The 108,246-nt window shown below is 45.2% G+C and overlaps 1 protein-coding gene across 4 annotated transcripts; it reads right to left on the minus strand.

Annotated features, from left to right (window-relative positions):
• Positions 1-36,808: 36,808 nt before the first annotated feature.
• On the minus strand, positions 36,809-102,584 carry NAB1 (NGFI-A binding protein 1). Of its 4 annotated transcripts, XM_040357137.1 has the most exons (9): positions 102,303-102,577; positions 95,765-95,873; positions 81,130-81,968; positions 71,923-72,056; positions 68,612-68,663; positions 66,460-66,579; positions 62,771-62,921; positions 54,199-54,324; positions 36,809-37,446 (listed from the first exon to the last, which is right to left on the minus strand). In XM_040357137.1, the coding sequence occupies exons 3-9, from the start codon at positions 81,946-81,948 to the stop codon at positions 37,361-37,363; spliced, it is 1,488 nt and encodes a 495-aa protein (XP_040213071.1). In that variant the 5' UTR covers positions 81,949-81,968; positions 95,765-95,873; positions 102,303-102,577; the 3' UTR covers positions 36,809-37,360. The 4 variants fall into 4 exon arrangements, with proteins under 4 accessions (XP_040213071.1, XP_040213070.1, XP_040213072.1 ...); XM_040357136.1 differs by lacking the exon at positions 95,765-95,873 and having other exon boundaries at positions 102,303-102,575; XM_040357139.1 differs by lacking the exons at positions 36,809-37,446; positions 95,765-95,873 and adding an exon at positions 55,505-55,626 and having other exon boundaries at positions 54,236-54,324; positions 102,303-102,584.
• Positions 102,585-108,246: the final 5,662 nt, after the last annotated feature.

The raw sequence follows: 108,246 nt of genomic DNA on the forward strand, positions 1-108,246 counted from the left end.
CTCAGTTAACGCAGCAAGTAGAAGAGGACTCAGCAGGTGAAGGCCCATCCGGGTTTTTAGAATCAAGGTCCAAACGACTGGTGCGACCTCCTCAGAGACTCACTTATGACTCACCAGGGAGCAGCACAGAGGAAGCCATCACTACTGTACGCAGATCACCCGAAGTGTCCACCCTAACCACAGAGGTATCAAAGGACTTGTGTCCAATCCCGACCATCAGCACACCTTGGTGGAGTGTTCCTCTGCCCCCTCCACTTGCTAGACGTTGTCATAGACTGCATCTATCTATGCGCAGTAAAGGTATTCAGATGGTCTAGTATAAACTTTATATGTGCCTTTCATACTGTATATATTTTCTGTAGAACTTACAAATACAGTTTACCCTTTGGGGGGGGACCCCAAAGACTTTAAGTAGGGGGAGAATGTAGCCCTGTTGTGATTTTCAGCCATTTAAGAGGATGTAGATATATATATATATATTGCAGCAGGTGGAGCCAGAGAGCACAGATTTGGAGACTGCAGTACAGGGCAGACACAGAGATACATTTCTACAGCAAGGGCTGGAGAACTGCATTTCCCAGGAGGCTGTGAGACAGGAAGTTCCAGGAGAGAGGGGAGTCAGGAGGAAGGAGTGAAGGGAGTCAGTCTGGGACAGTGATCCAAGAAAGACAGATCTGCATTGCAGGGGATTTAAGACGGCTTGTATCAGAGCTGTGTGTTTGCCACTGAGACACAGGCTCTATGCAGTAGTGTTTGGAGAGACTGATGTTCGTCTACTGAAACAGGGAGAGACTGTGTTTGGAGCGATCGAACTGAGGCCTGGTCGCAGGGCCGATCCAGCCACCGGAGTAACCCAGCCTGCCCAATTGAGTGAGTGGAGCTGACGGAGGTTATCGCCAGATTCCCCAGACGGCCCCTAGACTATCTGAGATGTCCTGCCGGAGGCTTTAAAAGACTGCATCCATTTCACAGACGTCGGTCTGAGGAGAGAGGGACATTCGCTTCCGCAGACAATCATCCTCCTTTCCTAAGAGACACTGTAAGTGGTGAGCGGCCTTTGGCCATTGCATCAAGTGTATTTCCTACAACTGTCATACATCCAGGGCCCCAACATTGGCTAGCCTAGGACAGTACTACTGGCCAGTAGTTTAGGGTGGGGTCGATACTGCTAAGTATATATATATATATATATATATATATATATTACTGTCCATTGCATTCAATCTAGACGTATTATCTCATCCTGTTAGTTGTATTATATTAGAGTGGGGAGACATTAAGGGCTTTTGCTCTATCTCACAGTCATTAAATCTGTTATAAAACTTCACAAGGTGTGCTGGTGTGCTGTGGATTCATTGTTTGTGGTGTGTCACAGAGGTGAGACAGAAGACCCTATAATTCAGCGGCTCCTACAGGGGTGAGCGCTACAAGTACAATGAGGCGAAAAAGGAGCAGAACTCCCCAGCCACCTCATCAGGATCAGAGAGCAATGTACCTCCAGCTCCACGGAGAAAAACCACTGTGGGAGGTCTGTGATCCAGGTGGGCCAAGTAGGCCAGGAGTCGCCCTGCACGTTCCCCGCACTCATACGTCCGCTGCTTACTATAGAATATTTTTCTTTCCAGTGTGCATTTTTAACGTGTCGGCTGTGGACGAGGAGGGGTCGGAGACAAACGCTCTCTCCGCCTCCGCAAGGGACCGCTCCGCCTGCGCGACCACCTGGCTCGAAGTCTTCCGGTATCGGGAAATGCGTTAGGTCAGGAACAGTCTAGCATGGACCTTAAAGGAATCCCATACTGCCTCAAACCACGCGGTTTCCCAATTGGTCTTAAAAAAAAAAGTCCCACTCGGCTCCAGCCTCCGCCAAATCGGGGATGACCGACTGCCAAAAGGGATTAAGTTTCCTGGTGTAAGTCGAAGGGGGGGAGTCAATCCGAAGCTCAAACCAGTATGAGGCATGATCAGATAGGACACGCGGATTAAAACACACGTTACCCAAACTGGGGAGAAGGGCTCGGGACGTCAGTATAAGGTCAATACGCGACCTAGAGTCATGCGTCGTCGAGAAGCACGAGAATGTCCTATCCATCGGGTAGTGATACCGCCAAGTGTTCACAAGATCTAGGTCAAGGAGGAGTTTACCGAATCGAGTCTGAGCATGTGCAGGGTCTACAGGGGGCGTCATAGATAACCTGTCAAGGTGTCTGTGTGCAACATTATTAAAGTCCCCTAACCAAATCGCAGGCACACTGGGGAAATAAGACATAAACGCCAGGCCTTCAGTCAGGACTGTAAATTGGAAAAGGGGGTATATATATAGCTACCAGCAGTATACTCCAGACCATTCTCTCTAACATGCAGAAATATGTACCTACCCTGAGGATCAGACTGGAGCAGAAGCAGCACAAACTGTGCAGTTTTAGCCACCAGTACAGCAACCCCCCTGGAATTTGTAGTATTAGGAGCTTGGTATACCCAACACACCCACGGTTTCTTAAGCATCATCATAAGCTGACCCGTTAAGTGAGTCTCCACCAGTACCATAACCTCTGCTCTCTGTGCTTTTAGAAGACAGGACAGCATTACGCTACGGACGGGCCCTGAGGCCTTGCACATTCCTTGTGATAAACTTTACGTTGGGCATGGCAAACAGTAACAGGTATCAATGTCCCAGACAACCCGAGCCCGCGCACTGGCGCCCAAAGCCGCCCCAAAGATAGGGGGGGCCTCCGACACCACCCACAGAACCCGGATCACCAGGGCCGGGACCCCACACAATAGACCATTAGATAATAACAAAAAAACAACATCATAGCTCCAACCAGTACACCTCCCACCACCTACAGCACCTCCCAAGCAGCAATGTATCATTCTCTCCAGCACAGCACAATAAAACATAATAATAACCCAGCAATTAACCACACAAAAAAAAATAAACTAAGACACTGGGGTGTGCGGGCAGGCGGCATGCCGAGCAATATGCTAGAGCAGACCTGGGCAAACTACGGCCCGCGGGCCGTATACGGCCCGGCGGACCTTTTAATCCGGCCCCCGGGCAGTGTTGCCAACCGTCCGTAGAATTACGGACAGTACGTAAATAAAAGGCACTTTTTCCCTGTTCGTAAAAGTCCGTAATAAGGGAAATGTGCCCGTAAAAAGATCCGAATGTGGGCCGCAGCGCAGGCAGCGTCAAGTCCTCCTACATTATGCATAGCCTCGCCCTCTCTGACCGCCCAGCCCACCACCACCCGCCGCGCAGCCAATTATCAAAGCGCATTTTCGCGCTAACAACACTGCTGCCAGCCTATTCAAAAGAGCAGCGTGGGGAAACTGAGGAACATCGTAGAATGTGTGGACTCTGTGGAGAGCGGCACCGGCGGGATAGCACACAGCAGCAGATGTAGTGGACACACTGCAGACGCACCCCCACTGTGACGGAGTGGACTGAGTGAAGGCAGACAGAGACCGCCTGCCTGCCTGCTCTGCCCGCCCGACTGACTGTAGCAGTCGGCCAGCCGCCATGCTGGTGCCCGGACCTGGAGTGGACCCTGGTCTCCACTCTCTTCGTTGGAGTAGGACTCCTCGCGACGCCTGCTGCCTGCCCTCAGTGCCACTGCCCTGGCCTTGTCTGGTGAGTCCTCCTCAGTCCAGCAGCAGAGTGTGAAGTGCTATCCTACCTAGACATCATCAGTATGCTGTGTCCTCCTCCTGTGCCCCTTTCACCTCTCCACAGGTCAGATCTGTGGAGAGGTGAAAGGGGCACAGGAGGAAGACACAGCATACTGATGATGTGAACAAGTGATATGATAATTTATTTGCAGCCTCTGTGCCATGTCCCCAGCCTCTGTCCCCCTCCTGTGTCATGTCCCCCTCCTGTGTCATGTCCCCAGCGTCTGTCCCCCTCCTGTGCCATGTCCCCAGCGTCTGTCCCCCTCCTGTGCCATGTCCCCAGCGTCTGTCCCCCTCCTGTGCCATGTCCCCAGCGTCTGTCCCCCTCCTGTGCCATGTCCCCAGCCTCTGTCCCCCTCCTGTGCCATGTCCCCAGCCTCTGTCCCCCTCCTGTGCCATGTCCCCAGCCTCTGTCCCCCTCCTGTGCCATGTCCCCAGCCTCTGTCCCCCTCCTGTGCCATGTCCCCAGCCTCTGTCCCCCTCCTGTGCCATGTCCCCAGCCTCTGTCCCCCTCCTGTGCCATGTCCCCAGCCTCTGTCCCCCTCCTGTGCCATGTCCCCAGCCTCTGTCCCCCTCCTGTGCCATGTCTATAACAAGTACTCGTACCAGTTGTCCAACAATGATATTTACTGCTTTTTATAAAGAAATACAATTGATTTTATGCAGTATTGAGTTTAGCCTTTTGGCCCGGCCCTCCAAAATATTTTTAGTTTCTCATGTGGCCCCATCGAAAAAATAATTGCCCACCCCTGTGCTAGAGCAACCCACCAAGCCCGACCAGACCAGGGAAACCAGGCATGTACATAAAAACAAACGTTGCATGTAATGAAAAGAATTGCAGGGTCTGCAAGGACACCCGCGTCTAGAGGGACGATTATCTGCTGTAAAACGTGCAGCAGTACAAGAAATGAGGCCCCCGGTCTAGGATCTCCAGGATAGCAAGTAAGGGGATAGCCTGAGGATATGGAGATGTGAGACCATGTCACAGGCGCAATGACGGGTAGCAGCTCGCCACCATAAAACCACAGTTCGGGGCTATAGTCTGTACTCCTCCACATATAGAACAGGATGGGCAGGGGAAATAACCATAGAGGGTCCAGGGTGAGTGGGAAGGGGGGGGGTGGCGAAACATCGTTCCAGACAGGGCAGGGGAATCCCACCAGGGGATAGCGAATGTAACGGAGGGTATGGGAAAGGGGCATCAGAAACAGTACCTGGTAGGGTCATAGCATGTCCGAGTTCCAGGGAAGTTCAGGAAACGGCACTCGTCCCGCCGTGCCCATCGGGCGCAATCCAGACATCAGGAACAGGGATCTAACACGGGCTGCCGAGCCGGCGGTGCCGCATTCTCAAGCCAGGAAAAAAACAGCCTCCGGCGCGTCGAAGAAGTGTGCTCTGTCCTCCCCAACAACTCGGAGCCTAGCCAGAATGAGCATAGCGTAGGAGTAATGGCGGATCCTCAGCTGGCGCTTGGCTTCAGAGAAGAGGGCCCTCTTTTTCTGGACATCCACCGAGAAGTCCGGGAACACCTTGACCTCGTTGTTCTGGAAGGGGATGTTTCCCTTCAATCTGGTAAGGTGAAGCACAGCATCCCAGTCATGGTAGTTGAGCAGCTTGGCAATGAAAGTCAGCGGCGGTGCGCCTTGAGGGGGAGGCTTAGCAGCCAGCCTGTGGGCCCTTTCCACCACAAAGGAGACAGAGAACTCAGCGCGCCCAAAGGTAGTAACCAGCAAATTTTCCAGTAACGATTGGGGGGTCCGAGCCCTCCACACCCTCAGGCAGGCCCACAAACCGTAGATTGCACCTCCTGAGACGATTTTCCATATCGTCTTGCTTCGCTAAAACCATGGTAAGCTGGTGCTTCAGGCGCTCAGCCACGATCTGCAATGGCGGCACCTCGTCCTCCACGTAGCTAATTCGGGTCTCCGTCTCAGTGACCCGCTCCCTAAGTTTCTGCAGGCCTTGACGAATAAGCGAGACATCAACCTTGACTTCCTCGATTTTGCATGTTAGGGAGCTTTTGCAGTCGGAGATTGCCTCCAGTACCCGCGCCGTGTTCTCCGCCGCCGAGTCTAGAGGAGTAGATGAGCCGGCGCCATCTTCCTCCCCAGCCTCCTTCTCTGTAAGCCGGTACTTGGCAAGCTTTGCGACCGCATCGGAAGCTTTATTCAGCGGCGACATGGTCCCCGCAGGTGAGAGTGTAGGTGCACCCGGTTTTGAGTGGTTTAGCAGGCAGTTAGAGCCCCAGGATGATTAGTTACAGAACCTTTGACGAGCGGAGCTCCCGTACAACACTCCTCACACCAATGCCGTCCAGGCCACGGCCCCGGAAGTTCTACTTTTGGATGGAACTCCGCTTTAAAGTGTTACTAAACTCAGGAAGCTGCAGTCATTATATCCGGTCTCCCACAGTACAGTACAAGTAGGAGATTTCATTATACTCTGACTGTCCTATGAGGCTGCAGGAACCCTGACAATCAGTCTGGACAGTGCTGATTGGCCCTGTGCCGATCACATGCACCCTCTCAAAAATAAAAAAACTTTCTAGCAATACACACCAAACTGAGCATGTGCAGAGTGATTCCAAAGGCTCTGACTTATCGGGAGATGGTTAGGGGACAGTGGAAGAAGGGGAGGATCAGAGAAGACCGGATCAAACAGCATTTTTACACAATGCAGATGATTAACCGCTTAGGTTCGACAGTAAGTATTACAAGCATGCTTTACTGCATATACAGAGTGATTTTACTCTTGTGGGTTTAGTAACACTAAACACTTTAAGGCTGCAATAATTACCTTTGCTTCAAGGGCCAGACGCATGAAAGGTCTACTGACAGCACTGTCATCTTACCCCTTGGCTTCTTCCAGGTGCTGGTCTTCACGCATTTTGATTGCCCGGTGCAGGATGAGGTCACTTCTCCGTATATGCAGGACTGCAATCATCCTGGCACACAGATACTGTGCCAGAATGTAAACTGAGATGCACATCTCAGTGTACATTCTACAGAAGACTAAGAGCAGGCATGTAGGTTTATTTTATTGCAGAAGAGACATTGCATGCAGATCAGGGTGCAAACAGACTGCGTTATGATCTGTGCATTAGACCCACATGGATGTACCCTTCAGGATGCACATGGAGATCCATGCAGCTGGCTGCCTGTCATTAGTCTGAACAGGCTGCCTGCACAGGTCTCTACAGAACACCTGTGCATCCCACACAGATGAAGACAGCCCCTTCACACAGGTGTACACCTGTGTGAATGAGGCCTTACATATTACTGATGTGTTTTATGCAGTATCCCAAGAAATAAAATAAACTTTAGCTTTAATCAGGGAGCACATGTGTCACCTGTCTGGCTGTACAGTATGGAAATCACATGATTGGCTGTACAGAATAAAGCCTTATTCACATTTTGGCAAAACAAACGCATTTACAAGTGTTTTTTATTTATGGAATTGAACACGGCTGCATTGTTTTCAATGCAAGCATTCACACAGGTGTGTAAAAATGCACTGGGTTCAGATTTGTAAAGCCCCTTTCACACGAGCTGTCAGATAAAAAACAAAGTGAAAGAAGAACGGATCTGGCATGCGTGAAATGCGCCTTATACAAAAAACAAAAATCTGCATCTGAGGACATGCATATCCATTGTCATAATAAAAAGAATCACAGGACAAATTTATTCATTAAAAAAAAAAAGAATCAAAAAGAAAGTATCATTTACGCAGGAACTTTTAAATCAGTAAAATTTTCACAGCAGTGCGAACACAGCCTTACAAATCTATCAGCATCAGCTCTTTGCTAAACGATATTGAATGGGAGAAAATCCTAGGAACAAAGAACACAGATGAAAAATGGGAGTGCTTTTAGAGCATACTAAATAAAGGTATTGGCCAGTGCATTCCAATGGGAAATTTATTTAAAAGAGCTGAAAAAAATCCTGGGTGGCTCAACTCCAATATAAAAGCAAAAGAAAAGGCCTTCAAAAAATAGGGGCCATTGTCAGCATTCCAACTTTACAAAGAATGCAATAAGAAATGTAAGGGTGCAATCAGGGCGACTAAAATAAAAGACGAAAAGCACATAGTGGAGGAGAGTAAAAAAATTCACAAGAAATTCTTTAACCACTTAATGACCGCCGCATGGTCAGGGGTCCAATCGGGACCCCCCCCCCCCCCGGTAAATGCGACGGTCGGTTCTTCCGTGGGAGCAATCCGGGATGAGGGGGCGGCTATTCATTTCTAGCAGCTCCCTCGCGACCGCTCCCCGGAGCTGAAGAACGGGGAGAGCCATATGTAAACACGGCTTCCCCGTGCTTCACTGTGGCGGCTGCATCCCTTTTATAGGGAGACACAATCGATGACGTCAGACCTACAGCCACACCCCCCTACAGTTGTAAACACACACTAGGTGAAACATAACTCCTTCAGCGCCCCCTGTGGTTAACTCCCAAACTGCAACTGTCATTTTCACAATAAACAATGCAATTTAAATGCATTTTTTGCTGTGAAAATGACAATGGTCCCAAAAATGTATCAAAATTGATCCGAAGAGTCCGCCATAATGTCACAGTCACGAAAAAAATCGCTGATCGCCGCCATTAATAGTAAAAAAACAAAAATTTATAAAAATATAATAAAACTATCTCCTATTTTGTAAACACTATACATTTTGCGCAAACCAATCGATAAACGCTTACCAAAAATATGTAGAAGAATACGTATCGGCCTAAACTGAGGAAATTTTTTTTTTTATATATATATATTTTTGGGGGATATTTATTATAGAAAAAAGTAAAAAATATTGAATTTTTTTCAAAATTGACGCTCTATTTTTGTTTATAGCACAAAAAATAAAAACCGCAGAGGTGATCAAATACCACCAAAAGACAGCTCTATTTGTGGGAAGAAAAGGACGCAAATTTCGTTTCGGTACAAAATTGCATGACCGCGCAATTACCAGTTAAAGCAGCGCAGTGCCAAATTGTAAAAACACCTCTGGGCATTTAGCTGCATATTGGTCCGGGGCTTAAGGCCCCTTTCACACTTATACAACTTCAAAGTTGTGCGATTTTACCGCGATTTTGCGACCGCAATTTTGGACCAGTACAACTTCGACTTTGCCACAAATTTGGCATTAACCAATGAAAACATACATGGTGTGAGGCAATTCCTTTTCCTGCCACTGCAGTTGTCATTGCTGCCGCAGCAGTAGCAGTGCATGAGGAAGAAGAGGAGGAGAAGTGGAGGCGGAGAAGATGTCGATATTGGGTACATCCCATCATTGCCAATCGTGAAGATAGTTGTCAATTTTGGGTCCTCTATAATGAAGAATGAGAAGAATGCTCCTTACATTGGTGGTCAGTGGGAAGAATGTTCCCTTCATTGGCGGTCAGTGGGAAGAATGTCGCCTTCATTGGTGATCAGTGGGAAGAATGTCCCCTTCATTGGTGGTCAGTGGGATCTTGTCTTTGTAGTTTGTCTTTGTAGTTTATCTTGTCTTTGTAGTTTGGGTCACACAAATCATAAATAGCTGGGCACTCACCGATAAATCGAATGATTTGCTCATTATCGAGGACCTGTTTGGAGCACATTGTTCCTGAGGGAATAATCAGGAAGTAAATGTGTGGTGGAAAAATGTGCTTGAGAGGGGCTACTATGCTGAAAGGATTTGGTGGGACAAGGGTTAAAAAGCTGCTTGTGCTTACAAAGTTGTACTGAAATCGTACTGAAATCATGTCTATATTATTCAGGTACGATTTGCATGCTACTTGAGGGTTTAACATTGAGGTCTATGGACATCAACTCGCATGCAAGTTGGACCAAAGTAGTGCAGGGACTACTTTGAAGTCGGCACGACTTAAAGTGGATGTAAACCCACTCTCATCAATTCTAAACTACTGCCATGGTGCTGATCTATAAGGATGTACATGCCTCCTGCATGTATCCTTACCTGTCAAATGTCCCCCATTTTGCTGTTTAAACCCCCGCAAAGTCCAGATTTGGTGGGCAGGTCTGTTGTTCGGCGCTTGGTGGGCGGAGTCATGATGTCAGCAGACTCCCGCCCACCTCTACACTCCCCTTGGCCAGAGCGCGCACAAGACAGGAAGAGCGCGTTCTGGGCATAGTAGAGCGCGGTCACGGCCCCCTGTCAGCACACGTTGATGTCCCTTGACAGTCGGGGATGATCGCTGTGACGGGACAGCTGTGAGCACCGACCCCCTGCATGGCTTTTTTCCGTTTGTCCACCCCCCCCACCGTGTCTTCACCCTCCGCCCCCCCCCCCCCTCGTCCTGCTCCATGTGTCCAGCTCCATCCCCCGCAGCCATCGCCGGCTTCTCTCTCCTCTCCCGCGGGCTGCGAGGGGGGGGGGGGCTCTGTCAGGATGGAGAGCGGAAACGGGACACAGAGCGTTCGTTACCGAGCGATGTGCGTCCCGTGATAACTGTGCAGAGTAACCTGTGTGTTACTCTGCACAGTGTATGAATGAAAGGGAGACGCTGTCTTCTGTCCATTCATCTTCAATGCAGAGAAAAGGACTGGGGAATGAATGTCCTCTGTCCCTTTCTCTGTCTCAAATGGGAGATGTCAGGGGTCTCTGTTTAGACCCCTGACATGTCACCAACACCCCCACAGGGCTGATAAAAAAAATAAAAATAAATCAGACACCACAACCACCCCCCCATACCAAGATGGTCCAGAACCCCCTGTCCACTACCCCCTGTCCACTACCCCACTGACACCGTCCACTACCCCACTGTCGCTGTCCACTACCCCATCGTCCTCTACCCCACTGACACTGTCCACTACCCCACCATCCACTACCCCACTGACACCGTCCACTACCCCACTGTCCACTACCCCACTGTCCACTACCCCACCGTCCACTACCCCACCGTCCACTACCCCACTGACACCGTCCACTACCCCACTGTCCACTACCCCACTGACACCGTCCACTACCCCACTGACACCGTCCACTACCCCACTGACACCGTCCACTACCCCACTGTCCACTACCCCACTGACACCGTCCACTACCCCACTGTCCACTACCCCACCGTCCTCTATCCCACTGACACTGTTCACTACCCCACTGTCCGCTACCCCACTGACACCGTCCACTACCCCACTGACACCGTCCACTACCCCACTGTCCACTACCCCACTGACACTGTCCACTACCCCACTGTCCACTACCCCACTGACACCGTCCACTACCCCACTGACACCGTCCACTACCCCACTGACACCGCCCACTGACACCACTCACTACCCCACTGACACCAACCACTGCCCCATCCCCCCAACCCCTTTCCAAAAAGCATTGTGAAAAAATATATTTAAAAAATAAAACCCCACCCTCCCATCAAGTACAAAAATAAATTGTAAAAAGAAAAAAAAAATGTTATTGTAAAAATGTATAAAAAGAAAAAAATCCATTGGTCCCAAAAAAACTTTTGGTAACAAAAAATATTAAATTGTAAAATAAAATAAAATTATCTGACACTGTTCACTATCCTGACACCATCCTGCATGTACTACCCACCTCTGTACCCTACGCATTCCTGTGATTCGCATCGCACTGCTGTTCAGATCACATGTGATGTCTGTGCGATGCGATTTCAGCCATACAAACTGTATAGCTGAAATCGCATCACATTCGGACCAAACACGCATCACACCTATGCGATCCGATTCATGTCCTGTCAGTTCGCAGTGCGATATGCGAGCTGAAATGGGGGTGTCATTACCATTGTATGACACTCCCCAGCATTTCGCATATGGCAGTGTGAACTGTCGTGCGAGTTGGGTGCGATGTGGGAACCCGCAGTGGATTTGCAGGGTTCCCGAATCACACCAGTGTGAACCAAGCCTCAAAGCATGCAGCCTACAAATGTCACCTGACTGCTCCCACCAAGGCTCGATTCACTGGTGCGATTAGGGAACCCTGCAAATCCACTGCGGGTTCCCACATCGCACCTGTCTCGCACGACAGTTCACACTGCCATATGCTGGGGAGTGTCATACAATGGTAATGACACCCCCATTTCAGCTTGCATATCGCACTGCGAACTGACAGTTAGGACATGAATCGGATCGCATAGGTGTGAAAACCTATGCGATTCTGGTGTGGACCAAAAAAAGGGTCCTGTGCGAGTTTGTTCCAAATGAGATGCAATTTCAGCCATACAATTTGTATGGCTAAAATCGCATCGCACAGACATCGCACGTGATCTGAACAGCAGTGCGGTGCGAATCACTTGCGATCTCGTACAGCTCATTAATGTGAACCAGCCCTAAGTTCATTCAGCCTGGGTGTAAGTATAAAAAGTGAGAAATCCACCCTCCCCCACACAACACACCCTGGTAATATAGGAATTGTGCATATGTGATCAGGTGACCTCAGACACACCACATTGGAATATAACAATAATTAGAAGATCACTCACGCTCGTACTATCTCCCCTAATCACTTGTCTATGTATATTCTGATGGCTGTTCACTGGAGCATTTCATCATGACATTGAACTTTGTCTCACCTCATGTTTTGTAAACATTTAATCAAAACACAGGACAAGCAGACAATTCTGGCATATTAGGAGAGGAGAGGGGAGGGGGGGTGATTTGTACACTGTTTACAGAAACTGTGCATGGTCTGCAGGCTAGTGCACGAGATATGTAAATATCCTGTCACTCAAAGCATGGTGGCGGAACGGACTTTGCTTTTTAGAGGAAAGTCCGTTTTATCCCACTGAACAATAAAAAGAGGATTGCTCAGCTCTGGATTAACTCTGTGTGGCAAGACTGGGCACAGATTTTTTTTTTTTTTTTTTTTAAAAGCCTATGGCGTGTGAACACACCCAAAAAAACTCCACCCGGTGCAGAAAAAATGTGCACACACATAAAGAGTGTTCACAAAAAGACTGGGCACAGATGATAGGAAATCGTAATCAAAAAAATAAATAAAAAATTTGGGTTTACATCCACTTTAAAGTCGTGCCAGTATGAATGGTGTTCATTGAAAGTCATGGAGAATGACTTGTCATACGATTTTGCAGTACAAAATCGTGAGACAAGTCGTATAAGTGTGAAAGGGGACTAAGTGGTTAAGTACATAAATAGTAGGAAAGGGAGGCCAGAACATATTGGCCCCATAAAGGATGATGAAAGGAATCTAGCAGGGGTCAAGTCCTGGGGAAAAAAGTGTGGGAACTCCCACCCAAGATCCCCTCCCCCACCAAAAAAAAAAAGACTTAGTTAGACTTACCGGTGATGGTATTTCTAAGAGCCTTTCAGGACAACCTTGGAGAGAGCGCAGCTCCGCCTCTTCATTAGGAAACACATGCTAATCTTTAAAAGCCCTCCTCTTCCACCATGGCCTCAGTTATTGTGGTCCGACTCTCTGGAAGACAAAGCACAGAAAACCACAACACCATGATAGATTTTATAACTTATTACTTTAACATTTAGGGAGGGAAACAGCGGTTGTCCTGAAAGGCTCTTAGAAATACCGTCACCGGTAAGTCTAACTAAGTCTTTCTCCAGTCGCCTTTCAGGACAACCTTGGAGAGGATAAACAAGTAACTTACCCTAGGGTGGGACTACTGCTTGCAGAACCTTTCTGCCAAAGGCTTGGTCTGCGGCAGACAATAGATCCAACCTGTAGTGCCTTAGGAACGTTGAGTAGTTGCTCCAAGTGGCGGCTTTGCAGATCTGCTCAGGTGTAGCGCCGGCCCTTTCGGCCCAGGAGACTGCAGTTGACCTTGTTGAGTGTGCCACAATACCTGAGGGAGGCACTACTCCTTTGGCTTTATAGGCTTCTGTAATAGCAAGTTTAAGCCATCTGGCTAAAGTACTTTTGGATGCTTTTTCCCCCTTGCGGGGACCTGAGAAAGCTACAAAGAGAGCATTTGACTTTCTGAAATCTCTGGTGACAGAAAGAAACTGTAAAAGACACCTTTTCACGTCTAGTGTATGGAATGCTTCTTCTCCAGCATTAGAAGGATTTAAAGCAAAAGTGGGTAACACTATTTCCTGTGACTGGTGAAATTTTGAAGACACTTTCGGAAGAAATGAAGGATCCGTCTGAAGGATCACTCGGTCTGGAAAAATTCTTAGGAAGGGTTCAGTGATGGCCAGAGCTTGGAGCTCACTGATTCGTCTTGCTGACGTAATAGCCACCAAAAAAACTGTTTTGAGGATTAAGTTTTTCAAAGAAATATTCTCCAATGGTTCGAACGGAACTCCCGTCAAACCTTGTAGTACTACCGATAAGTCCCAACTGGGAAAACTTTTGAGGGTCACTGGCCTATTTCGAGCTAGTGCCCTAAAAAACCTGGAAACCTGGAAACCTGGAAATTAAAGGTTCTCTGGACAGAGTCGCTACCTGTGTCTTTAAGGTACTGGCTGCAAGTCCTTTTTCCATTCCTTCATGGAGAAATTCTAGTACTGAGACCACAGAGTTGTTACAACCTTGTCAGACAAGCCTTTGTTTTTCAAAATGTCTTCCTCAGAAACCAAGCGCTTAGATGTAACCTGTCTGTTTCTGGGTGACACACAGATCCCTGCGTTAGAAGGTCCTTCTTGGGAGGCAACTTCCATGGAGGTTTTGCGGCTAGGTTCAATATGGTTGCGAACCAAGGCCTCTTTGGCCAAAAGGGAGCAATCAGAATTAGGTCTGTTTTCTCTTCTCTGAATTTCCTTAGGACCAATGGAATCAAGGGAAAGGGGGGAAAGGCGTAGCACAGATGGTAATCCCAGGGATGAGCTAGAGCATCTATGCCTATCGCCTGGTCTTCTCTGTGGAGAGAAAAGAAGTCTTGAACTTTCGTGTTTTGCTGACTGGCAAAAAGGTCTACTTGGGGATGTCCCCATTCCTTGGAGATCATGTTGAAAATCTCCTGATTTAGACTCCATTCTGCTTCTAATACTTTCCTTCTGCTCAGAAGATCTGCCAGCAGATTTTGGGATCCTTTTAGGTGGATTGCTGACAAAGAGGTCACATTTTTCTCCGCCCAAGTCAGTAACTGGCCAGTTCCATCAATCCCTGGCTCCTGGTCCTGCCTTGTCTGGTCACATAGGCCACTGCTGTAGTGTTGTCCGATAAAATTTGAACATGACAGTCCTTCAGCATTTGTTGAAAAGCCAGGAGACCCATGAAAATGGCTTTTAGCTCTCGCCAATTTGATGATCTCCTTGCCTCCACTTTGGTCCATGACCCTTGTGCGGTCTGTCCATCCAGGTGGGCTCCCCATCCCCACGAACTCGCGTCTGTTGTCAGACGTTTGTCCGAGGGAAGGACCCATGCGAGACCTTTTGTGAGATTGGAAGGATCTCGCCACCACCAGAGGGACCGTTTTACCTTTGATGTTAGAGAGAAGGTTTTCTCCAGTGACTCCTGGTGAGACCACTCCTGTAGGATGTTCCTCTGTAGGGGTCTGGAATGAAACCTTGCCCATTGAATGGCAGGAATCGAGGCCGTGAGTTGACCTAGGACTGCCATGGCAGAACGTACTGACACTGAGAGATTCGTTTGAATCTGGCTCACTGCAGAAACTACTTTTTCTACTTTTTCTTGAGGGAGAAACACCTTCTGTAGAACTGAATTGATGGTGTAACCGAGGAACCTCATCTCCTGTGAGGGGTCCAGGTTTGATTTTTCGAAATTCAATATCCACCCCAGGCTCTCGAGATGAGCCTGTGACGTCTGGAGATCTAAAACCAGCTGATCCCTTGAACCTGCAAAGAATAAGAGGTCGTCCAGATAAGGAACAACTGAGACCCCCCTCAGTTTCAGAGGCTCCAAGGCTTCCGCCATCACTTTTGTAAAGATCCTTGGTGAGGATGAGAGGCCGAACGGCAGAGCCCTGAATTGGAGGTGCCATATTGAAGTTCCCAAGTTTATTGCCAAGCGTAGAAACTTTTGTGAGGCCTGCGCTATTGGCACGTGTAGATACGCATCCCTTAGATCCAGAGAGGCCATGAAGCACTCTGGTGTTAATAACTTTGTGATGGAATAAATGGTGTCCATCCGGAAGTGCTTGTACCTTATAGTTTTGTTCAGGATCTTCAAGTTCAAAATTAGGCGATATTTGCCTGAAGGCTTTTTTACTAAAAATATGTGGGAGTAAAACCCTCTTCCCTCCTGATCTTTTGGGACTTGGACAATAACTTCCTGTTGGATCAGATCCTTTAGAAGGTTCATCATTGCGGAAGCTTTTTCCTGATCCCTTGGTAGGGCTGTCACATAAAACCTGCAAGGAGGGCACTCTGAAAACTCCAGATTGTATCCTTGTGTAACTATGTTTTTCACAAAGGGGCTCTTGGTCAGAAGGCTCCACTGAGAAGAGAAAGCGGACAGTCTTCCCCCCACAGGAGTCAGATTGTCACTTGTCTTTTGATGACTGATCTTGGGGTGACTTAAAGAGGATACCTCCTCTTCCCCTACCTCTTTGAGGAAACCAGCGCTTTTTGTTTTCTTCTTTTTTGGAGGTTTGTGGAAAAGAACGAAAATTCTTTTTAACAGGTTGTTTCTTAGCCGGAAAAGCCTTCTTTTTGTCGGCTGTTCTATCCAGAATTTTTTCAAGATCCGGCCCAAACAGTAAGTCCCCTGAGAAGGGTAACCCGCAGAGTTTGACTTTAGAGGCTGTGTCCCCTGTCCAGGTTTTCAGCCATACTGCACGTCTGGCTGAATTCACCAGGGCAGAAGATCTAGCTGACAACTTAATTGATTCAGCTGACGCATCAGCCATGTACCTGATTGATTTTAAAATCAATGGAAAGGATTCCAAGATATCCTTCCTTGGTGTACCAGCTTCTACATGGTTCATCAGCTTTTCCACCCAACACTCCAAGTTTCTTGCCACCACTGTGGAGGCCATTGCAGGTTTTAGACTAAGAGAAGTAGAGTCCCAAGCTTTCTTTAACAGGGAGTCCGCTCTTTTGTCCATGGGATCTTTTAGTATCCCCATGTCTTCGAACGCAAGATCCGTGTGTCGAGACACCTGGGAAAAAGCAGCATCTACTTTTGGCTTTTTATTCCAGGCTTCAGAGTCTTTATCTTCAAAGGGAAATCTTTTCCTTAGACTTTTAGAAAAGAAGGGGCCCCTTTCTGGATCTTTCCACTCTTTTCTAATAGTATCTGATACTACTTTGTGAACTGGAAAAACCTTGTGTTTGGAGGCATCCAGACCCTGGTACATTTTGTCATGAAGAGATAATTGTACCTCCTCTTCTTGAATATCAAGTGTAGTATAAATTGCTTCAAGAAGATCATCTACTTCATCTAGAGAGACTTTGTATCTGGAACTTCTGTACTCTCCTTCCTCTTCCTCCTCATCTGAATCCCTGAGTGAGCGAAGAGTACTTGTCCCTTCATCCCCTGAATCCACAACCTCTGACCTCGAGGTGGAAGCTTTTGGGCTGGGTGGTAAATGTTGGGGTTCAGCTTGCACTGCTGGAGTCTGAACCAACATAGATTTGACCGAGTTCAAAGAACTTGCAAGTTCTTGTACTGAAGAAAATAACACTTTATATTGCTGGGATGTCTCTTCTTCTACTAAATCCTTAACCACTTGAGATCCGCGCTATAGACGAAATACGTCCGCAGCGCGGCTCTCAAGTGCCAAGTGGCCGTTTAAAAACGGCCTTTATGTGCATTACCCGCGCGCGCCACTGGGTGGCGCGCGGCGGGTAAAAACTGTCCCGACGCATCGCCGAAGACCCGATGCGTGTACCTGGCGGCCGCGATGTCCGCCGGGTACACGCGATCGTCGGTGACACGGTAGGTGACAGCAGGAACGTGGAGCTCTGTGTGTAAACACAGAGCTCCACGTGCTGTGAGAGGAGAGGAGACCGATCTGTGTCTCTTGTACATAGAGACACAGCATCGGTCCCCTCCCCCAGTCACCCCCCTCCCCCCACACAGTTATAACACACCCAGGCTACACAGTTAACCCCTTCCTCACCCCCTAGTGTTAACCCCTTCACTGCCAGTCACATTTATACAGTAATTAGTGCATTTTTATATCACTGATCGCCGTATAAATGTGAATGGCGCCAAATTTGTGTCAAAAGTGTCCGATACGTCCGCCGCAATATCCCAGTCCCAATAAAAATCGCAGATCGCCGCCATTACTAGTAAAAAAAAAAATAATAAAAAAAATCATAATTCTGTTCCCCATTTTGTAGGCGCTATAACTTTTGCGCAAACCAGTCGCTTATTGTGATTTTTTTTTTTTTTTTACAAAAATACGTCGAAAAATACGTATCGGCCTTAACTGAGAAAAAAAATAGTTTTTTAAAAAAAAATTGGGATATTTATTATAGCAACAAGTAAAAAAAATATATATTTTTTTTAAATTGTTGCTCTTTTTTTGTTTATAGCGCAAAAAATAAAAACCGCAGAGGTGATCAAATACCACCAAAAGAAAGCTCTATTTGTGGGGAAAAAAGGACGCCAATTTTGTTTGGGAGCCACGTCGCACGACCGCGCAATTGTCAGTTAAAGCGACGCAGTGCCGGACGCTGAGATTTCGCCTGGGAACGAAGGGGGTTTATGTGCCCAGTAAGCAAGTGGTTAATACAGGATTTACACATTGCCTTCTGCCATGAATCTCTAAGAGGGTTTTTGCAGGAAGGACATTTCCTTTGAGTTGGTGGCTTTTTAGTTTTTTGTTTCTCCTAAAAACACAAAAAAGGGTATTTTACCATTGGAGAAACAATAGGTTTTTTACAAACAAGGAAAAAACCGCCACCACTTTAAAAGGAAGATGTGATAGAAAAAAATCCACAGCTAACCAAACACCACCCAGTGCAAACTGCCAGGGACCGAGAGAAGTTACCTCTGACCCTGCAGTACAGGCTCCCTAAAGGAGGACAAATAACAGAAACCACATAAGCCCAATAGTAAGGATAGAGGCACCGCTGTACCCCCCTACCTGGACCTGAGCAGCGTCTGAGGCGCCTGTCTCCGCCATGGCTGTTGGTTCTTCCATCGCCGAGAGAAACACAGCCGGGACTGAATGATTTTTAAATCTTTCCCGGGTCCGCGCGTCATCAAAGATGGCCGGAACCGGAAGACGCCGCTCTTAGGCCTGTCCCCTGACCTCTGCGTTACTAGGCGACGTGGACCACGCGTCGCCACGCCTCTACAGGAAACTACGCCGCTGTGCATGACGTCACCCGCCCGCCAGGACCCGGGACCGTCATGCGGCGTTTCAAAAATAAACACCGCCAATGCGGTAGTGTGCCGCCCGGCCACCTGAGCCAAAAACAGCGGACCCCTGGGCACTCAGCGCCGCTTCCTGTAGAGCCTTCACTCCACTGAGCAGGGAGAGGCTAGAGACTCCGGAGGACTCCCCCCACCCTTAGGGGAGCCTGGGATGGCCACTGCACACCAAACAGATAAGGTAAGGCTTACCCCTCCAACCTTGGAAAGAGCGCAGCACCCCTGGTCCACAAGCATGCGCTTCCACCATGGCTGGAGGAAACACAATAACTGAGGCCATGGTGGAAGAGGAGGGCTTTTAAAGATTAGCATGTGTTTCCTAATGAAGAGGCGGAGCTGCGCTCTCTCCAAGGTTGTCCTGAAAGGCGACTGGAGAAAAATGATACGCTCATATGCATATATATTTCACAGAAAATACAGTGCAACATTTATTGTAACGTGCCCGTTTACAAAAAAAAAAAATATGGTGTCACCCCCCCCCCCCCCAAACCCTCCCCCCTGGTCACTGAGCATTAGCATAGCTCTCCCCCTAGCCTGCCGCAATGCTCTGTCCTGCCACTGCGGAGTGATAGCAGGAACACAACAGAGCAGTAGACACTGGGCAGGCTAGTGCAATGGGCTCTCTTCTGTCTAGCCTGCCACAGTGCTCTGCAGGGCGCTGGGCAGGCTAGTTTCAGGGTGGCAGCACACGATCACGATGCACACCCCAAACCGGCCCCTGTAAATGTTGTGGTTTATGCCAGTGCACCAATCCATGCACTGTCACGGATGGGGATGACACCATCACTGTCGGATATCACTTTCTTCTTAATAGTGTCACCCAGGCCTGGACTGGGACAAAAAATGGACCCATGAGTTTTAGACTGAGCAGTCCAGTGTAAATCCCCCCCCACCACAGTAAATTCCCCCAGTTTTATCCCCCATAGTGTAAATTCCCCCCGTTGTAAATCCCTACAGTGTATTCATTCCCTGTGTAAATACCCTCAAATCCCCCGGATGTAACCCCCCCCTGATGTAATCCCCCCTGATGTAATCCCCCTAATGTAACCCCCCCTGATGTAACTCCCCCTGTGTAATCCCCCTAATGTAATCCCCCTGATGTAATCCCCCTAATGTAACCCCCCCTGATGTAACTCCCCCTGTGTAATCCCCCTAATGTAACCCCCCCGATGTAATCCCCCTAATGTAACCCCCCCTGATGTAACCCCCTGTGTAATCCCCCTAATGTAACCCCCCTGATGTAATCCCCCTAATGTAACCCCCCTGATGTAACCCCCCCTGATGTAACTCCCCCTGTGTAATCCCCCTGATGTAACCCCCCTGATGTAATCCCCCTGATGTAACCCCCCCTGTGTAATCCCCCTAATGTAACCCCCCTGATGTAACTCCCCCTGATGTAACCCCCCTGATGTAACTCCCCCTGTGTAATCCCCCTAATGTAACCCCCCTAATGTAACCCCCCTAATGTAACCCCCCTAATGTAATCCCCCTGATGTAACCCCCCCTGATGTAACTCCCCGTGTAATCCCCCTAATGTAACCCCCCTAATGTACCCCCCTGATGTAATCCCCCTAATGTAACCCCCCTGATGTAACTCCCCCTGTGTAATCCCCCTGATGTAACCCCCCTGATGTAATCCCCCTGATGTAACCCCCCTGATGTAACTCCCCCTGTGTAATCCCCCTAATGTAATCCCCCTGATGTAACTCCCCCTGTGTAATCCCCCTAATGTAACCCCCCTGATGTAATCCCCCTAATGTAACCCCCCCTGATGTAACTCCCCCTGTGTAATCCCCCTAATGTAACCCCCCTGATGTAATCCCCCTAATGTAACCCCCCTGATGTAACTCCCCCTGTGTAATCCCCCTGATGTAACCCCCCTGATGTAATCCCCCTGATGTAACCCCCCTGATGTAACTCCCCCTGTGTAATCCCCCTGATGTAACCCCCCTGATGTAACTCCCCCTGTGTAATCCCCCTGATGTAACCCCCCTGATGTAATCCCCCTGATGTAACCCCCCCTGTGTAATCCCCCTGATGTAACCCCCCTGATGTAATCTCCCTGATGTAACCCCCCTGATGTAACTCCCCCTGTGTAATCCCCCTAATGTAACCCCCCTAATGTAACCCCCCTAATGTAATCCCCCTAATGTAACCCCCCCCTGATGTAACTCCCCCTGTGTAATCCCCCTAATGTAACCCCCCTAATGTAACCCCCCTGATGTAATCCCCCTAATGTAACCCCCCTGATGTAACTCCCCCTGTGTAATCCCCCTGATGTAACCCCCCTGATGTAACCCCCCTGATGTAATCCCCCTGATGTAACCCCCCTGATGTAACCCCCCTGATGTAACTCCCCCTGTGTAATCCCCCTAATGTAATCCCCCTGTGTAATCCCCCTAATGTAATCCCCCTGATGTAACTCCCCCTGTGTAATCCCCCTAATGTAACCCCCCCTGATGTAACTCCCCCTGTGTAATCCCCCTAATGTAACCCCCCTAATGTAACCCCCCCTGTGTAATCCCCCTAATGTAACCCCCCCCCCGTGTAAACCCCCTGATGTAACTTCCCCTGTGTAATCCCCCTAATGTAACCCCCCCTGTGTAATCCCCCTAATGTAACCCCCCCCCGTGGAATCCCCCTAATGTAACCCCCCCGTGGAATCCCCCTAATGTAACACCCCCCCCCTGTGTAATGCCCCTAATGTAACACCCCCCCTGTGTAATCCCCCTAATGTAACCCCCCCTGTGTAATCCCCCTAATGTAACCCCCCCTGTGTAATTACTAATGCCCCTAATGTAGCCCCCCCTGTATATCTGCCCATTGTGAGTATAGTAATATCTCTCCCCTCCCCACATTTACAGACCTTAGACGCGCTGTCTGTCATGTGGCTTTCTCCACATGGATGTCCCTCCTCCTAGGCTCCTCCTCCTGTTGTGGATGTACTGTCGGTGTAGAGGAGGAGCCTAGACTCTGTCGGCTGTGACGAGGGTAATTGTGATAGGCAGCCGGCACCTCTCCCCGCCTGCCTGTCACAATAATAGGGGATTGCAGTTCCCGGAAGACATGCGGGCGCCGAGCACTAAGCTTTCTCCTCCTCCCTTCAAAGCAAAGTAACTGGAGTGCACAGGGAAGGAGGAGGAGAGAGCTGCGGCGCCTCGCTCAATCCAGCACTGTGCCAGGTGTCACCCGGGTGCGGAGCGCCCCCTCCCCCGCTCCCGCCTTGCAACACCGCTGCTCAGGTCGACAAAGATCGGCACGGGCGGCTCGAGTCCTGCAACGGGAACGACGTTCCTACAGTGAAAAAAGTGGAGGGACGTCGTTCCCATGCGTTCCCGCAGGACTCGAGCCCTGGAATCTAGTTACAAAAGACGGAGAGAGATGGAAAAGAGAGATGGAAAATGTTTTAAATATATTCTTCTTCTCAGTCTTCACAAAAGAAACAGGGGGATGCAGTAACCAAGACGGTAATGTTAATTTTCATAGCATGTCACAGAAAGTACCCTCATTGCAACAGAGGACAGAATTTGAAATAGATTTGAAAAACTTAACATAAATAAGCAGGGACGTCTTTAACCACTTCAATACTGGGCTTTAATACCCACCTCCATACCGGGCCTATTCTGGCACTTCTCTCCTACATGTACAAATCATCATTCTTTTGCTAGAAAATTACTCAGAACCCCCAAACATTATATATGTTTTTTTTAGCAGACACCCTAGGGAATAAAATGGCGGTCATTGCAACTTTTTATCTTGCACGGTATTTGCGCAATAATTTTTCAAACGCCTTTTTTTTGAAAAAAATTGTTTCATGAATTAAAAAATAACAAAACAGTAAAGTTAGCCCAATTTGTAAAATATGAAAGATGATGTTACGCCGAGTAAATTGATACCTAACATGTCATGCTTTAAAATTGCGCACACTCATGGAATGGCGCCAAACTTCATTACTTAAAAATCTCCATAGGCAATGCTTTAAACATTTGACAGGTTGCCAGTTTAGAGTTACAGAGGAGGTCTAGTGCTAGAATTGTTGCACACGCTCTAACGCACGTGTCGACACCTCACATGTGTGGCTTGAACGACGTTTACATACGTGGACGGGACTTACGTGTGCATTCGCTTCTGAGCGCAAGCTACCGGGGACAGGGACGTTTTCATTTTTTTTTTTTTACTTATTACTTATTTTACTTATTTTTTACACAAATTTTTTTTTTCGATTGCTTTTATTCCTATTACAAGGGATGTAAACATTCCTTGTAATAGGAATAGTGTGTGACAGGTCCTCTTTAAGGAGAGATGCGGGGTCAATAAGACCCCACATCTCTCCTCCAGGCTGGAAAGAATGAGATCGTGAAAAAAAAATTCACAGATCTCATTCTTACTAGCCGCAATTGCGGTTTGTTTACTTACGGGTACCCGGGCGTGACGTCATCACATCGCTCCCGGGCCTCCGATGGTCATAGAGATGACTGGTGACCAGTCATCTCTATGCCTCCCATCTGGCGCGCGGCGATCATCTCTCCGGGCCTCCGATGACACGGGAGAGCCCGGAGAAGCACCGGGAGGGGGGGGGGTGTCCCCTCCCGCCACAAAAAAGGAAGATCAAGTGGCGGAACCGCCGCTATGATCATTCTTATGGTGCGCAGGATCGCCGCCGGAACAAAATGATATCTGAATGATGCCTCTAGGTGCAGGCATCATTCAGATATCACCACACAAAGTACAGGACGTCATATGACGTTCACCCGGGATAAGAGATCCCCTTTGTGGACGTCATATGGCGGCGTGCGGTATTGAAGTGGTTAAGGCAGGGCAAAAGGGGCAGTTGTCCTGGGCCCTTTCATTGTTGTGGGGCCCAAAGCAGTTGCCTCATACTTGCCAACTATCCCAGTTTAAATTCCCTTGAAGTTTTAGTCCTTTGCTGTGTCCTGATATCTCAGTGTGAAGTGCTACTAATGCTGCCCAGCTCTGTCCTATTGTTGTGTAGGGATGACTCACCTGCAGACCCTGTGTTTACATGTAAGTAACAGGATCATTCATATGTAAATAGCGGCAACATTCATATGTAAATAGCTGAGGCCGGCGACATTCATATGTAAATAAAGGCAGCATTCATATGTACATCATGCCCCTCTGCAGTGAAGCGATGATGCGCTGTAACTTCTATCAACCAATCAGTGAGCAGTATTACTGTACAGTTATCTCTAGCAACCAATCAACAAGAAGAAATCATTTGCTGTAACCGTAGCAACTAATCAGTGAGCCGTAATGTGTGCTGTAACCTCTAGCAACCAGTCAGTAAGTGGTAATGATAAGTTGTAACCTCTGGCAACCAATCGCAATCACTGCCTGATCTGATACAGTTAACTAATTTTAAGTCTAGCTGATATTTATTACATGTCTTAGAGCAGGTGGAGAGCAAAATTACATGGGGGAGCCCCAAGAAAATGTTAGCCCAGGGTCCAATCAACATTAAAGACGGCCCTGTAAATAAGTCACCGGGACAAGATGGCTTGCACCCGAGGGTCCTTAACCACTTAAGCCCCGGACCTTTAGGCAGCTAAATGCCCAATCCAGGTTTTGCGATTTGGCACTGCGTCGCTTTAACAGACAATTACGCGGTCGTGCGACGTGGCTCCCAAACAAAATTGACGTCCTTTTTTCCCACAAATAGAGCTTTCTTTTGGTGGTATTTGATCACCTCTGCGGTTTTTATTTTTTGCGCTATAAACAAAAATAGAGCGTCAATTTTGAAAAAAAAAACAATATTTTTTACTTTTTGCTATAATAAATATCCCCCAAAAACATATATAAAATGTTTTTTTCCCTCAGTTTAGGCCGATACGTATTCTTCTACCTATTTTTGGTAAAAAAAATCGCAATAAGCGTTTATCGATTGGTTTGCGCAAAATTATGGCGGACACTTCGGACAATTTTGACACATTTTTGGGACCATTGTCATTTTCACAGCAAAAAATGCATTTAAATTGCATTGTTTATTGTGAAAATGACAGTTGCAGTTTGGGAGTTAACCACAGGGGGCGCTGAAGGAGTTAGGGTTCACCTAGTGTGTGTTTACAACTGAAGGGGGGTGTGGCTGTAGGTCTGACGTCATCGATCAAGTCTCCCTATAAAAGGGATGACTCGATCGATGCAGCCGCCACAGTGAAGCACGGGGAAGCCGTGTTTACATACGGCTCTCCCCGTTCTTCAGCTCCGGGGAGCGATCGCGAGGGGGCGGCTAGAAACGAAAAGCCGCGCCCTCGTCCCGGATCGCTCCCCACGGGTTTCAGCCTGCCGCATGTACCGGGGGGGTCCCGATCGGACCCCCGACCCGCGGAAAGGCGGGGACGTACATGTATGCCCATATGCCTGTACGTGCCATTTTGTGGACGTACATATACATGGGGCGGGCGTTAACCGGTTAAGGAACTCACTCAGGTGATAGCCAGTTTACTGACTGGAATGGCACCAGCTGATTGGAGAAAAGCCAACGTAGCACCAATATTTAAAAAAGGGCAGAGATATATCCCTGGGAACTACAGGCCAGTTAGCCTAACATCAATAGTATGCAAGCTCTTGGAGGGTATGATAAGGAACTATATACAAGATTTCAGTAATGAAAATGGTATCATTAGCAGTAATCAGCCTGGATTCATTAAAAATCATTCTTGCCAGACCAATCTATTAACCTTCTATGAAGAAGTGAGCTGCTATCTAGATAAAGAAAGGCCTGTGGATGTGGTGTATCTTTTGCAAAGGCATTATATACAGTTCCCTACAAATGTTTACTGTACAAAGGTCTGTCGGCATGGACCATAGGGTGAGTACCTGGACTGAAAACTTGCTAACGGGGCGAGTCTAAAGGGTGGTTATCAATAGAGAGTACGCTATATGCATCTTGAGTATGCCGTCCAGTTCTGGGCACCAGTCCTCAGGAGGGATGTGCTGGAGCTGGAGAGAGTTTAGAGAAGAGCAACAAAGCTAATAATGGGACTGGAGGATCTCAGCTATGGGGAAAGACTACAAGCATTGAACTTATTCTCTCTGGAGAAGAGACGCTAGAGAGGGGATAAGTTATCAATGTACAAATACTGTACTGGTGACCCTAGCGTAGAGAAAAAACTTTTCAGTGAAAGGGAATTTAAAAAGACACGTGGCCATTCACTAAGATTAGAAGAGAAGCGGTTTAACCTTAAACTGCACAGAGGGTTCTTTACTGTCAGAGCAGTAAGGATGTGGAATTCCCTTCCACAATCAGCAGGGAGCATCAATAATTTCAAAAAACTATTAACACCTCAACGACCACAACATACAGGTATATAAAATGTACTATTCACATGAACGCACACTCACACACACACACAGGTTGAACTGGATGGACTGGTGTCTTTTTTCAACCTCACCAACTATGTAAAAAGATACAACATGAAATATAATGTACAGAGCAAAGTGCAGACACTTAATGTAACAAAGGTAAGTATCAAAGAATATAAACAAACGTGAATTAATCAAGTGAAAAAATATTAAAGCGGAGCTCCATCCCAAAGGGGATGCTTCACTTGTTTGCTTCCTTCCCCCCCTCCGCTGCCACATTTGGCACCTTTCGGGGTTGGAGCGGCTGTTTTTACAGGTACCCATCCCCACTTCGAGAAGACTTTGTCGCGGCACGGTCCCCTGGAAGTCCGGCCCCTCTCCTCCTTCCCCCATTGCCAGGCCTTTTACAAAGCGCAGCGTGCTTTGCGCATGCACAGTAGGTGACCAAGGCTTCACTGCCAGTTTTCCTTACAAGGAATGGCGACAGCAGCACCCGAGAGCTGATTGAAAAATCGGCTGGGGTGCCGACATTGTGGGATCCCTAGACAGGTAAGTGTCTTTATATTAAAAGGCAGCAGCTACAGTATTTGACTGCTGACTTTAAATTTTTTGGTGGGGGGCTGGAGTTCCACTTTAAATAGTCCACTTATGCCTCGTACACACGGCCGGACTTTTCGAGAAAAAAGTCAGACAGGCTTTTTTTCTCGGAAAGTCCGGCCGTGTGTAGCCTCCATCTGACTTTTTTTGTCAGAAGTCCGACGGACCTTAGATAGAGAACCTGTTCTCTTTCTTTCCGTCAGACTTTTGCACGGTCAAAAGTCTGACCGTGTGTACAAGGCATTCAAATTGTGTAATAAAAAGTCCTTTTAATTCAAAGTGTCTGTGTATGACTTCCACCATCCAGATAACTCTACACTACTTGTGACTGAGAGTAATACCGCACTCACCAGCTCCAAAGCAGCAAGTAGCACGTTAGCAATATCCAATCACAACTTCCCTTTATGGTCATCCAGCTCCATCTATCCACCTAGGATCTTTTGGCTGCAGCAGCAATTACACACCACTAGGGGGAATTAGATCACCCACAGCGCCACTTACCATGTCGAGTCATACCACCCCAAGCCTCAGCAGTCCATCCATTTTCCTTACACTACAGCGCTGAGCCAAGCCGTTCCGACCACCAGACTCTCCTGGTCTCTCAGTCACAAGTGGGGATGGTGGAAGTCATACACGGACACATTGAATTCTAAAGGACTTTTTATTTTGTTTTATTTATTCACATGGGGCCAGATCCACAAAGAGCCGGCGTAACATAAAAATTTCCATTTAAGTTACACTGCCTTAAAATTTCTACCTAAGTGCCCGATCCACAAAGCACTTACCTAGAAATTTTCAGCTGTGTAACTTAAATTCCGCCAGCGCAAGGCGTTCCTCTTCAAATGGGGGCGATTCCCATTTAAATTAGGCGCGCTCCCGTGCTGGCCGTACTGCGCATGCTCGTGACGTCATTTTCCCGACGTGCATAGCACGAAATTACGTTACGCCGAGCTTTGTGGATCGCGTTGGGTCAATAAAGTTGCGTCGGGAAAAAAAAAAGATACGGCGGGAAAAAAAAGATTTAAAACCCCCCAAAAAAACGCGTCGCTGGACAGAAGGGTCTGCTTTTACAAGGTGTAAACAGTTTACACTTTGTAAAAGCAGCCCTAATTTTACACATGCAACTTAAAACTTACGGAGAAAAAACGAAGCTGAAAAGCTTTGTGGATCTCCTAATTTGCATACCCGAGGCGGCATTTCGACGCAAAATGCCCCCAGCGGCGGATGCGGTACTGCATCCTAAGATCCGCCAGTGTAAGTCTCTTACACATGCCGGATCTTCTGTCTATCTCTTGGAAACTGATTCTGTGGATCAGTTCCAAAGATAGAAACAGGGGTACGACGGCGTATCAGTAGATACGCCGTCGTATCCCTTTTGAGGATCTGGCCCATGATTCTTAGTGGACTGCTTAATATTTTTATGCTTGATTAGTTCATATTTGTTTATATTCTTTGATACTTACTGTACCTTTGTTACATTAAGGCACTGCACTTTGCTCTATATATTGTATTCTTTGGGGTTTTGTATACTTACCCCCTGCTAGCTGCCTTGCATCCAAAAAAAAAATTAACCTTTTTAGTGCTGACTTATCACACTTACCTTCCATTCCACTCCATGAAGCGTAATATATTTCAGACGTGTATTTAGCAGTTTGCCCAGTTTCACTTTAACTACTCACTGAGTCACTGACCAAGAACCAATATACAGCAGCAACTAGAGTCACAACTCTTGATATGATGTTCTACATCAGAGGCTCAGAAACCACAGAATCAGTATGACAGAGATGTAACTAGAATTTTCAGAACTAAATCAGCAACAGCTGCCTACATATTTATCTAATAGCAAGTTTCTAATTTCTTATTGTTCCATCATTGTTGTCAGTGAGAGGAACCGTGCCCCATTATTGGTGTCAGTGGGAGGAATAGTGCCCCACCCATCATTGGAGCACAGGTGTGTGAGGAGGAAGGTGTGTCTGGAGCTGCTGTGTGAGAAGGGAGTTGCCTGGAAATCTATCCCAGCTCTCCTGGCCCCATTCTGGGGAAGCCATGGAGGGCAGTGGGGCCTCCCCTGCTGGAGGCTCTCAGCCATCTCCTGGGCCATCTGCTGACATGTCTGCCCCTCTACAAGCCTCAGCTGGTGATCTCTCTGCCCCTGGTGTGGATGAAGGCTCGGAGGCCATTCGGGAGCGAGTGGTGGCCGGGATAAAAGTCCTAAACCGGGAGAGGGACAAGCTGTACAAGCTACGTGCGGAGCTGAAGCGCCTGCGAAGGCAACGTGAAGGCTTACATAGCCAGAAACGCGGATCCATGGATCCAGAGATCCAATTGGCCAAGGTCCGTGTGGACCATCAAGAGACCATCGTGGCCATAATGGAAGGAAGGGATGGTCCTTTCAAGGAAAAGTTCTCCAACGAAAGGAGGTTTGCAAAAGTGACAAAGATGGAGGTGGAGGAGGAGGAGACCCCCAGTTCTGACCCCCTGCCCCCCCAGGGAGAGGTAAGCACCCCAATGCCTTCCCAGGACTCAGGAGGCATGCTGAGGGTGATCCAGGTAATGGAGTCTCCTGTGCGGGGGGATCAGATGGTTTTCAATGAGGAAGACATAACAGATGATGTGCCTGATAAGGTAAAGCCAGCTAAGCCTCATGTTGTGGACAGAACTGTGTTTGTACCATCTAGCACCATGCCTGATAATGTGACTTATAATAAGGCTGTATGCAGTAATAATGTGCCTGCTGAGGCTGCAATGCAGCAAGAGAGCCATTTAAAAAATGACATTTCTGTGAAGGAACTGCAAGTCCCAGCAGAACCCATTAACCCTCCTGATGCTGAGACCAGAGCTGATTGCCCCACTGCTGCTCAGGACTCCACAGCGCAGCATCAGGCGACGGCCGGTACTGCAACAGCAACAGTGACTGTTCCTGATGGGAATGTGTGTGTGACTGATAAAAATCATCCCAGTTCAGATATGATGGACAATAATTCTAACTCTGTTCATGTAGACAATGTACAGCATAAAGTGACTTCGGTGTGGGGTCTTGGCCCGGATAAACCCACTTTTGCTCAGGTGTTGCGCTCTGCCCCTGGTAGCTCTGCCCCCAAGCAGGGTTTTCCCCTGCGAGCTACCACCTCGAGCCCCCCAGGATCTGGTCTTGGGTCTCTGGCTTCTGCTGGGGGTCCAAGACGCAATGTAGTCATCCTCAAATGGGAAGGTGGTGCAGTCCCCCCTGCAAGGCGTGCAGTGGTGGATTTAATCCTGGAAATGGGTTTTGGGGTAAATGATTTGTATGCTTTTATTCATGTGTCAGGGACGCAGGAGTATACAGTCAGTTTCACCAAGCCAGAGGGTCTTGACCTGTTCTGGGAGCGATATGAGGCCCGGTGCAGGTCAAGACCCGAATGGGAAAGTCTGGCCCCAGTTTTGATTTCGCAGCGGTCAACTGTAAAGAAGATCACTATTATCCTCACCAATGAGAGCGTCCCTGCCAGGGATCTGGAGGTCTGGTTGAGGAACTACGGGGAAGTTTTGACCAAACCAAATAAAATATTAGATGAGCGTAACATCTGGACTGGGGGATGGTCGGTAACAGTCAGGCTGGCCAGGGATGGAAATGTTGTCCGTCACCTGCCCTCCTCGGCTTTCATAGGGAGGGATAGGATGACCGTGTTCTACCCTGGTCAGCCGAAGCTGTGCCACCGCTGTGGAGAGAAGGGGCACCTTAGCTCCTCCTGTTCGGCCTTGATATGCTCAGTGTGTCGGGGTCAGGGTCATATGGCCAAGGACTGCACCCAGAAGATCAGGTGCAACCTGTGCCTGCGACTTGGCCATCCTTATAGCAGATGCCCTGAGGCCTGGCACAATATGGAGAAGGAGGTTGTGGATGAGATGTCAAGGCTGGACAGGATGGAGGGGGAGGCCCCTGGTGTACCATCCTCCGCTGCGGTGACCGACCCCCCTGGTCCTGCTCAGGATCCCTCCCCAGTTCCCTCCCCAGTTCCTGTGACCACCCCTTCTGTGTCTGTAAGTACTCCTTCTGTATCTGTATCTGTGTCCCCCCAGCCTACTGTACCCGCTCCTCTTGTGTCAGAACCTTCCAAGTCTGTGCCCCCTGAGTCAGTTACCCCCCAGAAGTCTATCCCTCCTAAGTCGGATTTACCCCCCCCATCAGGAGTGGTTGCGGGTACTAAAAAGGTCGCTTCAAAGAAAAAAACAAGGGATGAGGGCATCTCTGAGGCTGACCTCAAGTACCTGGAGGAGAGAAGGAAGGTTGGGCGGCGGAAGAAGCAGGCGGTGAGGACGGAACGGGGGCGGGAAGCTCTGGTGCCTGTCTCCACCCGTCGTAGGTCCGTTAGGTGGGACATTTCCTCATCTGGCGCTTCTTCAGAACTGAGCTCTGATTCAGAGATGGAGTTGGAGGCGGCCTCAAGAAAGAGGGAGGCTTCTGGTGATGAGCAGCAGAGGGGAGCTAAGAAGCAATCCACCCAATAACCCAAATGGCGGTTCCCCCTCCGTTAAAAGTGGCAACAATAAATGTTGCCAGCATTAAGTCAGTGAGAGCTCGTTCTATGGCCTTATTTTTGTTCAGCCAATTAGATGCTGAAATTTTATTTTTGCAAGAGACTAGGCTCACCTCCTTGGCAGATATTCATATGGCCAAGAGAGAGTGGAGGTATGGTCCATCTTACTGGTCTCTTGCGGCCGAGCCTTACGGCGGTGTGGCGGTGTTGTTTAAAACCGGCATGGTAACTGTCCGGCGGGTTATTGAGGTGGAGATTGGGAGATGTATGGTCTTAGACGTCCTTGTGGGAGGGCAGGACCTGCGCCTAATTAATATCTATGGGCCGCACACAAAGTGGGACAGGAAATGCCTTTTTACAAGGATCAAGCCATTTCTTTTTACATCCCGGCAAGTGGTCTTTGGAGGTGACTTTAATACAGTAACTAGGCCCAAGGACAGGAAGGCCTTCAAGGACAGGCTGGGATATGATAGCGTTTTTTTAAATAGTATGGTTAGGGATGCTGGTCTTGTGGATGTGCACATTGCGCACCTCCCGGATGACACCGGGTTCACCTTTCATCGTGGTAATAGTCAGAGTAGGATAGACAGGTTTTTTTTGAAGGAGGCCTCTGCTTTCTCACCCCCAGTGGTGCTGGCAGTAGAGTTCTCTGATCACTGTATGCTATCTGTGGCCCTGAATGCTTCAGACGCCCCTCAGAGAGGAAAGGGCATCTGGAGATTGAATTCGACTCTACTCAAGGAAGAACATGTTAGACAATCCTTTGAGGAATTCTTTCAGGCACAGGTGACCCTCCTGGATTTTTGTAGCAGCAAGGCTGAGTGGTGGGAGCTGACCAAAAAGAGGATCGCTGGATTCTTCAGGGGCCTAGCCAATAGAACACAGTTTAATAAATACATGACCTACCAACGTTTGCGGAGGAAGCTGGATATTCTTGTCTCGAGAGGAGGAGATCCTGGGGCAATCTCCGAAGTGAAACTCCTTCTCAGGAAGTGTCAATATGACCGGCATGCCTCTTTGGTTCTGGAGAGGGACTATGGGAAGTACCACTCGCCTGACCCTTACCAGAACTGCAAACAAGGTGTAGCTGTTAAAGCGGTCGTTGGCCTTAAGGACAGTACAGGTTCCGTGACAAAGTCCAGGTCAGGGATTCTGGAGGTCGTGAGGTCCTTTTATGCCGACCTTCTTGGAAGGAAAGAGCTTGACCGTGACAAGATGGAAAGCTTTTTGGACTCTACTCCAGGTCTAAATGGTGGAGATGTTCCATTGATGAATTTGACAGAGGAGATCACAGTTGAAGAGGTGATGAGGGCAATTGAACAGCTTGCCATCAAAAAGTCACCCGGACCGGATGGCTTGACGGCTGAGTTTTACAAAGCCTTTAAGTCTATTCTGGCCCCACATTTGGTAGAGGTTTTTAACAGTTGTCTTGCTGAGGGGGTGCTATCCCCTTCCATGAGGCACTCGGCTGTGATTCTTCTGTCAAAGGGTAAAGATCCTTCGATGATTGAGAATTGGCGCCCCATCAGCCTTCTTAATGTCGATAGAAAGATACTGGCGAAGATATTTTTCTGGCGCCTGTCGTCAGTAGCAGAGTCTTTGCTTTCTCGCCATCAGCACTGTTCGGTCCAGGGTAGGAGCACCTTCACAGCGGTGTTAGCTGTCCGGGAGGCCTTGGAGCGGTGCAGGGCTGCAGGCTGGGGAAAGTATTTGCTGACATTGGATCAGGCAAAGGCTTTTGATCGTGTTAACCATGAGTACCTGTGGTTGCTCCTTAGTAAGTACGGTCTGCCGGGTGGTTTTGTTGATTGGCTGAAAGTCTTGTATAAGGGGGCAGAAAGCTTCCCTCTTGTTAATGGTTGGGTTGGGCAGTCCTTTGAGGTTGGCTCCGGGGTGCGCCAGGGCTGTCCCCTGAGTCCCCTGCTCTATGTGTTTGCAATCGACCCCTTCATCAGGAGGCTAGAGAGCGGCATGTTGTGTGGGGTACCAGTGGGGCTCCCGGGTGAGCCGCCATTGAGGGTTGTTGCTTATGCGGACGATGTATCGGTGATTGTCACTGGGACGGATGAGGCGGAGGAGGTGGTCTCTCTGACATCACGGTATTCTGAAGCATCAGGCTCCAAGATCAATCAGGAAAAGAGCGAAGTTTTCTGGATGGGAAAGGAAGGTGAGGGGTTTGATCTCCCGGACACCTTTCCAGTGCCCCGGGAAAGAATTAAGATTCTAGGCATTGAATTTGGACCCGGCGATTATGGCCTCAAAAACTGGGAAGGCAGACTGGAAATTGCCAATGCTAAGGTGGTCAACTGGAAGAGATGGAAGTTATCTATGAGGGAAAGGGTTGATCTGATTAAGACTTACCTGATTCCGATCTTCTTGTATGTCAGCTTTGTCTGCATCTTGCCAGTGTCTCTCTATGCTAGGGTCAGTAGTGTGTTCTTCCAGATGCTGTGGGGGAACAGACTGAACCCCATCAAGAGGAATGTCACCTACCTATCCAGGAGGGAGGGTGGCTTAGGTATGGTCAACCCAGTTCTTTTCTTTTCACTGCTTTTTCTCAAGTTTAACATTGGTAGTATGCTTGCAGTGGAACCTCCTGGATGGGCAGGCATATTTAGATCTTGGTTTAGTCCTTTTCTGCGACTTTGGGAAGAAGGTGGCCAAGTGAAGAATCGCAGGGGTCATCGTGGTCAGCTACCAGCCTATGTAGCTCCGTGCCTGAAGTTACTGCGGCAGTGGCGATTGTCGGCTGAAGATCTCAGATCGGTTCCGAGGAAAGACCTTATGAGTCGAGTCTTGAGCGAAGTCTTTCATGACCCACTGGCCTTAAGGGATTGCCCAGGCCCAGTTTTGAGGGCGGGGTTGAGACTAATTAATTTGGATAGAATACCTCCTAAATTTAGGGATCTGGCCTGGTTGTGCTTCCATGGGAGGCTCTATGTTCGGGGCAATTTGAAATTCCGCAGTGGGGTGGATCGTAGCTGTCCTCGGGAGGAGTGTGCAGGTGAGGAGGAGACTATGGACCATTTTCTGCTTCGTTGCCCTTTTAACATAGAAGTGTACAAACAGGTGGGGCGGGCGCTCGGTGTTCCTTTCCTCTCCAGGCTGGGTTATGCCGAGTGGGTGTACGGAGCATTCAGTACCGGTGGAGGTTTTTGTTTGGATACACTTTTTTTAGTTAGCCTAGTGGTCCGTTATTTCACCTGGAACGCACGGTGTCAGGTCAGCATTCGGCAAAAAATCCTTCCTGTTGAGGTGGTGGTGTATGACATTGTGCATGAGGTGGGGAAGATTCGGGGGCTTGAGAGAGACATGCGGGGTCAGGGGGCTTGGCTGAAGGCGTGGAGGGGTTTCAAGCCTCCCTGACTGCCAGGAGTCTTTTTCCCGGGTGTGGCTGTCTGTCTCTTATCACCCTAGATTATTATCTTTGATACATTTTTGATAAATGGCTGCGTACATAGGTGACGGGTTGTGCCTCTTAGGCCCTCTCTGCTGCTTTGTGTAAATAGTTTTGTAGTAATGTTTTGGTGGTGGTGTATAGTGTATATATATTGTATATATTCTGAACCTGGATGTGTTTTCTTTGGATTTATGTTTGAAGTTTTGTACTATAGTTTTGTTTTTTACTTTTGTATAAAATTGGTTGCTTGATTCTTTTCAATAAAAGATCAATAGTGCACCATTGTTGGTGTCAGTGGGAGGAATAGTGTGCCATCATTGGAGTCCGTGAGAGGCATAGTGTCCCATCATTGCTGTCAGTGGGAGGAATAGTGCCCCATCATTGTCGTCAGTGGGAGGAATAGTATCAGTGGCGGTGCGTCCATAGTGGGCGAAGGAGCGCCGCCCCCTCTCTCCTGCACCCGTCACTCAACAATACATAGATTCATGCATTGCATGAACAACTATTCAGGTGGCCGGCACCCTGTTGAGCACCGGCCATCTGAATAACAGCGGTGGGTGTGTTTTGGAAGTGTCTATCAGAACCAGCAGCTGTGATAGGTTTCCCGATTACAGCCTATGGGCTGTAATCGGCTTCCAAATGGTTAACCAGAGGGCGCACAGGGTGTGCGTTCCCTGGTTAACACTGACAGGTGTCTCTCAGCCAATCAGGTTCACTGGGTCTGGTTACTGGTCACCTGATTGACTGAAGCGACATCGAGGGCGGGAGAAGACATCGAGGAAGCGTGGAGGAGGGACAGTGGCTGCGTTTGATGGCACAGTGGCAACAATTGATGGGCACAGTGGCGACAATTGATGGGCACAGTGGCTGCATTTGATGGCACAGTGGCGAGAATTGATGGGCACAGTGGCTGCATTTGATGGCACAGTGGCATCAATTGATGTCACAGTGGCGAGAATTGATGGGCACAGTGGCTGCGTTTGATGGCACAGTGGCGACAATTAATAGCACAGTGGCAACAATTGATGGGCACAGTGGCTGCGTTTGATGGCACAGTGTCAACAATTGATGGCACAGTGGCGATAATTGATGGCACAGTGGCGACAATTGATGGCACAGTGGCGACAATTGATGGGCACAGTGAGGCTGCAATTGATGTTTTTTTTTCTTTGTTTGTTTGCGCCCCTCCAACAATTTTGAGCACCAGCCGCCACTGAATAGTATCCCATCATTGGTGTCAGTGGGAGGAATAGTGACCCATCTTTGGTGTCCGTGAGAGGAATAGTACCCAATCATTGATGTCTGTGGAAGAAGTGGTGCCCCATTCTTGATGTCAGTGGGAGGAATGGTGCCCCATCATTGTTGTCAGTGAGAGGACTAGTACCCCATTTTCTGGGTCAGTGGGAGGAATGGTGCACCATTATTGGTGTCAATGGGGGAATAGTGTTCCATCATTGGTGTCAGTGAGAGGAATAGTGCCCCATCATTGGTGTAAGTGGCAGGAACTATGCCTCCATTGTTAATGTCAGTGGGAGAAACAGTGCCCAAGGGCCAGATAAAAGGTCGTAGTTTGGAGACACTGGTCTACATCAATCTTAACTCTGGAGCTCTAATGTAGAGATGCTACAGTCCTTAGACTTTAGATGACCCTTAACCATTGATTCAAGTTAATGAGTAAGACTCATTAGAAGTAAGCTAATTAAGGGAGGATATATGTTGTAAATCTTTCATATGTAGGCATGCAAAATTAAACCCTAAAGTAGGTTAATGACTATATTGATCACTGAGGGCCACATTGGCTTCTAATCAGATCCTGCATCCACCCAAACTAATCATCCTTTCCTCATGGGTATCCATGCAGGAACGGTGCGGGAAACCTGTTGGCTAATTATAAACACAATGCTCAGCTTGGTATAATGTGATCTAATGATCTAGCCCAAGGGGTCACCCACATGAACCACACATTTAGTATGAACGGAAGTAATGTTTCTGAATGATGCCACCTGTATTTGAAAAGAGTGTCTGTGTATCTGATATATGAAAAATAATAAAAATTCTTACAAGGTGTCCTCATACTGTAATTGTATTTTATGTTACTTTCTACAGGTGATAACATACTGTATATCCCACAGCCTGTGCCCATTACATTGTAATAGCTGCATGTGCCAGGATATCCACTCACTCTCCGTTGTTTTATTGCAGGATTAGTGTTGTACCGTTTTTATCTCTGTTTATCCAGTGATACGTAGAAGAATATAATAAATACAACACTACACTTTCAAGTAAAATGAAGCGTATTCACATATATTAAATAAAATACATGTTCTAACACTGTATTACTAAAACTATTTTATACCTAAAAAATAAAATTAAGATCATTTTACATTCTAAAATATTGCAAGCCCCCTTTATTAATTAGCGGGCGGTGCCATATAGTGAGTTTGACAGGAATGTGAATCCTTTCTCTGTTTTCAGTCCCATTTCATTACAAGTTTTCTTTTTTTTACCAGTTATATCAGTCAGTAAGCTTTGGCTTGAAATTCACTAATATATTGCTGAGGCAACAATGGTCAAATGTTTAAGGCTTGTTTGTTTCTGTAGTAATCTTCCAGTCAGCTGACTTTATATTCCATCGTTTGGCTCAAGTTTGATGATTCTTTTTTCTATGCTGCTTAAGGCTGCTTGTGAATAATCCCTCAGCATCATATCTGGTGGTACATAAACATAAAAATTCATTATTTTCAATCTGCTTCACCTCTCTCCTTTACATATTTCAATGACATACTCTCCAACCTATACATTGCATTCTTTAGTGAAGAGATCGATTATTATTATTATTATTATACAGGATTTATATAGCGCCAATAGTTTGTGCAGTGCTTTACAACATTAAAGCTGAGGTCCAGCTTTAAATTTTTTTTAAAACACTGTAGCTGCTGACTTTTAATAAGCACACTTACCTTTCCAGGTTGCCCACGATGTCGGCTGCCCAAAGCTGATCCGTTGATCGTGGCAGGTCGCGGCGCCGCCATCCTCACTAAGGGAAACAGGCAGTGGAGCCTTGCGGCTTCACTGCCCGTTTCTTACAGCACATGCGCGAGTCGCGCGTAGCTTTGTGAATGGGCGGCTGACACAGTTCCTAGAAGTCAGCGCGCCCCATTCTCCAGAAGACAACGCAAGGAGGATGAGACCGAGGAGCACCCCGGACAAGGAAGGGGCAGATTAGGAAGATCTGCCTAGTAACAGCCATTTCCGGTAAGTATAAAAAAAATATATATATTTTTTTTCACATTTTTTTTTTTTAGCTTTTTGGGCAATTTTTTTTTTTTAGGGTGGACCTCCACTTTAATTAGAACTTCAAAAATTTGTATACTGTATTTGCATTGCAGCATTTGAAACAAATCAAAAATATGTACTTTAGTTTCATTTTATCACAGTTCAGCTGTGTAAAGTTTGCTGGATATCCATTATAAATTATAATCCCAGAGAGTTTCTGACTGCTGTGTACAGCAACAAAGGCATCCAGCAACTGCAGCTGGCCAGCTTCATTAGCAGCAGAACATGAATTCTAGATTTGCCCTGCAGTGCCAGCACCATCTACTGGCGACATCTGGTACCATGTCTTCGCAGACTGATAAAGATATTTTGTGCAAATACAGGGGGGGATTTACTAAAACTGGTGCACACAGGATCTGGTGTAGCTGTGCATAGTAACCAATCAGCTTCTAACTTCAGCTTATTCAATTAAACTTTGACACTAAGCCCACATTCATATTGGGGGGATTTGGCATGCGATTTGACATCAGCGGCTATTGCTGGCAATAGCACCGTACAAATCGTCTTTGCGGTGCTGCATCGATTCCTGTATTTCCTGTACCACTTTTGGCGACTTTGGGGGTGATTTCAATAAACATCTGTGCAGGAACCCGCACAGATATCCCTGAAATCGCTCCCCAAGTCGGACTAACATGCGGGTATGAAATTGCGCGAGTTTAGCTGAACTTGCATGATTTCTGACCCGCAGCAATGTGAACCTAGGCTTAAACCTAGAAGCTTATTGGTTACTATGCGAAGCTGCACCAGTTTCTGTGTGAACCAGTTTTAGTAAATCTCCCCTATAGAGATAACTTTTATCCTACAAGTCCGCAATAGCTTTTTGTTCTGGTTTTAAAAAGCAAACATACAATACATATAAAAAAACAATATATATGGGTAATATTAGGATTTTTGGTTTACCCGTAAAATCCTTTTCTTGGAGTATATCACAGGATATATTGGGTTGATTTACTAAAACTGGAGAGTCTAAAATGTGGTGCAGCTGTGCATGGTAGCCAAGCAGCTTCTTGTTCAAATAATCTTTGACACAAAAACTTGAAGCTAATTGGTTTCTTTGCAGAGCTGCACCAAGTTTGCAATCTTCTTTTTTAGTAAGGGCCCTTTTACACTTACGGATCTGTTCCTTTAATATCCGCTTGCTCAGCGGGGATCGCTCCGTTGATCCCTGCTGAGCCGGCAGATGACAGGGCGGTCCCCGCACACTGTGACAGATCTCCGCTCTCCTCTATGGGGGGATCGGATGAACATGGACCGTGTGTCCGTGTTCACCCGATTCGATCTGCAGACGGATGGAAAAAATAGGATTTTCCTCCGTCTGCAGAAATGGATAATAGCAGGGACCCATGAGGGATACATGTATGTCCGTATTTCATCAGAAAACGGATGGATGAAATATGGACATATGGTCCGCACGTGTGAAAAGACCCTTTGTCAACCCCAGGGTGTCTTCATATTCATAACAACTTGGGTTTTGCTGGCATCTTTAGATGAATTGACATTGACCAAAAAAGGCGGGAATTCCCCATCCAGACATAATCCTGCCAAGCCCAGCCCCAGTTTTGTAGCAAGCAATGAGGAAAAGTCAAAGAGGGGATGAATCCCTGTGTCCTGTGTTGTACTACAAGTGTTTTACAGGTAAATCACAATCCTAAATTGTTCATCACAGGACACAGGGTACTTCATATTTATGACTACTTGGGACCAAATCACTGAACATGAGGGGTGGGCAACACAGAAACAAGGCCAACAAGCCCAAAACCCAAAGACAGAATTGAAGAAAACCTCACTGCAAAGCAGCCTACAAGGCTTTTCGCCCAAATCTGGCATCCTCAGAGCCGTAATGATCTACCTGGTTGAACACATGAAGAGAAGACCAGGTAGTAGAACAACAGAAACTTGATAGTGATGCGCCCAGATAGTATTGACACTCCTGGAAAGAGCTTTGACAGGGAAAGGAGAAACTTTGCTCTTGATGCCACAGGCTTTGACGTTGTATGACTGCACTCTGAGAGAGACACCCTGAAAGAAGACAATCCGCCAAAGTTCTTGGATGCTGATTGGCGACCTCGTTCCCCTGACAACCACACTCCCTGAACTGAGAGGCTTTCCAGAACACCTCCCCAGAATGGCTGCCATTCATCGTTAATACCTTCCAATTTTTGGGTATTGATCCTCTGGGTTTTATTCACCTGGATTGGAGCATATGCTTTGCCCAAACATGGCTGGGCTTGGCAAACTCCCAGCACAGCCACTGCAGGTTGCAGAGTTGCCTCTGTAGTCTACATGAGAAGGACACCTTAAAGAGGGCCTCTAACCAATTATCTGTGGGGTCGTTAAAGACCATGACCTCATCCAGGGGGACCATCAGGACCATATTCAAGGAGAAAATCACCAGATGAACAGCCAGAGTACTCCCTTTCTTATAGAATTCCTCTTCTATGGGGTACTGCTGTGTGAAAAGCTTTTTGAAGTGAAACAGCCTACATCGTTTGAGTTAGCGAATCACTTAAATATACCTCAGACTGTCTGCGTCCAAGGTCGTATGTCTGTACATGACATGCACGTGTATACACAAGTACAAGCATATACCCACATACAGTCATTGATTTCTATTGGTGGCTGTATGCAGCAACCCCTGTCTCCCAGGCAGGGAAATATGCCAGAATTTTACATCATAGAGAACAAGTCTCATGTGCATGGCCTAAATATTTCTACTCACCAACAGATGGTGTAGCATGGCTGGGCTGATCTGTCATTGTCACTTGGTTTTTCTCTTTCCAGCAGCCACATGCTGTACTTTCTGAGGTGGCAAAGCTAATACCATCAGTCGTAGTATTTTTGTTTTTTTTTAAAGGAAAACACACAAAAGAAAGACACCTATTAAAGGGGTTCGTTTTTTATTTTCTAAATAGATTCCTTTAAGCTAGTGCATTGTTGGTTCACTATCTTTTTCCTTCGATTTCCCTTCTAAATGTTTTTTTTTCTTTGTATGGAATTTCTCACTTTCTGTTCCTCCTCACTAACCCCCAGCCAGAATAGCTTGGATGATGGGGGCAAGCTTACTGAGGAGAAACAGGAAGTGAGAAATCCAGACAAAGAAAAAAAACATTTAGACCCCTTTCACACTGGAGCGGTTTGCAGGCGCTATTGCGCTAAAAACAGCCCCTGCAAACCGACCCTAAACAGCTGCTGCTGTGTCTCCAGTGTAAAAAGCCCTGAGGGCTTTCACACTGGAGCGGTGCACTAGCAGGACGGTAAAAAAAGTCCTGCACAGATGTCACTCGGTCTGGGGTCAGCCCTCTTGTGTCCGCCTCTGCAGTTATTCCCTTGGCCAGCATGGCAGCTGCTGGTGACATGAATGGCTCCGGCACATCCACTCCTAACTTTTTAAGCCCAACAAAGTCTAAACCCCACAGGGATCCATCCCCCTCAGACAAGGATGCCATGCAGGAAGAGGTAGGAGCATATTCTGCAGCACCAAGGCCTCTATTAGACCCTATGACTGCTTTTCCCACATCTGGCCAGCCAGTGTCAGATACAGTATTAAAAGATATGCTGCTCTCCCTTAGGCCCCGTACACACGACCGAGTTTCTCGGCAGAATTCAGCCAGAAACTCGATCGGAGCTGAATTCTGCCGAGAAACCCGGCCGTGTGTACACTTTCGGCCAAGGAAGCCGACGAGTTCCTCGTCAAGCCAAATAGAGAACATGTTCTCTATTTCCTCGTTGTTCAATGAGGAAAGTTGGCTCGCCGAGATCCTCGGCGGCTTCACACAGAACTCGACAAAAAAAAAGGATGAGTTTTGCCCGTCGAGTTCCTCGGACATGTGCACGGGGCCTAAGAGTGTCCCTGCAGGGAAAAGCACAACAAAAAGCAGATATTCAGGACCTGAGTGAAAGGGATAGAAAGGCATGGTAATCAGGAATTCAGCCTATAGTTGGACAAAAACTGTCCAGAGGGACCATATGGAACTAATCTTCGGATAGCATTGTAAAGAAAATAAGTATGCTACTCAAATGACATACACCTATTGCGTTTGGTGATCCTTTCAAGTGAGGGTGGGCTGGGTAAGGTCCACTTTAAAGATATTATTCTGTGTCCAGAAAAAAATTATCTAGCGATTCCTATAGCCAGTTATTCATCCATAAGCGAAGAGTCATAATAGCCCAATATAGGTGAGAAGGTCACACCCCTGCTGTTAAACTTGCTCAAGAGTTTTAATAAAAAATTTTTTGGCTGTGCTGCTTGGCATTGTTTGGTAAATTTTGATAAAAAGCCAAGTTATTTCAATTAACAATTTTTTTTTTATTTATATAATTTGGATCACAGGATACAGAGAAATGCAGGTAATAACAGTGGCTAAAGCATACACTTATCCAGGAGTACAGATATTACCCTTGCCCTTTATGGGTAGAGGGGGAGTTGAGGTTTCGGCCCTGGGGGCCCTATTCTAAAAGCTGGCTCTACCATCAGATAAGTCATCACATTTATGCATTTCAAACCGTTTTTTTTTGTTTTTTGTTTTTTTACCTCGGTGTCAACAGCAACACCCGAGCAGTAGGCTGTGTAAGAAGAAAAAAGGAAATCAGAAAAAGAAAAGAGAAAAGGGAGGGAGAGAGAAGGGAGATTTTAAGTTACCGCGCCTGCCACCACGTCCGCCCCCTGCGGGTCCTCCCGCCGGTGCCACTCGCTCCAGACCTCGTCATGGGCATCCATGCGATTACGTATCCTAGCTGTCATCCGCTCCATCAGCTCTACGTCCTTGACCCTAGCGTAAAGAGCCTCCTGAGATGGGGGCGAGGTTTTTTTCCAATTTAGAGCTATCAGGCATCTAGCCGCCGTTAGTACGTGCCTGAGCAATTTTTTATATGGCTTGGCCAGGCGGGGTTGGGAGATACCTAGCAGAAATAGTTTAGGGGTCAGGGGGATTGGCACCTCGAAGAGATGGGTAAGCAGCTGTTGTGTGGCCTGCCAGAACGGGGTAATGAGGGGGCATGACCAGTAGATGTGAAATAGGGAGCCTCTGGCCTGGTGGCAACGCCAGCATCGGTCAGAGGTGGATGGGTATATTTTGTGGAGTATGTCCGGGGTCTGGTACCAGAAACACAGAAGCTTGTATGAGTTTTCCTTATACAAGGTGCAAAGGGATGATTTAGCAGCCTGCCTCCAGACGGCCTGCCAGGCCTCTATCGATAGTGTCTCCCCCAATTCCCTCTCCCACCTCAGCATGTATGCATGTTTCCCCCGCCCCTGCCAATCATATGCGTTCAGTATCTGGTAGATATCTGTGATCAACCCCCGTCTATGGCGCCCCTCCAGGATAATACGTTCAAATGGGGACGGTTGCGAGAATTGGAGTTTTGGGGCTATTGTCTGGGCATAATGTCTTATTTGTAAGTAGCTATAAAACACCTGTCTGGGCAGATCGTGGTTCACCTGGAGCTCCGAGAATGTCAGCAGCCTACGAGTCCTGGGGTCCACCAAGTGTCCAAAATGGAATAGGTCTCGCGAGGCCCAGGGCCAAGACATCTGGTGGGTCAGGCTGTCCGGAATTTTGGGGTTGCAAACAAAAGAATTTAGCAGGGAGCATTCGGACTTAAGCACTACGTCTCTGGACATCTTGCGCCAGAGTCCTCTGAGCAAGGACATCGGGCCCAACAAACGGTCAGGTTCCACCCTCACATCAGCATCCCATAATAGGCTATTTGGGTGGACCGGGGCAAGCCATATCTTTTCTATCTCCGTCCACTTATTAAAGGACCTCTGGGGGAACCAAGAGACCACTGCGCGTAGCTGGGTAGCTTGGTAATATTTCACAAGGTTGGGGAAAGCTAGGCCTCCGTCTCCTCGCGAGGCAGTCATGACCGACCCAGGGATCCTACTCTTCTTATGGTTCCAGACGAACTTCAGCATGTCGCTCTGAAGCTTGCGGAGGTGGGCGTACGGGATCGGGATGGGTAACGTCTGGAACAGATAGAGGAGTTTGGGAAGGATGACCATTTTTATGGCCGCCACGCGGCCTAGGAGCGAGATACGGTGTGCCTTCCACTTTTGAAGGAGGTCTCTGACTGTTCGATATAGGGGAGGGAAGTTGGCCTGGTAAAGGGAGCTAAAGGATGGTGTAATGTGGATCCCGAGGTATTTAAGGGATGAACTGTCCCAGGTGTAGGGGAAATTCGACTGTAGGTGGAGGACCTCAGCCTCCGCAATGTTGATCGGGAGGGCCGCTGATTTTGAAGCGTTCGTTTTGTACCCCGACATTGTCCCATATTTATCTAGTTCAGCATGGAGGTTGGGCAGGGAGATTCTGGGTTGGGTCAAGGTAAGAATAATATCGTCCGCGAACAAGGATGTCTTAAATTCTTTTCCCCGCACCGAGATTCCCCTGATGTCCGGGTTCCCCCGTATGGATGCTGCCAGGGGCTCGACACAGAGGGCAAAGAGCAGGGGTGAAAGTGGGCATCCCTGACGCGTACCGTTGGCTATCTGGAAGGGGGATGATGTGGCAAAGGGAGTTTTAACTTGGGAGGTAGGGTTGGAGTATAGGTGTTGTACCGCCCGCAGGAAGGGACCTTTAAACCCCATGTGGTGCAGGGTAGCGAGCATGAAGGGCCAGCTTAGGCGATCAAATGCCTTTTCGGCATCTAGGCTCAGTATCAGAGCCTCCGCACCGTCCCTATTGGCTACATCAATCAGGTCGATGACCTTCCTGGTGTTGTCCCCTGCCTGGCGTAGTGGCACAAAACCTACTTGGTCCTTATGGATCAGGGAGGGGAGGATAACATTCAGCCTAATCGATAGAAGTTTAGTGAATATTTTGAGATCTGAATTCAATAATGCTATGGGCCTGTAGCTAGCACAAGAGGCTGGGTCTTTATCCGGTTTCGGTATGAGGGTCAGAAAGGATCCTTGCATGTCACTCGGGATTGGGGTCTGATGGAGGAAGGCGTTAAATAGTTTGGTCATGTGGGGGCCGAGTATCGGGAGGAAGGCCTTGTAGTACTCGTACGGTAGTCCGTCGGGTCCAGGGGATTTATGGGCTGGGAGGCCCTTTACTGTTTCTGCTAACTCTTCCGCCGTTATAGGAGCATTCAGGCCCTGTAAGTCTGCTGTCTGAAGCCGGGGTAGTCCCGCTTGTTCTAAGTATTGGGTCATTCGGGCTTTCAGATCGGGAGACGGGGGGTTGTGCGGTATTTCCTGTTTATTATATAGGTCTGTATAGTAGTCCGCGAAGGCTGCCGCTATGTCTCTGGGGTGTGTCAGAAGGTCGCCCCCCCTATTCTTTATCTGATGTGGGGTAGAGGTCAGGGCTCGGTCTGCCAGTTTCCTGGCCAAGAGAGCCTGCGCCTTGTTGCCCTTGTCGTAGTAAAGTTGTTTTAGGCGGGTTAACGCCTTTTCTACTTTGCCTAAAGCAAGGTCCCGCAGCGTCGTGCGTGTTTGGACAATCTGTTTAAGGAGTGCGGTGGATGGGTTTAGGAGGAGCTTAGCCTCTAGGGCCTTCAGTTGTCGTTCAGCCATTGCTCTAGCAGCCCCGGCGTCTTTCTTCATGGCCGAGGAGAGGGCCATGCACTTTCCCCTCAGGACCGCCTTATGGGCGGCCCACAGGGTGGAGGTGGAAACATCTGGGGTGCCATTTTCCGTGAAATAATACTGAAGGGTCTCTTCCAGTTCCCGTTTCGAGGGGGCATGTTGTAGGAGGAGGTCGTTAAGCCTCCAGTTATAGGGCCGACGGAGGGGCGCAATTAAATTCAGGGACAGCGTGATGGGAGCATGGTCCGACCAGGAGATGGGCAGCACACTAGCCGCTTCAGTAATCCGAAGTGTATTGTTATTAACAAAAAAGTAGTCTATCCGCGTATGTGTGCGATGTGGGGCCGAATAAAATGTGTGTTGGCGATCTCCTGGATGGAGGGCTCGCCAGGCGTCAAATAGTGCGTTTTTCCTGGTCAGTTGGCGAAACAGCTTTGAGTCCCTGAGGGCTCGGGTTTGTGAGGTCTGGGTGTTTGCCACTAGGCGATCCCAGGTGGCCGAGTGTGCCAGGTTGAAGTCTCCACCAATCACCAGTAAGTCATGGGACTCTCGGGAAAGTCGGGCAAGGACCCTGGTTAAGAAGTGGTGCTGATGTGTGTTGGGAGCATAGACTACGCAGAGGGTAATGGCCTGTGACTGCCACAGGCCCCTGAGGATAAGAAAGCGTCCCCTAGGGTCTAGATACGTGGAGGAGCATGAAAAAGGGGACCCCTTTTTGAAGAGGATGGCTACGCCCGCCCTCTTGTTTGGTCCAAATGCCTGGTATACCTGGGGAAAGTGTCGGGATGCAAATGTGAAGGAGTCAGCCCTATCAAAGTGGGTCTCCTGCACCATGATAATGTCTGCCCCTGACTGCCTAAACTCCCGGAGCGCCAGGTGTCGTTTCTTGTTAGAGTTTAGCCCATGTACATTTAGTGAAAAAATTCTAGCCATAGCCTAGGAGGGGGTGCGCTACTCGTATACTTATCTGGTGGAGCAGGCGACGAGCCCAGGTCAGGGAGAAAAAGCCAAGTTAAAGTGGTTGTAAAGTCACTATAGTATATCATCCCATCCCCTCTGTTAAACAACGATATGTGTCCCAGTGTCTATGCTATATAAAAATATGCAGATTTCCACCTCAGAGCATCTCCAGTCGCTCACGTGACTCCTTGGCTCTCTCCTCTCCCAGGCTGACAGCTACAGTGGGAGGGGCTGAGAACTCCTGCTGATGTCGGCCGGGGAGGAGGGGAGGGAAGAGCCGAGTGATCACGTGAGCGATGGGAGACGCTCTGAAATAAGGTAGAAATTGAAAGAAAACTATGTTATTCTGCTGTGTCTGAGATGTTATTAAGAAATTTATTAAGATTTACAAACTTCCAGATCCAAACGCCTGGACCAAACACGGTACTTTCACAAGTGGTGTCCCAACACTCGATAATTCCCTTACCACAACTCACCTCCACATATATTTATTCATGTTATTTGTTCCGCCACTTAGGCCCCATACACACGAGAGGATTTATCCGCGAATACGGCCCAGCGGACCGTTTCCGCGGATAAATCCTCTCGAGGATTTCAGCGGATTTCCATGCGATGGAGTGTACTCACCATCGCATTGAAATCCGCGCCAAAATCCTCTGGCGATGACGTGTCGCGCCGTCGCCGCGATTATGACGCGGCGACGTGCGCGACGCTGTCATATAAGGAATTCCACGCATGTGTCGAATCATTATGACGCATGCGGGGGATCCCTTCGGACGGATGGATCCGGTGAGTCTATACAGACCAGCGGATCCATCCGTTGGGATGGATTCCAGCGGATAGATTTGTTTAGCATGTCAGCAAATATTTATCTGCTGGAATCCATCCCAGGGGATAAATATCCGCGGAAAAAGATCCGCTGGAGTGTACACACCATAGGATCTATCCGCTGAAACCCATTTGCTGGGATTTATCTGCGGATGGATTCTATTGTGTGTATGGGGCCTTACAGCTCTCCCATGCTTTCAATGCCCAATTTCCTCAATCCCCCTGTGTGGTTGTCCAATCGGATTTGGAACGAGTACTCTGTACAGAGTGTGGTGAGAAACCTGCCTAAAATCTATATTCTCACTTTATTTTTGTTGCCCTGCCCCCCCTTGAGGGTCTGTGGACTCGCTGGCAACATGACATTCCCGCATTGGACAACGATCATTGGGATGATAACTGGGATTTCCCTTTTCGGCCCCTGGTTTTAATACAAGACTGCCTTGTACAGTTTAAAATTGTACAGAGCCTATTTCACCCCCAGAGACTCCACAGGATGAACTCAGACATCTCACCAAAATGTTTGAGATGTGGTTCCTCTTCGGGGGACTTCTCCCACATGTTCTGGCACTGCCCTAAGGCTGCAGTCCTTTGGAAAGAAGTGCTTGTTCTGATTGGCCTAGTCACTTCTATCTCGATACAACCCTCTATGGAAGTATGTTTATTGGGGCTTGTTAAAGCTTTAGCCCCGACTGTAGCTAGGAGGATGCTAATTAGCCTGCTTCTTTTTTTATGCAAGAATGACTGATGTGATGCAGTGGAAAAGGCCTTCTTCCCCTTCTCTCTCCAAGTGGAAACATTTAGTGAACAGTAGCCTTCCCTTATACAAAGACATGTATATTAATAGAGGTTGCCCCATGAAGTATGACAAAGTTTGGCGTCCCTGGTTAGAGGAACCTTCGACTGCTTGAAACGAATAGAAAGAAACCTCATGATCGAGTGCTCTTCAATGTAAAGCCTTGTACAAGCGATCGGATTTTCTGTGGACAAAGCGTAGGACTTTTGTACGAAGGGCGTTGGCAATGAACTTATATTGCATACAAACGGCAAAGAATTGTTGGTCAACAAACACGAAACTATGTGTTTTTTCAGTTCTTTAGCGCCACCCTTTGGGCAACTTCTGCTAATGTTGTGTTATGGTTAGCATTGCTTCTGAGCATGCATGTTTGTAGTTTTGATTTTTTTCTTTTCTGTACACACAATCAGATAATCCGACATCACACATTTGTTGTCAGAAAATTTTAAAGCATGCTATCCAACATTTGTTGGCGGAAAATCCGACAACAGCCTGCCATCACACAATTCCTGTTGGAAAATCGACTCAATGACGTAGCCCATATTTACTATCTACTCTAAAGGCCCGTACACACAATCAGATTTTTCAGACGGGAATTGTGTGATGGCAGGCTGTTGTCGGAAAATCCAACCGTTTGTATGCTCCATCGGACAATTGTTGTTGGAATTTCCGCCAACAAATGTGAGATAGCATGTTTTCAATTTCCCAACAACAAATGTATATTGTCGGATTATCCGATCGTGTGAACAGAAGTCCTTCCGACAAAACTCCAAAGTACAAACACGCATGCTCAGAAGCAATTCTAGAACACAACATTAGCAGAAGTTGCCCAAAGGGTGGCGCTAAAGAGCTGAAAGACCACGTAGTTTAATGTTTGTTGGCCGACAATTCTTTGCCATTTGTATGCAAGACAAGTTCACGGCCAATGCCCTTCGGACAAAAGTCCTACGTTTTGTCCGTGGAAAATCCGATCGTGTGTCTTTAGAATAACATAAAAAAATCAAATAGTGGTGTTCCCTCATGAAATAACATATAAACCTAGATATATGAATGCAGAGAGAATAAATTACCGTATTTATCGGCGTATACCGCGCACTTTTTCATCTTGAAAAAAATGTGGAAAAAGCATGTGCGCGTTATACGCCGATGTGCGCGGTATACGCCGATATACATTCACAAAAAACAGTGTACATACTGTACAACAATGTACATACTGTTCGGAGACACCGTCGGAGCAGCCTGTGGTGCGGGCAGCCTGTGTGAAGCGCGGGTCTCGGGCGCTCAATCTCCGGCAGCCATCCCCCCCACTGCAGTGCTGTAATCAGCATCGGAGACCGCATCGGAGCCACTGTCGGAGCCTGGGTGATGTGCGGGACTTGATCCCCAGTCCCGCACATCTTTAGTGCCCACTTTAATGCTGTGATCAGCGTCGGAGCCTAGAGCCTGGAGCATGGGTTCTGTGCGGGTGGAGGCTGCAGTGGACAGAGGACGCCTCCTGCTCCAAGTCTCGCGGTAGTCAGCATAACTTTCCCGCTGTGCAGAGGGTTACCATGGTTATGCTGACTACCGCGAGACTCTGCTCCATTAAGGTACAAATCACTGATAACTCAATATAGATTAAGAAAGAAATATGTGTGATATGATTGCTACGTACCAGAATGTTTAAAAAAAAAAAAAACATTTCAGTTCGTTTTTTTTTTTTTATTGTAATTATTTTGGAATTATTTTTGGGATTTATTCAGGGCTTGGATAATGAATGTCAGACAGGTTGTATGTTTTTTTTTAAAACGATACAACCTGTCTGACATTCATTATCCAAGCACTGAATAAATCCCCCAAATAATTCCAAAATAATTACAATAAATAAAAAAAAACAAAAAAACGAACTGAAATGTTTAAAAAAAAAATATGAAATTGTCATTAAAACCTTAATATACAAGTTTTTTCGTTAAAACAGTTGATTTTAGTTTCATGTTATGTTCCTTTGATAAGTGCTTAACTATTAATAAAAAAAAGTTTTGAGCTACCTTTGCTTTGCTTCAAAGTTCTTTATTTAAAATTTAGTTTTTTTTCCTGAAACTTCCCTCTTAAAATTAGGTGCGCGTTATACGCCGATAAATACGGTATATAAATAAATATATAAAGTGCTGCTCTGCTGCAATCAAGTGACTACAGGTGCAATGATATAAAGTGCAATGATAATAAATATTCAAAAATTGATAATAATTAGAATAAAAAACAATGCGTTTAGAATTAGAAACAAATGGAAAAAAAGTCCATTGTGAGTGTAGCAAAAGGTGATAAAGTGCTGGCGAATCTCAGAAGGGGAAAATCAATTCCTCTGGATCCAGGGTGCAGAGTGTAGTGTTGCTGGTGCTCTGTAACAGTAACAGGTGGCACTGTGACTTCTGTGAGAGGTGGCGCCTCGGTGTAAGTAACACCCGTGGGTGTACTACCTTCTTACCTTACTGCTGTAAGGTAAGCAGCATTGAAAGATATGGTGGAATGCTAGGTCATTCAAAGTGGGGGAGGGGATTCCTTCCTTCTCCAGCGTTTCCAGTAATGTGAGGATGCGGGGGCCACTCGGAGGCTCGAGTATGGATGGAGAGATAAGAGAATACAGAGCCTCTTGGTGTAGTACGTTTAGCGTTTTAAAATTCACAATTTATTTAGATAAAAAAGGTACTCCCATTTCAAATAATGTAAAGTTCATTGCCTAAAAACGAGCAGCGAGCTCGGGACCTTGTTGCGTCACTTCCGGTGTCCGTATGTCTGCGTCCTACGCGTTACATCACTCGTGACTTCAACGGGGATAAATCCACACATTACTGGAAACACCGGAAGGAATCCCCTCCCCCACTTCGAATGACCTAGCATTCCACCATATCTTTCAATGCTGCTTACCTTACAGCAGTAAGGTAAGAAGGTAGTACACCCACGGGCAGGGCCGATCCTAGGGTCACATGCGCCTGGGTGCAGAAATATTTCTGGCACCCCTACAAGGGCGTGGCCATCTTACTAACTCCTCCCCCTTTACAAATGTTTCTATGGCAACGATTCAAACACAGAGATGCTCCCCTAAGGAGTTATTGTTACACTGGGATCCTCCCATGATCTCTTAACAATAAACAAAATACAGAAAGAGAAGCAGAGTACTCTAATTGGACCTAGAGGGGGGGTTTCTCTAATGGACACAGAGAGAGCCTCTGTTAGAGAGTCTGTTTAGAAAGAGCCCCCAGACATAATACAGGAGATGGTCAGAGACTGCAGACATAGTACAGGAGATGGTCAGAGACTGCAGACGTGGTACAGGAGATGGTCAGAGACTGCAGACATGGTACAGGAGATTAATGCAGCCTCACCAGTGCCCATCGAATGCAGCCTTATCAGTGCCCATAAAAATGCAGTCTACCATTGCTCACCAATTGTAGCCTACCTGTGCCCACCAAATGCAGCCTTATTAGTGCCCACCAAATGCAGCCTACCAGTGCCCACCAAATGCAGCCTACCAGTGCCCATAAAACGCAGCCTAGTCAGTGCCCATCAAATGCAGCCTAGTCAGTGCCCATCAAATGCAGCCTAGCCAGTGCCCATCAAATGCAGCCTAGCCAGTGCCCATCAAATGCAGCCTTACCAGTGCCCATCAAATGCAGCCTTACCAGTGCCCATCAAATGCAGCCTTGCCAGTGTCCATCAAATGTAATCCGATCAGTGTGCAGCAATGCAGTCTGATCTGTGTCTAGCAATGAAGCCTGGCATGTTTCTGAATCTGGTATTTAAATATCCCAGCGCGACCCTGTCCTCCCCTCCCTCAGTCCGCCTCCTCCTCCTCCAGTTGCTGCTGTAACAAAGTCCCGGCTCCTATAATTTACATCACACTGATTCAATTTGCCATTGGATCAGTGTTCCCCCTATCACTAGAGCCGAAACCTTGTTACAGTGGCCGCTGGAGGAGGAGGAATGGGTGGACCGAGGTAGGGGAGGACGGATGCACCTTGATGACAATGAGAATGGCGTTCCTGCTGTGGAAAAAGTACAGGAACGTTGTTCCCATGCGTTCCTGCAGGACTCGAGCCATGGGTGTTCGCACCCATGCGATCCAATTCCTGTCCGAATTTGCAGATCGCACTGCGATATACAAACTGATTTGGGGGTGTCATTTAAGTTTTAATTGGCACTCCCAGCAGTTCACATGGGGGAGTGTGAACTGCCGGCAGGAGACATGCGATGTGGGAACCCCCAGTGGATTTGCAGGGTTCCGGCATTGCAGCAATATGAACCGTCCCTTAAAGCGGAGCTCCACCCTCCACCTCACCCCGTTGGAACTCTCCCCCCCTCCGGTGTCACATTTGACACCTTTCAGGGGGAGGGGGGTGCAGATACCTGTCTAAAGACATACTTTAGTATGCTGATTTATTGTTCAAGTGCATTGTTGAAGTTGGAGTTGGGTAATTTTTGTTTGCAGCCTGAGCCGTAGTGGCTAGGCTTGCTAAAGTTTATTTATATATTTATTATTATCTTAATTTATTGTTTACTTACCCACTAGTTATTTATTTATTTATTTAAACCAATAATAAACAACCGCGGCCTTTAATATCCAATGAGTTGTCTGCTGTCTTTTTTCTACTTTAAAGGTTTTTAAGAGAGTTTAATTTATTTTACCGTCTACTTTCCCATTTATTCTCTCTGCATTCATATATCTAGGTTTATATGTTATTTCATGAGGGAGCGCATTGATTTTTTTGTGATTTTGTGGGTAGTGTTTGACCCTTGCGGTGTTTGCGGCACCCTTGAGCAACTCTATTTACCCATAATAGCGCAGGAATACCCCCGTTTTACATATATTTTAGAATAACATGATACTCATGTTCCTATTTATATACAGCACCACAATTGTTACAAGGTGAAATAGTTGCCCTCCTGCTACAGCCAAGATGTTTGCAAGCGATATGCACTGGCGAATTGCACCTCTCATTGCATTGTTTTAAGTTGTGTGTCTACTTTTCTTGTATGTTTAATACTACAATAAACAGATAAAAAAGAAATGAACATTTTGGGCCAGATTCAGAAAGATCAGCGGATCTTTCTGCTGGCGTAACGTATCTCCGATACGTTACGCCGCTGTAACTTTGGGCGCAAGTTCTGTATTCAGAAAGAACTTGCGCCCATAGTTACGGTGGCGTAACGTATGTGTGGCGGCGTAAGCCCGTGTAATTCAAATGGGGATGTTGGGGGCGTGTCTTATTTAAATTTTACTTGACCCCGCGTTTTTGAAGTTTTTGTTGAACGGCGCATGCGCCGTCCGTAAAATATCCCAGTGTGCAATGGACGTCATTGGTTTCAACGTGAACGCAAATTACGTCCAGCCCTATTCGCGAATGACTAACGCAAACGACGTAAAAAATTCAAATTTTGTCGCGGGAACGACGGCCATACTTAATATTGGCTGCGCCTCAAAGACCCAGGGGCAACTATACGCCGGAAAAAGCCTAACATAAACAACGTAAAATAATGCGCCGGGCGGACTTACGTTTGTAAATCGGCGTATCTACGTAATTTGCATATTCCTCGCTGAAATCGACGGAAGCGCCACCTAGCGGCCAGCGTAAATATGCACCCTAAGATACGACGGTGTAAGACACTTACACCTGTCGGATCTTAGGGAAATCTATGCGTAACTGATTCTAAGAATCAGGCGCATAGATACGACGGTGCACAATCGGACTTACGACGGCGTATCTGGAGATACGCCGTCGTAAGTCTCTCTGAATCTGGCCCCATGCATCTAGAATCTCTGTAAGGTATACTACATGATATCGTGTAGTAAGAAGATAACAGCACATAGCACACAGAGATTGCCTCCATAGGTTGCTATGGTGAATTTTTTGCCCCTGGCTCTGTGCTGGAAGCAAAAACATTATAAAAAATGTTATTAACAAGGAACTGCTTTGTTACCAGTTGTTGACTAGTAGTCCCAAATACTTAATCCAATATAAAAAAACAGGTGCTTACTTGAAGCCTGAGAGTTTATCTCAGAGGAGAGATTGTAATGTTCATTACAGGGCTGCTTTCCCATGTTCTGTTCATCTGACAATATTTGCTGATCTTGTGACACTCTGAGGTTCAGTGGCTTCTCACCTGGAATAACATTACATAAAAAGTAGTAATCTAGGAATTTTCAGCTACAGAAATGAAACCTTGTTAACCTGTGATTGTCTGTCTGCTATAAAGTGTACAGTATCCGATACCGACAGTAAAGATCTATACTTGGAAGAACGCACACTTTAGGTGTATTTTCATGCTTAAATTTTTTTGGGATAAACGCCTATTTAGTATATATTGTATACTGTACATGTTCTTTGTAAACATGTTTGTATTCTATTTTTAACCACTTAAGCCCCCGACCATTTTGTTGCTTTCTTTTGGTGGTATTTGATCACCTCTGCGGTTTTTATTTTTTGCACTATAAACAAAAATAGAGCAACAATTAATAAAAAAATGCAATATTTTTTAATTTTTGCTATAATATTATCCACAAAAAAATATATAAAAAAAAAACACTTTTTTTTCCACAGTTTAGTCCGATACGTATTCTTCTACAAATTTTTGGAAAAAAAAAAATCGCAATAGACATTTATTGATTGGTTTGCGCAAAAGTTATAGCTTCTACAAAATAGGGGACTGTTTTATGGCATTTTTAATAATATTTATTTTTTACTAGTTATGGCGGCGATCAGCGATTATTTTCGCGACTGCGACATTATGGCGGACACATCGGACACTTTTGACACCATTTTGGGGCCATTGTCATTTTTACAGCGATCAGTGCTATAAAAATGCACTGATTACTGTAAAAATTACTCTTCACTGGCAGTGAAGAGGTTAACCTGTAGGGGGCGCTGAAGGAGTTAAGTGTGACCTAGGGAGTGTTTATAGCTGTTAGGAGGCGTGGCTTGGCGTGACACATCATTGATCGCTGTTCCCAATGACAGGGAACAGACGATCACTGACAGTGTCACCGAGAAGAACGGGGAGATGTTTGTTTACACTCACCTCTCCCCATTCTTCAACTCTGTGACCCGATCAAGGGACACTGGCGGCGATCGGGTCGGCGGGTTCCACGGGCGCGGTCACGGAGCTCTGGACCGGGTCGCTAGCGCGCTGCCGCGCCCGCGACCCACGGCTCGCATCTTCCCTCTGCTGACGTATATGTACAGGCGGCGGTCCTTAAGTGGTTAAAAAACTTGAATAGAACATTGAAACAGAAAGTGTACAGTATCTAAACCTAAAAACAAAAATGTAATATATTGCAGCTTACCAGTCTTTAGATGAGGTGGCTGCATTTGTTTTCCTTTTTTCATGCTAAGAACATTTTTAGCAAGTACAGAAAATACCTGCTGACCTGTCCAGAAGTGCAGTCTGCTTGTAACTTCCTGTGAGCTGAAAACACAGCATAACAATGTTATCTTTCTTTTGTAAACTACTAGTCTCACCATCTATTGTGTAATGGCGATGAAGGCAGGGACACTTTAGGTCTGTGTGAACTACATCTAAAGCCTGGTGAGCTGCAATATATTACATTTTTGGAGGTTTAGATACACTTTGGCTATGAACAGACATTCACAAATATTCAGTACACGACACCAAATGCTGTTATCAGAAAACGACAGGCAAACGATGATTTGAAATAACATCCTGGGTACAGAAACCATTTAACAAGTGTCTCGCCCCACAGAACCTTAAAGAATCATGAAAATACCCATCTGAAATACCATAATCCTAGCTCAACAAGCCACAACTTTTTTGATATCATAATCTCAATGGTCTACAGACAAACTAAGTGTAGTGATGATTACAGTTTTTGAAAAATTCTGCAGCTTTTTGCACGAGTGGATTATTCAGCTAGCTTGTACAAATCAATGACAGATCAATAACGGCTGTATGGGTACATATGCAAATGCCAGATTTAATAAAAAATAACTAAAAACAGGGGCCCAGATTCTTAAAGGGCTTACGACGGCGCAAAGCCATGTATGCCGTCGTAAGTCCTAATCTGGGCCGACGTATCTATGCGACTGATTCTTAGAATCAGTTATGCATAGATATCCATTAGATCCGACAGGCGTAAGGCTCTTACGGCGTCGGATCTTAACTGCAATTATTTTTTTGCCCGCTAGGTGGCGCTTCCGTCGTTTTCCCCGTCGAGTATGCAAATTAGCTAGATACACGAATTCCCGAATGTACGCGCGGCCGACGCAGTAAAGTTAGACGTTTACGTTAGGTTTTTCCGGCGTAAAGTTGCCCCTGCTATATGAGGGGCAACCAATGTTAAGTATGGCCGTCGTTTCCGCGCCAAAATCTTTTAAATTTACGTTGTTTGCGTAAGTCGTCTGTGAATGGGGCTGGACGCCATTTACGTTCACTTCGAAACCAATGACGTCCTTGCGACGTCATTTGGAGCAATGCACCCTGGGATATTTTACAAACGGCGCATGCGCAGTACGTTCGGCGCGGAAACGCGCTTAATTTAAATGCTACACGCCCCCTACCCGCCTATTTTGAATTAGGCGGGCTTGCGCCGGGTGATTTACGCTACGCCGCCGCAACTTTACAGGCAAGTTCTTTGTGAATAAAGCACTTGCCTGAAAAACTTGCGGCAGCATAACGCAAATGAGATACGTTACGCCCGCCCTGAGTTACGCCATTCTACGAGAATCTGGGCCAGGGTATTGCCAGAGGCGAGACACAGGTAAGCTCAGACCTATATCAGCCTTTCATGTCTCTTTCCCTTGGTTGCAGGAAAAAAAATTGCGTTGTCTGTGGCCGGCCTTAGACCCTGCCACTATGAGGAATTTCTACTTTCTTTTTAAAAGTGGGAAAACTTATCTGCATCTTAGCATTGTATACAGTTTATTTGCCTTGCCCTCCCATCCTAAATAAACTTTTCAGGGCTTCCATCATAATGAAGAGAAGAAGCACACTGTCCGGCAGGAGTGCATAGCTGGCCACATGTAATACAATCAAATAGTATGATCTCCTTTAGATCTACCAACAACTATATAGCAGCTAATGGATAGAAATATAACTGTTTAGCTTAATCCTTTCCACTATAATGATTGTGTGCATATGTTAATCAAATTTTAGCATGTGTGGACAGCTTTAAGCAGAACAATAGGCAAAACTTTTTTTTTCATTTTGGATAGAGCAAGGAAGGGCTAAAACCCCTGTCAGTTTGTTTTTCGCTAGGGTTGCCCCAATACCGATACTAGTATTAGTGCTGATATCGAGCATATGTACTTGTGTTAATGCTCCGATGCTTGACCCCAATACCTGGAAGGAGGCCATTACACCCGGCGTCCTCAATATAGCAGGGGGTGGGCAGCCTCACAGATGATCGGTGTGGTGATCGGGGCAGTTACAAGTAGTAGCCTCCCTGTATAGCTTTTCTGGCAGCCGCTTCTCCTCCACTCCCTCACGCGCCTGTCAGGGAGATCAGTGTTTGTAACTGTGACAGACCTAACCAAGATAGGGGCTTCTGGAGAGGACTAGGAGCAAGCCTCTTACCCACTGATTATGGCCCAGGGAGAGAGCAGATCATTCTCTAATGATGTACCACTGTACTACTTAATGGACACTGAGAACGTGGTTTGGATTACTTCAGATGGGACAGTAATATTTATCCACAATATCTCCCAGGAAATATATAAAGACTATTCCTGGTTTGTTTGATTCCGAACTACACATGTTAATTGAAGTAGCTGGGCACATTGGCCTCTGTTTCATGTTCTTCAATGTAGGAGCCGAACAGTCTGCTACTGAGATCTCCTGCTATAGTCTGTTGCCTACTAGGTTGAGGAGGGGGGGGATCACTGTTTGTATTGTTAATTGTGCTAACTGGAACACCTTTTGTCTCTCCTAGCAAACCCTTGGGAGATGTGTTTATACTTGTAACAATGTGTATTGTACTTTAGGAGTTTGATGTCAGCAAGTCTGACCTGAAGTGGGGATATCTGATTAATCACTGGTGTCTGGGTGGGATTTGAGTCACCTAGGCTGGGTTAAGTGACAAGTTAATTAGCTTTTGTTAATTATATTCTTGGTTACAATTTGTATTGTTAGGGTAATATGATCGGGGGGGGGGGGGGGAATGTCCTCCTGTGGTGTATATTTGGTGAGTTTGTTCAAATAAACATTCCATGTTCCTACAAGCTAGTGTTGTATGTTTGGCTATAATATCTGATCTCTGATGTTCAGACGGGAGGAGGCTGTATACTAACGGACGCATTCAAGCAGAGTGTGGGAAGAAGTTCTGTGACAGTAACTGCCCCCACCGCCGCACCGATCATCCCCTGTGTCCTCCGTGGCTCCCTGGGTCCTCCTCCAGTCCCCCCTCATCTTGGATCTGTCAAGATGGAGAACAGAGGAAGTAGCCATTAAATCTGTCATTTACCGACTCCTTCCTTTTCGAAATGGACAGAGCCAGTGATAACTGACTCTGTCCATTCATAACTGAGCATCGTAAACTGTGTTTATGATGCTTCAGTTTGTGAATGAACAAGAGCTGCTTTATTCTGCCCATTCAACTTCAGCTAAGGCTGCTGAGAAAGAGACTGGGTAATCTGTCCCCTCAATCCCTTTCCCTGTCTCAAAGGGGAGATGTCAAGACAGGGTTGATAAAAAAAAGAAAAATTGTAATAAATAAATATTTATAAGTACATTTTTTTAAATAATAAAAAATCAAATTGAAAAAACACTGACACCGTCCACGTCCCTCAACCCTAAAAAAGAAAGCATTGTAAAAAAAAATAACGAAAAAATATATAAATTGTAAAAAAAAAATAGAAAAAAAAATGGTATCAGTGTCCATCAGTGCTGCATATTAGTGCCACTGTCACATGACGTTAAAAAAAAGTATCGGTAACCGATATCGGCGAGTATCTGAAAAAAGTATCGGTATTAAAAAAGTGTTATCGGTGCGACCCAATTTTTCCGCTATTTTTGTCCCATAGCCAAAACAGTAAGTAAATTGAAAGTGAAAATAAAGTAAAGTAAATTGTCAGATCACCTGTGGTTAGGTGACAAGTGCACCCTGTTGGGGTCAGGTATGCACCACAGGGTAGTGAACCCTATAGCCGACTGCTGCAATCAGAGAGGAAGCGTGAGCCCAAGATCCCCCAGGGCGCGGAGTCTAAGACCCAGCTTTGTGTTCACCAGAGCCTCTAGTGGTGAGGATGGCCTTCGCAGCAGCTGAATCCAGGTCGCGACCCCTGGGATCCGCTAGGTCACGCTCCGCAGGGAGAGAGGGGAAGCAGCAACCAGGACAAGCGATAGTAATGGGTAAGCCGAGGTCAGGGCAACAGGCAGACAAGGGTAACCGAGGCACAAGCAAAAGGTCAGGGTCACAGGCAAAGTCAGGAACGAGCCAACAACGGTACACAGGAAGGTAAACGTAGCACACTGCAGACAGGAACTTAAGCTAACAACAAGGTTGAACAGCAAAGCAGACCTGCAGTGCAACAGTTAATATAGACTTCCTGGGATGGCCTGGGGTGGGGCCATACAGGAAGGAGAGATGATAAAAAGGCAGCCAGAAGAGGGTCAGGCCTCTAATGGACACATGAGGAGAAGGTAAGCTGCCAGACATTATTGCATGTCGATGACATAAGACAGCCTGTCAGAACTATTGGGGTTAAAAGAATATATGAGGCCTTTATATTATATCTTTTTTTTATTATCATGCTTTGAGCATATCCATCGCCATCTTGTAAACTAAGTTCACTGTTTCTAAAGAAGAGATTTTTTTTTGAGAATTTTAGGTTTCTTGCCTTATCCTTATCTTTGACACTTATAGAGAAGGGGAGATTCCACAGGCATTGTATAGATCGTATTTCAAGTGAGTTTACAGACCTAATTGGTATTTCCAGAATAAGCTACGTAATGTTTCTTTCATAATATGTTTGTATCTGTTTTAATATTCAAAAACCCATTAATGCATATATACCGTATATATTAATTATTATGATGATAAAGATTGCAAACATGGTATCCTATTAATGAGACTGTTCATGAATAACTGTTATTATCACTTCATTTTCATAGCATTTAACAGCCCCAGCTAATTGTGTGGGTATATTGTTCTTAAAGTGATAAATATTTTAAGAACTTCAAAATGTCTGGAGGGAATTGACACGTTTGACAGTTTTTGACAATTAATGGTGTTTTACTAAGCTGAGGTCAGAAGGTCATGAAAACAACAATGATAGTCATTTCTTATACAAGACTGCCTCTAGAGGTTGAAAATAGTAAGAATTCAAGATGGCCACCAGACTTGGTTGTCATGGTAACATGGTAACAGCCAGTCATCTTACATCACCATTACGTAGTAATGACACATACACATCCACTTTTTAGTTGAAATAAAAAGGAGTTACAGATAGCAGAGAAGGATGATAGAAGGGAATTCTGAAATGTGAGGAGAATTTTAGGCTAAAGGAAGATCTCTGAGGAATCTGGACAGAGACTGGGAGATCTTGAAAGGCTGGAGGTTGGAAGTAGTCCCTTGGGACTCACCTACTTGATGCTTCTCAAAACAACAGAATTCTTAAGTCCTGGTAAAGTATTATTCTGTATATTATACCTTTTTGGTAATTGAATTGTTTTTGCATATACATTACTTAAACCATTTAAATATATGGCAGAGCAAATGGAGTATTATTTTTAACTGCAGTATGAAATACTTATATTCCAAATATTAAGAGACATTAACATCTGTACAATGGTTGTCATGATATGTGTTTAAAAATAGATTCATTCTAAATTTAAAAATAAGTCTTGATCAAATTATCAAGCCTGTGCACAATATGACATTTTGTCTGTGCATGTTTAAAGTGTAAGTTAGAACAGGGCTAGACAAATCCCGGGCGCCAGGTCGCCATGGCGACTAGAAATAGGGTCCTGGCGACTTGGCTTGGAAGGGGGGCAAAAAAAAAGAAAAACTTTTTTTTTTTGTGAGCTGGCGCCATCTGGTGGTAAGCCATTGGTATTACAAGTTATTACCACCAGATGTGTAAGCTGGCGCCATCTGTTTGTATTACAAGTTAAGCATTACAAGTTAAACAGCAATTCTAATGTAATTTTTCACTATTTTCACTGCCATCTTCTTCCCTCTAATTAGAACCCCCAAACATTATATATATTTTTTATCCTAACACCCTAGAGAATAAAATGGCGATCGTTGCAATACTTTCTGTCACGCCGTATTTGCGCAGCGGTCTTACAAGCGCATATTTTTGGGAAAAAATTACATTTTTTTTAATTAAAAAATAAGACAACAGTAAAGTTATCCCCATTTTTTTTATATTATGAAAGATAAATTGATACCCAACATGTCATGCTTCAAAATTACGTCCGCTCGTGGAATGGCGACAAACTTTTACCCTTTAAAATCTCCATAGGCGACGTTTAAAAAATTCTACAGGTTGCATGTTTTGAGTTACAGAGGAGGTCTAGGGCTAGAATTATTGCTCTCGCTCTACCAATCGCGGCGATACCTCACATGTGTGGTTTGAACACCGTTTACATATGCGGTCGCTGCTCACGTATGTGTTCGCTTCTGCGCGCAAGCTCGTCGGGACGGGGCGCGTTTTCTGGCTCCTAACTTTTTTAGCTGGCTCCTAGATTCCAAGCAAATCTGTCAACCCCTGAGTTAGAAGGTCTGTTTGTTTTGAGAAGGAATCATCATGTACAAGTAAACACTATTGTTGTTACAAGTCCGTGAAGTCACGGAAAGCTATTCACAAAATTACCAAGTCTAAATTTAACAAGTTATCATTCAAGTTTTGAAATGTGTTATTTTGTAATAAGAGTTTGCGTAGAAATGTGAATATTATCTGTATCATCATTTATCTTTGATATATCCATTGTATTTGAATTATCATTAAATATACCTGATATTAATTTGCACTGTATTTTTAGTTAATGAATGTATATATATTTTAAGAAAATCATTTGTGTCACTTGTCTTCAAAATAGCACGGATAAACGTACTTGAATTTCTTGTTGGTATTTATGGAAAAATGTAAATCTTCTAAAACAAAGATTTCCATAATTTCATAAATACAATACTGTTTTATTATTTCAGTATAAACATTCTGACAAGCAATAAAAGCTAACACGTGTTTTAATCCCTCTCCACTCTGTCCAAAACTAAAAAAAAAAGTTTTGCCTTTAGTTATACTCAGGGCCGTCTTTACCGCAGGGCAAATGGGGAAGGTGCCCTGGGCCCTGTCACTGTTGGGGGCCCAAAGCAACCCCCTTTGAAAAAAAAAATATACATAGGGACACCGATCGGTCACCTCCCACAGTCCGTCCCCTCCCCCCACAGTAAAAATCACTCCCTAGGGAACACATTAACCCCTTGATCGCCCTAGTGTTAACCCCTTCCCTGCCAGTCATATTTATACAGCAATCAATGCATTTTTATAGCATGGATATTTGTTATAGCAAAAAGTACAAAATATTGTGCTTTTTTCAAACTTGTCCCTAGTAATAAATTATACAAATGACAGCTTTCTCTTTAAATTACCTTGTCCATCAGAACTGTCTGAAAACATATGACTGGGACTGGTATCTTCCGAATTCTGTCTGAAAAGGCCTTTCTGTGGATTTAGCACGATCTCACACCCTGAGTTACGAAAAATCTTCATCTGGGCTGCCATGACTTTTTCCATTTGAATCTACAATGAAAGGGGTTTATAGTAAGTAATTAAATATAAACTAAATCAAACACATACACCACTAAAGTAACCTTTAACAGAATGCACAGACTCCAGTATCAGGGTGTGCAGATCCACCCCAGCCTCTACTGTAAAAACTACAATTCTCCCAAACCCCACTTTTTGTATGTAGCCCCGATCCATAAGTGTCACCTCCAATTTCATTGGCACAGATGTTTTTGAGTGCAGGAGTTTTAGAACTGAAGTTTTTGTATCCAGTTAATCCATTAATTTCTGATATATAATTGGCACGGATACTTTTACTTTTTATGTTGTGCTATTTTGGCATAATTAATAACACCTAAAACAAAATAATCATATCCAAGAAACAAATACAAAGTTATTTATCCTTAATTGGACTCTATAATAGTTTTATATATGGGATGATATAAGGGTCAGTTTTATATTTTTTACTTTTATGGGAGTTTAAACTTTGCAGATTTGACTTTTACTATTTATATTTACAAATTTTCTATCAGTGAATGATTTTTTTTAACCAGTTCCCATGGAGGCCAATTCTGAGATTTCTCTCCTACATGTAAAAATCAGTATTTGTTTGCTAGAAAATTACCCAGAACCCCCAAACGAGTTACAGAGGAGGTCCAGCGCTAGAATTATTTATTTTGCTATAACGTCCATGGTAATACCTCACTCATATGCGGGCACAATCTACATATGCATTCGCTTCTGCGTGCGAGCATGAGGGAACCGGGGGGGGGGGGTTCGCTTTCATTTTTTTGTTTTGTTATTATTTACACTGTCCCTTTTTTATGGATCACTTTTATTCCTTTCACAAGAAATGTAAACATCTCTTGAGATAGAAATAAGGCATGACAGGTCCTCTTTTTGGAGACACCTGGGGTCTATAACCCCAGATATCTCCCCTACACTGGAAAGCATGAGGTTTAAAAAAAAAAAAACATTGATCCATGCTATCCAGGTAAAATGACAGTGTTTACATCTGCTAGAGTCAGAAGTGACATGATGGTAACTTATGGCGTCCCAGAATCATAGAGATGACCGGAGACCATCCAGTCCATGGCCAGATCTGTGGTAACCTGGTACCATCGCTGGATCAGATCCCGGGCTCTTTTCGATTACACGGGAGAGCCTGGAGAGGTACTGGTGGGAGGGGGGGACATCCACTCCCGCTGCCTATAAAAAATGATCTGCCGCTAGGATGGCTTTTACATGAGAGGGATTAGCCAGCTGAAAACAAAGATATCTGAATATCCCTGCCTGTAGCTGCAGACATCATCCTGATATCTCCACTTCAAGTCCAGAATGTCATATGATGTCATACGGGCTGGAAGTTGTTAAAGAGGGAGCACAGAAGAAAAAATTGGCTTTTATAGACTCAAATGAGAGCTCCAAACAAGCATTCAATATTTCAAGGCTTTTAAGAAAAGAGCCAACACGTTTTGGATTCCAAACACACTTCCACTTCATCAAGGCTTAGAAACTCTGACTGTGCTTAAACCAGAATTTGCAGGGGAGGGCTAGTGGCCTCTTCTTTCAGTCACAAAACAACAGTGTGATCTGGACCATAAAGTCATGCATTATTGCAGTAAAAAATAAAAAGGCAGAGGAGGCAGTGGCACCCGACAATGCTAGCGAATGCTCCAAAGATGGCACAGACTCCAGAGGTAGAGGACATGATTTAAGGCTAAACCCAGACGATGACATTGGCGCTCAGTCCCTTGGTATTAAAGGGGTTGTAAAGGTAAAAAATGTTTCCCCTAAATAGCTTCCTTTACCTTAGTGCAGTCCTCCCTCACTTACCTCATCCTTCGATTTTGCTTTTAAATGTCCTTATTTCTTCTGAGAAATCCTCACTTCCTGTTCTTCTGTCTGTAACTACACACAGTAATGCAAGGCTTTCTCCCTGGTGTGGCGAAAGCCTCTTGAGGGGGGAGGGGGCAAGCAGGAGTGTCAGGACGCCCACTAACACACAGCTCTTTTCTCTATCTGCAAAGTAGAGAGTGTCCTGACTTGCCTGCTCGCCCCCTCCCCACTCAAGAGGCTTTGTCCACACCAGGGAGAAAGCCTTGCATTACGGTGTGTAGTTACAGACAGAAAGAAGAACAGGAAGTGAGGATTTCTCGGAGGAAATAAGGACATTTAAAAGCAAAATCGAAGGATGAGGTAAGTGAAGGAGGTAAAGGAAGCTATTTAGGAAAAACATTTTTTACCTTTACAACCCCTTTAAGACCTTTTGTGGCGAACTGGCAAACAGTAGGAATTTTTAAGGTGCCCAGCGATCCTACTACTGAGGTAGCTCCTGGTGCTCAGCTCGAGTGGCAAACTCATAGTGAGTTAGTCATCAGATACAGAGCAAAGCTAAGGCAATGCCAATGGCTCTGAACCTAGAAAGCAATCCATGGTGAACTTGTTACATAAACAGGAAATTGCCCAAGTGCCTGAGTGTCACTTCCAGGCTGGTCCCGCAACATCCAGTCCTGCGGGTCTAGACTTGGCAATCCAAAGCCAGGCTGAAGTCATCTGCACAAGATAGCTGCAATCATAGAGACCAGCTATAGCAGAAATGTAAAGTCTTTATTGAAAAAAAATTAAGAGAAGAAAATGCTGGCAAAAATGGTTTAGACTTTCAAGCAGGGGTCTCCAAACTTTTTGAACAAACTTTCCCAGAATCAATGTGAGTAAAAAAATGCCTCTGGCTTGGTGGTCAGCAAAACAATTATATAGCACCTGTGAGCAGTAGGAGGAGGAATAGTGACTCATGATTGGTATTCATAGGAGGAACATTGCCCCATTACGGTGTCAGTGGCAGGAACAGAGCCTCATCGTTGGTTTCAGTGGGAAGAATAGTGCCCAATTATTGATATCAATGGGAGGAATAGTGCCCTATTGTTGGTGTCTCCGTGGAAGGGAATTATGCCCCACTGTTGGTGTAAGTGGAAGGAATAGTGCCCCATCCTTGGTGTCAGTGGGGGAAATAGTGCCCTGTCATTGGTTTCAGTGGGGGAAATTGTGCCCCATTATTGATTTCAGTAGAAGGAATAGTGCCCCGCTGTTGGTGTCAGAGTGAGGAATTATGCCCCATCTTTGATGCCATAGGGAGGAATTTTGCTACACGGTTGGTATCAGTGGAAGGAATAGTGCCCCAAGGGCAAGATAAATACAAGAAAAGGGCTGGATCTGGTCCACGGGTCACATTTTGGAGATTATTGCTTTAAACAAAAGAGCTAAAAAAAGGAGAAACTAAAAAAAAAACGAGACACCCTGGTGGCAAAAGAGGTTATATAACCTGGGCTGGCCCAAAGTGTTTGGTTGCCAGGGTCAAATCCTCTGGTGGAAGGCAGAATAATCTGAGGATTAAGACTTCCTGTGTTTCTCAACGGATGAGAAAGAAAGCTTCGTTTTTTTTTGTCTGGAGTTTAGCTTTAACTATCTTTAATTGTAGCTAGGAAGAAGGAACAGTTGAATAAAACCACATAAAGATTAGCTGCACAACAAATAACATCAATGGCTTCCTCACCTGTAATGTGTGAACTGAGGATTCTTCTCCGTTAGCTTTGGCCAATGTAAGTTGTTCTTTTAGTGCTTTCATTTGCTGATGAAGTGCTGCAAGAGTTTCCTGATGATCTGCAAAGCTGTCCTGTGGACAGTAATACACCACTTTATTGACGTATAAAAATTGTAGTCAAAATTATTTACATTCAGTATTTTTTTTTTTCAATGATTCAGGTGTGCTTTCTAAAAGTATAATGGAAGTGCATAGTGGTTCTATATATTTATTGAGGTCCTAAAACTTTTGTAAAATATGTTCTCTATTTTTATTGGGTATTAGAGTCAGCTAATTAATATTCAGTAATTTCCTTTTAAAATAGATGGTGGCGCTTTAGGCACGTTTTTTACATATGTTTCTTGCCCGTTTGTTATTTACAGACCTCAATAGCTTGAGCTGTTGTTTACACACAAGCAAGTGAGAGTAGTAACTCAACAAAGTGTCTTATCCCTATTAGATGTTTTTCTCCTAAGTTTTATGTTAGTCATATCAATCCTTAAAGTATATTCCCAGAATACAACTAACTAATCCTATAAGTTCTCCCTCCCACCTCCTAACACCTATACTAATTACCCAGTGGAAGAAAGCTATGTATACTTATCTTTTTTGAAGCTGCTTTGAACCGGTCACTTGATCAGCTCCCTTCTGTCAGGGAAGAGGTGGTTGCGCAATCAACAGATGGCCCATAGTAAGCCAGTGGGTGATTTTACTGCTCAGGCATTCCAGTTTTTGTCTGAGCGCCCTCTCCTCTCCCCTGCAGTTGGCGCTGGCTGACATAGAGGAGATTGTGATACTAGACCAGTGCGGCCTGAGAATCGGTAGGTATTTGCATCTTTCTTCCACAGGATAGTTAGTATAGATCTTACAAGAGGGGTGTGAGCAGTTTTAAGAATATATCCAGCTATTTCCAGATATAGCACTTTAAATCCGCCACGCTATTATAACTGACCCAAAAATATTTTAGTTTCTATTTAAAGAGTCCCATCTACTCTAAAGTAAATCGATAGCCCATCAATCACCCAACAAGCATGATCTCCACATATGCAGATATGGCTTTTGTTACCCTAAATGGCCATATTTGTAAACTACTGTATGTTACAATATTTCATATGCGAAAAGCTTGGGTACAACTACAAAACTCTACCAAGTCATATTGGTGCACCACTACATTTAAGAACAGCCTACTGAACTGATTAATTGTGTACAAAAAATGCCCTGTCTACGAGGACGAAATGCGTAGGGTTGGGACTTTGGTGCTGATGTCATTGTGAAAGCATGCTTGGTTGGGCAACATTTCCTTTGTGAGTACAATTGCTCTTAAACACTGGTTTCATTGAGGTAATGCACTATGGTTCCTGCATTTCTTTTGTCTTTTTGGTGAACTGCAACTATATTTACACATCCTAATGCAGCAGGTGATCAAGTAAGACCAAACTTAGTCAAGAGCCATTTGTTGAGGGACTTTTAATGCTCTGGACTACTATAGACTGGTGTGTATAGTATAGTTTTAAAGCAGATTCTGTTTTAAAGTGGAAGTCCATACTAAAACTAAAATCCTTGCATCTATAGACATCTACGATCTAACACTAACCAACCTATCTAGCTCTGTAAAGAAAAAATTCATATACATACCTTTTCTGAAGCTGATCCGACCCGATCCCACGCTGAGCTGTCAGCTGCGGCTTTGCTGTGGAGGTGGGTGCAAGGGTTCGCCCGCCAACGGAAGCCCCACGGTAAGTCTATGGGTGATGTCACTTCTCATTAATTTCACAGCCGTTGTCAGCCGTATCCTCTGCAGAGCTTCTGCTGCTGGAGATGGGGTTGGATCGGGTCGGATCGGCTTAAAAAAAGGTATGTATTCAATTTTTTTCTTTACAGGGCTATTTAGGTTAGTGTTAGATCCCTGGTGTCTATAGATGCAGGGATTTTAGTTTTAGCATCGACTTCCACTTTAAGTTGTTTTAGGTTATCTTGTTCTTCATTACGAATAAAATCAGAAAACTGAAAGTACACTATGATTAAAAAATGGAATGCTTCCTGTTAGAAAATGAAAGTCATCAATGCAACCCTCACAATCACGATCAAATATCTAAAGGCAGACTACAAAAATACCACACATTACCTCAGTTTTAATCCTCTTAGGCGATAGTTCGTCTCTATCTTCATATTTGGACCTGCCAATAGAAAGTAATGGAAAAATGTAAGTGTGTGTATATATATATATGTATATATACTGTAAGATTGGGGTTATTAGACTCCAGCGATAGATGCGTTTTCCAGTGAGTACGCCAATCCAGAACTGAGTTTTTAAGGGCCTGGTAGCCCACTTTTATTTAAAAAACACGAAAGTTCACAAATACAATAGTAGCCCTCGCAGGGGGTTCCACCATTCCTGTATCTTGACAAATTCAACAGTTTAGCCTCCTGGCTTTGACACACTTGCCATACGGCCGTTTCAGGCCTTTAGCCTAGGCCTAGTTCTGTTTCTCAGAACACACAGTTTCCTAACGTTAAGCTGAAACCTCGCTCTCTTCTGTCAGCGTCTTGCTGCCAATTTCTGTTCGTCAGAACAAACAGTCTCCTGGAGTTAAGCTCAAACCTCGCTTTCTCCAAATGACATCTGCCTCTTGCAGACATGCACACAGCCCCTGACTCCACTCAGAGGGATTTGGAATCCACCTGATTCTCGGGACAGACCTCCTGTCTGTAGGGTGGGGCCCTGAGCCATGTCAGGTCAGAACTAAATAGCTGAACACACAGCTGTGTAATTAGTGAGTCTTTCTCTCCAACATATGGCGTAACCCAGCCATCTTTCCCATAGCACTGGGTCCCGCCCTCACATATCCTCCCCTCCTGTTTCGAACCGGAGGGAGGAACACATAGACTCATCATCAGAAATGGAACACCTCCGTGCCAGCCATTGGCTGCGTAGGCCCATTTTTTCCGGGTATGTTTCCACCAACACTTCACCATGGCGCCTCTGTGCCAACTATCAGCAGCAGGAGTCCTAACCTGTCCAACCTTTTCTTTAAAGGGGCACTCCACCCACATCTTCTTCCGGTTGTGCTTCCACCAGCACTTCTTCCTGAACCGTGGGCTCCCACTAATCTCTCCATACCTTCTACCTTCTGGCCTCAAGATCCTTCTTCTTCCTCCCACAGACCTACTCTCCTGGGACTGTTGGGGCCGACTTCCATGAAATCTGTCAGGGACTGACCGCTCTCACTACCTGACGTAACATTAACCAACAACATTTGTTTCTCAGGTTTACTAACCCCTATGTGGTTACCTTTGGCAACCAAACCATCTGAGATCAACACCACACCCTTCTGTTTAACCTCACTAGCAATGTTCCACAAAGGGTTACTTAACTCAACACTGTCATCGGGACCTCTTGTCCCCTTGTTTGCTAGGACAATGTCTATGGAGGGATCACCCACAAGCAAGCAGTTACTCCCTATGGGACAGTCCCACAGTTTCACATCGCACCCTGTTGTCAAACACTCCAATAGCAATTGTTCTACCAACGCACATGTTCCCACACCAATCTCTTTAACCATTTCTGTGTCCATTGGTACCTCAAACAATACCTCTGAGATGTCTGATAGTGCTTTACAGTGCTTCTCATACAGTTTTTCGTTACAGTTACCATTACTGTTATTTCCTGTCAAAGTGTCTCCGGGTACCTCAAACTGCACCTCTCTGCGAGTGATGGACTGAATTCCCACTACTGCCACGTCTATTCCGAGCCCTTCCTGTACATGAGGTCTAAAGGATGAGACAGTATGCGCGCCCTGTACCAACCACTGCTCAGCCGTACCTTGGACCGCACCAGTAGGAACACATCCAATCACATCAGCAGACAGAGAGACTTCCACTATGTCTATTATTTCTGATTTCTCTAACAATTCTCCTGAGCGCCTTCTGCACACAACCGCCACTGGAAGCACTCTCGAAGAGAACGGTGAGACAACTTTGCCCAAAATAACCAACAGTACAGCAACCAATTTTCATCAACACTGCCTAACAGCGCCTGTACCACCTGTGTCCACCGATTGGCACTACGCAGTACCACGTCGCCCCTCTGCCGTGGATACATGCAGGTGTACACTGGAAAGGTTTTCACCAATTGCAACAACATCTCAGTTATTTCTAGACATGCCGCATCTAAACACAGAACTCTAGGAACTTTTCCTTTACTAACGATGTGGAGGGGCTCATTTGCTATAGCGTGAGAGGCCGAGTCATTTAAAGAGACCTCTACCTTAAAGGCAACTGACAAACTTTGCGGCTCCCAATGAACACTGCAAATCGCATGTGTCACACTCATCCTCTCACTCTCAGCAACACTGAGCGACTCCAAACGGCTATCCATTACCTCATCATCCTGACAGGGTCGGGTCCGCGGCTGGGCTCTTAAAGGCGACGTACATGTACGTGCCTGTGCTATTCTGCCGACGTATATCGGCGTTAGGCGGTCCTTAAGTGGTTAAACCAGATATACTGTACAAGGCAAGGGGCTTTTTCTTTCAGTGGACCCATACCGTGGTTTTATAGATGTTTTAATATCATGTCTGCATTTGTGGCTATATACTGTATATTATAAATACTGTCTAACACAGGGGTGCCCAACCTTTTGAAGAGCGAGGGCCACTGAAGCGACCTGGTAACTGGTCGCGGGTCAAAACGAGTGGAATGGGTGGATGACAGGTCTGTGTCCACGCTGCATATGCTGAACGGACACAGACACAGCCCACGCCACTCTATGGGCCCTCCAATTCAATCCACCCAGACGGAAGGGGACAGATCCCCTTCTCTTTTTTTTGGGCGGATTGGATTGGAGGTAAGTGGGGGTAAATGAACATTGAGGTGAATGTGAATGAAGGGTCCGATTGGGTCCTAAGGCTGCTTTCACACTGATGCACCACATGCACCTGTGGCTTTCCTGCAGGTTAGCTGCACTGTGCCATAGACTTCTATTATAGTCTGCAGGTTTGGTGCAATTTCTGAAAGCACCCCAAACCCACAGGTAATAACAGAAGTCTATGGATAACTGCACTGATTTCAGTAATAAACTTAATTTTTAATAACAATCTTCCATTCAGATTTTCCCGGCTGTTGCTGTCCCAGGCAGAGTGCATTTGGTATTGATTGTGACAGGAGCCGGTGTTATACAGGAAACATCAGCTTATGTGGCTCTGCTTTGCAGCAGCTTGCTTTCTCTACCGCTGGCTTCATTCACAACACTGATGCTCTGGGATGACGGGTCAGCAACCTGCGATCTGGGCTTGCCAAACCACCATCTCAGTGCAGGAGGTCGCAGGCCACATCAAAGGGCTCCGCGGGCCACTGGTTGGGCACCAATGGTCTAACAAAATACACTATTTGGATAAGGGGGGGGGGGACTGTTTATCACATCAATTTAATTCTTACTTTGTAGTTCTGTATGTGTATTTGTATGTTACTTCCCGGGAAATTTGTCTTGCCAGTGTGAAAAGTTCATCTCTTCTAGTCAGCAAAGCGAGATCCTTCATGCAAAGTTGAGCAGCAGCTTCATTCACTGTTAGCTGTAACACACAAGAAGAGTTTCAATGTAGAGGCTTTTTTACATTACATATTTAAAAGTAATTTCAGGCAACAAGTGAAAATATTCAGGGAGCTACTGTACTTATAAAAAAGAAAGAGAGAGCGGGACTTTAAATGAAGCATGTGCAGGGATCAAATTACAATGGATAGGGGGAAAATAATAAATCTGGAATAAGTTATTAATTTCAAGACTTTCAAATAATGCACCGTCCATGACTATATTGCATTATTAAAGAAATTTGGTAAACATATATATATATATATATATATATATATATATACACACTTGACAGAAAAAGCTGGGGTATTTAATATAGAAAAAAGGGGGGGGGGGGGTTTATTTGGGGCTATAAAATAGATGACAAACTAAAATACAGGTGAAGCAATAAACATTTCTAACCAGGTTCCTCCTTACCATCCAATCAGCAAGCCAAGTTAAAGGTCTAACTATACATATTAAAAGCAGAGGATTGGTCGCACACATTTGCAAATATATGTTTTAAGCTGCAGAGCCATCGCCAAGGCTCCCTGCGATTCTGCAGTCCTAACTACACATTTTTTAAGTCTCCTCAATGGAGGCATGTACAAACTGATGGGTAGATGAAGGACAGGTGATTGGGGGGTGTCATTTAAAGTCCCATATTTGAACCCCCCCCCTTCATTCCAAAATGATGAGGGATGAAAGCATGTGAGTTGTGGGACTCGATTGTTTAAATCAGGTGTCTGCATTGATTTTATCTATTGCTGCAGTTCTTTTTTGTGTTTTTTTTTTTTTTCATTTCTTACCAGGCATAGGTGCAGGTGGGGACACACCCCCCAATCACCTGTCCTTCATCTACCCATCAGTTTGTACATGCCTCCATTGAGGAGACTTAAAAAATGTGTAGTTAGGACTGCAGAATCGCAGGGAGCCTTGGCGATGGCTCTGCAGCTTAAAACATATATTTGCAAATGTGTGCGACCAATCCTCTGCTTTTAATATGTATAGTTAGACCTTTAACTTGGCTTGCTGATTGGATGGTAAGGAGGAACCTGGTTAGAAATGTTTATTGCTTCACCTGTATTTTAGTTTGTCATCTATTTTATAGCCCCAAATAAAACCCCCCCCCTCTTTTTTCTATATTAAATACCCCAGCTTTTTCTGTCAAGTGTGTGTGTATCTATATATATATATATGTTTACCAAATTTCTTTAATAATGCAATATAGTCATGGACGGTGCATTATTTGAAAGTCTTGAAATTAATAACTTATTCCAGATTTATTATTTTCGCCCTATCCATTGTAATTTGATCCCTGCACATGCTTACTGTACTTATGTTATCCAGTAAACGCAGCAAACTGTGCTAAAGTCAGAATGTTCACTTCAGTGTACCTTAATGTGAATGTAAACCCAATTCATGAAATTTGGGCTGGCCACATATATCTGTAGTATTTTGTTATCTCTCTTCAAAGAGCCAAGTCCCGTAGCTCTCTCCTGACCTGATCCTCTATTATTAGCCTGACAACTCCTGACAAATTCTCTGACACTTTAAATAAAAGCAGCCTGAAATTTCTGTCCGGGGAGATTGCTAAAATAGATTAACAGGGAGCTGGCCCTGTTACAAAACACCTCAGAGAGTCTCTGCCTATGAGAGGGGGTGTGTGCCTTTCCTCCAATAAGCAATTTTAGCAATCTTGGCTGTATACCCAGACATCACTCTGTGTAATAAACATGGAGAAAAAAAATCTCCTAACACTATCTGAACTTCTAAAAGGTATATAAATATGAAGACAGCAGATATACATGTAAAACCTATGTATGTAAACTATCAGCAAACGTTTTCACAGGTCTTGTATGTCTAGGTAATTTGGCTTATAGTGTCTGCTGGTGAAGTGCCCCTGTTTGGCAACTTTCTTTCTGTTTGGAAATATGTAAAGATGATCTGTCCTGTCACTTGAGATGCTATGCCATAAATAAAAGAATTTGAAAAAAAACAAAAAAAAAACTATGTAGGGAGATTTGGTTCAACCCTGTGTATCATCTGAGACTGTTCACTTCACTGGGTGTGTATGGAGGGTTTACATCCACTTTAAAGTCAGTCTTTCAGGTTAAATGATGCCCAGTGCCATTTAATTGATTGTGATTGTAGGACATTCATACACAGTTTATTGAAGCAGAAAGCAGAACTGAAGTCATCACGGTGCAATTTTCTGCACCATCAGAGGCCTGTCCCCTGCCAGGAGAAGGCCAAAGAGAAATTAGTACCTTACGTGCCCTGCCTGAAGTATTCCTAAAAATACTCCCTCCATTCTTACAATATGCTGCACTATACAGGGTCAGTAGGAGGACAGTCGGAGTGTACATGCTTGCGTCTGTGCTTTTTAAGGCCCATTTATTTATTCTTTATTCATTATAGGTACAGTAAAATCTTGGACTGCGAGCATAATTTGTTCCGGAAACATGCTTGTAATGCAAAGCACTTGTATTTCAAAGCAAATTTCCCTATAAAAAATAATGGAAACTCAAATAATTAGTCCCACAACCATTTATTCATAAGTCCTTCAGTTTATAGTCTATATAAAAAGATTATAGCAATGTGATGGGTTGTGTACAGAGGAGGTCTAGGGCTAAAATTATTGCTCTCGCTCTAACGAACGCGGTGATACCTCACTTGGCTTCTGCGCGCAAGCTCGTCGGGACTGGGCGCTTTAAAAAAAAATGTTTTTTGTTTTCTTATTTATTTTTATTTATTTTATTAATTTTTACACTAAAAAAAAAAATGGGTCACTTTTATTCCTATTACAATGAATGTAAACATCCCTTGTAATAGAAAAAAGCATGACAGGTCCTCTTTACTATGAGATCTGGGGTCAAAAAGACCACAGATCTCATATTTAGACTAAAATGCAAAAGAAAAAAAATTGTCATTTGAAAAAATGACAACAAGAAAATATGCCTTTAAGAAGCATGGGCGGAAGTGACGTTTTGACATCGCTTCCGCCCTACTAATCTATGGAGACGGGTGGGGGCCATCTTGCCCTCACTCGTATCCCAGCCGAGCAGGAGACAGGACCCGATCGGCTCTGCCGCTGAGTGGAGAAAGCCTCTTGAGGGGGGACGGGGTGAGAAGGAGTGTCAGGACGCCCACTAACACACAGCTCCTTTCTCTATCTGCAAAGTAGAGAGTGTCCTGACACTCCTGCTCGCTCGCTCCCCCCTCAAGAGCACCAGGGAGAAAGCCTTGCATTACTGTGTGTAGTTACAGACAGAAGAATAGGAAGTGAGGATTTCTCAGAAGAAATAAGGACATTTAAAAGCAAAATCGAAGGATGAGGTAAGTGAAGGAGGACTGCACTAAGGTAAAGGAAGGTATTTAGGGAAAAACATTTTTACCTTTACGACCCCTTTAACTGCAGACTTCCAGCTTTAATTTGAGGGTATTTACATCCAAATCAGGTGAACGGTGTAGGAATTACAACAGTTTGTATATGTGCCTCCCACTTTTTAAGGGGCCAAAAGTAATGGGACAATTGGCTGCTCAGCTGTTCCATGGCCAGGTGTGTGTTATTCCCTCATTATCCCATTTACAAGGAGCAGATAAAAGGTCCAGAGTTCATTTTAAGTGTGCTATTTGCATTTGGAATCTGTTGCTGTCAACTCTCAATATGAGATCCAAAGAGCTGTCACTATCAGTGAAGCAAGCCATCATTAGGCTGAAAACAAAAAACAACCCCATCAGAGAGATAGCAAAAACATTAGGCGTGGCCAAATCAAGTGTTTGGAACATCCTTGAAAAGAAAGAATGCACCGGTGAGCTGAGAAACACCAAAAGACCCGGAAGACCACGGAAAACGGTGATGGATGACCGAAGAATTCACCACAAGATGTAAACCATTGGTGAGCCTCAGAAACAGGAAGGCCAGATTAGAGTTTGCCAAACATAAAAAAGCCTTCACAGTTCTGGAACAACATCCTATGGACAGATGAGACCAAGATCAACTGATACCCACAGAACTGCGCACTGATCGTGAGGTAGGCGCTGGGGCAACCTGAGAGGAGCAACTTTTACCTCCCATCTTGGATTGGCTTTGCACAGATGGTTGGAGAAGCTTGGTGCCGGCATACGGGCACATTTAAATGTGAGTGCAATACCTACTTGTTTTTAAATAGTCAATACATTTTTTTTACGTACTACACCATGAGGGGCACTCCTTTTTTATGAGCCATTGTAGGAGAGATAGAGACCCCATTGGCACATTCAAGGCATCTGGCAATTGGTGAACAGACGTGTAATAGGAGTGGTTATCCTGGGAACGAATCAAAGGCATTTTGATTGAGATCTGGTGAGTGGCCATTTCTAGCGGTGACGGGGATATGACAGAACGTATTACCATTATCACAGAACGTGTTGTCATTATCACAGAAAGTGGTGTCATACCACAGAAAGTGGGGTCACTATCACAAAAAGTGGTGTTACTATTGCTGCATTATACAACTCCACGGGAAAAGCACTTTAAATGAACATTTAATAAGCATTTTTGGGACTTTAATGAACAGAAGATTTATCTCGTACCTTTTCACATATATTGTTCTATAACATTGTTACATATATATATATATATATATATATATATATATATATTTTTTTTTTTTTGTGCAAACTTGTTTACCCAGGACGGGCAGTCACCTTTAAAGTATTGATTATTGGCACTTAAGCACATTATGAGCACTATGTTATAGACAGATTCACGCAAGTTGTATACGGGTCTATATGTTTCTTTTGGGAGGCACTTATATTACCCATGAGAAGAATACTAACACATTTGCGTATTTAAATAGAGGTGTTATACATTGATTAATTAGTACCTAGCAATAGGTGGTGATAAATAAAGGACACAGTATGGGAGCGCAATTCACTCACCACACAAGATCAACTTGTACCAGAGTGATGGGAAGAGAAGAGTATGGAGAAGGAAAGGAACTGCTCATGATCCAAAGCATACCACCTCATCAGTGAAGCATGGTGGTGGTAGTGTCATGACGTGGGCATGTATGGCTGCCAATTGAACTGGTTCTCTTGTATTTATTGATGATGTGACTGCTGACAAAAGCAGCAGGATGAATTCTGAAGTGTTTCGGCCGCAGGGCTGTGGAGTCGGTAGATAAATGTTCCGACTCCGCCTCCGACTCCTCAGTTTTATGTACTTCCGACTCCGACTCCTCTGTATTAATATGCGAATGTATTTTATACATTCCTTGAGGGAAAGAAACGCAACCTACCACAGGACTACTGGCTAGGAAGCCAACAGTCTACTGTATTGCACAGTTTAAGCAAATCACAAACACAATGAAAACAATCAAGTGGCTGGATAATAGCAGCAGGCATAAACATCAGGAACAGGATCTTTACCAGTTCAAAAATACAAACCACATTATTTGGTTGTTTTAGAACAAAAACAAAGCTTATCTATAATGAACCAAAAACAAAATCTGTAAAACCTAGAAATGGTTTATATTAATCTTGAAATGTAGTTCTAGGCTTAGCAAATGCAAATCAATTCAATGTAGAGTTCTAAGGAAAAGAATTGCCTCTGCCAGATCCTCTTTCATAGAGGCTCTTAAGTCAGACTTTATTATTTTTAGGGCTGAAAACAATCTTTCGACACTGACTTGGGTGGGTGGCATTGCAGTAACTATTCTGGCCACATCACTAACGATCTCTGGATAAACAAGGATGACTTCTTCAACAGTAAGTTTTGATGAGCGATCATACTTTTCAACTTCTTTTAGTGCTTTATAAAACTCCTGTTGGAATTTTTTTTATTTGGACACTTACTGGTTCTCTAACATGCGTTCCCTGTAAAAGCAGAACACAACACTATGGAAAGTATAAGTATTGCAGCTCCTAATTGTGCGTTGCGTGCCATATAGTGAAGCACATGAAAAGCATGCTTTTTCACGGTCACTTAACGTGTTCGTTTTGCGGTTACGTGAGGCACTGCATGCATTGGTCTTTATTCTTACAGTAGAGAAGTCATTAATTATAACTTTTTGTGAATTGGGACATTTAAACTTGCTTTTTTTATTTTTTAATTCCAATCTAAATTTAGTAGGAGTCGGTGCATTGTTTGCCGACTCCGACTCCAGGTACCCAAAATTTCCCCCGACTCCGACTCCTCGACCCCGACTCCGACTCCACAGCCCTGGTTTCGGGCAATATTATCTGCTCATATTCAGCCAAATGCTTCAGAACTCATTGGACGGCGCTTCACAGTGCAGATGGACAATGACCTGAAGCACTGCGAAAGCAACCAAAGAGTTTTTTAAGGGAAAGAAGTGGAATATTATGCAATGGCCAAGTCAATCACCTGACCTGAATCTGATTGAGCATGCATTTCACTTGCTGAAGACAAAACTGAAGGGAAAATGCCCCAAGAACAAGCAGGAACTAAAGACAGTTGCAGTAGAGGCCTGGCAGAGCACCACCAGGGATGAAACCCAGTGTCTGGTGATGTCTGTGTTCCAGAGGTCAGGCTGTAATTGACTGCAAAGTATTTGCAACCAAGTAATAAAAAGTGAAAGTTTGATTTATGATTGTTAATCTGTCCCATTACTTTTGGTCCCTTAAAAAGTGGGAGGCACATATACAAACTGTTGTAATTCCTGATTTGGATGTAAATACCCTCAAATTAAAGCTGAAAGTCTGCAGTTAAAGCACATCTTGTTCATTTCATTTCAAATCCATTGTGGCGGTATATAGAGCCAAAAAGGTTAGAATTGTGTCAATGTCCCAATATTTATGGACCTGACTGTAGGGCCTCCCAGCCACCCCCTGAAAAGCGATCCATTGCAACCTATGCAGCTAGTGTGGGGCCCAGGATTGGATGGAGGAAGACAGGAATAATTGTGAGAAGGCACTGGCTCTACTACTGAAGACTCATGTGTTATACAGTGGGCCATTAATGATCTGCACAGTCCAATCACGTGGCACATGGTATCACTCACAAGGTACCAGATCTCTGTGGGCATAAACCAACTGTAGAGGAACAACATGTAGATTATTGGACCTACTTGAAGTACTTCAAAATGTCTTTACTTTAGATTTTGGAAGTATTTTTTCCCCATATGAAAATTACAATCACTGTTAGAAATTTGAGAAATAAATTTACAGTTTGCTGCTCTGAATTTTCTCAGCACCGGGGTCAAAAATGAATGCCCCCCCCCCCCAACAAACAGAAAATCAAACATTCTGAAAACGAAAAGTTTCAAACAAGATTTTAATAGTGTATGGCCAGTTTTAATCTCTGCAGGGCTTTCTTTCTCCATGTACCATTCCCGGGGCAGTCTCCTCAGTATAATAACTCTAAGGTAGTGGGTCCTGTAACTGTTTTTCTTTTGAAATGAATGTTTACTAAAAAGTATGAAAGCCCAAAGTAAAAAAATAAAGTCTTGTAAATAGTCATAATAGTCATCGCCTACCAGTAAAACAATTATGTTGTGTAGCCATTTCTTGGTCTCCTATGTCATGAATAATCTATGTAGAAATTACACAAAATATATACATAATTTACGTGTTTTATCTTTCAACTGCCTGTTTGATTTCAGTTGTTGCCTGGAGTTGCTGTTTAGCTTTAATTTACATCTGCCTTTCTTAACTTTTATACCTCAGAGGAACCCTTGAAATAATTTCTCAAGTCTCAGGGACCCCTGGTAAGATTAGCCTATTGGAGGTTATAAGGAAAATCCCCCTTACGCTGGTTGGTGGTAAGTAAGAATGCCCCCTTACAGGTTGACCAGAATGACACATTTGCAGTCATGCCGCTGGCTTTGCCAAAAGATGTTGGACCTGGAGCTATGCAGGAACCATCAGATGGGAGGTTCAGTTAGCCAGAACTCAAGGAACCCCTATCCACCACTGGAGAAACCCTAGGGTTCCATAGAACCTTGGTTGAGAATGGCTGACTTACATGACAATTTCTTTAGTTGAGTAAAAAAAAACTAGGGCTGTGGAAATTAAAGATTATTTCCTTGATTAATCGTAATTAAATTCTTTTGATCGGTACTAGTGGTGCAACGGATCGTAAATGATCCGTGATCCGAATGTGTCCTCATATACGGATCGGCACACCACGTGCTCCGCGGAGCTCCGCTGCTGCCTCGGCCATAGGAAAGGTTGCTGCTCCCGGAGCGGCGGCCATCTTGGTCCACCCAGCGGCGGCCTAGGTGAGCCTAGAGGGGCGTGCTGGAGTCATCACCCAGCCTCAACTGCTCGTGTTCGGCCGGCTTCTCTGGTAAGACTAAGCAAGCACTAATCTTGATATACAGTGGGGGAGATGTGGACCATATTACAGTGGGGAGATGTCTGTGGATTACATTGGGGAGATGTCTGTGGATATTACAGTGGGGAGCTGTCTGTGGATATTACAGTGGGGGAGATGTCTGTGGATATTACAGTGGGGAGCTGTCTGTGGATATTACAGTGGGGGAGATGTCTGTGGATATTACAGTGGGGGAGCTGTCTGTGGATATAACAGTGGGGAGATGTCTGTGGATATTACAGTGAGGGAGATTGTGGATATTACAGTGGGGAGATGTCTGTGGATATTACAGTGGGGGAGATGTCTGTGGATATTACAGTGGGGAGATGTCTGTGGATATTACAGTGGGGAGATGTCTGTGGATATAACAGTGAGGGAGATTGTGGATATTACAGTGGGAGAGATGTCTGAGGATATTACAGTAAGGGAGATGTCTGTGGATAATACAGTGGGGAATATATATGGTGGTGATCCGAAAAATGTATGTGCGTTATAATTAATCGAAATTAATTGATTAATCGATTAAAAAAAATCGATTAAATCGAACACAAAAATTGCAATCAGTAACAGCCCTAAAAAAAACAAAAAATGTATTAATCATAAAATGACTAAAGATCACCCAGAAGACATCCGTGTAGCCTAGAAATTTTGAAGGTCAAAGAACTCTATGTCTCTGTTTCCTGTAAAATACAGTATACGATATATAACTACACTAATCTTAAAGGAATGAAAAATAAAACATATTATTGATTACCTCATGTAGCGTTAAGTGCTTCCCATCTTTCCTTTTAGAGTCAAACCTGCCATAAATTGCGCTGTACTTTCGTATTTCTTCTTCTTTGCGAGGGTCCTCATCTGTCATTTCAAAGATATGCCCGATCATCTTTCCCAACTTTTTGTTATTTTTTAACAGTTCTTTAACCTCATTCAAGTCATTTTTTGGTAATGAAGGTAGCATTCTCTCAACACACTCAGATACAGACAGAGCAGCAGCAGCATCCAAGGTCTCAGATGTGTCTCTAGGTGACGCTGGAGAGCCAAGATCAGCTGGAGATAGGCTGTGTTCACTCTCTGTAGTTTGATGACTTTGCCAGTGCCTGGCTTCACTGCTAACCTGCAACGGGGAACTACACATGCCTTCCGATTTCCCGGAACCCACACTTTGAACACATGTTGTAGCTGCACACTTTGGAATTTTCAGATGTGGTTCTCTAGTATTATTGTTCCTTTCGTAACTGCTGGAGTTAAGTCCCAACAAAGAAGTTGATGTTTCTGGAAGTTTGTAAATTGGAATGCTGCTGACAGGTAATGATGTTAAAGGCTGGTTAAAGAGACTAGGGTTGGTAACCCAATCTCTTAAGGCCTTCTGTAGTCTTCTAACATGTAGTGGTTTGCTAGCCATTCCAACAAGTGCCATTATCTCAAGAAACTCGTCTTCCCCTGCTTCACAGAGCTGCTGGACATCATCTCCCCCCTGCTGTATAAAGGCATCAAAGTAAGACAAGAGGTTTGCTCGTTGTAGTATCCTGTAAAGTTGAAGTTCCCCTAGAGTTCGCGGTAATGTAGTTGCCATCTTTGATCAGCAGGATAACCCTGAAACAATAATAAGCCTTTATGTAAAATATTTTACAATTTAGTGCACAAGCCAAAAGCAGGGCAGAAATGAAATGGACATTCACGTCTAACCAAAATACCTTATGACCTATTGGTAGCTAATATCAATATGAGCCAGATCTACTGTTGCCGGAAGTAAAGAACATGTGCTATGTTGCTGCTGCACTGTTGCTTAACCTAGAAAAAATGATGTAATGGAGACATGTTCGTGGCAACTCCAAAATGTGGAAGCTTGTTGCATTGGTGTTGAATGTAGATCAGGAGCTGAGAAGCAGAAGACAAAAATCCCTAAGTTTTGTTTGGGATAACAGCTGGATGTACTTTTGCCTGCCAGTTTCATTCTTGGCAAAAGAACGGTATTTATAGGTCTCCGGGGAGCCATTTTAAAGGGGACATTGAACACAGAATTGGTGCTTGAGAAGTGCTTGCACAATATTAATGCTGCACAAGTGCTCTAGTATGAACATTACAATTTCACCTATATTTGATTTAACAAGAAGAGTGGCACTGCCCTTACCCCAACCCAATGCCAAACACATGCTTATGTGACAGTGAATCACCACCTTGTTGGGATAAGATATAGATTATCATTTTATTGTACAAGATTTATACAGCACCAACAATTTGCACAGAGCTTTCCAAAATAAAGGGAGCCAGTACAATAACAATACAATTCAAGACAAAAGGGTTATGCTGGGTACACACGGGAAGTTATTTTTCAATCAACCCAGTGAGCTGAGCGTAAATAAAAAAAATGTACAAATCGCTGTACCAACACATCTTTATGGCTATCTCCCCACTGAGCTATTGTGTTCTGACAGGGGAACTGCCCTGACGGCTGCCGGCGCTGAATGGTTGTTGGTTTTTCAGCATAATAGTTCGACAGAAGCCGGTCGTGAGACCCGCTTCTGTGTGAAAAAGAGCTGTACACATGGGACGCAAGTTGACCAGTTCCCGCTGAACCATTTTTGACCATTTTCATCCAATTTTCGGCTCGTGTGTATTAAGGGTGGCCTTGCTTGTGAAAGCTTACAATGTAAAATGAAGGGTAAGTTATAAAAAAGGTAACTGCGGGGAGATGATTTGATTGAGAAATAAAAATTCAGTTGCTAGCTAAAGGCAAGATAGGCTTGCCTAAAGAGATTAATTTTCACGATTCACCTAAAGGCAGACAGAGTAGGAATAGCTGTACAAATTGAGGTAGGAAGTTCCAGAGAGACTCTAGAGAAAGTGGCAAATAATTTTATATTAAAATGAGTAGGACCAAAAAGAACCTCCTGAATAACATACATGTGCAACTTTACAAGTAATTATATTGAACATACCAGTAACACTGCAGGTTTTGGATTACATTTTTGGATGGTCAACAACTGGTTAAAGCTGCAAGTACCAATTCCTGCAGGTTTCAAGTTTTTACATTATCCTTCACACTGATAACCATCACCACACTATTCAGCCCTCAGATCGCCCCTTCTCAACTTTTTTTTTTTATCCCAGAGGAACCCCTAAGGCCTCGTACTCACGACTGAGAAACTCGACGGGCGAAACACATCGTTTTGCTCGTCGAGTTCCTTGTGAAGCCGTTGAGAAACTCGACAAGCCAATTTTCTCCATTCCCGTCAAGGAAATAGAGAACATGCTCTCTTTTTGGCTCGTCGAGTTTCTCGACAGTTTCCTCAACGAAAGTGTACACACGACCGGTTTCCTCGGCAAAAAAATATCTCCCAGCAAGTTTCTTGTTGGTTTTTGCCGAGGAACTCTGTCGTGTGTACGAGGCCTTACATAAGTTTCAGGTCTTAGGAAACACATGCTAAAACCAAATCACCAGGGGGCAATGGGAAAAATGCAACTTACATTGGGGGGTTTGTAGAAAGAATTCAACTTTTGCAGTGGTAGTCAGAAAGTCACCCTTATAGATAGCTAAAAGGATAACTGGTGAGATGTTCTGGCTTTGCCAAATGGCACTGGCACAGGAACTATGCAAGCAACCTCTGGAGGAACCATAGGGTTCCATGAAACCCTGACTGAGAATGGCTTCCTCACAAGATGTGTTGCTACTACATGAGGCTGGATGGATGAATAAATCCAGGCACATAACATAGCAGTATAATTTGAGACTTGGCCTCCCTGATTTTGTTAGTTGGTAATCTACTAGAAAACATAAATAGTATTCATGTGATTTCTTACAGAACAAATAAAATTGCAGCTTCATAACTTCTCATGATGTGAAGACACATTGGATACAACGGGACAGCAATGTCATAAACCATCCAGACTCAAGCAGACAGTAGCCAGAAATGGTTCAATTGCTACAGTTAACAATAAAAATTGGGTTCCCACTACAATATAAATTTCAGTGTGTATTATATTCCAAACTGAAATAGACACGCTTGACAACCACATGACATGAACTGCAATTTCTCAATTACTAAATGGAAGCATATAAATTACATGAGAAAATATGATTTTTTTTCAGGATTCCCAAGGGGAATTTGACTGGTCCTACCTTACAGAATAATTCCTTTTTTTTTTGCTAGGAAATTTCTTAGAACCCCCAAATATTATATATATTTTTATATATATTTTTTTAGCAGAGAATCTAGAGAATAAAATTGTTGCAAATATGAGGTAACGCTGAGAAAATAGATACCAAACATGTCATCTTTATAATTGCACGCACTACGGTACCTAAAAATCTCCATAGGCAACACTTACGTTTTTTTTACGGTTACCAGTTTAGAGTTACAGAGGAGGTCTATGGCTAGAATTATTGCTCTCGCTCTGACGATCGCGGCAATACCTCACGTGTGATTTGAACACCGTTTACATATGCGGCCACAACTTCCGTATGTGTTTTTTTTTTTGCTGCGCGGGCTCGCGGTGACGGGGGCGCTTTAAAAAAAACATTTCTTATTTGTTTTTGTAATATAAAATTGTGTTATGTATTTCTGTCACACAGAATGTAAACAGTAATAGGTGGTGACAGGTACTCTTTATGGAGGGATCGGGGGTCTAAAAGACCCCAAATCCCTCCTTTGCACTTTAAAAGTATTTAGATCCCCAAAAACGGCGATTCTGAATACTGTGTATTTTTTTTAAAGAGCGCCATTGGCAGCCGAGTAAACAGGAAGTGACGTTGTGACGTCGCTTCCGTGTTTACACTGAAGAGACTGGATGAAAGCCGTTCGCAGCTTCGTTTCAGGCTCTCGCTAGGCACTTAGGACAGCGGATCCTGCATCAGGTCAAATCGGGAGGCCCAGTAAGAGCGGCAGAGGCGGCGGGAGGGGGGAGATGTCTCCTCCTGCTCCTCCGGGATAACAACCAAGCAGCTTTTAGCCGCATCGGTTGTTATCCCTGAAAGCCAATCGCTGGCTCTAAAAAATTATATCGGGATGATGCCTGCAGCTGCGGGCATCATCCCGGTATAACCCTTGAAAGCTGAGGACGCAAATGTGCGAACGCTTGGCGGGAAGGGGTTAAAGGTCCTTCATGTTATCAATTCAGTTAATAACAAGGGCAGCACAATTGTAGAGAAATAGAATTCATATTAAAATTTCAACTTTGATAAATGTGTACCAGTGTTCCAATGTTTTTGAAAATGTAGATTTACTCCTACGTCTTAACTAAAAAAAAAATTTGGGAATCCTTCACACAGACCTAACATAATCCACCCACTCACTTTGGGTATGCACAAGAGGATTTCCAAACATATCCATTCTCCTATCTCTGTAGTTAGTATAGTGTCATTTATCATTCATCAGTAACTTTATAATGGAATAAATTTCCTACATGGCGTAACATTTATATTAATTCAAAAATTGTGAGTCCCTGGGTGAAAGGTTGTGTGAATCTTGTGTGCAAACAATTATAAATAGATCCCTAACAGTATAATTAAAAATATTTTTGGTAGGGTTGTCCCTATACCACTTTTTTTAGACAAATACAAATACAAATAGAGTACAAATACCGATACTTTTTTCAAGTACTCGCCGATACCGATTACCAATATTTTTATTACGTCTTGTGACAGTGGCACGTGTCAGTATTTTTTTTTTTATAATTCCTATTTTTTTTATTTATTTTTTACAATGCTTTCTTCTTCTTTTTTTGGGGGGGGGGGGGGGGGGGGAATTGTGTCAGTGTTTTTTATTTTCATTTTTATTTGTTTCTTTTTTTTACCCTGTTGGGGGGCTTTGGTGAGAGATTTCAGGGGTCTTTACAGACCCCTGACATCTCCCCTTTAAAACAGAGAAAGGGACTAAGGGCACAGATTCTCCAGTCCATTTCTCTGCAGCCTCAGCTAAAATGGACAGGAGACCGAGGCTACGATATTTCAGTTATGTGAATGAACAGAGTCAGTGATCACTGCAGAGGGGTAGAGCAGCAGGAGGAGGACACGGAGCACAGAGGACAGCAGCAGCACGGAGGAGGACACAGAGCACAGAGGGGGAAAGCAACATCACGGAGGAGGACATGGGACACAGAACGTGGAGGAGGACAGCAGCAGCGTGGAGGGGAGACTGGAGAAGGATACAGGGACAGAAATCAGTGATCGTGCGGCTTTTGGGGGAGTTTCAAGCACTGATTACCGATGTATAAATTTCACTAAAGCAGATGAAAAGGGAGAGGTGGAGGGGGTCCGGGAAGAAGCTGTCAGGTTTTATTGAAATTTATACAGAGAGATTGGTGCTTGTAGCTCCCCCCGCTGCACCGATCATCCCTGACTGCCCAGGTATCGGGTGAAGCATCGGACCATTTCCCCGAGTACAAGTACTTGGGGAAATGCTCGGTATCGGGACAATCCTAGTTTTTGGCCATACTTCTCTTCTGGGTCACGAGTGCACTTACTTTTGCTCTCCTGTTACCCAGAATCAGCAAACAGCAGCCTTTAGCCCGCTGTCGGCTGATGCCACAGAGCTGATATCACAGAGCTGCTCCAGGTCCTGGAAGGATCTCGACCATATTGTCAGGATTCACTCAGATGCCTGATTGGCAGTGGGCTCAGTCTCTCAGCATGCGTCTGATATCAGGAGCCAGCTGCGCTTGCCCCCCCCCCCCAGCCCAGCACTCCATTGAAGGGGCAGACCAGGAAGCAGACTGTCAGTCACTGTTTTTAGCTCCCAGCGAACCATGAACTCAGCGACCAGAGGTCATGTGATCATTCAATTCTCAGACTAGAGCCAGCGGGGGGTCAGCTGAAGCCTCATACCAATGCTGCAACATGGAGGTGAGCATGCGAGCAGGAGAATTTAAATTTTAGAGTTAGGACTGCAGTACACAGGGAGCCTTGACGGGGTCTGCAGCTTACGCATGTATTTGAAAACTAAACCCCTGTTTTTAACGCACTGCTAGACAGGTGAATTTGGTTGGTTGCTGATTGGTTGGTAAGTTGAGCTTGGTTATTCTGTGTGTTTGTTGACATGCACCCGCCCTTCCAATGCTCCTTGCTGTGAAGACCAGTCATAGGTGGGGGCAGTGACAGTTGTTTTTTGTATGGTGGTGAGCATGCGTGTTTGTTTCTATTCCGATACTTCTCCTTCAAATAGGCTGTATTTTTCTCATTTAAAAACAGTTCTTGCAACAGCGCCTATGTTCCATCTCTCAATATCTTTTCAGTCTGCCTAAGAGAACGATCTGGGAGAACTATGTCTTCAGAATATTCTTCAGCAGAAGGAAAGTGTTGGCTTATTCTTACTTTTCACAGTGTTAAAGAGCTTTTAAACCCAAAACCCCAAATTTAATATTGCAGCACATAAGTCCTTAGGTTGCCCAAAAATGATGAAACGGCAGAATTTCGATCCATCTATGGTTGTTCCCACTTGGCAGAAGTTGATCTAACCAGTGACTTCCGTTGTACGGGAGTGTTAGAAAGATTTTGGCATTCAGCCGCTGATCAGTGTTTTCCGACAGTGGAGGAATCCCGGTGTCAGAATACAATGGGGTAGCGGAGAGGATTCTTCTATCCACCTTGATTGTGTGGATGGGGCAATCTGTTCATTTTTCAGGGCTGATCAAAAAACAAAAAACAAAGCATCTTTGGCCAGCCTTCAGATGTGGTCGAATACGTCCGTAAAAACGACGGCGCCACCCCCGCGTGAAAGGGGTCTAAGTTCCCCTCCTTCTGACACGCATTTTGCCCACTTCAAGCAGGGTTTGCAACCTAATAGACTTGGATGGAAATGCAAAATCTGCTTGAAGTAAACAAAACCCATTGATACAGGCCCTCAAGCTAGCCATAGATGGATTGATATTCGCCCATTTCAGCAAGAATGTATGGCCAATCCCACATGACAGAAGCAGACATCTTTTATTCTACAATTTAGAGCCAATAGAGGGTAAACTGCATCAGAAAAGGAGCGAGTAGAGCGTCTTGTTCAATATAGCTTGAACTTACTGTATGTGACTGGAATGCAATGTGCAGCCTTGTATTATTGCATTATATTTGTGTGGCGTATATTTTGTGGTATTTATCCCAGTTGTAATGGGGATCATATGCTCAATATACCTCCAAGAAACCTGCAGATGATAGTGTGTCATAAACCCCAGCCTCTACACAACAGGTATTACTTCCAATTTACTTTTTTCTAAAGACAACAAAAAGATAAATGATTTTGGAAATATAAGGACATTAGAGCATACTTTATTACTCAAAAGTAATTTGTTACCGCAGCGCAACAAACCATATGATACTCTACATTGCCATCCGATATATATTGTGGTACAACGATGATGCTAATCAGGAGGGTATACAAAATTTATAAGGTGATGAAACCCCTATTGCCTCATACACACGATCAGTTTTTCCGACAGGAAAAACATGTTTTTTTCTCAGCAGGAAAACGGCTGAAATTTGTCTTGCATACACACGTGGTCACTCAAATCTTGGCTGAAATTCCGAACGTCAAGAACGCGGTGACGTACAACATTAAACTAATGAAGTTTATTAGGCAGTTTGGCTCTTCTGCTTAATTCTGAGCATGCACGTTTTTTTGGCACATTGTAATTGCATACAGACGACTTTGCAATAGGAATTTTACCTGTCACGAAAATTGAGATCCTGCTCTTATGCCGCATACACACCATCACTTTATGTGATGAAAAAAAACGACATTTTCTGTGAAGTAAAAAACGACGTTTTTGAAACTTCAATTTTCAAAGATGAAGTTGCCTACACACCATCGTTTTTTCACAATGCTCTAGCAAAGCGAGGTTACGTTCACCACGTTTTTCCATTGAAGCTCGCTTCATAACTAGCTTCTGGGCATGCGCGGGTGTAAAAACGTCGTTTTAAACGTCGTTTTTTGCTACACACGGTCAATTTCTGTGAAGTAAAATACGACGTTTTGAAAAACGACACATAAAATTGAAGCATGCTTCAATTTTTTTTTTACGTTTTTCACAAGACATAAAACAACGTTTTCCCCCACACACGGTCAATTAAAGTGAAGTTTTTTAAAACGTCGTTTTTTTTTCATCACATAAAGTGATGGTGTGTACGCGGCATTAATCTTTTCTTGGCAGGAAAACTGACAGAACAAGTGTGATGGAGCATACACACGGTCGGTTTTCCTGACAAAAACCTCACATCGCACTTTTCCTGTCAGGAAAACTGATCGTGTGTACGAGGCATATGAGCTGCCATACAAAATTAGTCAACACATTTTTGACTGCTGTGAAGTCTTTATGACTAAGCACACATAAATATATATAAAATGTGTCAGAGGAAGTTTGACTGTTATGTGGCATGATGCTGCAAAAAAAGGCCTAATGAATATGCTGCTTCAAGTCCCTTGCACTTATTTTACTTTTTCTCTTATGGTATACATGTATTATTCTTTATTACAGCCCTTCAATTCTGTGAATTTTCTGCTGACTTATATTAACATATAGTACATAGTGAAAAACAAAGTGGTTGATTTACTAAAGGCAAATATATTGTGCACTTTGCAAGTGTAGTTGTTCCAGAGCTTAGTAAATAAGGCAAAGCTTCACTTTGCAAGGACTACCCAATCAAGGAAAATGAAAAAAGAAACAGCATTTTTGCTTGCTCATGATTGGATGATGGAAGTCAGCAGCGCTTCCCCTCATTTACTAAGCCTTAAGTAAATCACCCCAATAGACTGCTGTATATTAACCACTTCCATACAGGGCATTTTCACCCCCTTCCTGCCCAGCCCAATTTTTAGTTTTCAGCGCTGTCGCACTTTGAATGACAATTGCGCAGTCACGCAACACTGTACCCAAATGAAATCATTTTTTTCCCCACAAATAGGGCTTTCGTTTGGTGGTATTTGATCACCTCTGCGGTTTTAATTTTTTACGTTATAAAGAAAAGAAGAGCGACAATTTAGAAAAAAAAAACAACATCTTTTACTCTTTGATTTAATAAATATTTTTTTTTTTTCCTCAGTTTATGCTGAGATGTATTCTTCTGCATATTTGTTTGGGTAAAAAAAAAAATCACAATAAGCATGTATTTATTGGTTTGCACAAAAGTTATAGCGTCTACAAAATAGGGGATACATTTATGGCATTTTAATTTTTTACTAGTAATGACGGCGATCTGCGATTTTCATTGTGACCGTGACATTGCGACGGACATATTGGACACTTTTTACACATTTTTGGGACCATTCACATTTATATAGCGATCAGTGCTATAAAACTGCACTGATTAACTGTGTAAATGTGACTGGCAAGGAAGGGGTTAACACTAGGGGGCGATCAAGGGGTTAAATATGTTCCCTAGGGAGTGATTCTAACTGTAGGGGGCGGGGATTCACAAGGAGAGGAGACCGATCTGTGTTCCTTTGTACTGTACTGGGAACACACATCGGTCTCTGTTTACACACACAGATCCACGGTCCTGCTGTGATCACGGGCAATTACTGGTACTCTAAGGACATCGTGGCCTCTGTGCACACGCACCGGGTCCCGAGCGATGCGCCATGCACGCGCCCCCTATTCGGCCGGGAATCCTAGGACGTCATATGATGTCCACCCAGGAAGGGAGATCTCTCCTGTGGATGTCATATGTACATGGGCGGGATGGGATGTGGTTAAATACATAGCTCTTTCAAAAACCTAAATCACAACAGACCTCACCCTAATTATGGCAAATCGTACCCACTCCTAATTCTAACCCGCTTTTAGAATACCTGCCCTTTGAAGTGGTTGTAAACCCACTGTTACAATTTGCACCTACAGGTAAGCCTAGATTAAGGCTTACCTGTAGGTGCAAGAAATATCTTCTTAACCTACACAGGGTTAATGCTGTGTTTTCGCGCATGCGCGGGGATCTGCCGGTCCCGAACGCATGCGCAGGAGTGACATCATCACCGCTCGAGGCCAATCACATCGCCGGAGCGACGAAAACAAGGAAGAAGCTCCAGGGGACATGGCTGCGGTGGTGGACGGGACCGAGGTGGACTTCAGTTCTCAGGTAAGTGACACATAATGAGGTAGTATGCTGTGCACACTAGCTCATTATGCCTTTCTCTTGCAGGTGTATTTAAAAAAAATATATTACAGAGGGTTTACTTCCTCTTTAAATTGTGTAAAATTTAAACCTGGCTGATAGCCCTGAAAGAAAACAGTGGGGTTGCTTTACTTAAACTGGAGAGTGCAAAATCTGGTGCAGTTCTTCAAAGAAACCTTCAGCTTCCAGTTTTGGTCAAAGCTTAATTGAACAAGCTGAAATTAAGCCTCGTACACACGGTATGATTGTTGGCCAACCCAGCGTCTGATTTTTGTCAAAAGGGAATGTGCCAGGATCTTGTCTTGCATGCTAACGTTACACAATTGTCGTGCCACAAACACAGACGTAGTAAAGTACTACAAGGAATTTCAGCTCTTCAGCGCCACCCTTGGGGCCCCTTCTGTTAATTTTGTGTTTAGTGAGCACTGATTCCGAGCATGCGTGTTTGTATTTTCAACTTTTGTGTGACGGATTTGTGTACTGAACATACGAAAATTTGACGTCAAACTGTTCTCCGCCAAAAATTTACAAGCCTGACAACATTTGTTGGCCGAAAATTGGAAAACAATTGTATAAGGCCCGGTTCACACTGGTGCGATGCGAGAACCCTGCGAATCCCCTGCGGGTTTCCGCATTGCACCTGACTCGCACGGCAGTTCACACTGCCATATGCAAACTGCTGGGGAGTGTCATACAATGTTAACGACACCCCCAGTTCAGCTCACATATCGCACTGCGAACTGACAGTTCGGACATGAATCGGATCACATAGGTGTGAACACCCATGCGATTCGATTCTGGTCCGAACAAAAAAAAGGGTCCTGTGCGTGTTTGGACCGAATGCGGTGCGATATCATCCATACCATCTGTATGGCTAAAATTGCACCGTACAGACATTGCATATGTTGTGAACTGCAGTGCACTGCAAATCACATGCGATGTCTGGCATCGCAGCAGTGTGAACCGGGCCTGAAGGAGCGTACTAACGGTAAGAATTTAGGACAACAGTCTGTCACTTTGGGGGGGGGGCACCCCAGCAATGAGCTACCACTTTATCTTTTCTAACCTTGAAAAACTTTCTGAGATTATCTCCAGCACAATGCTTATAGCAAAGGGGCTATTCTCCCATCAAAACATATTAAACTAGGACTAGAGACCAAGGCAGGGATGGCATACAGGAAAAAAAATTATAAAAATTATAAAAATTATAAAATATCCCGTCCCCAGAGTAGCTTCCTGTTCACATTAACAAATCATAAGCATATACAAGCTGAAGTTAGAAGCTGATTAGCTACTATTAGGGATGAGCTTTATGTCCGAGTCAAACAGGAGTTTGACTCGAACATTGGCTGTTCGCCCGTTCGGCGAACAGCGTACAATTTGGGGTGTTTGCGGAAAATTCGAAAAGCCGCGGAACACCCTTTAAAAGTCTATGGGAGAAATCTAAAGTGCTAATTTTAAAGGTTTATATGCAAGTTATTGTCATAAAAAGTGTTTGGGGACCCGGTTCCTGCCCCAGGGGACATGTATCAATGCAAAAAAAGTTTTATAAAAACTGAAGTTTTTTCGGGAGCAGTGATTTTAATAATCACAATAAAAGTGAAATATTCCTTTAAATTTCGTACCTGGGGGGTGTCTATAGTATGCCTGTAAAGTAGTGCATGTTTCCCATGTTTAGAACTGTCCCTGCACAAAGTGTAATTTCTAAAGAAAAAATAGTCATTTAAAACTATTCGCTGCTATTCATGAATTTTCGGATCCCGGCAATACAGATCAAAGTCATTGAAAAAAACGGCAGGGGTCCGTCCCCAGTCCGTTACCAGGCTCTTTGGGTCTGGTATGAATATTAAGGGGAACCCAGAACCAAAATAACCCAAAAATACACACCAGACCCTTCAGGTTTAAATATGTGGATTACAGTTTGGTGGTCAGCAGCTGGGTTTGTATATTCCTTACCATAAGTGGATCGTTCAATGCCGGATTTACTTGTGATCATTGCTGGGGGCTGCTATAGCCGCTAGCAATAATCACTGTCTTCTCCTGGTGAGGATGACTTCTCCCGACCCCATCGCCCCCCCTACCAGGAGAATACAATGTCATGGCAGGAGGGATTTCCTGTTAACACTGTTGATTGGCTGGCTCCTAGATTCCAAGCAAATTTGTCAAACCCTGAGCTAAAGCAGCCCCAAGGGTGGCGACATCCGCATGGAACTTCCCCTTTATAGTGCCGTCGTACGTGTTGTACGTCACCGCGTTTTGCTAGAGCATTTTTTTTAAATGATGGTGTGTGGGCAACGTCGTTTTAATGATGAAGCTGGAAAAACATATTTTTTCTACATGCTGAAAAACTTCGTTTTTTTTCATGCCGAAAAATGATCGTGTGTACGCGGCATTATGCCGTGTACACACGATCATTTTTCGGGTTCTAAAAAAATATGTTTTTCAGGCTCTAGAAAAAACAATGTTTTTTTCAACTTCATCATTAAAACGGCCTTGCCTACACACGATCGTTAAAAAAAAATGCTCTAGCAAAGCGCGGTGACGTACAACACGTACGACGGCACTATAAATGGGAAGTTCCATTCGGATGACGCCACCCCTGGGGCTGCTTTAGCTGATTCCGTGTTAGTAAAAGACATTTTGCTCTTTTCTGTCTGTTACAGCGTGATGAATGTGCTTACTCCTTTACGAACGCTAGTTTTACCAGAACGAGCGCTCCCGTCTCATAACTTGCTTCTGAGCATGCGCGGATTTTTCACGTCGTTAAAGCCCACACACGACCGTTTTTTACAACTCGAAAAACTACATAGTTTAAAACGTCGTTAAAAAATAGAGCATGTTTGAAAAAAAAATTGGCTGTTTTTCAGAACCCGAAAAATGCTCTAAAGCTCACACACGATCGTTTAAAATGACATTTTTAAAAAACATTGTTTTTTACAACCCGAAAAATGATCGGGTTGACCTCATATTAGATGGTTTTGGTAAACCTGAAGAGAAAAAGCTGCAGGAAAACTGATAGTGTGTATGGGGCTTTAGGATAACCTGTCCACTCAGATATGGGTTTCTGCCCCCTGACTACCATGAGCGTGGAATCATGAAAAAACAGTTCATATGAATTCTACAACTTTATCATTCCCTCAGATGATCCTTTTCCTGGATGCAAAGTGCTGTTTTCTGGCCCCTAGATTAGTCATTTAAAGAGGAACTGCAGTCTGCTCACAGAATTTGTAATAAAAACATCTTTGCCATTCTGAAGCTTCCCTCCAACCACTTTGCATATTATTTTATATATACTGTGAATCTGTACTTGGTAAATATGCTGCAGAAATCTCCCTCCACTGAGTCTGGCTGCATCCATTTTAAATGTGGGCAGCTAAAGCTGCTGCCTGTTCACTTCCTGGACTTACACAGACAGTTCTGCAGCTCTCATTGGCCCTCTTCTGACTCACCCCCCTCCCTTCCTGGCAAACTCTCAAGTGAGAGAGAGCTGTGCATGATGTCATAAGCCTAGGCTTTTTACCAGACAAGAAAAAGGAAGTGGGCTGTATAAGGTATTTACTGGCAAAAAAAAAATGTTTTACTATCCAAAGTTAAAACAACAAGGGAAGAAGATTTAATAGATGGAAAGTTGATAAAATTACTGAAGGTCCGAATTAAATTGGGGTTTGGAATTGTTTCAAACAAAGATTAAAGAGGAGCTATAGTTTTTTTTTTTTTTAATCAGCAGTGACAAAATAGTGCAGCTACTTCGGGTGCCGCGATGTCGGATCTGTCCCTCGGCTCTCGGGTAGAGGCGCCGCCATCTTCGGTAAAGGAATCAGGAAGTGAAGCCTTTGCGGCTTCACTTCCTGGTTTCTTACTGTGCATGCGAGAGTCAAGCTGTGCAATCCCACTGGTCCCTGCTGTTTTCTGGGATCTACCTGTGACCTATCTGTGTGTCTCCCAGAAGACAGCGGAGGGGACGGGGTCGGAGGAGGCGTCGGATTTGGCGCAGGATGCAGCAGATACTGCGGCAATCTATGCCCGGAAGTGGGAGAAAATTCCCCCCTGAAAGGTGCCAAATGTGAACCGAGATATCACTGTATTTGTAAAGGTGAAAACAGGGACTGTTATTCTCATGCTGACTTTACCACCCAGTGAAGGACTCCACTGGTAAAAACGTGCAGTAAGTGAAATCACTGACTTGCTAGTCAGCAAAGAGGACCAGAATAACAGTCTTGAAGCCTCCACGCATTCAATGCAAGAAGGTAAATAACCTTCTGTGTGCAGCACCCCCCCCCCTCCCCCCAATCATTACCTGAGCTCCCTCCAATCCAGCGATGTTCGTGATAGCCTCGACTTTCCCGGGACTCTCCCTCATCATTGGCTGAGACAGCAGCGGGAGCCAAATGTTCGGACGCTGGCGGCTGAAAGGTTGTAATGGTCTACAATGAGAATACATGGCTTTGTGCAACTAAAAGTCAGGGTGGTTCACCTACTGGTTTGTATACAATTTTTGGGCAAATTTTTTAAGGCATTTTGCCAAGGCACCCCTGAGGAAACCTGAAGGCACTTCCAGGTTGCCTAGACACCCCGATTGTCAAAGGCTGCTCTATACTGATTGCACATACACTAATTATGATAAGTGAGATCTCACAGGAGGTGGACTATATTCTTCACACTGTACTTGTAATACGTAGCTCTAGGGGGGTGCATGGTATACTCCATAGTGAATACACACACACATACTGTACTTCTATTAAAGCGGGGGTTCACCCTAAAAAAAATTCTAACATTACATCCAGCATACTAACGACATGTAAAGTATGCTGGTATTTTTTTTTTTTCTCCGTACATACCGTTTAATTGTTATTGTTCTGATTCCCACGGGACTGGGCGTTCCTATTGAAAGCTTAGCTGATTGACTTCTGGTGAAAATCTTCCCATGGCGCATAAAGCGCGTCACCAGTTTTCCGTAAATAGCCAACCTGCGAGTCGGCTCGATATGGCGCCTGCGCAGTCAGCTCTACACGGCGGGCGCAGGCGCCGTATAGCGCCGACTCGCATGTCGGCTATTTACGGAAAACTGGTGATGCGCTTTATTTTATTTATTTTTTTTCTCTGTACTTACCTTTATATCCGGATTTTGTCCAGGGCTTCCGCGTTCTGATGACTTCGGGACTGGGCGTTCCTATCCCAGCCTCAGGGTTCCGATGACTGCGGGACTGGGCGTTCCTATCCTTCAGTTCAATGATTGACGTCTTGTGAAACAGGTGACCTGTCGCACAACGCGCGTCACCAGATTTCCGGAAATAGCCGAGCTGCTAGTCGGCACTATACGGCGCCTGCGCCTGCCGTGTAGAGCTGACTGCGCAGGCGCCGTATAGTGCCGACTCGCAGCTCAGCTATTTCCAGACATCTGGTGACGCGCGTTGTGCGACAGGTCACCTGTTTCACAAGACGTCAATCATCGAACGGAAGGATAGGAACGCCCAGTCCTGCAGTCATCGGAACACGGAAGCCCTTGACAACATCAGGATATAAAGGTATGTACCGAGAAAACAAAAAAATGACCTGCCGAAATGTAATGTCCGTAGTATGCTGGCTCTGCTAGATGTAATTTAAAAAAAAATTTGGGTGAACCCCCGCTTTAAGTATACCTCCCAACTTTCTGAGATGGGAACGAGGGACACCTAGTAGTAAAAATAATGTAGGCATAGGAAATGCCCCCCTGCCACGCCCCTTTAATTATGTAAACAGTAAAAGAGGGAGGACAGACCATATTGGCCCCATAAAAAATAAAGAAGAACTAGTTACAAAGGATGGGGAGTTGGCGAAGGTATTGAATTTATTCTTATGCTCAGTCTTCGCGAGGGAATCGGGGGGCTTCAGTAACCAAAACTGCAGTGTCTATCCTCATGAGTCATGACACATCACAGGAAGCACCTCCATGGTTAACAGAGGACAGAATTCAAATTAGACTTGGGAAACTTAACATTAATAAATCACCGGGACCAGATGGTTACACCGAGGGTACTTAGGGAACTCAGTCAAGTAATTGCCAGACCATTGTTCCTAATTTTTACTGACAGTCTACTGACTGGAATGGTACCAGCTGAGTGGAGAAAAGCCAATGTAGCACCAATATTTATAAAGGTCCCAAAATACATCCCTGGGAATTACAGACCAGTTAGCCTAACATCAATAGTATGCAAGCTCTTGGAGGGGATGATAAGGGCGTATATACAAGATTTTAGTAATGAGAACAGTATCATTCGCTGTAATCAGCATGGATTCATGAAGAATCGTTCTTGCCAAACCAATCTTTAACCTTCTATGAGGAGGTGAGCTGCCATCTAGCTAAAGAAAGGCCTGTAGACGTGGTGTATCTGGATTTTGCAAAAGCATTTGACACAGTTCCCCATAAACGTTTACTGTACAAAATAAAGTCTGTTGGCATGGACCATAGGGTGAGTACATGGATTGAAAACTGGATACAAGGGCGAGCTCAGAGGGTGGTGATAAATGGGGAGTACTCGGAATGGTCAGGGGTGGGTAGTGGGGTTCTGTACTGGGACCAATCCTATTTAATTTGTTCATAAACTAACTGGAGGATGGGATAAACAGTTCAATCTCTGTATTTGCGGATGCTACTAAGCTTAGCAGGGCAATAACTTCTCCGCAGGTTGTGGAAACCTTGCAAGAAGATCCAAACAAATTAATGGGGTGGGCAAATGCATGGCAGGAAGAATGCCCTGGAAATGGAGCGAGTACAAAGAAGGGCAACAAAACGAAAAAAGGGACTGGAGGATATTAGTTATGAAGAAAGGTTACGAGCACTGAACTTATTCTCTCTGGAGAAGAGACGCTTGAGAGGAAATATGATTTCAATTTACAAATACCGTACTGGTGACCCCACAATGGGGATAATACTTTTTCGAGGAAGTGAGTTTAACAAGACACGTGGCCACTCATTTAAATTTGAAGAAAAGAGGTTTAATCTTAAACTATGTAGAGGGTTCTTTACTGTAAGAGCGGCAAGGATGTGGAATTCCCGTTCCACGGGCAGTGGTCTCAGCAGGGGGCATCGGTAGTTTAAAAAAACGATTAGATAAGCACCTGAACAACCACAACATACAGGGAGATACAAGGTACTACTGACCTATATATCACATACATAGGTTGGACTTGTGTCTTTTTTCAACCTCACCTACTATGTAACTATTCCTTTATATTGGCTTTTTAAATAAAAAAATGCAGCAACCTAGAAATTGCATTAAAGGTTTAGCACTGGAAGACACTATTTGAAAGATAACGTGCATTTTTATAGATCAGACCAAAATGAGGGACAAATGAGGGGGAAAGAGGGACAGAGGGACTTTGTTCCAACTCAGGGACAGTCCCTTTGAAATCAGGGACAGTTGGGAGCTATGTATTAAGTGAGATATATCAGATTGTAAGCTCTCCTGAGCAGGTCCCTCTTAATCCTCTCGTATTTTATTGTATTATAACTTTATTGTCTCCCTTTTATATTGTAAAGCGTTGCGTAAACTGTTGGGGCTACAAATCCTGTATAATAATCTCACAGAGGGGTGCACTCTATACTGATTGCACACACACTGTACTTATAATAAATGAGATCTGGGGGGTGCACTGTATTCTCTATACTGATTGCACTCACACTGTACTTATAATAAATGAGATCTGGGGGGTGCACTGTATTCTCTATACTGACTGCACACACACTGTACTTATAATAAATGAGATTTGGGGGGTGCACTGTATACTCTATACCAGGAGTAGGCAACCTGGGGCCCTCCAACTGTTGTGGAACTACATTTACCATGAGGCATTGTAAGGCTGGCAGTTACAATTACTCCCAGATGCATGATGGGACTTGTAGTTCTGCAACAGCTAGAGGGCCCCAGGTTGCCTACCCTTGCTCTATAGTAATAGCACTCACACTGTACTTATTATAAATGAGATCTGGGAGGTGCACTCACACTGTACTTACAATTAATGATATTTGGGGTGCACTGTATTGTCTATACTGATTGCACACACATTGTACTTATAATAAATGATATCTGGGGGGTGCACTTTATTCTCTATACTGATTGCACTCACACTGTACTTACAATTAATGATATCTGGGGGTGCACTGTATTGTCTATACTGATTGCGCACATATTGTACTTATAATAAATGAGATCTGGGGGGTGAACTGTATTTTCTATACTATTTTCACACACACTGTACTTATAATAAATGAGATCTAGGGGGTGCACTGTATTCTCTATACCACAGGTGTAAACACCTGTGCTTCCAGAGCTCCAGCCCTCCTCCGGTCCTACTCCAGACCCTAATGCCGCATACACACCATCACTTTATGTGATGAAAAAAAACGACATTTTCTGTGAAGTAAAAAACGACGTTTTTGAAACTTCAATTTTCGAAGACGAAGTTGCCTACACACCATCGTTTTTCTCACAATGTTCTAGCAAAGCGAGGTTACGTTCACCACGTTTTTCCATTGAAGCTCGCTTCATAAGTAGCTTCTGGGCATGCGCGGGTGAAAAAACGTCGTTTTAAACAACGTTTTTGCTACACGGTCAATTTCTGTGAAGTAAAAGTTGACGTTTTGAAAAACGACACATAAAATTGAAGCATGCTTCAATTTTTTTTGGTCGTTTTTTAGAAGACAAAAAACGACGTTTTCCCCCACACACGGTCAATTAAAGTGACGTTTTTAAAAACGTCATTTTTTTTCATCACATAAAGTGATGGTGTGTACGGGGCATAACTTTCTGCTATCAAACAACGCATCCAGCTTCTTCCCAGCAGCAGTATAAAAAAAAGGGGGGTGCACTGTGATGTAAGGGAGAGCGGGGGACTCAACTTCTGATGGTGGGGGGGCTCCTGACATCTAATGTAAAGGGGAGGGGATGCGCTGGACATCTAATCTTACAGATACAACCGGCCCTTTTGAGGGCAATCATAATGCGGATGCGGCCCACAATGAAACTGAGTTTGACATCCCTGCTCTATACTGATTGCACTCACATTGTACTTATAATAAATGAGATCTGGGGGTGCACTGTAATCTCTATACTGATTGCACTCACACTGTACTTATAATAAATGAGATCTGGGGGTGCACTGTATTGTCTATACTGATTGCACTCACATTGTACTTATAATAAATGAGATCTGGGGTGTACTGTATTGTCTATACTGATTGCACTCCCACTGTACTTATAATAAATGAGATCTGGGGGTGCACTGTATTCTCTATACTGATTGCACTCATACTGTACTTATAATAAATGAGATCTGGGGGTGCACTGTATTCTCTATACTGATTGCACAACCACTGTACTTATAATAAATGAGATCTGGGGGTGCACTGTATTCTCTATACTGATTGCACTCATACTGTACTTATAATAAATGAGATCTGGGGGTGCACTGTATTCTCTATACTGATTGCACTCACACTGTACTTATAATAAATGAGATCTGGGGGTGCACTGTATTCTCTATACTGATTGCACACACACTGTACTTATAATAAATGAGATCTGGGGGTGCACTGTATTTATACTGATTGCACTCATACTGTACTTATAATAAATGAGATCTGGGGGTGCACTGTATTTATACTGATTGCACTCATACTGTACTTATAATAAATGAGATCTGGGGGTGCACTTTATTCTCTATACTAATTGCACTCACACTGTACTTATAATAAATGAGATCTGGGGGTGCACTGTATTCTCTATACTGACTGCACACACACTGTACTTATAATAAATGAGATCTGGGGGTGCACTGTATTTATACTGATTGCACTCATACTGTACTTATAATAAATGAGATCTGGGGGTGCACTTTATTCTCTATACTAATTGCACTCCCACTGTACTTATAATAAATGAGATCTGGGGGTGCACTTTATTCTCTATACTGATTGCACACACACTGTACTTATAATAAATGAGATCTGGGGGTGCACTGTATTCTCTATACTGATTGCACTCACACTGTACTTATAATAAATGAGATCTGGGGGTGCATGTATTCTCTATACTGATTGCACTCACACTGTACTTATAATAAATGAGATCTGGGGGTGCATGTATTCTCTATACTGATTGCACTCACACTGTACTTATAATAAATGAGATCTGGGGGTGCATGTATTCTCTATACTGATTGCACTCACACTGTACTTATAATAATAAATGAGATCTGGGGGTGCATGTATTCTCTATACTGATTGCACTCACACTGTACTTATAATAATAAATGAGATAATAAATGGGTTTGGTCTACTGATTGCACTCACACACACTGTACTTTTAATAAGTTCGATCTCTCAGGGGTACAATGTATTCTCTATACTGATTGCACGCGCTCTACGTATAATAGGAGATCTCGCAGAGGGGGGTACTGACTACTAATACACTGTACTTATAATAAGTGAGATAATAAATGTATTTATAAAGGGGGTGCTCTGTATACTCCATACTGATTGCACACACTGAACTTTAATAAGAGATAGTAGGGGTGTAATGTATAGTGATTGCACACACTCTGTTCTTCTAGGTGGGGTGAGATAAGGACTGGACTCTGTACCCCACCCCCCTCCTGGGGTGACAGAAGTGCTCAGGGTTCTGTGTATTGGAAGAGCTGACAATGAAGACACAAGCTGCCCTGACTCACAGAAGGCTACATGTTCCTCATCAATATTATTTATTGATCAATCCAATGTCCCATATTCTGCTGTCACTTGTCCAGGTGACATAAGTCTCTGCTGTCCCCTCCCCCCAGGTCCCCCAAATCTCACTTACTTTCCAGAAGACCAGCCCTGAACTTGTGGTGGAATCAGCAGAGTCCCAGTGGCCCCATTCAGGCGGTACCTGTCCCTTCCCTTCCTATCTCAGCTCAGGATACTTTGCAGATACTTTGTAGCACAGCAGCCCCTGCGCTCAGGCTAGGATCATACAATGAGGGGGAGGGGGGTGATTCTTCTACGGTTCGCCTTCCTCTGGCTGGAGGCTGTGTGTTCGTAGCACGACCACCCCCCGTGTTTGGGGACACAATGGGATCTTCCGTTCTTGCTACACAGCACAGCTCGGTCTGTCTGCCTCCCACTCAGGGCCGGTGACGCAGATCCTGGCGTGGGAGGCGGCTCGGGCGTGGGTGGCAGGATCGTACTAGCTGGATGGAATAGCAAATACTGAATCTCCCTCCTGAGGGAGGAAAGAGACGAGAAGGAGAAAGAATCCTTCCCTGTGACCCCGTCCCTGAGAGGAGAGGAGAGGCGTGAGGGGAGGAGAAGAGGGAGGAGAGCTTCCCACTTCCATCATCATCCAGCCTGGGGTGTGAGAGGGATTCTATACACGGCTCTGTACTGTCTGTACACCCCTCTATATACTGACAACCCCCCCTCTATATACACTGACACCCCCCTCTATATACACTGACACCCCCCTCTATATACACTGACACCCCCCCTCTATATACACTGACACCCCCCTCTATATACACTGACACCCCCCCTCTATATACACTGACACCCCCCCTCTATATACACTGACACCCCCCCTCTATATACACTGACACCCCCCCTCTATATACACTGACACCCCCTCTATATACACTGACACCCCCCTCTATATACACTGACACCCCCCCTCTATATACACTGACACCCCCCCTCTATATACACTGACACCCCCCCCCCCCTATACACTGACACCCCCCTATATACACTGACACCCCCCCTCTATATACACTGACACCCCCCCTCTATATACTGACACCCCCCCTCTATATACTGACACACCCCCTCTATATACACTGACACCCCCCTCTATATACACTGACACCCCCCCTCTATATACACTGACACCCCCCCCCCCTTATACACTGACACCCCCCTATATACACTGACACCCCCCCTCTATATACACTGACACCCCCCCTCTATATACTGACACCCCCCCTCTATATACTGACACACCCCCTCTATATACACTGACACCCCCCTCTATATACACTGACACCCCCCCTCTATATACACTGACACCCCCTCTATATACACTGACACCCCCCCCTCTATATACACTGACACCCCCCCTCTATATACACTGACACCCCCCTCTATATACACTGACACCCCCCTCTATATACACTGACACCCCCCTCTATATACACTGACACCCCCCCTCTATATACACTGACACCCCCCCTCTATATACACTGACACCCCCCTCTATATACACTGACACCCCCCCCTCTATATACACTGACACCCCCCTCTATATACACTGACACCCCCTCTATATATACACTGACACCCCCTCTATATACACTGACACCCCCCCTCTATATACACTGACCCCCCCTCTATATACACTGACACCCCCCCTCTATATACACTGACACCCCCCACTCTATATACACTGACACCCCCCTCTATATACACTGACACCCCCACTCTATATACACTGACACCCCCCCTCTATATACACTGACACCCCCCACTCTATATACACTGACACCCCCCTCTATATACACTGACACCCCCTCTATATACACTGACACCCCCCTCTATATACTGACACCCCCCCCCTATATACTGACACACCCCCTCTATATACACTGACACCCCCCCCTCTATATTCACTGACACCCCCCATCTATATACACTGACACCCCCCTCTATATACACTGACACCCCCCCCTATATACTGACACCCCCCACTCTATATACACTGACACCCCCCCCTCTATATACACTGACACCCCCTATATACTGACACCCCCCCCCCCATATACTGACACCCCCCACTCTATATACACTGACACCCCCCTCTATATACACTGACACCCCCTCTCAGGGATGGACTGGCCATAGGGACTACAGGGAGTTTCCCGGTGGGCCGATGGCTCAGTGGGCCGTTTTTTAAAACAGAGATGCTGCTTGGAGGACTTTTTCTAATGCCCTGGCAGCCCCCCAGTGTGAAAGCACTCAGGCTTTCACACTGGGACTGCAGCGGAAGCATTTTTCAGTCGCTTTACAGGCGCTATTTTTAGCCCAAAAGTGCCTAAAAAACACCTCAGTGTAAAAAGGGGTCCTACACTCACCCCTTCTCTTTTACACTCACTCTCTTTTTCTTACACTCACCCCCCTCTCTCACCCCCTTTCCCTCAACCCTCCCTCTCTCTCATTCACCTCTCTCTCACCCTCTCGTGATATACAATAATGGATGTAGGGGCCTTTTGGTGGGCGTGATTTTTCGGGGGGGTGGGGGCAGCATTTTATTGAATTAAAGTGGGCCGGTCTGAATGAAGTCCAGGGCCGAATTTTTGTCCCAGTCCAGCCCTGCCCCCTCTATATACTGACACCCCCCACTCTATATACACTGACACCCCCCCTCTATATACTGACACCCCCCACTCTATATACACTGACACCCCCCTCTATATACACTGACACCCCCCCTCTATATACTGACACCCCCCTCTATATACACTGACACCCCCCCCTCTATATACACTGACACCTCCCTCTATATACACTGACCCCCCCTCTATATACACTGACCCCCCCTCTATATACACTGACACCCCCCCCTATATACTGACACCCCCCCTCTATATACACTGACACCCCCCTCTCTATATACTGACACCCCCATCTATATACACTGACCCCCCCCCCTCTATATACACTGACACCCCCCTCTATATACACTGACACCCCCCTCTATATACACTGACTCCCCCCCCTCTATATACTGACACCCCCCTCTATATACACTGACCCCCCCTCTATATACACTGACACCCCCCTCTATATACACTGACACCCCCCTCTATATACACTGACACCCCCCCTATACACTGACACCCCCCCCCTATATACTGACACCCCCCACTATATACACTGACACCCCCCTCTATATACACTGACACCTCCCTCTATATACACTGACACCCCCCCCTCTATATACACTGACACCCCCCCTCTATATACACTGACACCCCCTCTATATACACTGACACCCCCCCTCTATATACACTGACACCCCCCCTCTATATACTGACACCCCCCCTCTATATACACTGACCCCCCCTCTATATACACTGACACCCCCCTCTATATACACTGACTCCCCCCCCCCCTCTATATACACTGACTCCCCCCCCTCTATATACTGACACCCCCCTCTATATACACTGACACCCCCCCCCTCTATATACACTGACACCCCCCTCTATATACACTGACACCCCCCTCTATATACACTGACACCCCCCCTCTATATACACTGACACCCCCCTCTCTATATACTGACACCCCCCATCTATACACACTGACACCCCCCTCTATATACACTGACACCCCCCTCTATATACACTGACTCCCCCCCCTCTATATACTGACACCCCCCTCTATATACACTGACCCCCCCTCTATATACACTGACACCCCCCTCTATATACACTGACACCCCCCCTATATACTGACACCCCCCCCATATACTGACACCCCCCACTCTATATACACTGACACCCCCCTCTATATACACTGACACCTCCCTCTATATACACTGACACCTCCCTCTATATACACTGACACCCCCCCTCTATATACACTGACACCCCCCCTCTATATACACTGACACCCCCTCTATATACACTGACACCCCCCCTCTATATACACTGCCCCCCCCTCTATATACTGACACCCCCCCTCTATATACACTGACCCCCCCTCTATATACACTGACACCCCCCTCTATATACACTGACTCCCCCCCCTCTATATACACTGACTCCCCCCCTCTATATACTGACACCCCCCTCTATATACACTGACACCCCCCCCCTCTATATACACTGACACCCCCCTCTATATACACTGACACCCCCCCTCTATATACACTGACACCCCCCCCTCTATATACACTGACACCCCCCCCTCTATATACTGACACCCCCTCTATATACACTGACACCCCCCCCCTCTATATACTGACACCCCCCACTTTATATACACTGACACCCCCCACTATATACACTGACACCCCCCTCTATATACACTGACCCCCCTCTATATACACTGACACCCCCCCCTCTATATACTGACACACCCCCTCTATATACACTGACACCCCTCTATATACACTGACACCCCCCACTCTATATACACTGACACCCCCCCTCTATATACACTGACACCCCCCCCCCCTCTATATACACTGACACCCCCACTCTATACACTGATAATAACTAACACCAAACACTGGAGAAAGAAGATTTAATTATTAACCTAAGGCCCCTTTCACACTGAGGAGTTTTTCAGGTGGTACAGCGCTAAAAATAGCGCCTAAAAAACTCCTGCCCAGCCTTCTCAATGTGAAAGCCCCTTTCCATTTAAAACAATGGGAAACCGCGGTAATACTGCCCACAATGCGCTTCTGTAGTATTAACCCTTTATCGGACGCTAGCGGGAGTTAATACCGCACCGCTAGTGGCCGAATCCCACGGCAATTCCGACGGTATAGCGCCGCTATACCGCCACCGCGCCTCCCGCCCCAGTGTGAAAGGGGCCTAAGGCTCCACTCACATCTGCGCATTCTGGGAGCACGAGCAGCAGCATGTGTTTCTGTGCGTACTCCTGAAATGTGCAAAAGATGGGCATCACACTTGCTGTGACATAAATTTTTAATGGAACCCCAAACACGAGCAGCAGACATGTATTTTTGCACAGAGCAAAACATATGAAGCTCAACACCCAAAAGGCCCTATTCACACCCGTGTAAGTGCTAATGTGCAAATGCGCTAGAGAAGTACCTGCAACTTTTTCAGGTGCAGAGCTTAACCACTTCATTACTGGGCACTTAAACCCCCTTCCTGCCCAGACCAATTTTCAGCTTTCAGTCTGACTCCGACTCCAGGTACCCAAAATTTCCCCCGACTCCTCGACTCCGACTCCACAGCCCTGGCAGTAACTTCAGAGTCCCACCGACAGAAGTTCAGGGACTCACGCAAAACCACGAAAGACTCTTACGCGGAATGGGCATGCCAGTTATCCCTGTCGGCCTCTAACTGGGTTAACAGCAGCCAGGCCACCACCGCAGAGGACATTTTGCAACTAATGCTCCTGGAGCAATTTTACAATCACATCCAGACGGACGTCAAAGACTGGGTGAGAGATCGCAGGCCCATGACTCTACCAAAGGCCGCTAAGTTGGCGGATGAATATGCGGAAACTCGCAAGACGAACCAGGTCACACCACAGGTACAACCTCCACGACCAACGGTGCCCTCACACCCACCAGCCGCTAGATACCAACCTCCTAACAGACCGGTGACATCTAGCCCTCGCTATCCACGCCAGGAGGACAACAAACAACGCTGCTTCCGGTGCAAACAGCTGGGTCACTTCAAGCAGAATTGCCCCATGAATGACAACACCAGGTCAAATTGGTCTCAACCTGGGTACCGCCCACCAGCAGCAGCCCATTGTGAAGACTCGGCTTGGGATCCCCAGGAGCTGGGTCAGGAAGAACCATTGGACACCCTTTACGAAGTCCTCACGGTACAATCTGTTATTACGGACAACAGGGAACACCATTGTCAGCTGGTCATGGGTGACAGCCATGAGCCGGAGGGGCCTTGGAGGGAGCTGGGCAGAAAGAGGCACCGCCGGCTACCCCCCAAGAAGAAGAGGTCCTGGAAGCCGTATAACAAGCTGACCTGGGAGGAGAAGAAGCGACT

Source organism: Rana temporaria, chromosome 6, assembly GCF_905171775.1.
Source record: "Rana temporaria chromosome 6, aRanTem1.1, whole genome shotgun sequence".
NCBI classification, from domain to species: Eukaryota; Metazoa; Chordata; class Amphibia; order Anura; family Ranidae; genus Rana; species Rana temporaria.

Bases quoted from the DNA above. Each gene is read 5' to 3' on its own strand.
- NAB1 (XM_040357137.1), bottom strand. From the start codon at position 81,948: ATGGCAACTACATTACCGCGAACTCTAGGGGAACTTCAACTTTACAGG. The intron at 72,057-81,129 runs GTAATCAATAAT...TGTGTGTTACAG, and splicing joins AGCACTTAACGCTACATGAG to CTAACAGTGAATGAAGCTGC. The intron at 62,922-66,459 runs GTGAGGAAGCCA...CTTTCATTGTAG, and splicing joins CCTCAGTTCACACATTACAG to ATTCAAATGGAAAAAGTCAT.